Source organism: Pleurodeles waltl, chromosome 8 (assembly GCF_031143425.1).
Source record: "Pleurodeles waltl isolate 20211129_DDA chromosome 8, aPleWal1.hap1.20221129, whole genome shotgun sequence".
In the NCBI taxonomy this organism is placed as follows: Eukaryota; Metazoa; Chordata; class Amphibia; order Caudata; family Salamandridae; genus Pleurodeles; species Pleurodeles waltl.
Genome location: NC_090447.1, coordinates 1144421188 through 1144565366, shown reverse-complemented (window position 1 = coordinate 1144565366; position 144179 = coordinate 1144421188). Strand labels below are relative to the sequence as shown.

The 144179-nt window shown below is 45.5% G+C and overlaps 1 protein-coding gene across 2 annotated transcripts; it reads left to right on the top strand.

Annotated features, from left to right (window-relative positions):
• The first annotated feature begins 71178 nt into the window (after nucleotides 1-71178).
• Nucleotides 71179-128807, top strand: MLNR (motilin receptor). 2 transcript variants are annotated; one of them, XR_011194774.1, is made up of 2 exons: nucleotides 71179-71252; nucleotides 128316-128439. XR_011194774.1 is itself a non-coding variant. In XM_069203184.1 (2 exons), exons 1-2 carry the CDS (start codon nucleotides 72082-72084, stop codon nucleotides 128630-128632), a joined length of 1080 nt encoding a protein of 359 aa, XP_069059285.1. In that variant the 5' UTR covers nucleotides 71589-72081; the 3' UTR covers nucleotides 128633-128807. The 2 variants fall into 2 exon arrangements, 1 of the variants encoding a protein (XP_069059285.1); XM_069203184.1 differs by lacking the exon at nucleotides 71179-71252 and adding an exon at nucleotides 71589-72844 and having other exon boundaries at nucleotides 128316-128807.
• Nucleotides 128808-144179: the final 15372 nt, after the last annotated feature.

The following is a 144179-nucleotide window of genomic DNA, read 5'->3' as shown; positions in this document are numbered from 1 at the left end:
ACCTCATGTGCCTCTGGTGTTTGGAGCGTGACCACAACCCAAAGTCGTGCTCTGAGTGTTGGGCCATGAACCCGAAAGCTTTGAGGGAGCGGTCCCTGAAGCTCATGGCAGCCCGACACTCGACTCCACGTCGTTCCCGGTCCCATTCGAGAGGAAGGTCAGGAGACCGGTTGCAGAGTCACCACCATTCATCTTCATCCAAGTCATCTGGACATTCGGGTAAGAAGAAGAAGTCGAAGAAGGCAAAATGTTCTTCGACTTCGCCCCGTCGCTCACGCGACGCAGGAAGAGCATCGACACTCTAGGCCTCTGTCTATGGAGCCTCAGCCTGGGTCTGCTCCGCGCCTCCCCAACTTTCCAGGAGCCGGTGCTACCCCTGCCCAACCTGAAGAGTTCTATGTGGCCAGGTGCCTCATATTTAGGCAGCCCGGCCCACCCTAGGCACCTTCAGACCCAGGGGAGTCAGTGAGGGCCCCCTCGGGCTCCACATCGGCGACTTCGGTCCCTACTCCAGAGGGCACCTCAGGATCCGCTTCTGGATCCGTCCTGCTGCCAGTCGTGCCAACACGACCTTCCCCGGCGTCGGGTCAGACGTCGACGCTCCAGGCGCCGATGGGCCCACAAGCGTCATTGACCCTATACGTATCCCCGACGACCCGGAGCCAGAACAATGTTGCTCGACAACAATTTTGTTTTCCATGGGCTCTGCTGTGCCCAGGGTTGAACCTGAACCCTATTGCTGTGGGTATGTGTAGGAAGTTGGCTCTTGGCACAATTGGCTTACTGGCATACCCCGTAACTCCCTGGTATATGGTACTTAGGTACCTAGGGCATTGGTACACCAGGGGCCCCATGGGCTGCAGCATGTATTATGCCACCCATGGGAGCCCATGCAAAGTGTGTCTACACGCCTGCCATTGCAGCCTGTGTGAAATGGTGCATGCACCTTTCATACCCAGATATAAGATTTACCTTCTATCGCAGTCACTGCACTTTGACCCTATAAGTCACCCGTAAGATAGGCCCTTCAGCCCAAGGACAGCGTGCACGGTTCGAAGTGTGAGGGTACCCCTGCATGAGCAAAGGCACCCCTACAAACTCCAGACTCCCATTTTCTGGGTTTTGAAAGTGTGGGGAAACCATTCTAAGGTATGTAGTGGACTCTGGTCATTAATTGTAGTCCAACTACATAATGGTTTCTTCTAACCTAGTCATGTTTGGTAGCATGCATTCACACAGTTTCCAGTGTTAGTTGCACGATACCATGTACTGTGGAGGTTCCTTATAGGATCCCCCTTGTCTGCCTGTTCAACCTTGCACAGTCTGCGTGCAAGCCAGTGCTGCCGCCAACCCTAGACACTGTTCTGCCCTCCTGCTGCTGAATTTAACTCAGGCAGTGGAAGGCAGAACAAAGGATTTCCTTTAGAGGAGAAGTGTTGACCCCTCTCCTTTAGAAATAGGTGTCTCTGGGGGTTCTCCTAAGCGCCACCAGGCTTCTTTGAAGGGCACATTTGGTGCCCTTCTCCCAAAACCCATTCCTTCCACTAGAGGAGCCCCCAAGCTCCCACTCTGGTGCAAGACACACAAAGGACAGGGGAGTGACCACCACTCTGTCTAGCATCTCCCTCTGGGGGGGGTGCCCAGAGCTCTGCCAGTTGGCCACTTGATTCTGCCATCTTGGAAACAGGATAAGCAGAGGCTTTTGGGAGCAGCTGACTGGTCAGTCCAGTGGAGTAGCGTCCCTGACCCCCTCCCCCAAATAGGTTTGTCACTGCAGTAGTCGTCCAACCCCCTTCCTGGGTTATTTAAGGGTTCCCCTGAGGGTAGGACCCCGGATTCATCTTCACGACTTCTTCTGTGACCTCGACACTGAGTTATGCTCCAGGAACCAACACAGGACTGCAACTGGTAGGAGGGCTCCTACTGCTACTTTGTCCCCGAGCATTACAAGGACTCTGCAACTTCCGGAGCCCTGCATCCTCCCGAGTCACAAGGACTCTGCCTGCACTAACGATATTCAGACGGAATTTCCCTTGGATTGAAGGAGTCACTCCTGCAACCGGAGGCACCTCGACGCCTACAACCTGTTTGTGAATCCTGCTGTTCCACGGACTCCTCAAGACTCTGCAACACAGGTGGGAGTTCTGCAGCACTCTAGAGGTCTAACCCGTCTGTCTTCTGTGCAACTGGGAAGACAGTGGTCCCTCGTTGGGGCTGCTGGGATGGATCCCCTGTGCACCACGTCTGTTGTCGCCACCAAGACTTTTTGGTTCTTCAGCTTGAAGACCTCCTAGCTCCAAGAAGCTCCAGCCTTACACATCACACAGCTTCAAGACCGACATCCTCCCTGCGACGTGGGCATCCATCTTCTTTGTGCTCTTGAGACCTCCTCATAACTCCCTGTGCTTGCTGCCATAGGGTCCTCCTGGAGTCTCCTTCAATTCCTCCTGGCTCTCCTCACTGCTGAGGGCTGGACCTGAATTACCTGTAAAAGTTGAGTCACTCTGACCTTGCTGGTCCCAACTACTGCAACTCTTTCTGCAACACTCCTTTTGCTTTGGCCAAGGCTTGTTGGCGGTCCTGCTGACCACTGACCCTTCTGCATTTGACATCCAGCATGAGACAGCTCGTGGATGACTCCCCGGATCCTTCTGCATCACCTGGACGCCACAGCTGCATCTTCTTGACAACCATCAAACAGAGAAGCATCCACGAGAAGGGTGGGCATTGCCCTCCTGCACCAAATGGACATCTCCGGGTGATCTGGACTTTATTCCCTCTCTTCTCAGGTATTCCTTGTCTGGAATCCACACCTGGGTTGAACCCATCTGGTCCACATGTCAGTGTAGCAGCTGGACAGCCAAGGTCCCCATTGACTTCTATGAGAGTTTCCAACACAAATTCACCCCCAATGCACCTGGTCTCCCTGGTGCAGGTACTCCACTTCTCTGTTTATCCATGGCTGGAGGCACTCTTGAACCTTCCATGTCCCAACGGGTTTCCTCAGGGTCTTCTGGGAAGGGTCCGTTTCCAACCTTTTCCTAACCGCAACTTACTTAATGTTATCCTATGGGGTGCCCAACACTAAGTAACACCTCTGCACACGTGCTCCTGGGGAATACCTGCTGCTTACCTCTGTTGTTCTATTACTCCCCCAGTCCTTAGGATTCTTGTGTGTTAATCTTGGTTAGCGTGCCTTAATTTACGTGTTTATTTAGTATATGGTTTGCCCACCCCTTAGGGGTCCAAGTTATTATATGTTTGTGCCTACCTGTTCTGAAGTATATTTTTGGGTGTTCATTTCTCCACTTAGAAGAGATACCACATTTAGTTTAGTGCCTGTATTGTAATAAATAATACGTAATTTTTCTAACACTTGGTGTGGTTCTTTATTGTGTGTAAATCATTGACTGACTTTGTGGTTTTTGCAGTTGCTTTACACCCTCTCTGGTAAGCCATAGATGCTTTCCGCCGCTACCCTTTGAGAGCTTTGGTTATAAGAAACCTCTAACAATATCACTAAAGGTTGCCTGGACTCAGTGCAAGGTGCCTCACTTATAAGTCTACACCATATACTGAGCCAGCCTCCCTCATTGGTGGTGCAACGGTTGGGATAAAGGCTGACAATGCTTTGCCACTTAATCATAAGTGAGTTTCTACAAGAAAACCACTACTGACTTTGGTACATGCTGTACATTTAACAAATTGGCATTTTTTCTAGATTTTTTGGATTGAGTTGTTAAGAGTCTGGCATAGCCCTATCCCCAATCTCTTAAAAGTTTAGAACTCTAGGGTAGTTGTAGATACACTTACACTACAGTATTGCCCTTAGGTTTCAAGAACTTACGGCACTGTGTAGGGCTAGAAACCTGACGACAGGAGATGCTCATCCAGGATGACCGCCAGGACCCTGAGAGGCACGAAGAGCAGGGAGATCCTTGATGAGGGTGTTATCCTCCAGAGTTGGAGAGGGAAGTATCTCGCACTACAGGCTCACACTCCAGGCATGTCCTTGAGGATTCAGAGGAGAGCCCTGAACGCTAACCTGGGGGCGTAGAGGGAGGTACTGGTAATACAGAGAGGGGGTCACACCAGTAGGCTCCCCTAGGATAGTAAAAAAGGTTCCAAGGAGGAATAGGTCCTCCTCATTCTCCTCATCATCTTCTGCTGAGTCCACCCACTCTAATTTAGAGGCAGCAGCATTAGGTAGAGTGTACATCTTGCCGAAACTTGAGAACGCCAAGCTCGAGTTGAAGAGTGAGCACCTGGCCCTTGAAAAGGAAGCCATAGAGGTCTAGAAAGAATTAAAAAAATTGAGGTTAGAACCCCATGGGGGCAGCAGTAGAGAATCCAGAGTCAGGTAGGAACACTTTGACTATAGGAATCCCAGCAGGATAGTCCCCACTTACAAGGCTGTCCTCACTGCTGAGGGACGGTCCTGACTTACCTGAAAAGGTTGGGCCCCTCGTAATTTGCTGGTCCCAACTACTGCAACTCTTTGTGCAACATTCCTTTTGCATTTGCCAAAGCTTGTGGTGGTCCTGCACACCACTGACCCCTGTGCATTTGACAATCAGCGTGGGACACCTTGTGGATGACTCCTGGCATTCTTTTGCATCTTCTGGATGCCTCAGCTGCATCTTCACGACAATTGTCAAACAGAAAAGTATCCTCAAGAACGGTGAGCATTGCCCTCCTGCACCCCGTAGACGTCTCTGGGTGGTTTGGACTCTGCCCCCTCTCTTCACAGGTGCTCCATGTCCAGAATTCATGCCTGTGTCACCGACCTGATCCACGGGTCACCGTAGCAGCTGGGCAGCTGAGGCCCCCATTGACTTCAACAGGAGGTTCCGACACAAATTCACCAATATGTACCTGGGCTTCCTGGTGTAGTACTCCACTTCTCTGGGGATCCATGGGTGGGGGCACTCTTGAACCTTCCTTGTCCCAACGGATTTCCTCGGGGGTCCTCTGGGAAGGGTCAGTTTCCAACCTTTTCCTAACCGCGACTTACCCAGTGATATCCTATGGGACACTCAAGACTAAGTAACACTTCTGCACACGGGCTGTTGGGGAATACCTGCTTCTTACCTCTGGTGACCCAGTCCTTAGGATTCTTGTGTGTTAGTCTTGGTTAGCTGTGCCTTAAGTTACCCATTTTTTTAGTATATGGTTTGCCCCCCTCCCCCAATAGGGGCCCAGTTTATTTTATGCTTGTACCTACCTTTTTTAAAGTATATTTTTGTGTGTTCATATCTCAAGTTAGGAAATATACCAAAGTTACTTTAGTGCCTATATAATAATTTATTTTTCTAACACTTTATGTGGTTATTTCCTGAGTTGAAATCATTGTCTTACTTTGTGGTTATTGCAATTGCTTTACACCCTCTCTGATTAGCCTTAGTTGCTCTCCAAAGCTACCCTTCAAGAGCTTTGGTTATTAGAAACCTCTAACACTGTCACTAAGTGTTGCCTGGACTCAGTACAGGGTGACACCTGTAGGGGTACACCATATACTAAGCCAGGCTCCTGCAGTAGGCATGGCTCCTCCTGCGCTTTTTCAGCTGTGCAATGTTGCGGATATTCCACATCATTAATTTAGTGGTGTGGTCTGTCATTGAAAAGGAGTGGTAGCCTTCCCTGTCCCTCCAAATGGAACTGCTGTCTCTTTGGTAGTCCTCCAAGAGGGCTAGACTGAGGTGAGGATTGTGGCAGTGATGCACAAGAGCAAAATACAATACCCTCTGTCAACCACCCCATTAACATTGAGTGAACACCCAACTCCCACCACCCCATGGGAAGCTGCGCTGTGCCCCCAAGCCCTCTGCCCATCCTGGTGGCAGTTGAGGGATAGGGCAGTGGTTCCCAACCTTTTGACTCCCGAGGACCCCCACTGAATCACTATTGGAAACCGGGGACCCCCAAGCAATTTGTACAATTTAAATTTTCAAGAATTAAAACCGTATTTTACAAAATATACACGAACAAGAACACAGAACAAATACTCAAATTACTAAAGATATAATCATTTTATTTTGAAAATATGCAAAACATCTAAACATTTTAATGGGAATGTTGACACTGCATCTCGATGACTAACTTTTCAATGTTTGGTTTTATTTAGGGAAACAGAATCCTCAGGTTAGATTTTACATTTCCCAAGCCATTTGTTTCTATGTTTAGGTACATAAGATCTGGGAAGCTTTTTCACATATAAATGTGGTGGGGAAAGGAAGTAAAACCATATGGGTCTCTCTTCTCTCCATAACTTCTCTGTCACATGTAATTCATTTGTTTTTTATAGCACCTCTCATACCAGTGTAGGGTGTTGGAGCGCTTTACAGTGGACTACAAAGTATAGGATTCACATGCCATCTATACTGGTAGGCATTTTCTAAGAGTGCTTGGTTTGGAGACGTGCAAACTCGGGATTCAGAACATAACACAGTGGTTAGCGTTGACTTTAATAATAAGAATGTATGTCTATGCGAGCAAACATTTTTTACAAGCATTAGGATAATGAAAGACTGGGTAAAAACATAACTTTCTAATTTGTGCCATGCTGGTTGCATGCAACTCTTTGACTGCAGTGCATAGCTCACTATGCTACATTACAATTGTAACTTATGAAATGCACAGTGACAAAATAATCTGTCACAAAAACAGTAACCCACTGTGCTACGCACTTAAAATACTGCATTTTAACCCTCTGCGCTACCTTAGATGAGTCAAAACTGCCACTAGACAAAACTCCCATCTCTCTCCAGCAGGAACATTAATCAACAGCGTTATCTTGATGCTTTTATTTTTGTGTGAAAGCTGGAGGATGAATTTGCAGTGCTTTTTAAACTGCTGCATAAATAAAGTAACAAATAGAAAAACATGCGTGTGTTTCTGAGAGGCCCCAGATGGAGAAGTGTCTTCCTGCCAGCTCAGGCCTGCGGACCCCCTGGGAATGTGTCACGGACCCCTGAGGGTCCGTGGACCACAGGTTGGGAACCACTGGTGTAGGGTGTATTGTAGTTTTTCGGTCTCTGATGTTCTGAAAGTACTTTTGTGCTGGCAAAGGAGAGGAGTCCCCATCTCCTAGCAGTTTGGTAAGTATATCTCCTCTATTATGGCTGTGCCTTCTTGGGAAGAAGGGTGGTGCCACATACACTGTGCACGGGGAGACTAGCTCACCAATAATGGCATAATTTGTCGGGCAGTGCTCGGGCTGGGACTTGGCCACATCTAGTCTCTGACAGTCAAGCCCAGGCAAAGTCCTCCTCCAGCATGATGTGGCCTTGTGCCTGCGGTCACACCCAGCTACGCACATGTTACATAGGTCTTTATTTTGAGCCCTAGGCCGCAGGTAAGTATGAGGTGCCCGTTAACATGCCCTTCGTTTTAGTTACAGGTAGAAGGGGCCACATAGTGGAGCAGTCTGACACCCAGGAGCACACCCTGCCAATCCCACCACAATCTTCAAGGCCTAGGGTCTTGGCGCACCCTGTCAAGGGGTCAAGCTGACTCACATAGGACACTCACCTCCAGGGGACCCTCAGTCCAAGGCCCTACGCAGGTCCCCACGCAGTGCAGCGGCTCTCGTCAGTCTGTGGGCTCGAGGGTGGGGCTCAGCTGCAAGGCCGGAGGAGCAATTTGCCGACCCAGCCATCAGGGACGTGGTATCCGTGGTCTCTGGCGGATTTTCCTGTTAGGTGCCCTATCTCACAGGTGTCCTCAGGCTCAGGACTGAGGCCAGCAACAACTCTGGTCCCGCAGCAGCACTCCGCAGGTCTCAGTGCCCAGGCTGCAGCAAGCCTCGCCACAGGGCAACCACACACTCCACTCACCTCAGTCTTAGCAAGAGGCAGTCCCCTGGGGGCGGCGGCACCAATCACAGTCTGCTCAGCTACCTTCTAGGTTTTAGGGGATGGTGCAGAAGCAGGCGGTACCCCCACATGAGGGCTTAATTAACGCCACACTCATAAGTCATCCAGTAGTTTAGCCTGTAGTCCCGGCTGCAATATTATTTTGGTCGCTAAGCAGGCTCAAGTTGCAGAATTGTCAGGCCTGCAAGACCGTCTTTACAGCCCACGGGGGTTGCCCGATTACTTTCAGGAGCTTCTCTCCCTCGCCAGGCCAGGGTAGTTGTACAGTGGGAGAGAGGATGGCCAGGGTGAAGGCAGGATGCTAACAGGATTTGTCGGGGATCAACGGGAGCTCACAGAGGAACATCTATTTGGCCATCTTGCCTGGCCACACCACCCTCCAAGGTCCACTGATAATTTGAATGTGGTGGATAATATGTCAATGAAAGTTATAACTTTAGAATTTTTAAAGTTTGTGTAGTTAAAACTTAGTTTGTGTGGGAAAAATAAGTTAAGGATGAGGAGAAAATTTCTACGCGATAAAAATGACTATGCAGTGGGCCGTGTCCTCACTTTTGGCAGGAAGTTTGATCAAGCAAGAAAAGATTTTCGACAAGGTGAGGCCTTAAGACAACATGAGATCTCCTCATCAGAGTCCAGTGTGGAGAATGTATCTGATGTTGAAGAATTACCGGGTACCAGTACGATGGCAGGTCAACCATTCACAACTATGGAAGAGTATTGTTTTTCACAATTAAATCAGAGACCACAAAGGAAGCTCCCAAAAGGCAAGGGAGAAGGCGGAGAAGTAAAAAGACCAGGAGAGGTGGAACGGCAGCAAGAAATCGAGAGAATGGATGGCAGAAATGTACGACAGAACAGAAGAAAAAGATAAGTGATGAGAACAAAGTTACCATAGTGAACATCTTTTCCCACTCCCTATCTCAAGATGAATCAACAGTTCTGGAATTGGGTTTATCTTTCTGTCAGCTGACAGCTAATTTTGATTATACCAAGACAAGCATTGATATTTTTCAATTTGTTAGAAAATTGAAGTTAATGAAAATCTTTATCCAACAGAAAGATCAATCTTCTGTGCAGAATGTAAAATTGAATGCAGGTGATACAGACAAACCTCCAGAATTGACTTTAAGTAACAGTGAGGGTTTAGCTATCTTGAGAGAATTGGAAATAGGGGAAAGAATTTGGGATACGGAATATTGGAAGAACTGGGCTTGGAAACAGGTGATATGAGTGGAAGTAAATTCAAACCGAAATCGAGATCTAACCCCACCACTCCGCACGATAATACTGATGCTTTTCATGAAAGCAGTGATTTTTGATTTAGTTAAACTATGTAATAATACCCATGAAGTTTTTGCACAGAATCTCACACCAGGTCAACGAGCAGCTTTATTTTCTTTGAATAAAGCAACATCATTTGTGATCAAACCAGCCGATAAGGGGGGGAATGTGGTGTTATGGTATTTAGAGAAATATCAAAAGGAAGCCAGGAGACAGTTAGTGTACTCTAACTGCTATGAAGAATCGATGGTGACAGCATATCGAGCATCAAGAACCATGTTTCATGACTTGATCTCTGAGAGTTATGATTGTGGCCTTATCTCAGATGATGAGCTAAAGTTTTTGTTGGTCAAGAAACCTTTAGCACCCTGTTTCTATATTCTGCCCAAAATACATAAGGACACTCTGAATCCCCTCTGGGAGACTAATAGTTTCAGAGAAAGGCAGTCTTTTGGAGAATGCCTCAATATATTTAGACCATTTTTTATGCCCTTATGTACTTAGTTTGGCTTCATATTGCAGAGACACCACAGATTTTTTAACTAAAATACAACATATTCCTAGAAAATCTCATTACGTAATGGTCACCATAGATGTAGTATCGCTGTATACTTGTATCCCACATGATTTGGGCATTTGGGCTTGTAAGCACTTCATTAGGGACAAACCCATCAGACTATATGATCACTCTGAATTGCTTTTGAGAATGTTAAGGTTCTGTCTGGAAAATAATTTTTTCCTTTTTGACGATCAATGGTATAGACAAACAACCGGGGCTGCGATGGGAAGTTGCTTTGCCCCAAGTTATGCTTGCCTCTTTATGGGGTGGTGGGAAACACAGCACGTGATGGTGGATAAGAATGAAAAACGGTCTGACCACATTATTTTTGGGACAAGATATATTGACGATATTTTTGCAATCTGGGATGGTCCTGAATCGATGTTACATGAGTTTTTGAACTGGTTACCAATGAATGACCTTAACCTTAAATGTACACATAAAATACACAGACAGGTTATGGAATTTCTAGATGTTGAGATCAGGGTTGAATCAGATACTCTCCATACTAGATTGTTCAGAAAGAGTACGGCGGGAAACAGCATTTTACATGCTTATTGGCATGGTTTGGCAACATGGACTGCAGCAGGCATAACTAAACTGGGTGACTTATTTGGAAATGGGGTTCTGGTCCCCTAGACTGCCGTTAGGTCAATTTTTTTAACCAAAGGGCAGCACTTCCAATCATCCGTAGACAGCAGAGAACAGATTACATTGAACCACGCATCCACGCATTTTGTTCCTATGTTCTACAAGCAACAGGGACATTCAAAGCGATTACTTGTCTCCACCGACATTTACAAACAGAGATGCTCCAGCCATTAGATGGGGTACGGGCCAAGTGGGAGACGGACCTGGACACCCCTATTTCGGAGACAGATTGGGAGGGCATATTGGAGAGAATCCCCAGAGTCACTAGAAGCGCAACATTTAGACTCATTAATTTCTATATCCTACACAGAGCGTATTTACATCCAGAAAGGATTAATAGATATTTCAGCACTCAAAAGGCGGCATGCTATCACTGCAGATAGATGGGTGTGCCATTTACACACATGATGTGGACATGTCCATTTTTAATTCCATACTGGATGCAGGTTGTCAAGCACCTTGCAGAGATTATCGAAAAACTGATTCCAACTACACCCGCCTATTGCTTATTGCACTGGTACCCACATACTGCTAAGAATAAAATTACCAGCAGATTTCAGGATCTGGACTTATTATTAGCCAAGAGGGAAATCATTAGAAAATGGAAAAACCCCAAAGGCCCTTACTTGCAATCATGGGAAAAGGAATTGGATAGATGGACAGAATGTGAGAGGACCCTGCTGCCTAAGAAGGCCTACAAGGGGAAAGGAACAATGGAAAACATGCAGGCCTGGGACCTGCTAATCATGTCCCTGAAAAAACCCCAGGGGGTCTAGAGAGGAGAACTGCTACACATAGGGTAGTAGTGAAGATTATGGAGAGTAATAGTTTAACAACAGCTACAACATTCACCCACTACATTACAAAGGGACATATTAGTAGCGCTGCAGTACCACACCAGAAAGGGGGGGAAGGGTGGGGGGAGGGGGCAAAGTTAAACCCCAAATGCAGACAAATGAGAATAGAACAGAGTAAAGTGATATGTGCAATTACTGCAAATGTATATGCATAATGTCAAAATCTGCTATTGTAATGGGAATAAGTGATCAAAGACTGCATTGCTAAATACAAGGGGAGGAGATAATGATTGTTTGATTGCTGTTATTTAAAAAAGCTAATAAAATGTGTTTTTAAAAAAAAATCACGGCATAGTGATGGAGTTGTTCTTAAAAACCAACGCCAATGGCGCCAGTCGCATAGTCGCATGGACCCCCAGGTACAGTACCTTTTTAAAGGATAAAACAAGACGGTGCACAGAGTCGAGGCAGCGAGGCGTCGCTGGATCCGGTGCAGCGTCAGTTCTGGTGCTGCGAAGCACTGGAGCAGAGTCGTCTGTATGAAGCGTCTGGACTTTGCTGCGGAGCAGTGATGAGGCGGCGGTGGTGCAAAGCGTCGGTCCCTTGCACTTCTGACAGGGTCGATGTCTGGCGGTCAAGACGCGGTGGGGTGACCTTACGGGGTCACAGTCACGCCACAAGGCTGCCAGTGCTGTGACGGAGTCAGGGGTCATGGACGTCGGTGACACGGCAATCGGGACTCACGAAGTCACGGAATGTCAATGGCTGCTGTGGCGTCAGGCCTGTGATGTCGGTCAAGGTCGTTGCAATCCAACGGAAACCACGGTTTCAGTTGCAGGCAGCGGCATCAGTCCGACATCGTCCAAAGTTGGTACACTTGGTTTTTCATCAGCTTTCATTTCCAGGGGCTCAGAACTGGATTAGGCACCACCTGGCAAGTTAGAGTCCACAGCAAGTGAACCCAGAGGCTGGTAGGTGATGTCTTTGCTGCCCCTGAGACTTCTTAATAGGAGGCAAGCTCAGTCCAAGCCCTTTGACTAACTTCTCAAGCAGGATACACAGCAAAGTCCAGTCTTTGCCCTCTCTAAGGCAGAAGCAGCAACTGCAGGCTATCCCAGCAAAACACGCACAGCAAAGGGGCAGTGCTCCTCCTCCAGCTCTTCAGCTCTTCTCCTTGGCAGAGGTTCCTCTTGAACCAGAAGTGTTCTAAAAATCAAGGGTTTTGGGTCCACTACTTATTTGGCAGTTTATCACTGTCAGGTTATGTAAAACACATCAGTACATGTCCTAGCTTTTACATACACTGCCCCCTGCCAATGGGGTTACCTAGGGTCTACCTTAGGGGTGCCTTACATGTACAAAAAGGGAAGGTTTGGGCCTTGCAAGTGGGTACACTTTCCAAGTCGAATTGGCGGTTTTAACACTGCACACACAGACACTGCAGTAGCAGGTCTGAGCCATGTTTACAGGGCTACTCATGTGGGTGGCACAATCAGTGCTGCAGGTCTACTAGTAGCATTTGATTTACAGGCCCTGGGCACCTCTATTGCACTTTACTAAGGACTTACTAATAAATCAAATATGTCAATCATGGAAAAGCCAATTGCACATACTGTTTACACAGAGAACACTTGCATTTTAGCACTGGTCAGCAGTGGTAAAGTGCCCAGAGTACCAAAAACCAGCAAAAACAAAGTCCAGCACACAGTTAAAACACAGAAAGCAGAGGCAAAAAGACAGGGGAGACTACGCAAAGGATGCTAGGTCTAACACTATTAAACACAGGAATAGAGGTGTGCCTAATGGTTAAGAAAAGGAAGGAGGCCCTCAAGCATCACAATGGATGACTAGCATCATCATTGGGTACTGCGCCTCGTCAAGCCGGCAGTGCAACGCCTGACGAGCTCCCCACATAGAGGAACACTAAGCCGTATTTTTCGATAGTTACTGGTGAATGCTAACTATCTCAACGGGCATGCCTACATTCAAGCACCAGTACGTGAAGGAGAGAACGAAAAGAAGCAAGGGTAAAATTGGTTAATCATCACTACATATATCATCATTTTAATCAATAGTCAGAGATGAGGCCAAAATTAAAAACCAGGAGAAAGTAAATATTGAGTGTCAATGCTCAATTACTTCCAATGAACAATAAACTCGGAGGAATAACCGTCTAGGCATCCTCCTCAATCAGGGTCAACATGTTTCGCGTCGTGTGGTCCCTACAGATCCAGTGACGCTTCATCAGGACCAAAAATATTTTTTTATTAAGCTCTACTCCAATTAAACCAATATGGTATCATAATCAAGAACTCCATAAGCCGGTCACTTACATTTGAGGAATACTAGGCTAAGTCACAGTCAGGTCGCCTTAGAAAACAAAATTAGAAACAAAACACCAAATATTGCCCAAAAGTGGTCATAGGTGTAATCATGCAAACATTGTGCAATAAATCGCAGAAGAAAGGTATGATGACAATAAAGCAGGCTTACCACCCCCAAGTCGGGACTAGGCTCCTTGGTAAGCACGTCCCAAGGACTCGGCTATCAGCTAAACGTAGTGAACATAAATCATCAGTAAGTTTCATGTAAATTGTGTTGCTACAAGTGTATTAGTCAATAACCTCATTTTGGTAACCAACATAATAGCACAAATATCTCTTCAAACAATGTGTATGAAAAAGAAGAAGAGGTATAGGGCCCATTGTCCAATCTTCAAATAATTAAAATGGTAAAAGAGTCAGTGCTAGAGAGAGAAGCATGTCATGACACTTAAGTGATAAATTCACATAGTAGATCGTGCTGACCATAGCACTAGAATTGTTAGTATAGCAGTATGTATGGATACATATATAATATTAAAGCCACCATCCAGTCATAGGGCCATTAAAAATTGATCACGATTGAAAAAAGAAGAATTAAACTCATAAGGGTACTGACGTGATATTAAACGCAGTATCCAGTGCTGAAAGAAACACTGAGTTACAGGGAATGAAATGGTTACCGCTGTTTAGCAAGACGCTCGATCGAGTCACGGAGCGTCCATCTGTTCAAAAGCATGATAACAGTGCCGCCCGATACAATGTGCGTTAAGGAATAAAAAGGTAAAAAAAGATTAAAAATAAATGAATAAAAACAGAGATGCACTTACTATGATAAACCGCCGGTCCGAATTCTGGACCTACCCTCCGGGGACGTGAAACCGCATATAAACGCGGTGAAACGAACCCGGAGCATTTAAGAATGTCGGGGACCCGGAAGTCAACAGTCGATCCGGGTCCCGGCACGTCTCATTGTAAGCAAAAGAGAAAACGGTGTTCCAGGCAAGAAGGAGGTATCATGAAAATAAAGAAAGGCCACAGGTTGTCGGCCATCTTTAATGAGGAACTACCCAATGAAAATCAATGAGCAGCTTAGTAGTAGACTTGTAAACCATGTAAACCATAGGTGAAAAGTATCTATATGATTCAAATTCTTTAGTAAAGCACCAAAAACAGCAGAAGTGTACAGTCAATAAAAAAGAACTCCTGAGAAATGGTAAATATTTTACAGAGTCTCAATAGATCTGTCACTCCAAAAATTCTTCATGGGGGACAAATTAGGGTGCTGACAAATGATGATCCTCCAATATTACAAGGATGTCGCACAACCTACGTGGTCTAGTTGATACATGGGTCGTGCCCAGGGTACGTGGATATATTCATGCATTGATATACTTATGCTAAAGAGGTCCAAGGAATATCATCATTCAGGCCACGTATATTGGTGCCTAATTTGAACACCCATCTCTGTTCCAACCTGAAAAGATGTCCTGAGTCATTAGGTCGTATTTTCGGTGCTTCAAGAACCACCCACCACAGATCGTCAGGGGAATGTTTAACAGTCAGGAAATGTGTACTAAGCTTAGTGGTGATCCTATTGCACCTAATGTTACTACGGTGTTCATTAATCCGGTTCTTAACCGGTCTGGATGTCATGCCAATATAACGTAAATCACATGGACAGGTAATCATGTAGACACAATTCTTGGTATTGCAGTTGGTATGTTTCTTTAAATACCATGTACCAATCGGATCTAAGTTTACTGACGATAGATGTCTAATGAAAGTACAGACACTACAATTGCCACACGGATGATGTCCTATAACTGGGGGAAGGCCCCACAACGTGGTCTGGGTGTCCGTATTAGGTGGTGGTCGTGGACGAGTATGGATTACCATATCCTTAATATTGGTTGAGCGTTTGAACGCAAAAAGAGGTCGAGAGATCTCACAGCCACCACTGGTCAAGATAGACCATCTTTTATTGATCAATTTTTTGATTGAATTCGATAGGGGAGTGAAGGTGGAAACACACGTGTAAGGAAATGCCTCCTTGGCATGGTTACCCCCTGACTTTTTGCCTTTGCTGATGCTATGTTTTGAATTGAAAGTGTGCTGAGGCCTGCTAACCAGGCCCCAGCACCAGTGTTCTTTCCCTAACCTGTACTTTTGATTCCACAATTGGCACACCCTGGCATCCAGATAAGTCCCTTGTAAGTGGTACCCCTGGTACCAAGGGCCCTGATGCCAAGGAAGGTCTCTAAGGGCTGCAGCATGTCTTATGCCACCCTGGAGACCCCTCACTCAGCACAGACACACTGCTTGCCAGCTTGTGTGTGCTGGTGAGAACAAAACGAATAAGTCGACATGGAACTCCCCTCAGGGTGCCATGCCAGCCTCTCACTGCCTATGCAGGTATAGATAAGTCACCCCTCTAGTAGGCCTTACAGCCCTAAGGCAGGGTGCACTATACCATAGGTGAGGGCACCAGTGCATGAGCACTGTGCCCCTACAGTGTCTAAGCAATACCTTAGACATTGTAAGTGCAGGGTAGCCATAAGAGTATATGGTCTGGGAGTCTGTTTTACACAAACTCCACAGCACCATAATGGCTACACTGAAAACTGGGAAGTTTGGTATCAAACTTCTCAGCACAATAAATGCACACTGATGCCAGTGTACATTTTATTGTAAACTACACCCCAGAGGGCACCTTAGAGGTGCCCCCTGAAACCTTAACCGACTATCTGTGTAGGCTGACTGGTTCCAGCAGCCTGCCACACTAGAGACATGTTGCTGGCCCCATGGGGAGAGTGCCTTTGTCACTCTGAGGTCAGTAACAAAGCCTGCACTGGGTGGAGATGCTAACACCTCCCCCAGGCAGGAGCTGTAACACCTGGCGGTGAGCCTCAAAGGCTCACCGCTTTGTCACAGCACCACAGGACACTCCAGCTTAGTGGAGTTGCCCGCCCCCTCCGGCCACGGCCCCCACTTTTGGCGGCAAGGCTGGAGGAAACAAAGAAAACAACAAGGAGGAGTCACTGGCCAGTCAGGACAGCCCCTAAGGTGTCCTGAGCTGAGGTAACTCTAACTTTTAGAAATCCTCCATCTTGCAGATGGAGGATTCCCCCAATAGGATTAGGGATGTGACCCCCTCCCCTTGGGAGGAGGCACAAAGAGGGTGTACCCACCCTCAGGGCTAGTAGCCATTGGCTACTAACCCCCCAGACCTAAACACGCCCTTAAATTTAGTATTTAAGGGCTCCCCTGAACCTAAGAATTTAGATTCCTGAAACTTACCTGAAGAAGAAGACTGCTGAGCTGAAAAACCCCTGCAGAGGAAGAACAGAAGACACCAACTGCTTTGGCCCCAGTCCTACCGGCCTGTCTCCTGCCTTCCAAAAGAAACCTGCTCCAGCGACGCTTTCCAAGGGACCAGCGACCTCGGAATCCTCTGAGGACTGCCCTGCTTCAAGAAAGACAAGAAACTCCCGAGGACAGCGGCACTGCTCCACAAGAACTGCAACTTTGTTTCAAGGAGCAGATTTAAAGACCCCTGCAACTCCCCGCAAGAAGCGTGAGACTTGCAACACTGCACCCGGCGACCCCGACTCGACTGGTGGAGAAACAACGCTTCAGGGAGGACCCTCCGGCGACTCTACGACTGTGAGTAACCAAAGTTGTCCCCCCTGAGCCCCCACAGGGACGCCTGCAGAGGGAATCCCGAGGCTCCCCCTGACCGCGACTGCCTGAACTCCATTTCCCGACGGCTGGAAAAGACTCTGCACCCGCAGCCCCCAGCACCTAAAGAAACGGAACTCCTGTGCAGGAGTGACCCCCAGGAGGCCCTCTCCCTTGCCCAGGTGGTGGCTACCCCGAGGAGCCCCCCCCCTTGCCTGCCTGCAACGCTGAAGAGATCCCTTGATCTCTCATTGAAAACCATTACAAACCCGACACGTGTTTGCACACTGCACCCGGCCGCCCCCGCGCTGCTGAGGGTGTACTTTTTGTGCTGACCTGTGTCCCCCCCGGTGCCCTACAAAACCCCCCTGGTCTGCCCTCCGAAGACGCGGGTACTTACCTGCTGGCAGACTGGAACCGGGGCACCCCCTTCTCTCTATTGAAGCCTATGCGTTTTGGGCACCTCTTTGACCTCTGCACCTGACCGGCCCTGAGCTGCTGGTGTGGTAACTTTGGGGTTGCTCTGAACCCCCAACGGTGGGCTACCTTGGACCAAAAACTGAAACCTGTAAGTGACTTACTTACCTGTTAAAACTAACATTACTTTACCTCCCCCAGGAACTGTGAAAATTGCAGTGTGTCCACTTTTAAAACAGCTTATTGTGTTTTATGTGAAAAGTATACATGCTAATGAAATGATTCAAAGTTCCTAAAGTACTTACCTGCAATACCTTTCAAATGAGATATTACATGTAGAATTTGAACCTGTGGTTCTTAAAATAAACTAAGAAAAGATATTTTTCTATAACAAAACCTATAGGCTGGATTTGTCTCTGAGTGTGTGTTCCTCATTTATTGCCTGTGTGTATGTACAACAAATGCTTAACACTACTCCTTTGATAAGCCTACTGCTCGACCACACTACCACAAAATAGAGCATTAGTATTATCTCTTTTTGCCACTATCTTACCTCTAAGGGGAACCCTTGGACTCTGTGCATGCTATTCCTTACTTTGAAATAGCACATACAGAGCCAACTTCCTACATTGGTGGATCAGCGGTGGGGTACAAGACTTTGCATTTGCTGGACTACTCAGCCAATACCTGATCACACGACAAATTCCAAAAATTGTCATTAGAACTTGATTTTTTTGCAATTTGAAATTTTTCTAAATTCTTTAAAGTCCTGCTAGGGCCTTGTGTTAGTTCCTGTTAGCATTGCTTTTAGAGTTTAAAAGTTTGTGAAAGTTTGAATTAGAACATAGAACTAGTTTTAGATTCTTAAAAAGTATTCCAACTTTTAGAAGCATAATGTCTAGTACAGATGTGAATGTGGTGGAACTCGACACCACACCTTACCTCCATCTTAAGATGAGGGAGCTAAGGTCACTCTGTAAAATAAAGAAAATAACAATGGGCCCCAGACCTTCCAAACTACAGCTCCAGGAGCTGTTGGCAGAGTTTGAAAAGGCCAACCCCTCTGAGGATGGCAACACAGAGGATGAGGATAGTGAATTGGAGGATGATTCCCCCCTACCAGTCCTATCTAGGGAGGTCAGGGCCTCTCAAGCCCTGACTCCACAAATACTAGTCAGAGATGCTGGTTCCCTCACAGGAGGGACCAACCTCTCTGAAATCACTGAGGATAACTCCAGTGAAGAGGACATCCAGTTAGCCAGGATGGCCAAAAGATTGGCTTTGGAAAGACAGATCCTAACCATAGAAAGGGAAAGACAAGAGATGGGCCTAGGACCCATCAATGGCGGAAGCAACATAAATAGGGTCAGATATTCTCCTGACATGTTGAAAATCCCTAAAGGGATTGTAACTAAATATGAAGATGGTGATGACATCACCAAATGGTTCACAGCTTTTGAGAGGGCTTGTGTAACCAGAAAAGTGAACAAATCTCACTGGGGTGCTCTCCTTTGGGAAATGTTCACAGGAAAGTATAGGGATAGACTCCTCACACTCTCTGGAAAAGATGCAGAATCTTATGACCTCATGAAGGGTACCCTGATTGAGGGCTTTGGATTCTCCACTGAGGAGTATAGGATTAGATTCAGGGGGGCTCAAAAATCCTCGAGCCAGACCTGGGTTGACTTTGTAGACTACTCAGTAAAAACACTAGATGGTTGGATTCAAGGCAGTGGTGTAAGTAATTATGATGGGCTGTACAATTTATCTGTGAAAGAACACCTATTAAGTAATTGTTTCAATGATAAACTGCATCAGCATCTGGTAGACCTAGGACCAATTTCTCCCCAAGAATTGGGAAAGAAGGTGGACCATTGGGTCAAGACTAGGGTGTCCAAAACTTCCACAGGGGGTGACCAAAAGAAAGGGGTCACAAAACCTCCCCAGGGGAAAGGTGGTGAGACAGCCAAAAACAAAAATAGTAAAGAGTCTTCTACAGGCCCCCAAAAACCTGCACAGGAGGGTGGGCCCAGAGCCTCTTCACAAAACAATTCTGGGTACAAGGGTAAAAACTTTGATCCCAAAAAGGCCTGGTGTCGTAGCTGTAGTCAGTCTGGACACCAAACTGGAGACCAGGCCTGTCCCAAGAAAGATACCACTTCTAACTCCCATCCAGCTAAAACTGGAATGGCCAGTCTCCAAGTGGGATCAACAGTGTGCCCAGAGCAAATCAGGTGTCACACTGAAGCTACATTAGTCTCTGAGGGTGGGGTGGATTTAGCCACACTGGCTGCCTGGCCCCCTAACATGCAAAAATACAGGCAGCAGCTCTTAATTAATGGGACAAGTGTAGAGGGCCTGAGGGATACAGGTGCCAGTGTCACCATGGTGACAGAGAAACTGGTTTCCCCTGGCCAATACCTGGCTGGACAAACTTATCCAGTCACCAACGCTGACAATCAGACTAAAGTACATCCCATGGCTATGGTAACTTTAGAGTGGGGAGGGGTCAATGGCCTGAAACAGGTGGTGGTCTCCTCAAATATCCCAGTAGACTGTTTGCTTGGAAATGACCTGGAGTCCTCAGCATGGGCTGAGGTAGAACTGAAAACCCATGCAGCCATGCTGGGTATCCCTAAACTGGTGTGTGTCAAGACAAGGGCACAGTGCACGGCTCAGGGTGAAAAAGTAGAGCTGGAGTCTGGAAGAAAGGCCCAGCCTACCAAGAGAAAAGGAAAGTCAGCTGGGAAACCAGCTGCAACACAACAAGAAAAAGAGAACCTCTCTTCTCAGGAAGAAGTTCTGCCCTCTGAGGGAACTGAGCCTATGGAGCTGGAACCTTATCAGGTTGAGCTCTTAGGCCCAGGGGGACCCTCAAGGGAAGAGTTGTGTAAGGGACAAGAAACCTGTCCCTCTCTTGAAGGCCTTAGGCAGCAAGCTGCTGAAGAGTCCAAAGGCAAGAAAAATGGAACACATAGGGTCTATTGGGAAGATGGACTCCTGTACACTGAGGCAAGAGATCCCAAACCTGGTGCCACTAGGAGAGTGGTAGTGCCTCAGGGTTTCAGAGAGTTTATTCTGACCTTAGCCCATGATATTCCCCTTGCTGGGCATTTGGGACAAACCAAGACGTGGGAGAGGTTAGTCAACCACTTCTACTGGCCCAATATGTCCCAGAAGGTTAAGGAGTTTTGCCTCTCCTGCCCCACCTGTCAAGCCAGTGGTAAGACAGGTGGGCATCCAAAGGCCCCCCTCATTCCACTTCCAGTGGTGGGGGTCCCCTTTGAAAGAGTGGGTGTGGACATAGTTGGTCCACTAGAACCTCCCACAGCCTCAGGAAATATGTACATCCTAGTAGTAGTGGATCATGCTACTAGGTATCCTGAAGCTATTCCCCTTAGGTCGACTACTGCCCCTGCAGTAGCCAAGGCCCTCATTGGTATCTTTACCAGAGTGGGCTTCCCTAAGGAGGTGGTGTCTGACAGAGGTACCAACTTCATGTCAGCATACCTAAAACACATGTGGAATGAGTGTGGGGTGACTTATAAATTCACTACACCATATCATCCACAGACTAATGGCCTTGTTGAGAGATTCAACAAGACATTAAAGGGCATGATCATGGGGCTCCCAGAAAAACTCAAAAGGAGATGGGATGTCCTCCTGCCATGTCTGCTTTTCGCTTACAGAGAGGTGCCTCAGAAGGGAGTAGGATTCTCACCCTTTGAACTTCTGTTTGGCCACCCTGTGAGGGGACCACTTGCTCTTGTTAAAGAAGGCTGGGAGAGACCTCTTCATGAGCCTAAACAGGACATAGTGGACTATGTACTTGGCCTTCGCACAAGGATGGCAGAGTACATGGAAAAGGCAAGTAAAAACCTTGAGGCCAGCCAACAACTCCAGAAGTTGTGGTATGACCAAAAGGCTGCACTGGTTGAATTTCAACCAGGGCAGAAAGTCTGGGTTCTGGAGCCTGTGGCTCCCAGGGCACTTCAGGACAAATGGAGTGGCCCTTACCCAGTACTAGAGAGGAAGAGTCAGGTCACCTACCTGGTGGACCTGGGCACAAGCAGGAGCCCCAAGAGGGTGATCCACGTGAACCGCCTTAAGCTCTTCCATGACAGGGCTGATGTAAATCTGTTGATGGTGACAGATGAGGACCAGGAAGCTGAGAGTGAACCTCTCCCTGATCTCCTCTCATCAGACCCTAAAGATGGCTCAGTGGATGGAGTGATCTACTCAGACACCCTCTCTAGCCAACAGCAGTCTGACTGTAGGAAGGTCCTGCAGCAGTTTGCTGAACTCTTTTCCCTAACCCCTGGTCAGACACACCTGTGTACCCATGATGTGGACACAGGAGACAGCATGCCTGTCAAAAACAAAATATTTAGACAGTCTGACCAAGTTAAGGAAAGCATCAAGGTGGAAGTCCACAAGATGGTGGAATTGGGAGTAATTGAGTACTCTGACAGCCCCTGGGCTAGCCCAGTGGTCTTAGTCCCCAAACCTCACACCAAAGAAGGAAAGAGAGAGATGAGGTTTTGTGTGGACTACAGAGGTCTCAACTCTGTCACCAAGACAGATGCTCATCCCATTCCTAGAGCTGATGAGCTAATAGACAAATTAGGGGCTGCCAAATTCTTAAGTACCTTTGACTTAACAGCAGGGTACTGGCAAATCAAAATGGCCCCTGGAGCAAAAGAAAAGACAGCATTCTCCACACCTGATGGGCATTATCAGTTCACTGTTATGCCCTTTGGTTTAAAGAATGCCCCTGCCACCTTCCAAAGGTTGGTGAATCAAGTCCTTGCTGGCTTGGAGTCCTTCAGTGCAGCTTATCTTGACGATATTGCTGTCTTTAGCTCCACCTGGCAGGATCACCTGGTCCACCTGAAGAAGGTTTTGAAGGCCCTGCAATCTGCAGGCCTCTCTATCAAGGCATCCAAATGCCAGATAGGGCAGGGAACTGTGGTTTACTTGGGACACCTTGTAGGTGGAGGCCAAGTTCAGCCACTCCAGCCTAAGATCCAGACTATTCTGGACTGGGCAGCTCCAAAAACCCAGACTCAAGTCAGGGCATTCCTTGGCTTGACTGGGTACTATAGGAGGTTTGTGAAGGGATATGGATCCATTGTGACAGCCCTCACAGAACTCACCTTGCAAGAAAATGCCCAAGAAAGTAAACTGGACTGTAGAATGCCAACAGGCCTTTGACACCCTGAAGCAAGCTATGTGCACTGCACCAGTTCTAAAAGCTCCAGATTACTCCAAGCAATTCATTGTGCAAACAGATGCCTCTGAACATGGGATAGGGGCAGTTTTGTCCCAAACAAATGATGATGGCCTTGACCAGCTTGTTGCTTTCATTAGCAGGAGGTTACTCCCCAGGGAGCAGCGTTGGAGTGCCATTGAGAGGGAGGCCTTTGCTGTGGTTTGGTCCCTGAAGAAGTTGAGACCATACCTCTTTGGTACTCACTTCCTAGTTCAAACTGACCACAGACCTCTCAGATGGCTGATGCAAATGAAAGGTGAAAATCCAAAACTGTTGAGGTGGTCCATCTCCCTACAGGGAATGGACTTTATAGTGGAACACAGACCTGGGACTGCCCATGCCAATGCAGATGGCCTTTCCAGATTCTTCCACTTAGAAAATGAAGACTCTCTTGGGAAAGGTTAGTCTCATCCTCTTTCGTTTGGGGGGGGGGTTGTGTAAGGAAATGCCTCCTTGGCATGGTTACCCCCTGACTTTTTGCCTTTGCTGATGCTATGTTTTGAATTGAAAGTGTGCTGAGGCCTGCTAACCAGGCCCCAGCACCAGTGTTCTTTCCCTAACCTGTACTTTTGATTCCACAATTGGCACACCCTGGCATCCAGATAAGTCCCTTGTAAGTGGTACCCCTGGTACCAAGGGCCCTGATGCCAAGGAAGGTCTCTAAGGGCTGCAGCATGTCTTATGCCACCCTGGAGACCCCTCACTCAGCACAGACACACTGCTTGCCAGCTTGTGTGTGCTGGTGAGAACAAAACGAGTAAGTCGACATGGAACTCCCCTCAGGGTGCCATGCCAGCCTCTCACTGCCTATGCAGGTATAGATAAGTCACCCCTCTAGTAGGCCTTACAGCCCTAAGGCAGGGTGCACTATACCATAGGTGAGGGCACCAGTGCATGAGCACTGTGCCCCTACAGTGTCTAAGCAATACCTTAGACATTGTAAGTGCAGGGTAGCCATAAGAGTATATGGTCTGGGAGTCTGTTTTACACGAACTCCACAGCACCATAATGGCTACACTGAAAACTGGGAAGTTTGGTATCAAACTTCTCAGCACAATAAATGCACACTGATGCCAGTGTACATTTTATTGTAAACTACACCCCAGAGGGCACCTTAGAGGTGCCCCCTGAAACCTTAACCGACTATCTGTGTAGGCTGACTGGTTCCAGCAGCCTGCCACACTAGAGACATGTTGCTGGCCTCATGGGGAGAGTGCCTTTGTCACTCTGAGGCCAGTAACAAAGCCTGCACTGGGTGGAGATGCTAACACCTCCCCCAGGCAGGAGCTGTAACACCTGGCGGTGAGCCTCAAAGGCTCACCCCTTTGTCACAGCACCACAGGACACTCCAGCTTAGTGGAGTTGCCCGCCCCCTCCGGCCACGGCCCCCACTTTTGGCGGCAAGGCTGGAGGAAACAAAGAAAACAACAAGGAGGAGTCACTGGCCAGTCAGGACAGCCCCTAAGGTGTCCTGAGCTGAGGTAACTCTAACTTTTAGAAATCCTCCATCTTGCAGATAGAGGATTCCCCCAATAGGATTAGGGATGTGACCCCCTCCCCTTGGGAGGAGGCACAAAGAGGGTGTACCCACCCTCAGGGCTAGTAGCCATTGGCTACTAACCCCCCAGACCTAAACACGCCCTTAAATTTAGTATTTAAGGGCTCCCCTGAACCTAAGAATTTAGATTCCTGAAACTTACCTGAAGAAGAAGACTGCTGAGCTGAAAAACCCCTGCAGAGGAAGAACAGAAGACACCAACTGCTTTGGCCCCAATCCTACCGGCCTGTCTCCTGCCTTCCAAAAGAAACCTGCTCCAGCGACGCTTTCCAAGGGACCAGCGACCTCGGAATCCTCTGAGGACTGCCCTGCTTCAAGAAAGACAAGAAACTCCCGAGGACAGCGGCACTGCTCCACAAGAACTGCAACTTTGTTTCAAGGAGCAGATTTAAAGACCCCTGCAACTCCCCGCAAGAAGCGTGAGACTTGCAACACTGCACCCGGCGACCCCGACTCGACTGGTGGAGAAACAACGCTTCAGGGAGGACCCTCCGGCGACTCTACGACTGTGAGTAACCAAAGTTGTCCCCCCTGAGCCCCCACAGCGACGCCTGCAGAGGGAATCCCGAGGCTCCCCCTGACCGCGACTGCCTGAACTCCATTTCCCGGCGGCTGGAAAAGACTCTGCACCCGCAGCCCCCAGCACCTAAAGAAACGGAACTCCTGTGCAGGAGTGACCCCCAGGAGGCCCTCTCCCTTGCCCAGGTGGTGGCTACCCCGAGGAGCCCCCCCCTTGCCTGCCTGCAACGCTGAAGAGATCCCTTGATCTCTCATTGAAAACCATTACAAACCAGACGCGTGTTTGCACACTGCACCCGGCCGCCCCCGCGCTGCTGAGGGTGTACTTTTTGTGCTGACCTGTGTCCCCCCCGGTGCCCTACAAAACCCCCCTGGTCTGCCCTCCGAAGACGTGGGTACTTACCTGCTGGCAGACTGGAACCGGGGCACCCCCTTCTCTCTATTGAAGCCTATGCGTTTTGGGCACCTCTTTGACCTCTGCACCTGACCGGCCCTGAGCTGCTGGTGTGGTAACTTTGGGGTTGCTCTGAACCCCCAACGGTGGGCTACCTTGGACCAAAAACTGAAACATGTAAGTGACTTACTTACCTGTTAAAACTAACATTACTTTACCTCCCCCAGGAACTGTGAAAATTGCACTGTCCACTTTTAAAACAGCTTATTGTGTTTTATGTGAAAAGTATACATGCTAATGAAATGATTCAAAGTTCCTAAAGTACTTACCTGCAATACCTTTCAAATGAGATATTACATGTAGAATTTGAACCTGTGGTTCTTAAAATAAACTAAGAAAAGATATTTTTCTATAACAAAACCTATTGGATGGATTTGTCTCTGAGTGTGTGTTCCTCATTTATTGCCTGTGTGTATGTACAACAAATGCTTAACACTACTCCTTTGATAAGCCTACTGCTCGACCACACTACCACAAAATAGAGCATTAGTATTATCTCTTTTTGCCACTATCTTACCTCTAAGGGGAACCCTTGGACTCTGTGCATGCTATTCCTTACTTTGAAATAGCACATACAGAGCCAACTTCCTACAACACGTAATTCTCAACTGAGGTGTCTTATCAAAAGTTGTAAGTAGAGACTCTCTGTTATTATTTCGTGCCCGTTTACGAGCCTGCCTCACAATTCTGGAAGGATAATGGCATTCCAGAAGTTTCTCTTGTAGAGCATCAGCTTGATGATCAAATTCATGCGAGGAACTACAGTTCCGTCTGAGTCGTAAAAATTGGCCAACCGGTAGATTATCTCGTAACGATTTTGGATGGTGACTATCATATAGTAACAAAGAGTTACGGTCAGTGGGTTTGTGATAGATGGAGGTAAGCAGTTTACCGTTCTGAATAGTAATCATTAAATCAAGGAAAGGTAACTGTGTGGCAGATACAGTAGTCGTGAATCTCAGAAAAGGATCAAGAGTATTGATCCAAGTCGTGAACTGATCCGTAATTGACAAAGGGCCATTCCATATGATCAGGATATCATCGGTATAGCGGCGCCATAGTGTGACGTGATTTGAAAAGGGATTAAGTGGTGATAAAATATATTTCTTTCCAAAATCAAACATTTACAAGCAGGCCAAGCTTGGAGCAAAAGTGCTGCCCATCGATGTTCCCCTGACTTGATGAAAAAACTGATCCTCAAATTGAAAGAAATTTTCAGTCAGAGCCAATCTCGCTAGATGCATAATGAAGCAGATTGGAGTAAAAAGTGGGCTTGATGACTCCTGAAGGGATGTCTCTATAACTTGTAGAGTGGCTTCCTGGGGGATGTTGGTATATAATGCTTCAACATCCATAGTGATTATGCCTTGTATAGTGCCAGAATTGTTAATCGACTCAATCAGATTGAGGACATCTTTTGTGTCCTTCAGATAGGTGGAGGAATTCTTAACCAGTGTCTGAAGGAAATGATCACAAAATATTGATAGTGGTTCTAGAACCGAACCTTTCCCCGAGACAATGGGACGTCCTGGGGGTGGTATAGTGCCTTTGTGAATCTTCGGTAGGCAATAAAAATAAGGGACGCGAGAATGTGGTGTCTCAAGGAAGTCAGCCCCTTTGGGTGAAATCCAAAGATTGTTCCTTGCCTCTTCAATAAGAATCCTGATCTGAGTCTGTAGTCTGGTAGTGGGATTCTCCCTAATTTTAACATAATAGGTGGAGTCACTTAACAGACGCAGACATTCTTGTTTGTAATCTGTAGAGTTCATGATAACAATGGCACCGCCTTTGTCAGCCTGTTTGATCGTAATCTGAGGGTCAGATGCTAAATCAAGGAGAGCCCTCTTCTCTTTGTTAGGGATGTTAATAAATGGATGTTTTGGGCATAATCTGTTTAAATCGGTAAGTACTGCTTTCTCAAAAGTCACAACTTCGCTGGGCATAGCTGTTTGTGGTGGCACAAAAGTAGAAGGTTTTCTTAAACCTGAATCGCATTGTGTTTGTTCTGCTCTCTTATCCTTAAAGAAGAAGTGTAACCGGATTTTCCGGAAAAATTGAGCCATTTCAATGTGTAATCGAAAAAAGTCCTCTTCAGGTGTAGGGACAAACCCCAAACCCTTGTTAAGTACATCTGTTTCTGTGGATGTGAGTGGTCTAGATGATAATTTAACAACTAGGTTCTCACTGAGGGACTTTTTGTTTGGCTCCTGGTCACCATCTGGGGTTCTTCTCTGGACCACTGTACCCGTCTGCCTCTTCCTCTTCTTCTGCCTCTGCCCCTGCCCCGGCCTAAAAAAGGCATATATGGCATCATGGGGCGGGGCTGGAAGAAGGGATAAGGAGGTTGCCACAGTAATGATTGATGTACTGGGTAGGGAGGATAATTATAGAAAGCTTGTGGTGGATTTTCATCCGTACTCCAACCATCAGATGATGAACCGCTACTGTAAGTGCGATTTATTTTGGATGTTGTCATGGATTCATCAGATGATCGTGACTGATTATCAACATCATAATCATCCTTAATGTAAGAATACACTTTTTCTCTACTGAATCTAGTGATGTCTTTTTGAAGTTTAGTTAAATATTTTTTTATTAAGCTCTACTCCAATTAAACCAATATGGTATCATAATCAAGAACTCCATAAGCCGGTCACTTACATTTGAGGAATACTAGGCTAAGTCACAGTCAGGTCGCCCTAGAAAACAAAATTAGAAACAAAACACCAAATATTGCCCAAAAGTGGTCATAGGTGTAATCATGCAAACATTGTGCAATAAATCGCAGAAGAAAGGTATGATGACAATAAAGCGGGCTTACCACCCCCAAGTCGGGACTAGGCTCCTTGGTAAGCACGTCCCAAGGACTCGGCTATCAGCTAAACGTAGTGAACATAAATCATCAGTAAGTTTCATATAAATTGTGTTGCTACAAGTGTATTAGTCAATAACCTCATTTTGGTAACCAACATATTAGCACAAATATCTCTTCAAACAATGTGTAAGAAAAAGAAGAAGAGGTATAGGGCCCATTGTCCAATCTTCAAATAATTAAAATGGTAAAAGAGTCAGTGCTAGAGAGAGAAGCATGTCATGACACTTAAGTGATAAATTCACATAGTAGATCGTGCTGACCATAGCACTAGAATTGTTAGTATAGCAGTATGTATGGATACATATATAATATTAAAGCCACCATCCAGTCATAGGGCCATTAAAAATTGATCACGATTGAAAAAAGAAGAATTAAACTCATAAGGGTACTGAGGTGATATTAAAAGCAGTATCCAGTGCTGAAAGAAACACTGAGTTACAGGGAATGAAATGGTTACCGCTGTTTAGCAAGACGCTCGATCGAGTCACGGAGCGTCCATCTGTTCAAAAGCATGATAACAGTGCCGCCCGATACAATGTGCGTTAAGGAATAAAAAGGTAAAAAAAGATTAAAAAAAAAAAAATTTAAAAAAAGAGATGCACTTACTATGATAAACCGTCGGTCCGAATTCTGGACCTACCCTCCGGGGACGTGAAACCGCATATAAACGCGGTGAAACGAACCCGGAGCATTTAAGAATGTCGGGGACCCGGAAGTCAACAGTCGATCCGGGTCCCGGCACGTCTCATTGTAAGCAAAAGAGAAAACAGTGTTCCAGGCAAGAAGGAGGTATCATGAAAATAAAGAAAGGCCACAGGTTGTCGGCCATCTTTAATGAGGAACTACCCAATGAAAATCAATGAGCAGCTTAGTAGTAGACTTGTAAACCATGTAAACCATAGGTGAAAAGTATCTATATGATTCAAATTCTTTAGTAGAGCACCAAAAACAGCAGGAGTGTAAAGTCAATAAAAAATAACTCCTGAGAAATGGTAAATATTTTACAGAGTCTCAATAGATCTGTCACTCCAAAAATTCTTCATGGGGGACAAATTAGGGTGCTGACAAATGATGATCCTCCAATATTACAAGGATGTCGCACAACCTACGTGGTCTAGTTGATACATGGGTCGTGCCCAGGGTACGTGGATATATTCATGCATTGATATACTTATGCTAAAGAGGTCCAAGGAATATCATCATTCAGGCCACGTATATTGGTGCCTAATTTGAACACCCATCTCTGTTCCAACCTGAAAAGATGTCCTGAGTCATTAGGTCGTATTTTCGGTGCTTCAAGAACCACCCACCACAGATCGTCAGGGGAATGTTTAACAGTCAGGAAATGTGTACTAAGCTTAGTGGTGATCCTATTGCCTAATGATTGACTGTTGACTTCCGGGTCCCCGACATTCTTAAATGCTCCGGGTTCGTTTCACCGCGTTTATATGCGGTTTCACGTCCCCGGAGGGTAGGTCCAGAATTCGGACCGGCGGTTTATCATAGTAAGTGCATCTCTTTTTTTTTTTAATCTTTTTTTACCTTTTTATTCCTTAACGCACATTGTATCGGGCGGCACTGTTATCATGCTTTTGAACAGATGGACGCTCCGTGACTCGATCGAGCGTCTTGCTAAACAGCGGTAACCATTTCATTCCCTGTAACTCAGTGTTTCTTTCAGCACTGGATACTGCGTTTAATATCACGTCAGTACCCTTATGAGTTTAATTCTTCTTTTTTCAATCGTGATCAATTTTTAATGGCCCTATGACTGGATGGTGGCTTTAATATTATATATGTATCCATACATACTGCTATACTAACAATTCTAGTGCTATGGTCAGCACGATCTACTATGTGAATTTATCACTTAAGTGTCATGACATGCTTCTCTCTCTAGCACTGACTCTTTTACCATTTTAATTATTTGAAGATTGGACAATGGGCCCTATACCTCTTCTTCTTTTTCATACACATTGTTTGAAGAGATATTTGTGCTAATATGTTGGTTACCAAAATGAGGTTATTGACTAATACACTTGTAGCAACACAATTTATATGAAACTTACTGATGATTTATGTTCACTACGTTTAGCTGATAGCCGAGTCCTTGGGACGTGCTTACCAAGGAGCCTAGTTCCGACTTGGGGGTGGTAAGCCCGCTTTATTGTCATCATACCTTTCTTCTGCGATTTACTGCACAATGTTTGCATGATTACACCTATGACCACTTTTGGGCAATATTTGGTGGTATGTTTTTAATTTTGTTTTCTAGGGCGACCTGACTGTGACTTAGCCTAGTATTCCTCAAATGTAAGTGACCGGCTTATGGAGTTCTTGATTATGATACCATATTGGTTTAATTGGAGTAGAGCTTAATAAAAAAATATTTTTGGTCCTGATGAAGCGTCACTGGATCCGTAGGGAAACATGTTGACCCTGATTGAGGAGGATGCCTAGACGGTTATTCCTCCGAGTTTATTGTTCATTGGAAGTAATTGAACATTGACACTCAATATTTACTTTCTCCTGGTTTTTAATTTTGGCCTCATCTCTGACTATTGATTAAAATGATGATATATGTAGTGATGATTAACCAATTTTACCCTTGCTTCTTTTCGTTCTCTCCTTCACGTACTGGTGCTTGAATGTAGGCATGCCCGTTGAGATAGTTAGCATTCACCAGTAACTATCGAAAAATACGGCTTAGTGCTCCTCTATGTGGGGAGCCCGTCAGGCGTTGCACTGCCGGCTTGACGAGGAGCAGTACCCAATGATGATGCTAGTCATCCATTGTGATGCTTGAGGGCCTCCTGCTCCTGATCTTTCAGATCCCCCTAGTTTCTTTTTCTTTATGGAACAGTGTACTTTGGTTGTTTTGTACTATTGTAGGGAGAGTGTACACTGGACCAATCAATCTCCCGGTCCCTTCCCCCCTCTTACATTATAAGAAAAGGAAGGTTCAGCAGCAGAGGAATAGCGTGGACCATGTGGGTACTGGTTTAAAATGGGACTGTACAGTTGACCCGCTCAGCGGAATTCAGGGAGTGGCTCAGGGCAAGGAGCATCTAATCAGCTTGATGGGGCCACATTGGAAGCAATCTAACTTCAAATCATGGAACATCTAGAAGAAACCTGGGATTATCCTAGCTTCTTTTTTTCCTTTATTTTTTGTAATTTTTATGATTTAGAGGGAGCCACGTTTTTTACACTGGTGGTGTCTACATCATGAGTCAGGTGTGGAGGAGAGGGCATCCTACCATCTATGGACCTGCTCAGGCCAATTGCCCTTTGTGGCGAGATGGTGTTGCGATGGAGTGGGAGGGGATGAGGGCAGAGGGTTTGGGAAGGGAAGATTGGGTGTGGGAGTGGGGGTGCGAGAGGAGCGGCAGAGAGCTGAGAGTTGGCACAACAGATGAAGGCAATGTATGGGATGCATGGCGATTGGTTTTGTTTTTGAATTATGCTGTTTACGCAGACGCTGGGCAAAGCAGAGGGTTACATTTGAGCATTTGGAGTGTGCGGGTAACAAATTGGAAGGTGCATTGGGCTTAGCTCATACCTGCTCTGAATGATGGGCAGTAATCTTCACATTTGTACAATTTAATATCTGTGCCCTGAATGATAGGGCCAAAAGCGGTAGAACGGCATTGGGTTTAAGGCAAATGAAACCAGACGTCTTATATGTTCAGGAAACACACATTCCCTGGGATAAGCAGGCACTCTTGGCTGATCTGGGGTTTTCACCCTTTTTTATAACAACTTTATTTTGAAAGGCAAACATAACAAACACATTGATCACAGTTTCCAGCGTGCATCTTTATAAGTTAGTAAAGCGAATACAGAAAGAAGACAGACAGTGTCATAATTTTCAATCATAAATCCGATACACATTCATTAAGGTGGAGCTAGGTGCGGGGGCGTCCCAAGCTGTCTGTCCACCTCGCTCATAAAAATAAGTGGAAATATGGCCCACCAGAAGGGTGGCAATTCTGTCCTAAGCAATTTAACCTGTCAAGGTATGACAACACCATTTATTAGAAATAATTGGAATGTAGTCGGATCATGGAGAATCCTCCGCTGATTCTGGGGATGAGAGGACCCACGTATCTGAAACTCGGAGTGTCTTGGACATTGTACAATGTAGGCCCCCTGTCCTATCTTGACGGCGAATGTAAGTGAAAAAGTGGCGACAAATAGCCTCATATTTGGCCTGTCGATCCTAGGGTTTTCACCTTTATGTTGCACGCGAAAGGGCTCAGCATTAAAGGGAGTGGCCATTCTAGCCAATAAATCTAACTGTTTTGTGATCCGGACGGCTACTGACAAATGAGGCAGGTGGGCAGTGCTTAATTTGTAAATAAAAAGGTGCCGGTGCTCAAAGCCTTCCTCTTAAACCCGCGGCTGCTGCAATTAAATGTGTGAACATTGAATACTGAGGCGGCGCAATTCTGAAGCTATCTCGGTCTCTTCAATCCATATAAAGCCACTTCCGGCCCCTTCAGCTCACTCTTGCAGCTTTATATTTTCTCCCTTTGTGACGCTTTTTCGTTTTTCCCTTCATCCATCTTTCCCATATGTGTATTTTGCTCGTAGCAAATGCTTGAGGCAGAAGAGTAAGCCCCGGCCCTCAAAAATAAGTGTCGGCGCTCAGCACCGGACACAACAAGCACAAATTAAGCACTGCAGCTGGGCTATCTCAGAATGTCAATCTGGAGGAATGAGGTTTACATTATGCTCAATATATGGGTTGAATTTGGATGAATGCAGATGTTCTTAACTTCCTAAATGTGGAATTAGCATCCTGACCTTCTCCCCTTATTCTATGCGGGGGATTTTAACATACATCTAGAGATTAAAAGGGATCCATCGGGACTCCGACCAGATATGGGCAGGAAACCATTAATACTGAAGGTGCTCCAACGTTTGATTTATGATCATGGGCTAGTACATATGTGGGATGAACACTAGGCTCCTGATTCTGGGTACACATTTTTCTTCTCGCTGCATAATAAATTGGTGTGCCTAGGTTACTTTGTCGTCTACCCCACACTTAGTCCACAGGCAATAATTAAGAGATATCGTAGGGTCCTTTAGGAGCACAACCCATTGGTGTTGGAAGTACCGGTTACTTATTAGGTCGTGCTCTAATTGGACCTTCGATAGGAAACTGCTACTCAATACTGTATATGTCACACATATGCATGATTGGATTAAGGATTTTTTTGCAATTAATTGGGGCTCAGCCACAGATGGAGTGATCTGAGACACTTCAAAATCAGCAAACAGGGGGAAACACTGAGCTATTCTCTGTGCTGCAAAAACAGAAACACAGTGAGATTCAATGGCTGGAAACTTGATAGCATAGCTTTCCCAACCCCCAACCCCGCCAGCAAAAGCCACTGCAAAGCTTTAACAACAAAACAATTATAAACTATGTTTATTACTGTTTCATTGTTAAGGGGGCTGGGCCATGGGGGATGACGGGGACAAGGGGGAGTGCACTGTGCACTCTCCTCAGTGTGCACATGTGTTTGGCCAACCGTCTCAGGCCTGCCAAACACACATGTGAACTGTGCTCTCTCCAACCTGGCACTGTTTTGCCGGGCTGGAGAGATCAGGCACAGGCTCCCAGGCTGCCTGGGAGCGTCCTGGCTGGGTGCTCCAGCCAATCCTAACGCTGCTTTCATGCAACTTTAGGATTGGCCGTATGGCAGGCTGGGAGCCTGTGCCTGCTGAAGGGACAAAGGAATAGCACGACACAGTGTGGCAAGTAATTTTTTTTATTTTATTTTTATTTTTTATTTTATTGTTATCCTCCCCACCCAGCCATGCACCGCCCCTTTTAATCCCTGCGAGCCGCAACTTCAACAGATCGCAGTTATGAAAGCCAGAATCAGGAAACATTTTGGCAGTGAAATTGCCTCTAGATCTCATAATCATAAAGTGCTACGAGTTTAGCAAAAATGTCAGACATCTACTCTCACTACGCATTAGACAGAGGGAGTTTGAAAGAGGGATAGCGGCCATCCAGGGCACCAAGGGCTCAAAGTGGACTTTCCCTTTGAAATTATTAGGGTCTTCAGAGGTTACTATGAAAATCTGTATTCAGAAGAGATTGCTCTCTCCCAGATTGGGTATGATAAGTTTTTTAATGTGATAGATAAAAACGACTTAATCAGGAGGATCAGGCTGCTTTGGAGGCAGCAAACTCATCTGATGAACTTGAAGAGGCAATTAATTAACTAGCTATGAGGAAAGCTACAGGTCCAGATAACCTACCCTTGAAGTTCTATAAGACCTTTTATCAGGAAATCAAGCAGAATATGCTTTCACCCTTTTTGAAAACTCTGGTCGGGGAGATCCCTCGTTCCAGGGAGGAAACTAACATTACAGTATTTAGGAAGAAAGGTAAATCTCCTCTAAACCCAGGGTCGCATAGACTAATATCTTTAATCATCTGTGATGCTAAGGTTTATGCTAAGGTAGTGGCCAACCGCCTAGGTAAGGTTATCTCTTCTTTGGTGTCATCTCAACAAAATGGCTTTGTCCCGGGTCAAGGGGCGGCTAGCCATGTAAGAAGGTCAATCTTATTATTTAACATCGCTGAAGCAACTCAGACAGGTATGAGCCTGGTGCTGTCAGATGCTGAAAAAGCATTTGACTGGCTGCATGGGATATTTATGGGCAATCCTTGAGTGACAAGGATTTGGTCCTAACTTTATTAAGGCTGTCAAGGCACTATACCAAACCCCTAGTGCTACGCTTCATTTTATACGGAATGAATTAGAAAAATCCTTGATAAATAGGGGGTCGTAGCAAGAGTGCTTGTGTTCACCATTACGTTTTGCCTTGTATATCAACCCCTTTATTACATCCTTGAGGAGAACTCATAGATTTGCTTGGTAGTGGTGAACCAGGTCAAACACAAAGTACTGGCCTATGCAAATCATGCTGCGGTAGCCACGCTGACCCTGTAATGGCCCTGCTACAGATAGAGAAGGAAGCAGTGTATTTTGGAATACTTTCTGGCTACAAGCTTAATGTGGCAAAAACACAGGTTATATGGAGTAAGGGAATTAACCTTTGAGGATACTCTGCAAGAGGTGGAAACTATTGTACTAAGCTGGCCTGGTGTGTGGTGTGTGGTGACCAGGTCCAGGTATCCTCTATTAGTGAGGTGTAAATAGTGTCTAGGAAGCCAGGGCTCTCTAAAGGTAGCTGTGGATGAGCAGCCAAGACTTAACTAGGAGACATGCAAAGCTTATGTAATACCACTTTAGTCACACTGCACTTACACACATGAAAGTACTAATCAGTGTTACAAAAATTAAAGGTACTTTATTATGGTAACATGTAGGAAAATGCCACTGTTGGCATGGTACCCTCCACATTTTGCCTAGTGTTGATGCCAGCTTTGATTGGAAGTGTGCTGGGACCCTGCTAACCAGGCCCCAACATCAGTGTTCTTTCCCTAAAGCTGTACCTTTGTTTCCACAATTGGCACACAGTTAAGTCCCTTGTAAACTGTACCCCTGGTACCAAGGGCCCCGTGGGCACGGAAGGTCCCTAATGGCTACAGCATGTATTATGCCACCCTCAGGGACCCCTCACTCAGTACATGCACACAGCTTTGCAGCTTGTGTATGCTAGTGGGGAGAAAAGGCAAAGTCGACATGACACTCCCCTCAGAGTGCCATGCCCACAAACCACTGACTGTGGCATAGGTAAGTCACCCATCTAGCAGGCCTTACAGCCCTAAGGCAGGGTGCCCTATACCACAGGTGAGGGTATAGCTGCATGAGCACTATGCCCCTACAGTGTCTAAGTCAATTCTTAGACATTGTAAGTGCAGGGTAGCCATACTGAGTATATGGTCTGGGAGTCTGTCATTACGAACTCCACAGCACCATAATGGCTACACTGAATACTGGGAAGTTTGGTATCAAACTTCTCAGCCCAATAAACCCACACTGATGCCAGTGTGGGATTTATTGGAAAATGCACACAGAGGGCATCTTAGAGATGCCCCCTGTATGTTAGCCCAACTGCTAGTGCAAGGCTGACCAGTCTGTGCCAGTCTGCCACTTCCAGATGATTTTCTGACCACATGGGGTGAGTGACTTTGTGCACTCTGTGGTCAGAAACAAAGCCTGTCCTGGGTGGAGGTGCTTCACACCTTCCCCTGCAGGAACTGTAGCACCTGGTGGTGAGCCTCAAAGGCTCAAGCCTGGTGTTACAGTACCCCAGGGCACTCCAGCTAGTGGAGATGCCCGCCCTCCAGACGAGCCCCCACGTTTGGCGGCAAGTCCGGAGGGATAATGAGAAAAACAAGGAGGAGGCACCCCCTCAGCCAGGTCCACCCCTAAGGTGACCAGAGCTTTAGTGACCCCCTCCTTGAGAAATCCTCCATCTTGCTTTGGAGAATTAGGACCAATAGGGATAGGGAAGTGACCCCCTCCCCAGAGGGAGTGGGCACAAGGACGGTGTAGCCCCCTTCAGGGACAGTAGCCATTGGCTACTGCCCTCTGACCCTAACACACCCCTAAATTTAGTAGTTAGGGGCGATCCTGAACCCAGCTCTTCAGATTCCTGATGACCTCAAGAAAGAAGGAGGACTGCTGAGCTGAAAACCCCACAGAGAAGAAAAGGAGACACCAACTGACTCAGCCCCAGCCCGTCTCCTGCTTCGAAAAGCTGTAAGAAAAGAAGAAATGCGTCCTGCAGGACCAGCGACCCCTGAAAAGCCTCCAGGGGACTGCCTGCATCACCAAGGACCAAGAAACTCCCTTGCACAGTGGCCCTGCCCAAAGTATAGACCAAGAAACCAACTTTAAAGGGACTCTCACCTCACTCCAGAAGCGTTGAGCCCAACTACTCTGCACCCGACACCCCCGGGCCCGGCGATTCCGATGACATGTCCACCCTGGGCTGACCTCCCTGCACCCCCACGATGATGCCTGCAGAGGGAATCCTGAGGACCCCCCTGACAGCGACTGCCCGGAACGAAGATATCCGACGCCTGGAGAAGCACTGCACCCAAGCCCCCAGGCCCGTGAGAAACCCACCACTGGTGTAGCAGTGACCAGCAGGCGGCCCTCACCCTTGCCCAGTCGGTGGCTTGCCCGAGAGGCTCCCCTGTGCCCTGCCTGCAGCGTCTAAGTGACCCCCCAGGTCCCTCCATAGAGTTCTATTGAGAAGCTGATGCCCTTTTTGCACACTGCACCCGGCCGCCACCGTGCTGCTGAGGGTGTGGTTTTTGTGCCTACTTGGGGCCCCTCCAGTACTCCTCCAAACGCCCCTGGTCTGCCCTCTGACAATGCAGGTGCTTACCTGCAAGCAGACTGGAATCGGAGTACCCCCTGTCTCCATAGGCGCCCACATTATTTTGGCTCCTGTTTGACCTCTGCAGCTGACCAGCCCTGTGTGGCTAGTGATGGGTGTTTAGGGTTACCTTGAACTCCCCAATGGTGGGCTACCTATGCCCCAGAGACTGAACCCGTAAGTGTGGTACTTACCTCAGAAACTGTATTTTACTTACCTCCCCCAGGAACTGTTGAAAATTGCAGTGTTCAATTTTAAAATAGCTTTTTACCATTTTAAAGAAAACTGTGTACTATATTGAATCTATTCAAAGTTCTAAGTATTACTATGCAAAGTACCTTTCATTTAATGTACTCACCTGCTAACTGAATCTTGTGGTTCTAAAAATAAATTAACAAAATAATATTTTTCTATATAAAAACATGTTTGCCTGGAGTTAAGTCACTGAGCGGGTGTTTTCACTTATTGCTTGTCTGTGTACAACAAATGCTTAACACTACCCTCTGATAAGTCTAACTGCTCGACCACACTACCACAAATAGAGCATTAGTATTATCTATTGTTGCCTCTGTCAAGCCTCTTGGGGAACCCCTGGACTCTGTACGCACTATATCTCATTTTGCTATAGTATATACAGAGCCAGCTTCCTACATAACACAAATACTAAAATACTGTAGAGGCAATACTGCAACTGGAGGTAAGTAAACACACTATTATATACACATTAGCAATTAGGAAATAGCACAGAAAGCAATAGGCAGTGGTAAAAGCAATAGTAAATAGTGAGGGCCCTAGGGGAGGCCCAAACTATATACTAAAAAAGTGGAATGTGAAAGGCAGTCCCCCCACCCAAGGAAGTGGAATCATTAGAGAGGAGCTAGAGGATTTAGGAACCCCAAAAAGTAAGTACCAGGGTGCGCCCAGCGACCAAGAGAGAAGAAGTAAGTACCTGGTTCTCCCCAAAACCAATAGGAGGATTTTGGAAGAGGACTTTGCAAGGCCCAGGAAAAACTGGAAGAAACCAAAGGTGGATCCTGACAGAAGAGGACCTGCAAAAGAAGAGGACCAAGTCCAGTTTGAGTTGATGTGTCTGGCTGTGGCAGAAGCCACTACCCACCCTTCTGTGGATGCAGGACCAGGTCGACGTTGGATGAAGAAAGTCAGCAGTGCATCACAGGAGCAGAAGAGGAGTTCCAGAAGTGATGCAAGTGATGTCCCAAGTCAGCGGTCGTGATGCAGTCAGTCAGTGGTGCTGGAAAACCACCAACAAGCCTTAGCAAATGCAAGAGTCTGAGAAGACGGTTCTGCAAGGCTGAAGAGGACCAGCAAGGCCCAGAGGACTCGACCCAAGGAGGGGAGTCCAAGGTGACCCTCAGCAGCTGGGAGAGTCACAGGAAGAGGAGGCAGCCCCACAGGCGACCCACGGGCAACAGGCACAGGAATTGTGAGGTCTACTCAGCACACCTGAAGAGGAGTCCCACGTCGCTGGAGCAGCAGGCTTGAGACTGTACTTTGCAAGAAGGAGTGCTGGGGCTACACAGAGCCTGAAGATCCCTTGGAGGAGGAATAAACAAGCCTTGGTAGCTGCAAGAGTCACGGTGCACAGGGATACTGCCCTGCACGGAGAAGCAAGGGCTTACGTCTCCCAAGTTGGACAGCTGGTAGAGAGCACTCCAGGCCACCACCTGTGATGCAGGATCCACGCATTTCCAGAGAAGAGAGGATCCACACAGCCGGTCGTCATTGCAGTTTGTGCCTGCGGATCCCTTGGAGTAACTCCTTCACTCCAAGAGAGATTCCTTCTTACTTCTTGTGCAGGCTGAAGTCTCAACACCCTCAGAGGGTGCACAGCCAGGGAAATGTTGCAGTTGCTGGAAGGAGCCAGAGAAACAATGTTGCAAAGCGGAGTTATCGCTGGAGTTACTGATTGTCGGTTCCTGGTGGGTCCAGTTGCAGTCCCAGTGGCCAGAAGATGAAGTAAACGATGCAGAAGAGTCCTTCTGGAAACTTGCACGTTGAATCTGAGGACCCACCCGAGAGGGAGACCCTAAATAGCCCAGGAAGGGGGATTGGTTACCTAGCAGGGTGACCGCCTCTCAGGAGGGGGCTCTGACGTCACCTCCCTGACCTGGCCACTCAGATGCTCCCAGAGTCCTCTGTTTACCTTGGATTCAAGATGGCAGAATCAAGTGGCCATCTGGAGGAGCTCTGGGCACCACCCCCGGGGTGGTGATGGACAGGGGAGTGGTTACTCCCCTTTCCATTCTCCAGTTTCATCCCAGAGCAGAACCAGCCCAGTCCCTGGACTGGTGCAAACCGGTTTATGCAAGGAGGACACCAAATGTTCCTTTAAAAGCATACTGGTGGCTTGGGGAGGCTACCCCTCCCAAGCCATGTAACCCCTATTTCCAAGGGAGATGTTACCTCACTCTCCCACAGGAAATCCTTTGTTCTGCTTTCCTCTGCCTGAGCTGATCAAGCAGCAGGAGGGCAGATACCTGTCTGAGGGGTATCAGCAGCGCTGGCTGCCCGGAAAACCCCAAAAGTATGTAGCTGGACACAGGTAGCGAATGTCCAGTACACGGGTAAGATGGCTTCCCCGCACTTACAAAGTCCAGAGTAATGCAGCTGGAGTTCGTAGGGGCACCTCTGCTCATGCAGGGGTGCCCTCACACAAAGGTACCTGCACCCTGCCCTCTGGGCTAGGAGGGCCTGTCATAGGGGTGACTTACAGTGACCTGTAGTGAAAGGGTGCATGCACATGTTCACGCAGTCTACAACAGCAGGCCTGCAGACACATTTTGCATGGGCTTCCATGGGTGGCACAATACATGCTGCAGCCCAAGGGGAACCCCTGGTGCCCCAATAGCCTGGGTACCTAAGTACCATATACTAGGGACTTATATGGGGGCACCAGTATGCCAATTGTGGGGAGCGCTAAGTCCTAAGCAACCAAATTTAGAGGGAGAGAGCAAAGTCACTGGGATCCTGGTTAGCAGGATCTCAGTGAACACAATCAAAACACAATGACCGCAGGCAAAAAGTGAGGGTAACCATGTCAAAAATAGGGTACTTTCCTACAACTATGTATCTGGGGGTACGGATTACATCAGATTTAGATATATTGGTTAGCCAGAATTTTGCTCCTCTTCTAGTGCAGGTAGGGCAGGAGAATTAATCATTTACACCTTTAGCTGGTAGGGAGGTGTAATTTGTTAAAAATTAGAATTCTTCCTAAATTGCTATACTTATGCATGGCCAACCTTCTGGAGATAAGTAGGGTTTGGCGATCCAAATTTGAAATCTGTGCTGTAGCTTTTTATGGGAATTTAAGAAGCCCAGGAGAGCTTCTAAACTTATGGTACTACTTAAGGGCTGTGGCGTTTGGACTGTACCCAATCCCACATGTTATTATTGGCCCTGTATGCTCCAGCAACTGGGTATATTGATCCATGGGTAGTACACAGAATTTAAACCCTGCAGAACCTCTATCAATCTATGAGCTAATATTGGGCATTGACGCCAGGGGTTGGCTTTTGAAAAACATTGAGCCCAGCTTTTATAAAAAGAAAAAGTTTAAGATCCTGCACAGAGCACACAGGGTGTGGCGGCAGGTTGAGAGGGTAGCTGGAATTAAGAAACATAATTGTTATATGCCTTTGTGGTGGTTACCGACATTACTGGGCGCTGTTACATGATGCAGTAGGCAGACAGTGGGCACCGAACAGGGTCATGATGCTGGGGGATCTTTTTATGGAGGGGCAGCTGTGCTCTTTCGGTGAACTCCAAGAAATCTATGCATTGACCTGGGTAGAATTGTTTTTAAGTTTCTCCAGAACAGACACTTCATCAATAAATTGGGTAACAATCAATACTCACCCAGACGAGTTTCCCTAATGGATACGATCGATTGAGGAGCTAGAATTGGAACAATTTGCTGTCTGTTAGTGCAAGAACTGTCAGATGACCTGGAGTCTCAAAACGTGAAACGGGAACGCAGACTTGGGATATAAGAACTGCTTTTACGGTAATTTGCCACTGTTGCAGGGCTGACCAAGTCGAAATTGTGCATATATATGTTTTTTGTCCGGCTCTGGTCCCTTTTTTAGGGGGATACAGCTCTTTTATTAGTTTGATTACTAGGGAACAGGCTCAAGTTACCACTGAGAAGATGTTATTAGAAGTGGTCAAGGATTCTTCTAGCACTGATACCCTGAATATGGAATCATAATGTATATATATTGCTATTAGTGGCACGGTTGTGTATTGCCTCTGGGTAGCCAAGTCTGTAGAATGGAGGTCTAAACTGTCTTCAATTGACAATTTCGAGATTAATTTATACAAATGTAAGGGGTGGAAAGCTCAGAGGAGGGGAGATCGGATATGCTCTCCTATAACCAGGTGGATGGAGTGTTAAGTAGCGCTATGGCTTTTGCTACTACAATAATTGTGGTAACTGATACTCACTGTACTACTCAAATGTTTGGAATCAGAGAGTTTACAAATTATTGACTTTCTTCATGGCTTCTATGTTGCTTCATTTTTTAAGAATTATGGGGGTCATTACGACCTTGGCGGGTGGCTGAAGCCGCCCGCCAAGGTCTGACCGCCGGGCGGCCGCCAATGCAGCCACACTCCCGCCGCAGCCATCAGGAGATCCCTGCTGGGCCGGCGGGCGGAAATCTGGTTTCCGCCCGCCGGCCCAGCGGGGATCTCGGGTGCAACACAGGAGCCGGCTCCAAATGGAGCCGGCGGTGTTGCGGCCGTGGGACGGGTGCAGTTGCGCGGTCGTAATACCAGGGATTTCACCGCCAAAACAAGGACCCCCTATGTATTAGTATTTCTAGCTGCCATGTATATTATTGTAGTATCATATTGGTTACTGCACGGTTATTAGTGGTATGTTATTACTTTTTAGAAGATTGATTTTGCTCAGGCATTTGCACTTTCTCCACTTGTTTTTTGCACTATTGTGATACCGCATATTTATGAAGGCTGGGTGGTGCGATGCTTTTCTCGCTTAGAAGGGTTGGTATGCTAGGAACGCTTCATGCACTTGATACTGTTCCTGAGGCTTTGCTAATAGTGAATAAGCAAAGGTTATGTCTTATTTTGTTCTCATCCGTCCCTTCCTCTGGATAACAGCTGCAATATTTGTAATGATTTCCCATGTATCTTTTCCAGGATCTGGCTGGCTACCTCCAGGCATCTGCACTTCCCTGTACTTTTTAGGGGCAAGCTCAAAGAGCTCCATCCCCTGTTGTAATCTCTCTTTGGGCTTCTAACCACGCCCATATCACGTCAGTCACTTTCATTGGTTTGTGGGCTTGCCTTTTAAAATCCGCTTGCTTTCATTAGTCAAAGGTATGCATAAGTCATGCCTATTCCGGTGTTTAGCCCTCCTCGAGCGCATCGACCAACTACTGAAAACATACGAGGCTCAATGTTTTCTGTCTGGTTTCTGAACTACTTATTCTCTTTCTTTCGCAGAGCGATCTCGCTGGGCAGAAGTCGAGCGATTTGCATGACATTGATCCTGTTACATAGGTAATTGCTCTTTTGCCGGTTACATAGATAATTTCACTTTTGCCAGTTACATGGATAATTGGACTTTTGCCGATAGGTTTCACTGCAAGCAAACTTTTATTTCCCTTTGTGTGTCTGCTTTGCGCAGATGGCCGTCATCGGCTCGCTTATGTGAAACTTTTACTTTTCAGTTTATATGGCAAGAAAAGTCCGGTTAGGAGTTTACAATGCTATTAGCTCTAACTCAAGCAAAAGCGAGACCCATTGCATTGCAAATGCTTGTTTCATCCTGCCTTGGCACTATTGTGTTATTGTATGCTATGCACTTTATGATGGTTTGCTGGTGCAAAGTCTTTTTGACACTAGGAAAGTTTTATGAATTTGGGAATGCACTAATAGTGTGCTATTGATTATTTCTGTATTCTTTCTCATATTCTTTTAAATGCAAATTAAAAACGGCAAAGTATTGTTCCACTAGGCCTGGCACTGAAGAGCACGTCTCTTTAGGTAAATGTACACAAATGGTTAGAAAACAATGCTGACCCTCTTTGCAAGAAAGCGAGTGACTAGTGTGACGCATTGGCCCACCCTGTATTCTCTGTTGAGTGGGAATATATATATATATATATATATTTTTGATTTATAGATTTATAAATATTTTTGATTATAAGAGGTTGGCAAAATGGTAGAGCTGTTTCTACGCCAGACCTAAATAAGTTCCTGGGGAAGGGGAAGGCAAATTTCTGTGGGGCAGTGGAAGGTAGGGTTATTTGAAATAATGCAGTGTGATGTATTATGGTCCACATAATGGCTATGTTTTTGCTTTGGTCCTGTTACGGCCATTGTTGTTCTGAGGTTCAAATTTTTATGCAGTTATTGACTACTGCATTTTCCCTAACTATTTATTGAATTGACTGCCTTCACATCCCCATTTGGTGGCTATGATTTATTTTAATGTGGTCATTGAAATTGTTGTTCAGTTGCTAAGATAACAGAACAGTGTATGACAATGTTCTTTATTTTGTATGCCACACTGACCGTCCTTCAAGTCGAATCAGCAAATTCTCCTGTTAAGTTATTTTTAGTCCCAAAACTAGATCATTATGGGAGGATTCCACGGGCGCGGAGCTAGTTGTTGTCTATTGGCAGAATATACTAAAGGCCTGATTTAGAGTTAGGCCTATGGGTTTCTCCGTCACAAACAGGGATATCCCGTCAACCGTATTACGATCTCCATAGACTATTATGCAATCGTAATACGGTGGATGAGATATCCTTCACGTTTGTGACGGAGTAACTCCCTCCACCAAACTCTTAGTCAGGCCCTTGGTCAGTCAGGAGGAACGCACAATTTAAAGTCACACAAATTAATCACATTTATCAGACCTATGTCCCCACACAGAATTTCTAGGATGTATGGGCTGATGATACCTTTACTCGGTGTCGGCAAACCGATACACAATTCTATCATATGGTGTGCCCATGGTATCCTGCCTGAGGAAAATAGTAGCACTTCTTAAAGAGGTAACAGATCTGATGATATCATTAGAAACCCAGCAATTTCTATTGGGCCTGCTTCATAGAACCAAACCGCACAAGCAGATAGACAGGTTCATAGACTTGGCTTTATTTATTGCTAAACGTAACACAACGATGAATTGGCAAGGACAAGTAGATGGTTCCATGATGGCTCCATGATGTCATAAGATGGTCGAGGATGGAAGTGTCACCGTTGATAGCTATATGGAACAGAAACAAACAGCGCCCACCCCCGGACAAGTGGGAAGGTATTTTACATGGCTTAGAGGGTAAATCTGACACGTCCTCCCTGAGCAAGGCCCCTTTTGTAAACCTACAAGCTCAATCTGTGAAGGTGCGGGTCGCCTCCTAGGGTAACTCGGGAGTGATTCCACAGGTATCAGATGTTTCTGTGACCTAGTACTGTACTAATGCATACGCCTAGTAGCAAGGGCGGTGGGCGTTTGGGTTATATGAAAGTTTCTGTTTTCCAAAGGAAAACGAAAATCTGACTGTAATTGGCAAAACTACTGTATGTCAGGTCTTTTCACTGTTTGTGTACATAACTTGGGATAAAACCTCTCCTTTAATGTATTATGCGACGGACCTAAGGCACATGGACAAAAGTACCTGTTGTTATATGTTGTTGCGCCAATAAAGATTGATTTAGAAATAAAATATACATTTTGGTCCGGTTTTCCCCCAGTTTTGCAAATGTTGCTCAAAACCCCCTCTCTTATGTGTATTCTCAACCAACCAGAATTCAAGTTAAATTTCCCAGGAAGGCCCTGCACAAAAACTGCACATTTCTAGTAGCCAAAATCATTAATGTGTGCAATAATGCAATTTTCCGGCATTATTCTGTGATAAACGAGCCATATGATGCATGAGGACCTGCAATCTCTGTTTACAACGTTCTCTCTAATCTCTTTATTACACGCAACCTGTGATGTCTCTAGTTACCTTTAATAAAGAAATGAAGTATCTGCTCACCTGTAACAAAGTATTACTGTTGAGTTCCAACGTCATAATGGCTCCTGCCAGAGCAAGCAGCCAGATGAAAGGCATAATTACAGTTGTAGTTTAAACACGGAAAAACAAGAAGTCTCTTTTTGATTTTTTTTTAAAAAAGAACCCAAATCAGTGGAAAGAAAATATTTATGGTAACACGTTTCTTTTTTGCACCAGTCAGGAAATTAAACACCATTAAAGATTACAGAAAAGGTAGCATCTCTCAGCATACTTCTAAAACAGTCTGAGCTGTAGCATTTTTAATCTAATTTACGTTAAACTGATTCTAATATCTTTTTGCAAAACAAATACTGCTTCATTTTGCATTACAGATCCTACTTTTTCTTCATGCCTGAAAACATACTAGTTCTTTCATTGGAAAGAGTATAATACCAAGGATTTACGTGGTTAGAGGGAATGGTAATAATGTGGCCTTGTATTATAATGAACAAAGTACTCTCTACCTATGGAAAAAGAAAATTGCAAGTGCTGAAGCAGATGTCTTAATTAGAAATTATTAATGAGTGTTTATGTATTTTGAATAATGAATTCTGTAGAAAATGAATAACAGGGAAAAATAATGTGCACGTTTGAAAATGTGACCTGGAAGAATGACCACCAGTGGTCACAAAATGTTCTAATTGATGATTAATATGTATGAAATACTGAAAATGTATGAGATCAATGTAGTAATATGTCATACTGAAGGTTATGGATTATGTTTTAGCTTATTAAATGTAGTCTTTAACTTAGCAAATGTCTTGGCGTAGTTTGCCAGGCCTCATGCAGAAGCTGTATTTCTTAGCATTTAATAGAAAATGCTGACAGAGTGAACTAACTGTGAAATGCTCATTGTTGTAATAAAATGCTTAACCAAAGCTTTCTATGAGAAACGACTAATAGGAGACAGTGGCCTTAAAATGTATCAAACTGTATGTAATATGTGCAAGAGGTTCTTTCCCAGGGCACGAACAATGAAGACATTGACTGGAGAAGAAGATGCAACAAATTTGATACCTGACAAGCCGGATGATGAGAATATAGTATGGCAGACCAATCAATGGTGAAAGGCGAAATATTAGAATTCATAGATCTGGTATATGAAAACCATTGGAGAGAGTAATACCGTACGATTAATTGACCAATTGGGAATTAGGGGTTAGTTTGGGTGACTTTGATATAACAACGTGACAGAGGGAGACTAGATCAGATTTTTAGGCAGACCGCTGTCGAGAAGAAGAGACTTAGAAGAGACTTGAGATTATGTCATTGGGCTCATACTCTCTGACTGAGAGCCTGAAGTGTTGCTGATCGATTGATGACCTGAGGACGAGGACTAATTCTGTTTGCGGACCCATACCGTGGATAGGTAGGTATGAAAATGTGACTGAATTGCATTTTTATGCCTTTTCCTTCTAGATACCAACTGTGTTGTCTTATTAGTTTTCCTTAGATAGATGTTTCGTAAATTTGTGTTCTAAATTGTTTTGCATGAAGCCCCACATGCTGATGCTAATCTGGATTAGTTGAGGGTATCTATATGACAACTGACAAATCGGAGAGACAAAAGGGTTGACAGACTACTTTGTTGAACGTTATGAACTATGTAGCTTATTGAAGCTAACTTTACTAATGATTTGCACTTATGCTTCAGAATGTATTGTGACTCAAGCTTTGATTAGGTTGTGTTTCTCTCTCCTTTTTGGTTAATAAATATTGTTCTTATATGTGTTCTGACTTGATTTTGAGATAAACTACATGATCTTAGCATTGTTAATATAAGGGCAATACAATTGCTAAACTTTTACTAAAGGTGTGGTTATTCATGGCTGAAAAGTCATGGTGTGTGACAATTACTGACTCCATTGATTACTGATTATTGATTTGAGAATGATTATTGATTATGGTGTATTGATTATTGACTTCCGATCTGGAGCTATGGAAAGAACATCTTAAACGAGTCAAAAGGTTAATCGACCTATACGCGTCCCCTTGTAAGTTTACTTATTAAGGTTCAACGTGCTAACAGTTATGGTAGCTGTCACAATGTCCTTTCCTCAGGATCTGCACGCTGCTGAACAAAAGGCCCACCTTCCGGCGTCATCAACTCAGAAAGCTATTATAGCACAGAGTTATGGTGAAGCCAGTTGGGGGGAAGGGAATTAGGGTAGGGAACAGCAGGGAGAGAGATCTGAAAAGAAAAGGTTAGAACAAATATGCACTCACTCATTCATAGAAATATAACTCATCAATAGACTCTTGACTAAATGCGTCTCCAATATCAGATGGAGACCCCTTTTGAAATGAGGGCAAAGCCCCTTCTTTCAATCATGGAACAAGAATAAACTACAACCTCAGAACCATGAGATGGCAAGAGCTTTGGACTATGATGATCATGGAAAAAGAATAAACTACGATCTCAGAACCAAGGGAAGGCAAGAGCTTTGGACTATGATCATACTCAGAATATCAATCCTGTAACATCTATGCATTCATTACACAAACCTTTGATCATGAGCTAGAAAATCTCAAAGAATTAAATATGCTTTTCACATATTATGCTTTCCAAAAAAGACAATGAAAACTGTGATATACTTATCTTCAAAAATACTTTCACATTCACAACTATAAAGGCCGAAAAGTTTTCACTCATTGAACTTGAAGTGCTTTACTTATAATACTAGGAAGCACTTTTACTTGTCTTGCCTGAAGCGCTATGTTCGTTATGCTAAGGGGGCGCTTTACTCATGTGGCATGAATCACTTTGATTGTTGTGCCAAGAGCCTTTTACTCCTGTGGATTAAAGCGCTTTGATTGCCATGTTAAGAGCGTTTTACACCTGTGGATTGAAGCCCTTGAATTGCCGTGCCAAGAGCGCTTTACACCTGTGGACTGAAGCGCTTGATTTGCCGTGCCAAGAGCGCTTTACATCTGTGGACTGAAGCGTTTGAATTGCCGTGCCAAGAACACTTTATATCTGTGGACTGAAGCGCTTGAATTGCCGTGCCAAGAGCGCTTTACACCTGTGGACTGAAGTGCTTGAATTGTCGTGCCAAGAGCGCTTTACCTCTGTGGACTGAAGCGCTTGAATTTGCCGCGCCTAGAGCGCTTTACATTTGTGAACTGAAGCACTTGAACTGTCGTGCAAAGAGTGCTTTGCACCTGTGCTCTGAAACGCCTTTGATCGTCGCGCCAGGGCCGCTGTGCTCTGAAAACAGAAAATGCTTTGCTCGTTGTGCTAAGGGGCGCTTTACTTCTGGAAGTAATTACTTCCTCCAAAATTGGATTCATCAAGGCCTTACCGCTGCAAGTACGGCCTACTCGTTTTTTAATTCACCATGGAAACAAGGATACTTCGATTGGATGTCACTCTGCCGTGCAGGAACTCTGCTCTTCTTCAGAGAACCCCAAACGAGGTCTGACTGCATCGAAGTCTTCAAAATAGTGAGCAAAGTGCTTGGGTCTGGCTGGGCTTTATAGGCCGGCCACACCCCCAGATGGCTGCTGCCTCTAAAAACATGGGAATTGTAGTCCCTTCATGGAATAGCACTGATAAGTTCATCTTGTCCACCAATGTCCTGAACCTGCAGCTCTATGAGCTTTGCCACAGGGCAGATGACGCTGCTGGCCACCTTTGGAACAAGAGGGGATGACAGGTGGTGCGCATAAAGTGCTGCAGAGCCGCGCAGTGGAGTTTCGGGCGGGACCTGGGCCACGCATGACCTTATTCCTGACAGTAGCAGACTGATGGTTAGGTCTCTTTGAGAGCTTGCCATAGGTGTCCAGAACATGACAGGTGTTAATAGACATGGTATAGAGATCAATGATTTGTCTCTTTAAAAGCTTGCCACAAGTGTTTGGTATAGGGTGTTAACAATTGCAGTAAAGAGATTGATTGTTCGTCTCTGTAAATGACAGGTGTTGACAGTCATTGAGAATTCAGTATTCTTGAGATTTGGATTTCTTTTTCTCAAAATGATGATTGGAGAGAAAAATGATGGTCCCTTAAGCCCAGAAATGACTTTCCCAGATCCTGGATCCTGCTAGTAGTGTTGGGTATGTTCCTGGCGTTCTAGTGACAGAGTGAGACAGATAGAGTGCGCTTCTACAACTTAAGCAAATCGCAGGTGAATTGTGACGTATGAGAGGATTTAGGGCATTTGCGTACTCCAGATTAAGTTTTAGTAAGAGTGTGCGTACTCTGTAGTATGAGAGTAGGGAAGTCGGCAAACTTCACGTGTGTGGGGCTTTGTGCTGAAACATTGTCCATGTGGTTGTTGATGTACGGACCCTGCGTGGTCTAAGACTCCGGAGTATATTGAAAAGTGTATGAAACACTTGGTTATATGTTGTAATCTGTCTGGTTTAGTAGGTTGATCGGAAGTGGTCAACGAGTCAGTGTGTGACTTACAGTGGGCGAGAGAAAAATTCGACTGAGGTTTGGCCAGTCCTATGTGCACCAGGACAGATCCATTGATCAGTTGAGAGTAAAATTTGCAGGTCGAATTTTGCTTGCAAATCTGGGAGTCAGAGAAAGAGGAATAGCTGCATGAGCGAAAGGGCCATCAGTGAAAATCCGTAAGGTTTCTGAAGCTAGTGTGTTACCTTTCCTGTAGTAAACCAGCAGATTTGTTTTTGGTTTCTGGTTTTTGGTTAGTGCTCGCAATAATTTGCATTAGTTTTGTGTGAATCGAAGTTTAGGAGGAGGAGCGGCAAGACTTTGTCAGCCACATTACGTGTGAGTGTGATGTCATTAGAGCCGCGCTGGGATAGGTTGGTTAGTGAGAAAGGTCGCGCACGGATTGGCAGCCATCTGTGAGAGGCACTTGGTTGAGAACGTGGGTGAAAGGAATCTTGGGAGTAAAAGTAATTTCCTGATCTAATTTTGAATAAACAAAAAGTAGAAAAGATGACGTTTTTCAAGGCATTGAAGAGTGCCTTAAAGGGAGATACGTACATTAGGGTGAATGTAGGGGAGCCTTCACTGCCAGAGGTTACACCAGCTTACATTGTAATTGAGGAGTGTGGTGTCGCACCATGTCTTTGGTTAAAGCAATGGTCCAAGTTAACAGAGAAAAATGGGAGCTTAGCGTATCTTGAGACTGGGACGTTTAATTTGAGAATTTTGGAGCAATTGCAGATGGCGCTGTATGAATCGAAGCCCCTACCGAGACCAGCACAGTGTGAGGCATTAGCAGTTTGGGAGTTGGTAGCTAGGCAGCAACAGCAATTGAAATTTGAGAGGAGAGTAAGAAAAGTAGAGAAGTCTTTAGCAGAGGCAAGATGGGATTGGGAACAAAAGAAGTAGAGATCAGTGACATTGCAGGATGTTAAATTGTTTCCAGCAATTACGCAGGAGGATGAGACGGAAGGAAGGAAAGCGACTAGAAGGAATAATAAGAGTCCGTCTGAAAATAAGGAAGCAAGAAACTCTTCCATAGGAGAGGAGGAATCGGATGATGAGGATCTTGTTACGCAGATATTGAGAGACCGGCCACCACCGTATGCGGTGCATGAGAGTGGTCAAAGTACTAATGCTAATCCAACATCCCTGGCACAGGCAATGGGGATAATCAGTCTGGTACAGGTTAATACTAGCCAGACACAGGGTGCGGTGCAAGGACCTAATGTGTTGACTGCTCCAGTAGTTCAGGCGCAGATGCATCAGCCACCGATTCAGAGAATTTACCCTGATGTGCCTATGTTGGAAACGACTTCGAACTTAGTTGTGCCTATGGAGCACGACCACTGCTGGTTCCGACTGAGCTGACTCAGATTATGTTTCCCCAAATGCAGCCGCAGGGGATGCCGAGGTTTACGCCAATGACAGGGACACAGTCAGACTTGACACCAGTTATGAATCAGAGCATGGGGGTTACTCTCCCACAGGGTGCCAGTGCAAGAGCAGCCCCAGATGCAATATCGCTGCCAATTACTGTTGGTCCGGCAGTACCATTATTTGCGCAAAAGAAACCAAGCATGAGGGAACAGGGAGAGATGTCTCAGAGTTTAGTGAGGAGGGGACCAAATGAGCAAGTTCAGGTAGTCTCTTCCATGGGTCAGACCTTTAATGGATCAAGGTCGCTGTTGGATCTCAGTCCACTTGTTGCATTTCCAGATACTGTGAATGGACCTAGTGCAGGCCCGAGCTTGAAGTTATTGACACTGAAGACATCGAATGCAGTGGTACAAGAGGTGCCACCGGTGAATGCGAGTAACATTTAGTTACAAGGATTGACAGCTCAGCAGTTGTCTGAATGGTTGACGGAATACCCCACAGAATGCTTCCAAGTGTGAGGAGCACATCAATTGTGTCAGATTGAGCATGGAAGTAGGTGAATTGGTTGAGGGAACAATGGGGGTGAATAGATTAGAGTCCTACACAGAGGCAGAGTTGAGATACTTATGCCCAAGAATTACCAGAAATTGGCCGATTTGGCAAAAAAGCATGGCATGGAAATTGAGAAAACAAAGCATTTGAAGAGAAATTACAGATTAGATTTTGAGGCAAAGGATTTTGAACACATGAGGTCAGCCAGAATGAATGCACACCTTAAAGAACTATTGCAGAGTGCTCAGGTTTGGGGAGCATTAGAGAAGGGGGAAGGCAGATGGGTAAACAAAAGAGATAAAAAAGAAACGAGATTCTCTAGAGATGCCTGAAATTGTACAACAGAACAAGGATCCGGTAAAGATTTTACCAATGAGAGAAATCCCAGGGGGAAATTTTGTTCATGTCCCTTGGAGTAGGAGTGATATTCTGTCATTCACAAACTGAGGGAAAAGCCAGTAAAGTGGTATCAGCAGACAGACAGGTTTGTGAAGCTCACAAAATGTTTGTAGGAAGACTTGAACACCTTACTGGAGATAGTGGTTCCCGCTGATTTATGGGTTGAGTGCAACAGAGCCGTAGATTGGCCAACAAGTGAACCAGAGAGAGATAAGAGTACAGGTGTACCATCTCCTGAGGTAATTAAATATCACTATAAAGTGATAGAGTTCCTGAAGATGAGGATTTCGCCCAAAAATATTGATTGGCAGAGAATTGACAGGACAGTGCAGGAAGTAAAGGAGTCGATACATGCGTACTATGAGAGATTGTTGAAGGCATTCAAGGAGTACAGTGGCAAAGAAGTGATTGAGCCGAAGGACATGCTGCATTTTGTGTTTAGGTTTGTGGAAGGACTGAGACCTGAGATAGGTCAGATGATTAAGAGTCCTTTGATTTGCTGGCAAGCCAAGCCGATTGATGAGGTGTTGCAGTATGCAAAATACTGTAGTGATGAGATTGAGTTGAAGCAGAAAATGTTAAAAGAGAAGGCAATGGTGATGCAGATTAAGGCAGCTCAAACAGGAGTGCAGGGGACTTTTGTGCAGCAGATGCCGCAACAGCAGGGAAATGTAATGTTTCAACCTCAGATGAGAGGTAGAGGTCGTGCAGGCAATATGAATCGTGGTCCGGATTTGAATACTGTAGTGGTTCAGTATGCTGTGCAGGGAATGAAGAAGCTGTGACTGTGTCACATTGGCGGAGCCGTGGGACACTGGAAGCGGTAGTGTCCGATGATGGTGCAGTAGGGTGTTGTTCAGCAAAGTAACAACGTCAATGCATTTCAGAATGTGAGAGGACCGAGTTAAAGGGGTCTTCATCAGATTTTTTCAGAATAATGTGAATCAGATGCAAAATTTCCTGCCTATACAACAGATGCAAATGCCCTGTGCACAAGTGTCACAATTGCAACCAATGCAGCAGCAAGTTCCCATGGTACCTAGACAGCTAATGCAAATACCTCAAGCCTCAATGGAGCAGCAACAGATGATGCTTTCTCAACAGGTCACAGGTCAGAGACAAGACAGAAGAAGTAATGCTGTGCACCAATTCCTGTTACAGAGTGAGAATGAAATAAATGGTGAATGGATGAGTGACAGTTCGGATGAGGAGCCATGTGTGCTTGCGACTTCTTTAGAAGTAGATTAGAGGGGACCCTATGTGAAAGAAAAGGTGATGGGTCACAGAGTCTCATTTTTGGTAGACACGGGAGCTACACGCTCTACTGTGAGAAGTGCAGAAGTTCTGAATTTGCCCCTTTCAGGAAGGACAATTCAGGTCGTAGGGGTGGCGAATCAGTATTTGACTAACCCGATTAAGGATCCAGTGCAAGTTGAAATTGGCAATTTTCAAGGACTGCATAAGTTTGTGGTTTACGATTCGACTCCGGTATCCTTACTGGGAAGGGAATTGTTGTGTAAAACAAAATGTTTGATTACTTGCTCGAATGATGGAATTGAGATCCAGATAAATAGAGCTGATGAGGAAGATCCAGCCCCAGAAACTGAGACCCATATTTATACTTTTTTAGCGCCGCATTTGCGCAGCTTTTTGACACAAAAACGGCGCAAACGTTTGCGCCGTGTTTGCGTAAAAAAATGGCGCAAATGATGCGCTAAAAAAGTATAAATATGGGTCTGAGTGTGAAACTACAAATAAGGAGTACCCCATGATTGAGTTTTTCCCGATGTTCACAATAAGAGAGCTTCATTCCAATTTGCAGGGAACAGTACAAGAGAACTTGTGGGATTTTACAGGGAAAGAAGTGGGTTTGATCAAAGGAGTGGAGCCAATTAAGGTTACTTTGAAGCCGAATGCAGTGTTTCCGCAGCTTCCACAGTACAACATGACACAAGATGTCCTGATTAAAGTGGCTCAGATAATTGCATATTTTGTGAAGCAGGAAGTTTTGAAAGAGGTGTTGAGCAACCCATGTAGTTCCCCAATAATGGGTTTGAAGAAGCCATGTGGGAAAGTTCAAATTGTTCAGGATTTGAGAAAAATAAATGACACTGTGGTCAAATGTTGTCCCGTAGTGCCCAATCCAACTGTAATAATGTTCCAGATTCCATGTGACGCAGACTGGTTCACAGTAGTTGATTTGTCACAAGCGTTCTTTTCTTTGCCTCTTAATGAGGATAGTCAATTTCTCTTTAGTTTCAAATTCTTAGATTGAGTCTACTGCTGGTGTAGACTTCCTCAAGGATACATGGAGTCACCTTCCTTGTTCAACCAGATCTTGAAGAAGAATTTGGAGTTGTTAGAATTGTCTTTTCAATCGACTCTGGTGCAGTACATTGAGGATTTATTGGTTGCATCCAAAACGAGGGACGAGTGTAAGTATGACTCAATTGCCCTGTTGAATCATTTGGGAAAGTATGGTCATAAAGTGTCAGCACTGAAATTGCAGTACTGTCAGAAGGTAGTAAAGTATTTGGACCACCAGATTGAGAAAGGGTCAAGTAAAATATACAGAGAAAGGATCACAAAGATACTGCAGATAAGTCCCCCGACCACACAAAGAGATGTCAGGATGTTCCTGGGAATGTGGGCTATTGTGGCCAATGGATCCCAAATTGTTCAGAGATTTTAAAACCATTGCAGAAGCTGACTCATAAGGATGTCACAGATCCCATAGTGTTAGACCAGGATGAGATGAAAGCATTCAATGAGTTGAGAGAGAGTTTGTGCAGAGCTCCAGCGTTGGGTATGCCAGACTACACAAAGCATTTCACATTGTTTTGTCATGAGCGTGATGCATATTCATTGTTTGTCTTGACACAGGTCCGTGGAGGTGCTCAACACCCAGTAGCATATTTTTCAGCTACCTTGGACCCAGTTGCAGTAGCCTTACCAGGTTGTTTGCATGCAGTTGCCGCAGTTGGTCAGAGTTTTTCACAGTGTGAAGGCGTAGTGATGGGATATCCCCTGACTGTAATGGTCCCTCACTCGATTGAGGATGAACACCCAATACTTGACTGGTGCTAGGTGACTAGATGTGAGACAAGCATTTTGGGTGCACCAAATGTAACACTGAAAAGATGTACGGTGCTGAACCCGGCAATTTTACTTCCAAGTGATACTACTGAAATTGAGAAAGAAACCAAGACCTGATATTAGAGATACCCGATTGGAAGAAAATGACCAAGTTGTTTTTGTTGATGGTTCTTGTCTGAGAGACAGCACAGGGACACTGAGAGCGGGATATGCAGAGTGCACAATTATAGGTACCTTAGAAGCTTCGAGGAGTGTATTCTGCTCAGGTAGCGGAATTGGTCACTCTTACTAGGGTGTGCCATGTTTCTGCTCGATTGAGAGTCACTATCTATACAGATAGCCAATACGGATTTGGAATAGTTCATGATTTTGGTCAATTGTGGTCGCAGAGAGGTTTTCTGACCTCTACTGGATCACCAGTGAGAAATGGTGAGGGAATAAAGGAGTTGTTGTATGCGATTCAACTCCCTGAAGAATTTGCCGTTGTGAAATGCAGTGCACATCTAAAGTCGCAGGACTACGTGTCACTGGGGAATGGACATGCCGTTCAAGTCGCAAGGTTTTGCGCTTTGAACTGTATATCGTTCAAAGAAAAGTGGGAATTGTTACCTGAAGAAGACACTACATGTACAAGCTTTGCATTAAAAGTGATCCACACATTAGAGGAGTTAAAAACTCTGCAGAGTAATTTCGACAAAGAAGAGAAACGGTCATGGAGCAAAATGAAATGTGTTTAAAGACAGAATGAGTTGTGGGTATCTGAGGAGGGTCAGATGGTTTTGCCAAATAGTCTGTTGTCCCAGATGGCGAGGTACTATCATGGTCGGGCACATATTAGGAGGGATGACATAGTTTGTTTGTTCAAAATTGATTGGTTGAACCCCAAGTTTAGACAAGCAGCTGAAGCAGAATGCCATTGTTGTGTCATTTGTCAGCAATTAAATGCGGGAAAAGGGACAGTGGTTAATTTGAGCCACATTGGAAGAGCAGGACGTCCATTCAGCAGAATGCAATTGGATTTCATTGAAATGCCTGCGTGTGGAGGTTTTGAGATATGTGTTGGTGATTGTGTGCATTTTTAGTCATTGGATTGAAGCGTACCCTACACGAAGAAATGATAGCCTTACTGTAGCAAAATTGTTACTTAGGGAACTGATACACACTTCGGATTTCTGATCTCTTTAGAATCAGATAGGGGAACGCATTTCAATAATGACGTGATTAAACTATTGTGTGCAGCTTTAAACATTGAGCAGAAGTTGCATTGTAGTTACTGCCCTGAAGCATATGGTCTAGTGGAGCAGATGAATGGTACTCTGAAGTCAAGAACTGCAAAAATGTGTGCAGCTACGAATTTGAAATGCCATGATGCATTGCCTTTGGTGTTGATGTCAATGAGAAACCTGACACCCTACAGGAAGACAGGATTGTCGCCCCATGAGATTCTCATGGGCAGAGCAATGAGATTGCCAGCAGTTCCAGCCAATGCACTTTTCAACATTACAGATGATATGGTGTTGGATTACTACAAGGGTCTGGCTGATGTAGTCCGCTCTTTCTCTCAGCAGGTGGAGGACACCACACTGCCACTGATCCACGATCCAGAGCAGCTGGTGACTGGATTGTTGTCTGAAAACATGTGCGCAAGACGTGTTTGGAACCTTGTTGGAAGGTTCCACATCAAGTGGTCCTAATGAGTACAACAGCTGTGAAGTGTGCTGGGATCCCGAACTGGATTCACGCGAGTCACACAGAGAAAGTGGCATGTCCACTGGATCATGAAGAAGCGTTGTTGAGAGTACCAACAACTGTGAGACAAATTACAGCACCAGAACAGAAAAAAGAGCAAGGAGGTGCTGAAGCTGAACCTGAGCTTGTTGAGGACGGTTCCATCACCCCTGTGAGAGACGAAGGTGGAGATCTCCAGGAAGGTGTTGTGGAACCTATCTTGATTGAACCAGTAGGAAAGCCTAGTACAGAGGGAGCTCTCCCAGAAGCAGACGATTCCGAAAAACAAATAGAGCCAGTGCCAGACCAAGAAGGAGAAGGGTGAACTGGTTGCAGGTCCATCAAGAGAAAACACCACAGAGAAAGAAAAGGATTCAAGTTCAGTCCTGAAGAGAATATTGACAGAAGGTTCATGAAAATGAGATAAGTGGCTGAATTTGCAAGTGGAAAAAAGGAAAGAGGTGATAGTTGAACCAATAATAGAGGAAGAAGTAGACACTACGAGAAAATAAGAACTAAGGGCCAGATGTAGAAAGCTTTTTGCATGGTGCAAACTGCAAAAATCGCAGTTTGCGCCATGCAAAAAGCCTTTTGCGATGCTCATTCACAAATTGCGAGTCGGTACCGACTCGCAATTTATGAATGCGACTCACAAGTAGGAAGGGGTGTTCCCTTCCTATTTGCGACTCGCATCGCAATTCAGAGTTGCTTTGTGACCGCGAATGCGGTTGCAAACCAACTCGCAGTTACCACCTGTGTCACACTGGTGGTAACTCATTCGCAAAAGTGAAGGGGTCCCCATGGGACCCCTTCCCCTTTGTGAATGTCGACAAAAATATTTTTTCAGAGCAGGCAGTGGTCCTATGGACCACTGCCTACACTGAAAAAAACGAAACCAAATGGTTTCGGTATTTTTTTCATTTTGCAACTCGTTTTCCTTTAAGGAAAACGGGCTGCAAAAGATTTTTAAAAACTGCTTTATTTACAAAGCAGTCACAGACATGGAGGTCTGCTGACTACAGCAGGTCACCATCCCTGTGAGTGCAGGGACTCGCTATGGGGTCGCAAAATGCGACCCACCTCATGAATATTAATGAGGTGGGTCTTTGCGACCCCATAGCGAGTCACAGAAGGTCTGAGACACCATTCTGCATCCGTTTTTGCAACTTGCAAATTGCGAGTCGCTCAGACTCGCAATTTGCAAGTTGCAAAAACTGATTTTGATACATCTGGCCCTAAGTGAAGGAGATTTAAATGGTGATCAGAAGTTAAAAAGAAGGAGAATAGCAAGTCGAAGATACGCAGGTCCTGAATGGGCATATGCAACAACAAACGAATGGCAGCAAGAGTTTATTTCTCTTTGTTTTTAAAGGGAAGTTCCGAGTCAATATTTTGAGGTGACCTGAAGAAGATTGATGAACTGAACTGTTAAAACAATCTGAGAAATATTTTGGGAAAAAGACTGTTGAAAGTAACCGGAAAAGACATTGATAACCTGATTTGACTTTTTGAAACCTGATTTTGACAAGCTGCTAACTCATTTTTGACAAGGGAGAAGGGTTCCTGGAAGTGAAACTGAACTTTTGAAAGAAGAATTGTCTATTTTTGATTTTTGCTGCACGTTTTCTAAGTTACTTCTGCTTTCTGATTCTTTATAGATCATTGTTGATTTTGATAAGCAGGTTAGGGATGCTAGGCGCTGTAAATATATGAGCATTGGTTTGGCAATTATCTGTGGAATTTTGTTTATAGTGTTAATTGTGGGTATGTCTGTTCTTGATGCCAAAGGAGCCAACCATACTTCTGCTTCTGAGACTACTACCCTAACGGCTTTAAAGAAGTTTAAGTTAGATAAGAAGTATTTGCATGATTATACTAATGCACAAGGAGAGCTTTCTTCAAATGTTTTCTATTGCTTGTTGAATGAGTATGTTGAGACAATGGATGCAAAGGATTGTCTTGTGTGTACACAGATTCCTTCATCAGTTGAAGAAGGAGTCACCTATCATAGCCTTCCATTGACATATGGGATAGGTTGTAGTCTACTACAGACAAGGTTCTGTAAACAGGAGTATATTCAATATTTTTACTCTAATCATGACATTGTGTTTTCGTTTGTTCCTAAAATTAGGTATTTGAGTAAAGTGGCTAAGGATAATGACATAGTAATAGTTCGAGGATTCTTTGAGCCTACACTAACGTTTGGTACAGCTTATGCTCACAAGAATAATCTTACATGCTTGCTTACACCGTTAGAAAAGAGCTTCTTAGATCATACTGATGACAGGAGAAAGGTATTGAAGGAGAAATTAGAAAAAGGCTTAGAGAAAAGGACTTATAAAAATGATTATGCTTATACTGCAATTAAGACGCAAGGGAAACTAGCTTTAGATCCATTACATGTAGGGAAGCATTGTATATATAGGCCAAAGTCACGCACTGACACTTTATTTGTGGGTACGAGTGAATGTAGGCATGTGTTTTTGTTTCAGAGTAAATGGACATTTATGTTGAATGAACAGGACCCTGCGACTCCAGGGATATATTATACTTGTGGACTTAATGCTTATTACCGTCTTCCTAGAGGGTGGGATAGGACATGTTATTTGGGGATAGTATTCCCAAAGATTTACCAGATGGAGGATTTGAAAAAGTTTCTGAAAATGACAGAATTACATCATAAGAGACAGAGGAGGGAGTCCTCTTCTGCGATAGTGGGAGATATCTTTGGTGAGGTGATTCCTTCAGTGGGAGTCATCCTGAATTCAATCAAGATTTGACAGTTGTCTACTATTGTGGATAACATGCTGACACATTTTTCAGGGGCTATAATCCTTATAGATACTGAATTGGCTGCGGATATAGCTATGACTATTTAAAAATCGTCTTGCTTTAGACATTCTTTTAGCAAAGAATGGCGGAGTCTGTAAAATGATTAACTCTAGGAATTGCTGTTCTTACATACCTAGCAACAGTAAAATGATAAAGTACTTACTTACTAAACTGACTAATACAGGTAGTGATTTGAAGGAGTTAAAAGAACAAGGTGTTTGGGAAAAAGTTGGTAAGGGGTTTGCTTCGGTGGGAAATTGGCTTAGTAGTATTTGGAATGGGGTGCTGTTGAAAATTATACAGGGAATATTACTTGTCGTGGGTTGTCTATTAGGAATATGGAGGTTATGCAAATTATGCAAAAGAATTCAATTGAAAAGGTCTAAGAATAATCAGAGGAGGGAAGAAAGAAATAGGGAAAGAATATGTAGGGAAAATTCAAGAAGAAGACAAAATGTCGAAGAAATAGAGTTATAAAATTGTGGGTGGTAAATTTGGTGTGATGACACATTTAGTCATTAGAGGAGGGATTGCTGAAGCAGATGTCGTAATTGGAAATTATAAATGAGTGTTTATGTATTTTGAATAATGAATTCTGTAGAAAATGAATAACATAGGGAAAAATAATGTGCACGTTTGAAAATGTGACCTCGAAGAATGGCCATCAGTGTTCACGAAATGTACTAATTGATGATTAATATGTATGAAATACTGAAAATGTATTAGATTAATGTAGTAATATGTCATACTGAAGTTTATGAATTATGTTTTAGCTTATTTAATGTAGGCCTTAACTTGGCGAATGTATTGGCCTAGTTTGCCAGGCCTCATGCAGAACCTGTATTTATTAGTGTTGAATAGAAAATGCTGACACAGTGAACTAACTGTGAAATGCTCATTGTTTTAATAAGTTGCTTAAATGAGTAACCCAGCTTAAAATACCTCTTTTCTTCTTCTTAAGTTTTATGTGATGCTGAATATAGGAAAAAAAAAAAAAAACTAATAGTGTTTACCACAAGGAAGGCTGCAGTGGGCTACCAGTGTTGTTCAAGCACAGTGTACACTGATTTTCAAGAGCCAGTATTAGTGAAAGAAACCAAAGTTGCCAGTACTCAAATGAATAATGCTTGTTCAGTTGAATGAAGACTGGGCAGCTCTCTCAGGAGAACGAAAAAACAATAGTTTTTAATACTACAGTTTTATTACTGAAATTGTATGACCTGCATTTCATACACATACCATTGTAAAATGTTTAACAGAATAAATTAGCTAGTAGACAGTGTGGGCCAAATGTACATAACTCTAGCTGCTACGGGCAAAAGGGGGTGTACAAATATTATTTACCAAAAAATATTGTGAGGAAAGTAATTATTAAATCATTTTAAGGTGTTAAGTTAGAGGACTCTTGTCTGGGGCGGATACTTGCCTCACATCTACTTGCTTGAGTTTTGAGCAATTTGCTTGCCATTGAAGTAATTCCTTCATCCATTTGGAGGCAGGGTGATTACATGTTCTCAAGGACAACACGACTGCCATGTGACAATGCACAAACAGGGTGGCGTGGGGTAGTGAGTCCTGTGCCAGTGGTCTCTATGTCTATTGAAGTGGCTGAGCACTCAGGACATCTCCCTGATTACCCACCAACTGCTAGGATCATTAAGCACCAGGGGGGACAAGCCCAGCCGATATTGCTTACCGGACATGAATGGCAGTTACACGCAGAGGTGGCACAGGGCATCTTCCAACGATAGGGGAAAGCCCTGGCTCAATCCATTTGCCACTGCAGAAAATGTGTAGTGTCCACACTTATGCACATTGGAGTTCCCTTGCCACTCAAAAACGTCTTCCGCCTGGATTGGGCCTCAGGACTCCTGTATGCCTTCCCTATCCTGCCTCTCCTGCCCACAGTTTTCAAGAAAATCAGGAAAAACTGGGCTAAGTCATCCTGTTCGGTCCAGGCTGGGCGAGGGCAGTGTGGTATACAGACCTTTTGGCCATAAGGATGTGTCCTCTGACCCGGGTACTCCTTCCGGAGTGCCTCATGAGGAAACAGCAGGGGCAGGTCATACATCCAAACCTGCACAGTTTACACCTCCATGCATGGAAATTGGACAGCGGCCATTAATGACTTTCGATATTCATCCCGAAGTGGTTGGAGTCATCCTAGCAGCTAGATGTTCATTCACAAAAACTGTATCTGCAGGATGCTGGGAGAAGATTGTTTTCTGGTGTTCTTCTCATGACTTTCAATCTTTATAGGCAAAACTTTCTGGCATCCTACTGTTTTGTCTTTCTCTGGCTCAACAAGGCCTTGCTGTGGCAACAGTTAATGTTATCTTTCAGCCTTTTTGGCTTTTTTACATTTGTCAGATCAACTGTCCCTTTTCAAATCACTTGTGATGCATTTCTTAAAGAGACTGATCCACATGTTCCCGCCAACACCTTTTGTGATGCCACAGTGGGGCCTTAATTTGGTTCTTGCTTACCTGATATGCATTAATTTCAATAGATGCACAGTTGCTCTCTACATCTGTTGACCAGAAAAACAGAGTTGCTCATCAAATCAAATCATTAACATTTATAAAGCGCGCTACTCACCCGTGCGGGTCTCAAGGCGCTAGGGGAAAAGGGCGGGGGGTTACTGCTGCTCGAAAAGCCAGGTTTTTAGGAGTCTCCGGAATGCGGAGTGGTCCTGGGTGGTCCTGAGGCTGGTGGGGAGGGAGTTCCAGGTCTTGGCTGCCAGGAAGGAGAAGGACCTCCCACCCGCAGTGGAGCGGCGGATGCGAGGGACGGCAGCGAGCACGAGGCCCGAGGAACGGAGGAGACGGGTGGGGGCGTAGAAGCTGAGGCGGCGGTTGAGGTAATCCGGTCCCTTGTTGTGGAGGGCTTTGTGTGCGTGGGTGAGAAGTCCGAAGGTGATCCTTTTGCTGACTGGGAGCCTTCCTCATTGCCATTACCTCTGCCTGGCGAATGAGCGAACTGCAGGATTTTTCTGTGCAACAGCCATGTACATCCTTCTTTCTGAATGAGCTGATCCTCCAAAATAAAAAGCGGCAATGCTGCCATAGGTACTGATGCTCTTCCACATAGTGCTATCCATTAATTTTCTGGCTTTCATTGCTCCTTCTTGGCATTCTATGGAGGAAGATCATCTCTATCTTCTTGACTCTAAGAGGGCCCTTAGTTTTTATGCCGATCAGACAATAAACCATTGATTAGGCAATCAACTTTTTGTGGACTTTTCTGAACCGAAAAAGGGGAAAGCAGTGAAAAAAGAACCATTTCCTTATAGCTAGTTATATTGATTAAGAACTTCTATGAGCTAACTAAACAGTAATCCACAGAAGGCTTGCATTCTCTTTCCACACAGCAAAGGCTGCTACTACAGCTCTGACGTGCAGTGTTCCATTCACTGACATCTGCCAGGCTGCTAAATGTGTGTACTGATGCACGTTTACTAAGCAGTACTGCTTGAATAGCTAGGTCTGACAGAAAGGACACCTTGCCCAATATGTCCTGCAGGATTTCCTGACTTAAGTCTTTTGCTTTGCTATGTGTTCACAAGATGAGGAATCTGCAGCTAGAAGTTTCTATCAGAAGAACAAGATATGTACCTTCAGAAACACCTTTACTGGTAGAGACTCTATCTAACTCCGGCTTCCTCACTCACCCACCCTTTCCCCCATTCTGTGAAATGAACTCATACAGTCCATTAATAAGGTCCAATTTAGAGATCTGCTCACTGGTATATTCTGATTGCTATGGGCTCCGCTTCCAATGGTGCAAACAGAGATCAGAAAGAAACTGATGTCATTGTGCAGAGGGGGCACAGAAATAGTGGCCCCAAGTCACGGTCATGACTGGATGGTTCCACATCAACCCACACAATGCCATCTATTGTCGCACAAGGCAATTGCTCTCGAAAGTTATCTGGATCCAGTCGGCAGCCTGGGTGAGGAATCTGCGCTTAGAGTCTCTACTAGAAAAGGCATTACCAAAGGTAAGTAACTCGGTCACCATATGAGGCTAGTTTGCCTCCTATTTAGTAAAATCTGCACTAATACCAAGGGATGACTTCATGATTTTGTAAAACCTGCAGGAAGACCAAGGAATGGCTTCAAGAGAATGGCTTCCACATGATGAATTACAGCCAAGTAATGGTACCATCTCTTGAGGATACTCATTCATACAGTGTTTCTATGATGGTGAGTTATTTGTCACTTGTAACCCCATCACTAATGCTTACGAGCTGGCATCATTGTGCACAGTAATGCAGTGGCTGCTCCTCCGTTTGGGCGGAGGAGCGTCGCCCCCCCGTCAGCAGCAGAAGCTTCAAACCTTTCACAAGGAAGGGACAATAAACTATGTCCCTTGTGACAGGGGCGGCGCCATAGGGTGGCGAGCAGTGAGGGGAGTGCACTGTGCACTACCCTCACTGCGCATGTATATTTGGCCGGCCGTCGCAGACCGGCCAAACATACATGCGCAGTAGGCTCTCTACTGCCCGGCAACCCAGTTGCTGGGCTGGAGAGAGCCTGCACAGGCTCCTAATCTTCCTGGGTGCGCCCTAGTTGGACGCTCCAGCCAATCCTGACGCTGCTCTAAACAGCATCAGGATTGGCCGCAGGGCAGCCTGGGAGCCTGTGTCTGCACTGCAGGACGCAAGAGAGGAGCTGTGCGGTGAGAAGTGGCGCGGAGGTAAGCTTATTATTATTATTTTTTTAAATAAAATTCCTTTACCCCCACCCCCGCATGCTGCCCTGCCCTGTCCCCTGCAATTTCGGCGAGCTGCTCGTGGAGTAATGGTTCTGTTACAAATGGGACCCAAAAAAAGAGACTAAATGGTTTCTTTATTTCCAGTACAATGAGTGTGCTAGAACAATTCTCAGTCTCTCCAAAGGCACTTCCACTGACAGCAGAGATATTAAGATATTTCATTTAAAAAAAGCTTAATAAATTTTGGATAATAACATTTGGCTTAGTTAATAGATGAATGTGACAGAAAATTTAGTAACAGCGCATGAAAAAATGGAACAAAGACTGTGGTGCATGTGTTGCTTTTACTAATGTAAAAATAGCCTCTTCCTCCAAAACCAGTAGCACATTACAATTGCATGGATTAATAGAATTAGAGAAAACATAACAAATCTGCTTTTACACTTGCAGCAAAATCGGCAAGACCTAAAGTGGTTTCCTCGTTGGTCTGGTTGACTTATTTATATTGCGCTTCATACATCTTGTGAGGTTGTGAAGCACTCAGATATGTATTTGGTTCATGGGCAGCCTTTGGAGTGCATGATTGAAAGGTGTTGTTTGTGGTGTAAACTGTATGGGACTTGTTGATGAGGTGTGTGATGTTTGATGGAGTGGTGGGTGCACACTGCACTGAATATCGCTGCACATAATGATGGCTGTTGCCAGTCGCAAGTGGGAAAAGAGGCGGGTGGGAGTAACAAAAATGAAATATACCTTTGAAAAAAAAAATAGTACATCCTCCACACGGCTGCACCTCTGATCTCTGCCTGTTCTGCGATCAATAATGGCGCTGCTCAGAGAAGTGTGATGCTTGGCTGGAACGCCCTGACTGGGCGCTTCAACGCAAACTGGGATGCCTGGGCTTGCTCTCTCCACCTGGGCCACCGGGCCAGGTTAGAGAGAGCCCTTATGCGCATGTGTGTGTTGGCCTGCCCGAGATGGCCGGCCAAACATACATATGCACTGAGGGGAGTTCTCTGTGCACTCCCCTCACTGCTCGTCACCCCTATGTCCCCACCCCTTTAAAAATAAAACAATAATAAACATAATTTATTATTGTTTTATTTTTAAAGGTTTGCAGCTCCTGCTGCTGGCGGAGGGGTGGGGGGGTAGGGGGAGGCTCCTCCGCCCTAGCGGAGGAGCTGCCCCTGGCTGGTGCTGAGCGAGTGTGAATAGACACAGTCTCACTTGGAGATACTTATCATCACTTCGGAGGGGCAGAATCATACATAGAAACCACAAGAAGTGTACATCAGTTGGTTCATTATGGTATACAGAGGACACCCGGTAGCATTAGAGGAGCCATTATATAGAGTCTGAGGAGCAGAAGAGGAGTTACCAAGTAGCAACACATTGGATACACAGTTAAATTACCGAGAATTATGTGGCATTTAAACTGGAGGGAATTCATGTGCCTCTGCCAGTTCATTTGTTCACAGACGTCTTTTAGTTGCGCTTACCAACACATTTATTATTTTGATGTGCCAGGCTTTAGTTGTTGTATAAGACCAGGATATGCTCATTTCTGGTTTTATTTGCAGGGATATGGTTTCAGGGGCTACAGCTCTGGAGAAGTTGAGGGAATCCTGCCCAGAACAAAATTGTTAGGTGCCCGGACCTGATGGGAAGGGATGCCTATTGCTACTCGACTGCAGGGGCAGCTCCTCCACTAAGGGGGAGAAGCATTGCCCCACTGGATTGAGGGGAAAGGAAAACTAAAATGATGATTATGTTGCATTATTATCATTTTATTTTTCCTGGGAAAAGAGGCGGAACTGGGCTGAATGGAGGGGGCCGGAGGAGGGTTATGTGCACACAAAATGCACATGTCTGTTTGGCCGGCCGTTTTGGGCCGCCCAAAAAGACTTGCGCACTTTGCATTCTCTCTGCCCGGCTGTATAGCACAGCCGAGTGGAGAACATGCCCAGGCTCCCATTCCTAGTCTGAGCAGCAAAGCAGGCCGCTCAGACCAATCACGACGCTCCTGTTGCTGGTGACAGCACCATCGTGATTGGCTGGGAGCCTGGGAACAGGAAGAGGATGATGATGGAGGGAAGAGAAATGCATCTCCCCCACAGATAAGATTTTTTCTTTTTTTTAAATGTTCACCCTGTTTCCATACCCCGACCCAACCGCCTCCCCCCACTAACCGCCGTTGAGTGGCAGCTGCCACTGCTTTACTGCTGCATTTGCTTTAAGTGTATGTTTTTGTAGGATCTTTATTGCACCGTCTGGACCTCTTTTATGAAGGTGTCATGCATTACTGCTGCCTGTGTCATACCAGTGTGTGAGGGATACTTGCAATGCTGATGCTCATCATGTGTGTTAGGGCTTAAAACAAGACAGACATACTGGCTTGCTAATGTTTATTAGCAGGGTCGAATAAATGAGAAACAACAATTTTTCTCTGAATAATTAAAATTGAAAATAATTCATTCTTGAAAATATGAGACCGTGAATTAAACATTACTAAGATGTGTGGAAGGAGTGGTAGTCCTTGGCGTATCTCAATCACTCTTGCCTTTACTAAACCTTCCTCTGCAGTCTCACCCTCTCTGAGACACTTACACCCTTTTTTTCCCCCACATATTTCTGTCACCCTCCATCTGCATATCTCCCACCTCATCTCTTTCCCCTTCAATACCCTATTTTATTGTCTCCTGCACATACCTCCTTGCATCACCTTCTCTATCGCATCTACCCTCACACATGCAACAGGGCAGGCTTTAGGGCGGTGCGAGCGGTGCGGCTGCACCGAGTGCTGACCTGGATTGGTGGGCGCTTACCTCTGGGGGTACTGTGTTTAGCAATGACTCGAGAAATTTGTGATTTAAAAGCACCTGCTGAAAAGTTCCTTGTGCGTCGAGACTTCAGGAAACAATTAAAATGTCAAGATACCTCTTGTGATTAATGTTCCTGCTAGGGAGAGAGATGGGAGATTTGTCTAGGGGCAGCTTTGACTCACCATAAAGTACTGTAGAGGGTTAATATGCCTGCTGCAAAGAACAGAACTATATTTTATGTGGTAGCTGAGTAGATTAGTAAAGCCAGCTTTTACAAGCGCTTTAAAACAAATGAATGTATCTGAAAGGGGGGGCATGGAGAGATGAGGGGCACATTTGCCCGGTGGTAGTGAGTGAATCCGACGAGGTGGTCATGGGGTGAAGGGTGCCAAAGAAGACTGTTGCACAGGGCGCCACCAGCGCTAAAGCCAGCCCTGCATACACTCATCTTCAAATAAAGTTTTACTTTCACTTTCATAATATTTCAGAAGCTATGTACCTCCTTCACACGCTTTCACATAGAATCACAATTGGTACACATGACCATTGCTCTGCATGCTCTGCAGAAAGGCCGAGGGTTATATGAGCATGTGTTTGGAACATTAGGATCCACCAATAATCACTGTGAGAAACGTGTACTGACTTCAGACATGGCACAGCATGCTATAAACACTCACCCACAACCTGAACTCACCTAAAGGTGACTCAGTTCACGGTACGCACTAATTAAGAGAAATATTCTGCAGGAAAAAAATATATAGAAACACAGCATACCTGAAGAAGCAACACTCTTAGCAAATGCAATATTGAGTAAAATGTAAAGTACAAAGCAGAACTACAGCCTTGACTTTAATTACCTTAATGGTTCTTTACAATCAATGTTCACAAATCAACCAGTTTTTGTTTCTTGTAAAGTGACGGACAGGAATATAGGACCCCATAGGGACCTGTTTCAAGGTTTGATTTTAATTTCTGCCAAGTCCAACACCCAGATGGACCGGCCCCACTTAGAACCCTTGTGTGAGGGCAGGGCCACTGAAATTATGCGGCAGAGAAGCAAATTATGTGGCATGGTTGACTAAACTATGCATCAAGAAAAGGCAAATTACAAAGCCTAATGTGGCACGTTTTGTGGTATTATTACTTCAATATTTTATCATTTTTACACACTATAACACTGTCTGGGAAGAGATTTTGCCTTATTAGTACCAATTTAACATCCAAATACAGCAATAAGCAACTGAAAAACGACAAGTCAACCTTTGCAAAAGACCTTCTAGTGTGCAGAAATACATGTTGCTATGTTTTTAGTAACTTTTTATCCATTTGAGCAAAAAACATTTTTTGTTAAAAATCTACAGATAATGCACCATATAATGGATTATGTAACAAATGTGCATATTCATAATTGTGCAAAAAACACTGCAATCGCATAATTCCATTAGTCCTGTGTTGAGCGATGCTTAGGCTGTTGATGCCCTCGTACTAATTCTGATGTACGTTTTCTGCATGTGAGGAAGCTTGAGCTGCTGTTGCCCTTGTGATAGCTGCTGTGCCTTTGTAAGAATGCTTGTACTTCTGTGGCCATATTACACATAGTGGCCTAAGGGGGCAATAGACATTTGCTTTCACTTTTTCCACCTACTTGGTGCATGGTATTAGAGCAGGGATAGTCAAAATATGACCTGGGGACCACATGCGGCCCTCCTGACCTTTACATGCAGCCCTCTGCACTAACATCAAAAATATGTCAAATAAACAGGCAAGCATATATTTCAATGTTAACTGAAATAAAAGAAAGGAAGTAACCAGAGTGTTCTGTACCGCTTAACTGAGGAACACCTTTATTTTTAAAGATATTGTTCAACAAAAGTGTAAAAATATGATCAAGTGTCTAAAAATTTATTTCATTAACATGCAGAACTGTTTCAGCTTATTACATCAGATAATATCAGTGCATTGAGAAGTATTTTTTTAAAGGTATAGTTATAGTGATAGTGATGAATGTAGAAACATTAATTCTTTCCCCCAACGTGACAACAATGTCAATAAATGGCTAAGAAGCAAGACTGGTGTTATGTGCACTCTGAGTGAGTGGCCTGGGTTCCTATTATTCATGAACAACATTATAGTTTAATAAATCAAACACAATAGAAGGTTTTGTACATCACACATCCTCAAGTCATGTATTTTGAGGTCCTCTTCTACAGGATAATGAATAAAAATGAGGGAAGGTGAAATGAAACAATTGCCTAGAATCACACAATTTGGTTGAGGGGGAAGCCGGGATTAATGCTACGTTTTGTGTTTCACAATGTGCATTTCAGCCACTAGATGTACGTGCTTTACTTCTCCTACACCCACCTTACTACCATCCCTACTCCCTACCCAACCCCCCCAAATCCCGAACGCGACTCTGCTGGCATCAGTGTAGCCCTTGTTCACATCACAGACCACACTCTTTGGCCCCTGGGGAAATGTTTGTGAGCACCCATGTATTGGAGAAAAGGATGCAGGTGCTTCTGCAGCCGCTTTTATGAAATGGATGGATTCAGTACTTTAAATGGGCAGGTATTATCCAGTACTGATTACGTGTACTTCTTTTATTTGGAGGGGACAATACCTGCACTTTTCAGCGCTGTTGCAAAACATTACAATGGATGAATATCGGCACTTCTCAGGAGCAAAGAGATATTCTAAATAGAATACCTGCACCTCTCTATTTCCATTTAAAGCACTGAATGGATCAAGCTAGAGCAAAATATGTCCTGGCATGATCCCAAAGGCTCATTCCCCTTTTATAGTGGGTGTTGCCCCAGGCAAACCACAAGAGTGCCTATGGGAGCTCAAGGGCCATGAAGCGGTCAGAGGTGCAGTGATTGAGCGCCCCATCAGAGGGGGCGCAGAGTTGCAAGTCCCTGCATGTCCTGCACAGAACCCGACCGTGGAAGGAAACAAAAAACGGGAAAGACAAGATATAGCAGTAAGGCTAAAGACTTTAGTCCTACTTTTATATCTGACCTGTGCCGGTTTTTGCTTCTCAAAATCTGCTCACCCTAATCTAATGCCGGAACCACTAGAAGTAAAAGAGAGCCACATTTTCAATGTTAACGTATCCCAAGAGTAGGCACGAACTGACTTGGGGAGAGGTTATTTCTAGTGCTTAATTTGTAAATAAAAACGTGCAGTGACCAAAGCTCTCCTTTGAAACACGCGGCTGCTGCAAGTAAATGTGTGAGCACAGAATACTAATGCAGCTTAACCCAGAAGCCATATCGGGCCAGATTTCTCCAGCTTTCTGCCTTTGTGACGCCTTTTAGTTTTTCTCTTCCTCCATTTTTCCCATATGTGTTTTTTGTTCGCAATAAATGCTTGAGGCAAAAAAAAGAAAATAAGTGGCGACCATACAAAAAAAGAAAGGTGCCGGTGTCCTGCACCTGAAACCACCGGCTCAAATTGAGCACTGTTTATGCCTCCCCATAATTCAACTCACCGGTCTCGAGGTTAGAATTCAGGCCATAGCGAATGATGAGAAGCGCTGCTGAGCACCCCACCCAGAAACCAACACTGCGAGATTAAAGGCGAAAATGCATTCTGCTTCCCACCTGTGGATATTACTACGTCACCTATTTTAAAGCTGACCTGTGCGTATGGAAATAACGGCGACCGCGCCAGTAACGATGCATGGTGAGTAGGAATCAAGCAGTGGTTTCTGCCTGTTTATACTGGCACGTGCGCCCAGCCCTCTACATATCAGTATAGAGTTTGAGGCTTTCCACAGCGCAGCGACATAATCCCTGCACTGATTGCAAAGCTGCCCAGCCCGCTTTTGCCTTCGTCAGGTGCAGGCAGAGAGAGAGAGTGATATGAAAGGCGTTATTATTAGATTTGCAAACGCGTTAGGAGGATACACATGGCTGATGCACGCGCGCGTTTACTACCGGTCCCCCTGGGACTCTCCTCAGGTACAAGCCATGGGCAGGGAGGGGGCAGAACAGAGAGAAGTACTGGGAAGCGGCGAAATAAAAAGAAAACAAGGCGCTGCGCGAGAGGCAGATGGAGACAGGCGAGGGAGGGCTCTTTAGAGGAGCCCACCTGCTCGTAAAGTGGACCAGCCCATTGGTAAAGTTGACAGAGAATACATCTTCCTAACTGCTTCGAGAACGCTTAAAGGAACTCTGCTAATCTGGGAATTTCCCTTCACAGCCATTTGTTTTTTCAAGCTAAAAAGGTCGATGGTTGAAGGTGCTCTGAGAGGGGGCTGCTCCAGAGAGACCCCAACCAGAAGACCTAATTGCTTTCCAGATGCAAAGCCAGCCGTCGTCAGCCTGCAGTAGTTTCCGAGAGGAGTCTGTACAATGGACTGCAGATTTATTTGCTCTCCTTGTTAGGCAGTAGGTGTGCACTGTTGTGACTCTGAGTCAGGGACACTGGGTCAGCTCTACGCACTTTGCCCTAGTCTACCACATCTCACTGAGCCTCGGCTTTCCCGGAGGACCTCTGTTACCCCTGGAACATGCCCAACACCTCAAACCCTGACTGGGTGGATTTGATGGAACGATGTGGCGAGACATACTGCTCCCTTTTCTCTCTGGCTGCTTTGGTTCCTCTGACTGTGATCTGTGTACTGTTGCTCGTGGTAGGCATAATTGGCAACACAGTTACCATCCTCATCATCAGCAAGTACAAGGAGATGAAGACCACCACCAACCTTTATCTGTCTAGTATGGCAGCTTCAGATCTCATCATCCTCATCTGCCTGCCCTTCGACTTCTACCGCCTCTGGAAGTCACGGTCCTGGATCTTTGGAGACTTTCTGTGTCGCTTCTTTTACTTCATCAGCGAGGGTTGCACCTACTCCACCATCCTGCACATCACCGCGCTGAGCATTGAGCGCTACCTGGCCATTTGCTTCCCCCTGAAAGCCAAGGTATTTATAACCAAAAAGCGGGTGAAGGCAGTGGTGGCTTTCTTGTGGGCCTTTGCACTGATCTCGGCTGGACCATTCTTCTTCATGGCCGGCAGCGAGCAGGACAACTGGACTGACTTTTCCAACCTGAGCGTGGGCTGGGAGTGCAAGACTAGTACCTATGCCCAGGAGTCAGGCTTGCTCAACATTATGCTCTGGGTCACAACCAGCTACTTCTTCATTCCCATGTTCTGCCTGGGTTTCCTGTATGGATTTATAGGTCGAACTCTGTGGAAGAGCAAAGACCGCATCAAGGGTCCCAACGCTGCCAACAGAGAGAAGTACCACAGGCAGACGGTGAAGGTCTTAGGTGAGTGTGAACTGTCTGCATGCTCGTTTCTATGGCTGATTCATGACTGCTTTATTCAGGGGTGCACTGAGCAGGTTTCTCCATACGTTCAATGGTAGACAGCTGTAAGGTGGATTTTTTTTAAAAAAAGAATCCATTCTTTTTACCTGACTCACATAAAAAAACATATGTGCCCTGTATGCTCATTTGCATGATTTTTTCTGAAACTTTTTAATACCAATTTATATTATGCTTTGAAACGTGTGTGTGCGTAGGTAGGTAAGAAGATAGGCAAGGACCTGCCCTGCAACATGTACAAACGAGCAAGTGCCACAGACCACCACAAATCTCTACAAAGATCATAATATTACTGTGAACTTAAAAGTTACATGTCCATTCTTTACAAAATCTCTGCTCCCCTCAGCTTAAAGAGGTACATGTTATTTCATTGCAGTCTCACCTTGAAGAAGTGCATGAGCATCAGGGCGCTAGTTGGAAAATGAGTGCATTTACAAAGGATGAATTAGCAAGGCGTACAGAGATAATAAATGCATATTTTTCAACAACATATTCCAGGAGTGTGACTGCTTTCATCACTATCTAGTGTGTTTGCAAATCAATATCGGGAATATCTGAAGCCCTGCTGTAACCACCACGGTAGGGCATTTCTCAACACATGCAGAGTCTCTCGGGGGTTGTGGCACCGCTAAACCGCACAGATTTTATACTCTTGTAATTTACACAAACACAGCTGCACACTGCCTGAGATCAGACTGCCTTTCGGACCTCAATTTTCATAATTTCATATAATTCCAAGCATGGGAAGGCAACTTTCAGTGTTGAAGGTATTTTCTCATGTCTGAAAACGCTCATCTATAGGTCATATACTGATGGTCAGGGGTTAATCCATAGCCACTCTGTTCTAATAAATGCAACGTCCAGTTAGTTCTCCACTTCCTTTATTTATTCCCTAATTCATTTTAACAGCCCAGCCAACGCATTTCGTCCCTGTCATTAAACTTCATTAGGGCATCTGTTTTTATGAACTTTATTGTTGAGTTGTTTATCAAAGAAGGTCTCCTCACACCTTCCTCTAGTGTACATGTGCCCATTTCACGTTAAATGCAAAGATCCATAATCGCTCATTTTGCCGGCAGCAAGCCATGCAGAGTCTCTAAGAGCCTTTGGAGAGAACATGTGGCTTCGTACTCTACAGGCGTTGGGGACATTTATCTTTATCCTAGGCCCAGCAGTTCTGTTCATCAGTTGCAGGGCTGTCCAGCAATTCTGCCATTCCCTCGGTGGGGTGCACGGTACGAGGATGCTTGCAGAGCAGATGGCCTGTCCTGACCCAGCCACAAAAGACCTTATGACCCCGTTCTAGTCACAGTATCCTGTAGTGAGCGGCAAGTTTGAATGTTTTGGCAAGGGCTAATGTTTCTACCCAGTCCAGCCCTGATTAATAGCACTTGCTTAAAAAAGATAATGGTATATGTTTGGAACCTAAAATTGTGAAATATACGTTTCAGGTGGAAGGACTTTGGACCTGATTATGAGTACGGCGGTACATAGGACCGCCATACCTGCTGTGGCAATCCTTGGCGCTCCGACTGCCAGATTAGGATGCTGGTGGTCGGACCGCCACAACACCGCAGGTACCGCCAGGATCATAGACCCCACGGTGCCGGTGGTGCAGAAAGCTGTGGTCAAGAACTGCAGAGCTGCTGTCAGCACCGCTGTGCTGATCACGACTTTCCTTTCGGCCAGCCATTTCATTGCAGTGTCACTGCTATGAAAAGGCTGGTGGAAAGGCAGAGTTGGGGCCACAGGTGGGGCCCTGCACTGCCCACGACTGACCGTGGGCAGTGCAGGCCCCTCCCCACCAACCCAGTCAGCACAATCGGAATGCACACTGTCTACCATGGCAGAAAGTGCACGTTCTGAGTGTGCTGTTTGCAGCAGCAGTGGCCTTGGCTCTCTCTGAGAGCCGAAGCCAAAGTTGTCGCACTGTTTCCTCCACCCCAGTGCTCAATTTGTGCTTGTTGTTTCCGGTGCGGAGCACCAGTACTTATTTTTGAGGGTCGTAGCTTAGTTTTCTGCATCAGGCATTTACTGCGAGCAAAAGACACATTTGAATAACAAGCCTTTCCAGTCTTCAAAAGTTGGGGGTAGCGGGTTGATCCACTTCCTGCATATCTCCCTTCTGGCCAACAAAATCACATAAAACAGCTTAGCACAGTCTTTTTTTATCCTGTTATCTCCTTGAAAGCAACCAAAAATGATCAAGGAAGGGCTTACCTTGCAATCCATGAGCAAAATCTGGTTAATACTTTCACCCACCTCAGACCAAAAGCGTTGGAGACAGGGACAGTTTACAAACGTATGCAGGTCCCCTACCGACTCAGCCCCACACATGCGACAGCATATTTTATTGCCCGACTCAAATCTTGACAGCTTCTCCGGGACCCAAAAAACCCTGTGGATTGTAAATAAATGGTTCCTTCTCAAACAAGCCGGCTTGACTGCAGAATACAAAAAAACTAGAGATACTTGCCACAACACTGAAATCTGCACTCCTGGGAGATGTTCTTTCCGAGTATCTTCTGGCAGCACAAAGTCACAATCCAACATTTCCAGGAGGGTCCAATCCCATCTTGATAGATCTTTTTTTACCAATTTCCTCCTCCTGTAATAGCTCCTCCACTGGATTTGTGCTGCCCACTCCTCCTTTGACTTGCATCACCCAGCTCCTCATTTGTCAATATTTAAATTTAGATACATTTCCTGCTGTACCCCTTAAAAGTTCGCTATAAGGAGTCAGACCTTCTTCCGTGCATAACTGCCCCCATCGCAAAAGCCCAGACTCCCGCAACAGAACAGCCAAAATGTCCTTTGTCCATTCAGGTGACCCTGGAGAATTCCAAATGGGTGCCCATTTACTATAAGACGGCAGGTCAGTACCGCTCCTTATTTCATACCAAATCTGTGCAAATCTGAAGACTGGAAAGGCTCGTTATTCTATAATTTAGTATGTGACACTAAAGAAGGGGGAACTAGTAAAGGGTCAGGATTTTGGGAGCCATTAATTAACTGGTTTGCGAAGTAGTAACTTGCAGCTGGTCCTATGATTACACTCTTAGAGGTCCAAGAAGTGGTATATTTACTATTTCGGAGGGTTACATAGCCCGAAGATGAACTTACCCCAGGTCAGGACATTCTCGCGATAAACTAGATAAGGTGTTTGGAGGCAGTCCTGACCAGGGAATTAAGGGAATGAGGACAAAAAAAAAAAGGCACGTTTGGAAAGGCGGAGAAAGAGAAAAACCAAAAAGCGTTCAAAAGGAGAGAGCAGAAAGCTGTAAGAGTGAGCTGAAGAGGCAGGGAGTTGCTGGGAATTGATTAAAGAGGCCTGAGAAGGCTTTAGGATTACGCTGCCTTGATGTTCTGTGTTTGCAGGTGTAATTACAGCAGCCGCGTGTTTCACAGGAGAGTTTTGGGCACCAGCACATTTTTATTTACAAATTAAGCACTGCTCCGGCCAGCCCTGCGGAAACATCATAATACGGCGATGGGGAGGCCACCGGCTTGGCGGCCATCTCCCACTGTCATATTGGCAGTCCGATGGTCAAACCTCTAACATCATAATGAGGCCCTTAATGTGGCTAACAAGAGTACTTACAGGTAAAAACTAGGGGCCATTTGTACAAAAGGATTTTGCAATCTCAAACCCTGCGATTCACAAAATTACTGGGTTTGCAACCTCAAATTCCTTTTTGTAATGTACAAAACCCATTTTATGAGTCATAAATCTTTTTCCACCTCTTAATATGTGTTTTGCAACCTATATTGAGTCACAATTTGGAATGGGTCCAAGAGGAGAATGCCTTCCAAATTGTGGTTCGGTATGCAATGTATCAGTGATTTACAACCACAATTCTGGGTTCATAGCATTGAACAGTTAAGAAGGTAATAACTGATTCACAAAGGGAAAGGGGTCACCTTTGAATCTTTCCCCCTTTGGGAATTTTGTTAATAGCCTCAGCGGGAATAAACAGTAGTGCAAGAGACCACTGCTTGCTCCTCCTGATGTTTTCTGAAAAATAAATCTTTAACGTTTTTAACGCATTACTAGTTCCTTTAAGAAATATCGTGTCCTTTCGAATAAGTTTTGACAAAGCCAGTTGGTCTGGAGTTTGCTGCCAGCCTTTTGGCTCTGTCAGTGCTTGTTTGTTTTGTCATGGTTTTTTCAAAACTGTAGTGTTAGGAAAGCTGACGGGCCTTCATCAACCTAAAACAAAAATATTAAACATAGGTTAAAGCAACATTTTTGTTGGTCTCAGAAAACTCATATTACCATAGCAGTCATTGACACTGAAAGGAACTACTTTGTGTGTGGATGTGTTAATTGTCAGAGAGCAGAACACCATCACTTTCAGTGAAATCAGCCAATGGCTGAATTGGGCTGAACCAGTGCCCCAGCCTGTATACTGTAGTAGAAAAATGTGAATAATAGTCTAACAGACAAATGGATAAAGATTACTGGCTAAAAACCCTATGTGTAAGTATGTTGTACATAAAATTTCAGTAAAATCATAATGTCTGGGCTAAAGACAGAACTCAATAAATGTTTTCCCTTTAGGAATGTCAAACAGGGATGGTAACCTGCAGTCCCTTGCATGCCACCATCCCTGTGTTTATAGTCAATCACAGGGGGTTGCAAATTGTAGTCTTCCTAATTATTATTTATTAGGCAGGTCTTTCTGCAACCCTTTGCAAATGGTGAATTTTGCTGTACGGTCTACCAGTACATAGGTTGTTTCGAAAAACCAAAGGGCCTGATTTAGAGTTGGCGGAAGGGTTACTCTGTCACAAACATAACAGATATCCTGCCACCATATTACAAGTTCCTTAGGCTATGATGGAATTGTAGTATGGCAGACGAGATATCCGTCACATTTGTGATGGAGTAATCCCCTCTGCCAAACTCTAAATCAGGCCCAAAGTCAGTAACAAAAAAGTCAGTGCATAATTTCAACCACTTTTTTTTCATAATGGACTCTTACTAGTACATCCGGCACTGAGACTCTGCATTTATCAGTATGCAAGTCAGTAGCATAGATCAGGACCGTACTCAACGTAACATCATACAGCTGTAGCAGAGACTATACATCAGTGTTATTGAGTCTGAGAAAGCCTTTGGCAGTATCTACCAGGACACGTTATGGCGTATAGAAAGCCTTTCAATAGAACTAGAAAACCAAGGGTTGACTAGGACCAAAGCGCACTACAGAAGAGCCCGTGGGCCAATCTCAACGCAAAATCTTTTTTCAAACTTCAACAAATTCCACCCCAAAATATTGTCCTATTGTACATTGTTTATTCATAACTTGGTAAACAATTATCGTTGATAGTTGTTGATTGAGATATCATACAAATTTTCATTCACGTTTATTGTGCTGACAAAATACAGCTAAACATGGACCAGCATTATTAAAACAGTTCTGTTGTTGGATCCCAATGCATTTCGGTTGATTCCACCCTTCATCAGGTCCAGCTATAATGGATAAATAAAGCAATATATAATCAAAAATCATTTTGTAACTGTGGATTTTGCCTTAAACTAGAGGACGATTTTCAGATATAAAAGAAACATGCAAATGACTCTGCTCTCCCTGGTTATACAAATTGTCACAGTATTTAATCGCTCGTCCTGCAATAACCCCATATAACAGTAACAGCAACATGTGCTGAGAATGTTACATGAAAACTGCTAGAAGTTCTCAACATATACTGTGTTGTTGCATTAATACAAATGGTTCCCAGTAATTTGAGAAATTTTGAGTGCGTAGTATTTTTTTGGAGTGTTGAAAGCCTATATAATACAGCAGCAGATAATTCCTCCAACATAAGTGAGCACTATGGGGGAAATTTTAACTATTTAACATCACAAGTGATCACCTTTTTTCCTTTGCACCACCCACCTCAATATGAAATTGCTAGATCTTCTAGGAAACAGAATACTCAGAGACATCACAGTACATCAACTAGTTGTATCCCCTCATCACTCCTATTTCCCCTTCCTCCACATCTGGCAATATCTAGAGAAATAGTTCCCTTGCCCTCTTATTCCATGGGCATGTGGTTTTCGGAAGCAACCTCAGATAAGTACTGTTGGAAAATGGCCCTCTCTGAAGGATCACCCCAAACTTTTTGCCTTCCTCCTCTTTTTCTGACCTCGTTTTTGTTGGCTTTAGTACTCATGGCACTTTACCACTGCTAGCCCGTGCTAAAGTGCATGTGCTCTCTCCCCAAAAAATGGTAACATTCGCTCTTAGCCAGTTGCAATATTCAATTTACTTATAAGTCCCTTGTTAAGTGTGCTAGATGTGCCCAGGGCCTGTAAATTAAATGCTGCTAGTGGGCCTGCAGCACTGATTGTGCCACCCACCTATGTAGCCCCTTAATCATGTCTCAGGTCTGCCATTGCTAGGCCTGTGTGTGCAGTTTCACTGCCACTTCGACTTGGCATTTCAAACTACTTGCCAATCCTTAAAGCCCCGTTTTCTTCCTTATAAGTCACCCCTAAAGTAGGCCCTAGGTAACCAATTGGGTAGGGTGCTATGTAAGTAAAGCGCAGGACATCTACTTATGTGTTTTACATGTCCTGGAAGTGTAAAAAGTCACTCACAAATTCTTATTTCACTACTGTGAGGCCTGCTCTTCTGATAGGCTAGAATTAGAACTGCCCTTATATACAATTAAATGGTCGATTCTGATCTGAAAGGAGTAGCCCTGTCATGTATAGTATGGCCATAATGGTAATAGAAAATCCTGCTTACTGGTGACGTTGGATTTAATATTACTATTTTAGAAATGCCACTTTTAGAAAGCTTCTGCCTTCTGCACCTTACAGCCTATCTCCAATCCACGTCTGGGCTGTGCAGGTTGACAGCTCCCCTTGTGCATTCCTCCCAGACAGCCATAAACACAGGACACTCTGACACATCTGCATTCATCTGTATATTAAATGGGTCTCCCTGGGCAGAAAGGGTGGAGGGGGTCTCACTTACACTTCAAAGGCCAGTGGCCTGACCCCACACACAGGACCGATAACCCCCTACAGGGATCCTGGCAGACAGGGCTGGGTTGAAAGGGGACCTTGGACACTTCAAAATCACTCTTTGAAGTTCCTCCCCCACTTCAAAGGCACTTTTGATTATATATACTGGGTCTCTAACCTCACCAAATCAGACACTATTGGACCTACAAATGGACTCTGTCAGGGGGACTGCCTGGCTGCCCAAAGGACTCATCTCCACTGCTTTGCTGGAAGGACTGCTGGCCTGCTTTTTGCCTCGCTGCCTGCCGAACCCTGACTGCTAGAAGGACTTCCTTCACAAGTGCTCCTGAAGGGCTTGGATTGAGCTTGCCTCCTGCTCCCAAGACTCAGAGACACCAAAGACTTGAACCATCTCCACCCGGACTGTACAAGCTGTGAGGCTGCCCTGCCTTGGAAGTGGGCCTACAGTGCTTTACCTTTTGTGGTGTTCATCAGAACTGCTATGAAGCCCCGCAAAGCCTCGCTGCGCAGCTGCCAGCCTCACCAGGCTCAACGCCGGGTTGCGCGAAGCCCTGCAAAGTCTCACCTCGTAGTTGCCAGCCCTTCGGAACCAATGCACAGTGATGCCAAGCCCTGCAAAGCCTCACTGCACAGTTCCCCAGGATCCACACAAAGTGACACCAAGCCCCACAAAGCCTCACCACACATCTCCCCGGGATCCACGTAAAACAATGAGAAGCCTCACAAAGCCACACCATGCGCACCAGGACTTAAGGTACTATGTTCAGCAGACCCAAGGGAGTCCCTTTAACCGGCCTGCACTCCATCGTGGTCAGCCTGAACTTGTGACTTTGTCCTGGCCCTGTGCGACCAGATAACCACAGTTGGTGCTTTGCGCTTCTGTGCGCAGTTTTCACCTAAATCTTTAAAATTGCATCTCTCAGGATTTACTTATTGGATTTTTTGTCATTTTTGCCTTATTTTATTCAGATAAATATTAACTATTTTGCTAAATGGGTGTGGAGTACTTTTTTGGTGTTTTCACTGTGTTACTGTATGAGTTATTGCACAAATACTTTACACCTTGCCTTCTAAGTTAAGCCTGCCTGCTCTGTGCTAAGCTACAAGAGGATGAGCACAGGATAATTTAAGTTGTGTTGTGACTTACCCTGACTCGGATTGTTGTCCCTACTTGGACAAGGTGCACACCTCTGCCAGCTAGAGACCCAATTTCTAACATAGGTGTTTAGTGGTGAGGCAAGGACTTGTGTTTGTGCAGTGCCATACAATAGTTACGTGTACACTACCTACCCAGAGTTAAAGACCATTTTGATTTTTTTCTGTAATTTTCCCTACTTTGCATTTTTAATCAATCCTATACATCATGTCTCTGGCTGGGTCCACAAGTGGAGCTGAGGAGTTTGAACTGGCTAAGCTGGAAGGTTATACTGCCTCCCAGCTGAAGAACTTTTGCAAAGGGATGGGGGTACCTACCTGAGGAGCCTCCAAGAAGGGGGAGTACCAAAAGGCACTGGGGGCCTGGGCAGAATCCGGTTCCCAAGAGCATGATAAGTTTGGGGAGCATGAGAATGGCTCTTCTAAGGTTCAGCCAACAGCAAATAAGGATGACACCCCGGGATGTGCGCCTCCTGCAGCGGCAGAAAGCAGTGTCTCAATGTCACAGACTGACCACAGAGAAAAGGAGAGAGGAGAGAAAATTCCAGCTGCGTTAGCAAGATTAAAAACAGAGGCAGAGGAGAGGCGAGCTGAAAAGCAGGCTGAGGCTGAAAGAGCCTTAGCTGAGAAGAAAGTACTTCTGGCTCTTGAACTGAGTCTAAAGGAGCTGGAACTCAAGGACAGACAGGCAGATTCCAGCAGTGATAGTGGCAGCATATGTGCAGTACCTGATCGAGACAAGAAGGTTTGTATACCCGAGGATTTGGTGCCCAGTTATGTGTGGAAGATGACATTGATAAGTGGTTTTCTGCTCATGAGGGTGCACTTAGAGTACTTGGGGTTCCTGAAGTGCACTGAGGGCCAGGCCTGTGGAAACATATGCAAACACTTGGAAGTGACCCACTTCTAACACCAGAGCTTGGGGACCAGACCAAGTACACTCCCATGAAAGCCATTTTGACTGCCAACTTTGGACTGACAGCTGAGAAGTATTGCCAAAGATTCAGGGACAGTAACAAGCTCCCCAACCAGTCCTGGGTAGACTTCATTGATTGATCCAGTAAGGTACTGAATGGTTGAGTGCAGGGCAGCAAAGTTATTGATTATGTTGGGTTTTACAATTTAATGATGAGAGAGCCCCTGCTCAATATTTGTTTAACAGAGTTGTGCCAGCACCTATTTGACAGTAAGCTGACTGATTCCAGGAAGCTTGCTGGGGAGGCAGAACGCTGAGCTAGCACCAGGGTGTCCAAGAAGGTACCTGGGAGTGACCCCAAGAAGGGTGGTTCAGGTTCTCTCCAGAAGAGTGAGGGGGAAGTTAAAGATGACCCAGACAAATCCCAGAGTAAGCGGGAGGAAAGGGTTCCCAGGCCCCATCTGAGAAACAGGGTGGCGGTTCTGGTGGGCGGCGGCACAGGCCACCCCATTTCCAGCCCCACTGCTTTGAGTGCTCCAATCTAGGACACAAGCAGGGGAACTCTGTCTGTCCAAAGAAACCACCCACTGGTGACACCTCTACAGGGGTTGCCAATGTAGCCGTAGGGGAAAATAGTCCCCAGGGGCAGGTCATAGACCATGCCATAATCTCCCTCAGTTGGGAGATAGACCCAGAGGGTGAGCTGGTGATCCCCGAGGATGGAAGTCATCACTTCCACTAGGTGTAGTGAATGGGGTCCCAGTCACTGCTCTGAGGGACACTAGGGCTAGTCACACCATGATGTTGGAGAGACTGGTTTCCCCAGAGCAGTGCACTGGTCAGGTGTGTTGGGTGTCTCTAGACCATGTGGATGTTTTTTCCACCCTTTGGCCTTGGTATCCCTGGAGTGGGGTGGGGAGGTGACCCAGAGGAGGGTCATAGTTAGTCCCCAGATGCCCATAGACTGCATTCTGGGGAATGAGTTACCCGTGGTGGCAGGAGAACCGGGAGAGGTGGTCCCTAAGGACACCGAGACAATTCAGTTAGGGAGTACCACTCCCCAGGGGAGGGTATGGGAGCCCAGAAGTAAGGGCAAGGTGAGGGAGAACTCACCCCTGTCCCCTGTTCAGCCTCAGGGTACAGACCATGGGTTGCTTGACCAGTGTCAGGATACCACCCTTGAACTGGTGGGAGGTAGAGTGGAAGTAAGGTGCAAAACCCCTGGGGCTACTGCTCCCCACTCTGAAATGCCTCAGAGGTCAAGAAAACCTCAGGAGCCCCTAGGGAACTCCCTACCAGTCCCAAAGCTGGAGGGGAAGCTTACCCAATGACAGCAGCAGATTGTACCCTTTTAAAGTGGTGGGGCGAGTGAAATGCCCCACCACTTTGAAAAAAAATAAAATAACACTCCTTCCCTCCAAAACCCCAAAGTAAACCACCCCTCCCTCCATTAACCCAATTAATACTAAATATAACACACACTACACTTACATGCTCTACACATTTACCTACATTACATTTACACACACATGCATTACACAGTAGAAAAAAAAGACAGCTACCCACAGGCTGCACTTCCTCCTCCATGTGCTTCTGCTCTCCGATAGAGGAAGAGCTCACCTAACCAATCCAGACGCTGTTCTCATTCTGTAAACCAGCATGAGAGAAGTGCCTGGATTGGATGGAGCTTCCTGGCTGGACGCTCCTTCAGGCCCAGGAGGCCTGTGACTGGTCTCCACCCAGCTGCCTTAGACAGCTGTGTGGAGAGCTTCAAAGTGTGCATGTCACTTTGGCCAGCGCAAAGCAGCTGGCAAAAGTGACATGCACACTTTGGAGCATCCAGTTCAGGCACTGCTCCAGTCCTCTGCTGCCAGAAGCAGAGGCAGCAGAGGACACGCCCAGCGTGGAAAATTTAAAATGAAATCTTTTTATTGCCATTCTATTTCTTCCAGTGCAGCTCGCAGACGCTCCACTACCCTCGAGCAATAATCCAAATTTCAGATGGATTTCAGCAGGTAATCTGCAAACTCGCAGTGATTTATTTCTTACGGTAGAACACCATCTGACACATAATCAAACTTGTGCCTTTTGGGGGAATGATGTACCAGAATAGTTGCATAGTTTGCGAGCTTGAATTTGGATTATTTCTCAACTGGGAGGAGTTTTTTCCTTACTCTCCTTTGTGGGGTTACCTGAATACATCCTTTATTTGCACCACTCTGGGACTTGTCTGTCCTGATGATGATCTTTAAATGAATAAGGATCCTAAACGTCGACTGTGATTACAGCTAAATTTGGGCCTCCTTGGTCTAATCTATTAATAAGATATTAAGCAATGCCTTTTTAATTGAATATTTATTACATTTACCCATCAACTGTATTTGTTTTTTTATGTATTATATGTATGTGAAATGTAGTACTTCACTTGCGCCATTCACTATCACGATCACTTTGAGCACTTCGTGTTCCCATAACCTTTTGGCCCTTTGTTTTGTGGTTGCTTCTTTGTGTTTTTTATGATTGCTCAAACAACTGTATAAACATTTACTGATTTTGCATACTTCCCTGTGTCAACCTTAATTTCATAGTTTTTTCCTTATTTATTTTTAAATTATGCCAGCTGAGACATTGTTGTAGATATACATGACTACCTGCATCTTGGCTTGGTTTCTTTGGGTATCCCCTGTAGAAGATACCTGCGGGCCCACTAGTAGCATTTAATTTACAGGCCCTGGGCACATCTAGTGTGCTTTACTAGGGACTTATAAGTAAATTAAATATGCCAATTGGGTAAGAGCCAATGTTACCATGTTTTAGGGAGCAGGCACATGCACTTTAGCACTGGTTAGCAGTGGTAAAGTGCCCAGAGTCCTAAAGCCAACAAAAACGAGGTCAGAAAAAGAAGAGGAGGAAGTCAAAAGGTTTGGGGTGACCCTTCAGAGTGGGCCATTTTCCAACACATTCCACTTCCAGCCTAAAGCCAGGGTAGAGTAATCAATACCTTGATGGACTTCCCTTATAGGGCGTTAAAACATGGACAATGGCCCACCACTGCAGGGGCATTTGCCAGTTCTATGCTTTTCTGAACTCAGTTAGGCCCGCACTCTATACTCTCTGGGGCCACTGAACTGCCCCATGGGGAAACCTTCTCCTCATCTCTGAAGCTCCTAACCTTAATTTGTTCACAGATGCCTGCCAGTAGGCAGACAGTTCCACCATGGCCAACAAAGTCATGTGGCCCATTCCACTCCTTGGGTCTGACTTCTGTCCCCAACCCAGGGAAAACTCTGTCCATAAGGACAGCAATCAACAGAGGCCACTGACAGCTGTCAATGTCAAGAGCCAGACCCCAGTCCATCCACTGCTAAGTAGAGGCCCTAAGCAGGGCCATTGAGCAGGGACGGTTTCTTCTCGAGGGTGGGGGAGCGTCTGCCCCTCACCAGCTGAGAGCCGCACAGAAAGAAATAGGATGGCAATGAAAAGATTTCATTGCCATTTTATTTTTTCCCCGCAGCACGCAACAGCCCAGAGACATGTTGGGTGTGTCCTCTGCTGCCAGCAGCAGAGAACTGCCTCTGCTTCAGACAGCAGAGGACTGGAACAGTGCCTGGATTGGATGCTCCAAAGTGTGCATGTCACTTTGGCCAGCTGATTTGTCTTTCCTTTTTTATTCAATAATTTGCCTTCTAATGTTTAATTGATATTTTTACTGATGTCATAAAAGTTGTCATGAGTGCTATAATATCTGTGGTAATTCTCAGTGCATTACAAGGGCGTGAGTTCTAGTTACCTCAGGCCATGAGGCCTTTGGCTGTGAGAAGTGGGAGTTTGCCGCAGTGCCCGTCTCTCTGGGTGTGGGAATAGGTGTGAAAGGGTGTCTCTGGGTGTGAGAGTGGCTGTGAGAGTGTGTGTCTGGGTTTGAGAGGGTCTATGTGGATGTGAGAGTGTGAGAGCGTGTGATGGCGCTCAGTAGATGAAGGATGCATTTACGTCCATGAAGGATTCAGATTGTTTTTCAATATGGAATCGCAGAATAAACACACTTGCTTTGCCTTTGCCAAGCCCAGGAGTCAGGATCATTTGTCCTTTCCAGAAGTGGAGCTTCAACTGGGGCACATGCTATGTTTATATCTGTAAGTGCTTCCTGTTGAGGTTTAATTTCTGTGAAATGAGCATCTTGGCCATAGCAGAAGTTCACGTGCTCAATTATCCAACAAGAGTCCACAGTTTTGCCCAAAATGTCTATCCAACTGGTTAGTTAGTAAGTGCTATCTCGTTAGTTGAATGTCCACTGTGGGGGAGAGTGGCCAGGGGCCTATTTCAGACCTGTGGACCCCATCCCCGGGCCCACAACAACTCAATGAGGGAGGGGCGCGCAGCCTGGCCCCCATCCCCCAGGGCCTGGACTTTTTGGGAGAGGGGCCGAACCTGGCCTTAATATGTTTTTATTTTTTGGGAGAGGGGCCGCACAAGTTGGCCCCGAGCACCCCATGCTCCAGGGCCTGGCCATCTCTCCTGGGTGCCTTCCAGTGTGCAATGGGACCACAGGGGAGCCTAAAGGCCCCTGTGGTCCCATCTGGCCCCCCGCCTCCTTTGGGGAGCCGGCATTGCTGTCACAGAGAGGGAGCTGCTAAAGATGCAGCTCCCTATATGTGAGAGAAATCAAGTCCATCCCAGGGCTTAATTAATATTGTATGTGGCTGGGGTGTGTGAACCCTCTGCAGCTCTGTAGACCGCCACGTCCCTGGGGCTTACATTCTATGCGGGGGCCACACGCCTCCCACAACCCCATTGACCGCCACCTCCCCAGTGCTTATGTATGCGGGTGCGCCCCCCCTTCACAGCCCGGGGACCGCTGCCTCCCCAGTGCTAAAGAAATAATGTATGCAGGAGGGGCTATATGCCCCCCACAACCCTGGGGACCGCCATCTCCCCAGGGCTAAAGAAATAATGTATGCAGGGGACCACACAGCCCTGGGGACCACCACTTCCCCAGGGCTAAAGACATTATGTACGTGGGGGGTCGTGTGCCCCCCCCCCGCGGCCCTGGGGACCGCCACCTCTCTGGGGCTAAAGAAACTAAGAATGCAGGGGGGCACGCTTCCCCCCACAGCCCCAGGGACCACCACCTTCCTAGGGCTAAAGACATTATTTGTGCGGGGACCGCATGGCTGCCCTGCAGCCTCTGGCATTGCCACCTTCCCACGGCTAAAGAAATTGTGAATGTGGGAAGGGCAGTGCGGCCTCACCTGCAGCTCCCGGGACCGCCTCCTCCCCAGGGTAAAGAAATTATGCATGCAGGGTGCCGTGCAGCCCTGGGGACTGCCACCTCCCTGGGGCTGAATTTAAATAATGAAGGGTTCCGTCACAGACCCCTAGCCTTGGGTACAACCACCTCCCTGGAGCTCTTTAACATTGGTAGGGGCTGTGCAGGCCCTTAACGAGGAGCCATAGACGGCCCTGGGGACTGCCATCCACCCAGGGCCAGCTCCTGTGCCCACCCTCAGGACATAACGGCAAGCAAGAGCTGTCAAACAGCTCTCATTTGCTGTCAGTGAAGGTTTCCTCTGTTTCCCTGCCCGCAGACATGACCTCATTTGGTAGCCTTAGTCAAAAGTTAGCCGGGTGGGCATGCCACCCAGTAACCTTGTGTTGGCCAATTGGGTTATCAACTTTACCCACAGCAAGACAACAATTTGGATGTGTTGCTGTCAAGACATATTGAAGTGTACATGTCTCACTTAACAGAACACAGCTCCCTGCCATGGGACTCTCTAGGCCTTCCTTGGTGGAGACTTATATGTAATGTTAAGGGGCAGGGTGGCTTTGCCATTGTTCTGAATGGCAAAGACGATCTGACATTGAACACACTATCCTTCCTTTTTGGAGAGATAACCAGTGATGCAGTAATGCCAGCATCCTTGAGAGAGGCTATAATTATCACCCTGCTTTAACCGGGTAAGTCCCCGCAACAATGCTCCTCATATCAGCCCCTCTTCCTAAAAGAACTGGATACTAAACTATATGCCAAAATTTTGTCTAACATGTTGGAGCCACTCCTGCCTGGAATGGTGGGACCAGAACAGGCAGTGTTTATCCCTGGCCGTAATCGCACAATGAATCTCAGAGCCTTATTTGGCACCATACAACAAGTCGACCTAGCGGTGTGAGCGGCCACAGTTTTTTAGATGCCAAAAAGGCATTTGACTCTGTCGAATGGAGCTTCATGCTAGTGGTTTTGCACCGCATTGGGGTGGGGTAGGTGTTCATTCAACTCGTACAGACCCTATATACTGACCCAATGGTGCAGGTGAGAGTTAATGGAGTTGTCTCAGATCCTATAACATCATAAGAGGTACCAGGCAAGGATGCCCATTATCGCCCCTTCTGTATGCCCTTGTGGCATAACCATTGGCATGCGCCTTGCATAAATACCACAACCATAGAGGCATCCACTTCCCCGGTTACAACTTAACAATTTCCGCATATGCAGACAATACTCTGCTGTAAGTATGTGACCCTGACCTCAATCTCATGCCCATGCTCCGCGAAGAAGACAGATTCGGAAGTCTTTCCGGACTGAAGATTAACTGGGATGAATCTATCATATGGCCCCTCACTTCAGCCATGACCCAAAAGCAACTGGATTTCCCCCTCATGTGGAAAACATATTCGGAACGATACTTGGGGGTTTAAATACATACAGATCCTTCAGTGGTCCTCCTCAGCAACTATGGGAGGGCCATACAGAAATTACCAGACACTGTTGGTCGACAGATTAAGCTCCACCTCTCCTTAGTGGGGCGTATAGCCCTCATGAAAATAGTGGTTCTTCCAAGGTTCTTGTTCCTATTATAGAACATTCCAATGTTGCATCCGAGATCAGTATTTGTCATGCTGCGCTCCCTTCTGATTAGATTAGTCAGGACGGGAAGGCAGCCTAGAGTTAGTTGGAATGTCCTCATGCTGTCATATGATATGGGTGGACTTAACGCCCTTGACCTTGAGACCTATGACCGGGTTGCCCTATGTATGCCCGCACTTAACTGGATTCATGGCCCCCATAACATACCACATTTATACATAGAACAAGACATCTCAAGCCCTCACTCTTTGCCATGTCAGATCTTTATGCCTCCCAGGCGACAGTACAGCACTTTTGATTACTTTAACACCACAAAACAGGCATGGCACAGCCTCATGACCCTGTCACTCTCCTCACTATACTCACCACATATGAAAGTAGACTAATGTGCATGGTTCCCGTTTGGTTGGGATAAAGGTGCCGTAGATGTGTTTCACAAACTTGCCATTGTTACTGTGGGTGACTTTTTTTCGCAATGGCACTATGCCCCTGGGACTCCTGTGCGGAACACTCTGTGGCACTGAGTCCACTCATGAAATACCACTACTTTAAGGCCAGACACACCCTATGGGAGCTTGTAGGCGACGAACACCTTGAACCACCTGAAATGCAAGCACTCTCCTGGTTGATACAAGAGTCAACGCAAAGTAAATTGGTAACTAAGTGCACAAGAAGCGCATAGGCCTGGTTTACTTAAAGCTGGACTTGACTGGCAAAGAGATTTGGCCATCACACTGACCGACGCCTCAGTGGCAATACTACTGTTCCATGGTACGTTCCATCTCCTTAAATGGGAGACTTAGATTGATCCACTTCAAATACCTCAACGGGGTATGTTATACATGTGCTAGGATATTTAAATATGGACTGCATATCATGGCTGAATGCCCGATATGTGGGGAGGACGATGCTGACTTTCTCCACTTGGCATGGACCTGCGCTAGCAGACATAGATTCTGGATGACAATATTTCAGGAATTGGAGCGCATAGTTGGACTTAGATTGACTGCCACGTTGTTGCTAACTCTACGTGATTATGACAGGGAAGTGGAGATAGGAGGCAGGTGGCTAGTGGCTATGGGACTTATGCTGGCTAAACACAGGATGGCAATGAGATGGGATTGTGGACCATTGCCCACTCTAAAAGATTGGTACACAGAGATGACATACTACAATACCCAGATTGATATTTATAATGAGTTGACCCCCCCCCACACACACAGAAATTACTGGGGTCCATATCAGACCTATCTAATTGGCAAGGAAACCGGGGAAACTAAAGGAGCAATTACTTACATCAGACATCATGACAGGTACCACCGCATTCCCCCGTGACATGGTGCTTGCTTCTCAGCTCAGACGTGGTGAAAACATAGCAGATAACGATGTGTCACTGTGAATCCTTATTACTGTAGATGACTCGGGTGGGAAGCATATTAAACATGTTTTTGTACACCTGAAGTGTAAGGTCGACATAACCCTCAGTGTATTATAATCAATTCGGACAGGGTGTAAGCTAGTGATGTACTTATTTTCTTGCACTGCAATGTATATTGTTTTTCTATTTGTTTGATGGAATATTGAAGAAAATCATAAATATATATTTTTTTTACTGTGCACGAGTGGCAGGCCCCTCACTGAGTCCAAGGGGAAGGGATCCCTCTCTAGGTACTTTGCAGCCCCTCCCCACGTTTCGTTACACCACAGGATGGCCAGAGGTAACGTGCCAGACGTAATTAGATTCCCTTCTCTGTGCCACCTTCAACCACTTAGACTGTTTTCGGCCCTGATTACTATCAGAGAGTAAATCACGATTCTGGCTGAAACTTTAGTTGCACCCGCAATGAAAGTACAAATTGAGCTACATTTGGTTGTATCACAGGTCTTTGCTTCCAAGGTTCTTGCAGGAAATATCAATGCACACAACGTGAGCATATAGAGCAAAATTCTACTTCTTGCACTTCCCTTCCAAGGTGTAAAACTTGGAATCAGATGACATTGTCCACCCGCTAATACATGCACCCCACACTAACACAAACTTTTGTGAACATAATTTTCACCTGTAGATCGCCTACTAGTTGTAATCAGGACCTCTGACTTTGCTCCTGGTGCTTTGAAGCATCCTGTGTATGGATTATAGTGTAAAAGAAAACATCAGTGAATTATCTGACAAACACGTTTTTTTAGGGCTGAGCCTGCGATAGCATGTGCTAGCACATGCGTATCACTAGCGAGACGCGTTTGTAGTTAGAAAAGGGGTTGGAGCCCGCCCATCGCTTATCGTTTGACTTGTCTGACACTCTTCTTTACAGCCTTGTAGTTTGTCACTGGAGGCCACATCATTATTTCCGTTCTTGTCCATGGAGAAGAGACCAAGCACTGATTGATTAGTACCCTGCAAACAATAGGAGAGTGACTAGCAAAAAGTTGCCCAGCAGAACAAACAAAACTGCAAAGTTGTATTTTCTGTACTTAATTTTTTTTATCTTGCCAAGTCTTCTTTTCTCACTTTGTCCTAATGTTGTTTTTTTAAACTTCTGGTGACCTGCAAACTGAAGGTGCATGACTGGCAAAAACGTACCCAACAGGACAAATAAAATTAAAAAGTAGTATTTTCTATAGTTAACTTTTTTTATTCTGCCAAGTCTTCTTTTCTCACTTCGCACTCATATTTTGTTTTTGCACATTGGAGCTGTTCTCTGAAGATGACTATTATCTTGTTATAAATTTTGCACAGTGACATTGTTTCTGTTTTATGTGTAATTTTTGAAATTATACTTTAACCCATAATCATGCAGCACGCCCCAATTCACCCCACTTCCAACTAATCCACCACACTCCAATCCACCCCACTTCAACCCAATCCACCACACTCCAATATTCCCAACCCACCCACTCCAATCTTCTGCCGTCAATCCAAAACAATCTGCCCCACTCCAGTCCACAACAATCTGCCGAACCCCAATCCAAAACATTCTCCCCCAGTCCGATCCAAACCAATCTGCCCCACTCCTATCTGCCTAACTTCAATCCAAGGCAATATGCCCTATTCCAATCCAAAACAATCTGCCCCATTCCAATCTGCCACTCCAGTTTGAAACAGTCTGCCCCACCCCAATCACTCCACTCCAATCACCCCACCCAGTCCAATTCACCCCACTTCAATCCAGTCCACCTCACCCTGATTTCCCCAACTCCACCTCACCCCAATCCACCGCACACTAATCCAAACCACTCTGCCCCACTCCAATCCAAAACAATCTGACCTACTCCTTTCCAAAACAATCTGCCCCACTTCAGTCCAAAACAATCTGCCCCACTCTAGTCTGCCCTGCTACAATCCAATAAATCTGCCCCACTATATTTCAAAACAATCTGTCCCACTCCAATCTGTCCAAGTAAAAACCAAAACAATCTGCCCCAATCCAATCTGCCCCACTCCAGCCCAATACAATCCGCCCACTCCAGTCCAAAACAATCTTCCACACTCCAACCTGCCCCACTCCAATCCAAAACAATTTGCAACACTCCAACCTGCCCCACTCCACTCCAATACAATCTGCCCCACTCAAATTTAAAACAATCTGCCCCACTCCTATCTCCCACACTCCGATCCAAAACAATCTGACCCACTTAAATCTGATACAATCTGCCTCGTTTCAATTCAGTCCACCCCACTCCAATCCAATCTACCACACTCTAGGCCAGTCCACCTCACTCGGATCCACCCAACTCTGCCCACCCCAATCCACCCCACTACAATCTGTCCCACTCAGATCTGCCCCACTCCAATCTAAAACAATCTGCCCCACTCCAATCCAAAACAATCTGCCCACTCCAATCTGTCTCACTCCAATCCAAAACAATCTGCCCTACTCCATTCTAAAAAAGTCTGCCCCACTTCAATCCAAAACAATCTGCCCCACTCCAATCTGTCCCAATAATCACAAAAACAATTTTCCCCTATCCAATCTGCCCCACTACAACCCAAAACAATCTGACCACTCCAATCCAAAACAATCTGCCACACTCCAACCTGCCCCACTCCAAACCAAAACAATCTGCCCTACTCCAATCCAAAACAATCTGCCATACTCTAACCTGCCCCACTCCACTCCAAAGCAATCTTCCCCACTCCAATCCACAGCAATCTACCTCACTCCAATCGAAAACAATCTACCCCACTCTAATCTAAAACAATCTGCCCCACTGCTATCTGCCACACTCCAATCCAAAACAATCCGCCCCACTCCAATCTCATACAGTCTGCCCAACTTCAATCCCCCCACTCCAGTCTGCCCCACTCCAATCGTATCTACCACACTCCAGTCCAGTCGACCTCATTCCGATCCACCCCACTCCGCCCCACCCCAATCCACCCCACTCCAGTCTGCCCCAGTACAATCTGTCCCACTCCGATCTGCCCCACTCCAATCCAAAACAATCTGCCCCACTCCAATCAAAAGCAATCTGCCCCACTCCAATCTGTCTCATTCTAATCCCAAAAAAATTGCCCTAGTCCAATTCAAAACAATCAGCCCCACTCCAATCCAAAGCAATCTGTCCCATTACAATCCAAAACAATCTGCCCACTCCAATCCACAACAATCCTCCACACTCCAATCCAAAACAAACAGTCCCACTCCAGTCCAACACAATCTGCCCCACTCTAATACAAAATTATATGCGCCACTCCAATCCAAAACAATCCGCCTCACTCCCATAAAAAATAGTCTGCCCCACTTCAATACAAAACAACCTATCCCACTCCAATTGAAAGCAATCTGCCCCATTCCAATCCGAAACAAACTGCCCCACTCCAGTCCATAATATTCTGCCCCACTCCAATCCAAAACAAACTGCCCCAAGCCAATATGCCACCACTCCAATCCAAAACAATTTGTCACACTCTAATCCAAAACAATCTGCCCCATTGCAAGCCAAAACAATCTGCCCCACTCCAGTCCAAAACAATCTGTCCCACTCCAATCCAAAACAATATGCCCCACTCCAGTCTTCCTCACTTCACACTGCCTCGCTCCAATCCAGTCCACCTCTCCCCAGTCCAACCCACACCACTCCATCCCAATTCACCCCACTCCAATCCACCCCACACCAATCCAGTCCACCCCAATCCAGTCCAATTCAATCTCCCCACCAGTCCAATCTAACCCACTCCAGTCCAACCCACCGACTACAGTCTAACCCACCCTTCTCCAGTCCAACCCACCCTACTCCAATCCAATCCATCCCACTCCAAACCACCACATTCCAATCCAATCCAACCTCACTTCAATCCAACCTATCCCACTACAGTCAAACCCACCCAATCCGATCTGATCCATTCCAACCACTCTAATCCACCCACCTCACCCCAGTCCATTCCACCCCAAACCAATCCACCTTTTTCCACCCCGTTCCAATCCAGTCCACCCCACACCACCTTAAACCACCCCACACCAATCCAATCCACCGCACTCCACACAATGTGATCCACCCCACTTCATTCCATCTCAGTCCACTCCAATCCTCCTACCTCATTGTATTTCACCTCATTCCAATCCATGCTACCACACTTCAATACAATTCAACTCACCCGACTCCAACCACTCCAATCCACTCCACCCATCTAATCCACCCCACTCCAATCCACCTCACCCCACTCTACTCCATTCCACCTCACTCTACTCCAATCTATCCCACTCTAATCCATTCCCATCCACTCTACTTCAATCACCACACCCTACTCCAATCCACCCCACTCTACTTCAATCCACTCCACTCTACTCCCCACTCTACTCCAATCCACCTCACTTCACACCACCCCAGTTCACCCCTCTCTACCCCAATCCATCGCAATCCCATCCACACCACCCCAGTTCAGCACACCCCAATCCACTCCACTTCACACCAATGTAATCCACTGCACTCCACACCAATGTAATCCACCCCACTCCAATCCACTTGAATACATTTTACCCCACTCCAGTCCACTCTTCCTCATTGCATTCCACCTCATTCTAATCCACCCCACCACACCCCAATCCAATTCAGCTCACCCCACCCCAATTCACTCCAATCCACTCCAATCCACACCACCCCACTCTACTCCAATCCACCACACTTTACTCCAATCCACCCCACTCTACTTCATTCCACTCTACTCCCCACCCTACTCCAATACACCTCACTCCACACCACCCCAGTTCACCCCACTCTACCCCAATCCCATCCACACCACCCCAGTTCAGACCACCCAACTCCAATCCACTACACTCCAGTCCATTTCACCTTAAACCACCCACTCCAATCCAATACAGTCCACCTTAATACACCCCACTTCTGTCCAATCCACCCTAACCCATCTCACTCCAAACCACCTTAATCCAACCCCCAACCCACACTAATCCAATCCACCCCACACCAATCCACTTCACACTAATCAAATCCACCCCAATCAATCCAATCCACCGTCCCCATTCCAATCCATCCCACTCCATTTCCCCACTCCAATCCAATTTAATCCACTCCAGTCCAATCCACCATACTTAAATCAAGTCAACTCCAATCCACCCCCCCTCTCCTCCCCACTCCATAAAAATCTATTCCACTCCAATCCACCCACCTTACCCCAACCCAATCCACTCCACTCCACGCCAGCCCAATCCAATCCACTCCACCCACCCAATCCCCTCCACCCCACTCCAATCAACCCAAATCTAGTCCACCCCACTCAATTCAGTCCACCCCACTCCATTCCACCCCACTCACTTCCACCCCACCCCACTCCATTACAATACAACCATCCTACTTCAATCCACCCCACTCCAATCCACCCCGCTTCGGTGCAATCCACCCCATCCCCATCCACCCAACCCCAATCCAACCCACCCCACTTCACTTCGCTCTAATCCAGCCACTCCACTATAGTCCAACCCACCCCACTGTAGTCGAATCCACTCCGCTCTACCCAATCCAATGCATCCCACCCCAATCCATTCACTTAACACTAGTCCAAAACACTCCACAAACCACTCTAGTCCAATCCACCCCACTCCCCCAGTCCAATCAAATGAATCCAAACCAGCCCACTCCAGTGCACTCCAATCCTTCCCACTCCAGTCTATTCCATCCCACTCCAATTCACCCCATTCAAAACCACCCCGTCCTAGACCTATCACTTCAGTCCAAACCACCTGCCCCATCCAATCTAATCACCCCACTCCAGTCCACCCCACTCTAATCCACCTCACCCCATTTCAATCCACCCCACTCCAATCAACTCCACTCCAAACAGTCCACCTCATTGTACTCCAGTCTAATCCACCCCACTCTACCCCAATCCAATCCACCACAGTCTACTTCAATGCACCCCACCACCTCAGTCCACTCCAACACACTCCACCCTGTTGCACCCCATGCCACTTCACGCCACTACACTCTGCCACTGGACCATTGAACTCTACTCTCCTCCACTCAACTCTGACACTTTACTCCCCCACTCTGCTCTACAGCACTCTACTCCCCCACTCCACTCTACGACACTCCACACCACTAACTTTTAGCCATGCTGAACAGCAGCCACACTGATGTACAACATGGCAAAAACACATTTGGAAAGCCAGTAGCTCTTGTCTATGCAAGACCTATTGGCTTTGCCCCTGCTTGGTTTAGTGAGTAGGGGAGGCTGGAGGAACTTTAGCATTTCAAGTTGAGGTCCAGAAAAGTGAAACATGGCCTCTGGACCTCCACGCTCGTTCGTAAAAATAAATAAATGCATACTTACATTCAGTAAAACATAAGCTCGAATGTACACACGTCAGAACTACGCTATAAAAATGTTGATAACATAACTTCCTTAAAAAAAATAGTTGACCCTCATTTATTTTGTCAATTTCAGCTATGTTTTCAAACCAAGATCTGGAGCCAAGTGTTATGGTATTTTCCGTTTTTACATCGTAGGGTTGCTGCTAATTTATTTCAGAAATAGCCCTGTTCACAGTGTGTTAGTCAAATAGCTATTGAGTGTTTCGCTAGGTGACACTTTAAAGCCAGTCAGGATTAAAAGGCATCAGACCCAGAAAGATGTAAACGACTGCGCTCTTGAAAAACCAGATATCACTGTCAAGAAAACTACTGTGACATAAAAATGATATGAATCGAAGAAAAATATAATTGAAAAATGAAAACCGTGATAAAAATATAAGTCCTTTGCACATTTAAAATCTACTTTAATGAACAAATGGTTTGATGTCCAAGAAAAAGATAGTCGCAAATTGTACATTTGTTCTCAGACATCAGTTTGCTCATATACAAGATCACCCCACAATGGCGCGTAATGTTGGAAGTAAATACTATTTTGGGGACATATGCGTTCCAGCATGGGGATGCCCTTGAATGTTTAGAAACACCTACAAACTTCCAACCTTGTGGGTCCTCCCAAACTTTTTCCAGCCCATTTTTGCTTCCCAAATTATCAGAGATCTACTCATTTGAATAGAAGAACTACAACTCATTGCAAAGATTGAAAGGGAAGGGAACATTCCCTAAATTGATAGGGCCGTACCTGAAAGGATTTCTCCACAGGAAACACTGTTTAAAGAACTGTTGTCTAATTTTTTTCTGTTCAGAGTTATAAAATACAACTGATATAGAACAACAATGCTTTTGAGTTCCAGGTCCAGACATAGGTAGTCTATTTCTTCTTTGCATCTGGGACATGGAGTTAAGATTTTATAATTTCGTAATCAGTAATGCAAATCCAAGAATGTAAAGCAAAAACCTGGGCTGGATGAACTACTATTATCGAGGGAACGCAAGAGTTCTGGAACAGGTAGCAGCAATGCAAGCTTACCCCATTAAGTGCACAACCAGTACGTGTTGGAATGCAAGCTTCCCTCACTCAGGGAAAGAATTATCTTTGTGACCACGGAGCCTCCTGGGTTTCAACTCTTTTATGTCATTTTATGTCTCCCTCATCTCAGCGTACTACTGCCTAGCAGCAATTAGACGTGCCCCCCTCCCCCCCCCCCCCCCCACCGCACCGCCGGGACTGCGGGGGCTATTGTTACGCCAGTGAATTTAAAGTTAAAGCCAGGGTGAAAGGGCACAGAATGGAGGAGGGGCAACAGTCAACGAAGAAACACAGGAGACTGCCTATGAGAGAACAACTATTTCTCTAAAACAAAGGCATATTACTTTGCAAAACTCTTTGCTCTCCTCTGTTCACCAGTAACCCACAGGAGGGCTCGACCACCTCCTGGTCAGTGTCTGCTGCCCTCCCCAGCTCCTCTGGCTGCTGCCTCTGCCTTTGCTGGGAGAACTGAGAGTCTCCTGACTCTCAGTTCGAGGCCCTCCTCCACCCGCAGGCTCGTCCCTGCGCCTCATCCCTGGTGGTCTAGGGGCCATCACAAGTAAGTATTTATTTCTCTCTGTCGCTTTTTCACTCTTGCTTTTTCTGCCTTTTTCTCTATATTTGCTTGTTTTTCCTCTCTTCCTTTTTCCTTTCTCCCCCCTTTCCTCTGCCTCCTTCCCCCCTTGTGAAGCAGCTTTCCCACTCTCCCACCTCCCAGCTGACTGACCTCCCTCCCCCTCTTAATGGCAGCCGCAGCGCTGTGAGATGGCAACTGCACTGAACTGGTCAGCGTCTGCTGCACCCCCCCCCCCCACCTCCTCTGGCTGCTGCTGCCTTTGCTGGGAGAACTGAGAGTCTCCTGACTCTCAGTTCGAGGCCCTCCTCCACCCGCAGGCTCGTCCCTGCGCCTCATCCCTGGTGGTCTAGTGGCCATCACAAGTAAGTATTTCTTTCTCTCTGTCGCTCTTTCACTCTTGCTTTTTCTGCTTTTTTCTCTATATTCTCTCGTTTTTTCCTCTACTCCTTTTTCCTTTCTCCCCCCTTTCCTCTGACCCCCGCGAAGCACCATTCCTGCCCTCCCGCCTCCCAGCTGACCACTCCCCCACCCCTCCCCTTCTTATTGGCAGCTACAGCGCGGCCGCTGGCATGCCAAAGGCACATCCGTCCAGGCCTGGATCGCGCCCAGCGCCAGGAACCCTGGATCTCCGTTAAACCACCCCCTGGATTGCCTCAGTTGCAACTCTGTGACCCTCCTCCGCCTCAACACCGGTCGTCTCAGCAACTGCTGCAGCATCTCCCCCAAGGACACCCACAGACCTTTCACCTGCAGGAACTGCAACTTCAGCGCCAGCCTCAACAAGACGAAGGTACTCTCCGCACACAAAGATACCAGCAATCTCCACAACCCAATCAACTGCCTGCTCCTGAACATCCGCTCCCTCCACAAACACACTGCCAAACTCTGGGACTTGATTGACACTGCCCGACCGGACATAGCCTTCCTTACCAAAACCTGGACCAACCTTACCTCGGGTGCAGACATCGCCATCACCATTCCCGACGGTTACAGCATCCTAAGGAGGGACCGTCCCTCCCGCCCGGGCAGAGGACTCACCATCATACACAAGTCCTCACTACGTGTAAAGGCCGTCCCAGAAGAACACTGCACCACCATGGAACACCTTCACTTCTTGGTCCACTCCAGCCACAACTTCACCATCTGCAGCATCCTGGTGTACAGGCCACCCGGCACCCGCCCAGCTTTCATAGACGACGTCGTAGACCTCACTACCCCCCAGGCCCTGGCATCAGTCGACTACCTCCTCCTTGGCGACCTGTATTTCCACCTCGAGGACCGCACCGACCCAAACACGACCGCTCTACTCAACAACCTTGCCATCCTCTGCCTCAGACAGCTGGTCTCCGCACCCAAACACATCGCAGGACACACACTGGAACCCATCTTCACCTCAAGCAACTGGATCACCACCAAGACCATCTCCACCCCAGACTGGGCTGACCACCGCTGCATACACTTCACGATCACCGCACCCAGCAGCCGCACCCGCACATCCAGGACCCCCCACAGGAAATGGAATTAAATCACCAACGAGCAACTGTAGGAGGATCCCTTATTAGTGTAGAAGAGGTGTTTCTAGCAGCTTAGGCTGATAGAAGGTAGCTATGGCAAAGCAGCTAAGGCTGAACTAGGAGACATGTAAAGCTCCTACTATACCACTGGTGTCATATGCACAATATCATAAGAAAACACAATACACAGAAGTACTAAAAATAAATGACAATATGCCAACAGTATCCCAGTGAGTACCCTCAGTATGAGGATAAGATATATACACAAGATATATGTACACAAACCAAAATTATGCAGGTAATAGCAAGAAAAGTAATGCAAGCAGTGTAAAGTTACAATAGATTGCAATAGGAGCACATAGGTATAGGGTCAACACAAACCATATACTCCAAAAGTGGAATGCGAACCACAAATGGACCCCAAACCTATGTGAGCTTGTAGAGGGTCGCTGGGACTGTAAGAAAACAGTGAGGGTTAGAAAAATAGCCCACCCCAAGACCCTGAAAGGTAGGTGTAAAGTGCACCTACTACCCCCAGAGAGCACAGAAGTCGTGATAGGGGGATTCTGCAGGAAGAACAAACACCAGCAATGCAACAACTGTGGATTTCCGGACCTGAGTACCTGTAAGGCAAGGGGACCAAGTCCAATAGTCGCGACAGTGTCGAGAGTGGGCAGGAGCCCAGGAAATGCCAGCTGAGAGTGCAAGGAAGCTGCCACCTGTTGGAAGAAGCTTGGAGTTCTGCAAGAAAGAAGAGGACTAGGAACTTTCCCTTTGGAGGATGGATGTCCCACGTCGCGATGAAGCTTGCAGAGGTGTTCCCATGCAGAAAGACCACAAACAAGCCTTGCTAGCTGCAAGGGTCGTGGTAGAGGTTTTTGGGTGCTGCTGTGGCCCAGGAGGGACCAGGATGTCGCCACTTGGAGGAGGAGACAGAGGGGACGCCCAGCAACTCAGGGAGCCCTCACAGAAGCAGGCAGCACCCGCAGAAGTACCTGAACAGGCAGTTGGGAGAAGAGTGAACTGGAGTCCATGCAAAGTCACAAAAGGGAGTCCCACGACGCCGGAGGACAACTCAGAAGGTTGTGCACTGCAGGTTAGAGTGTCGGGGACCCAGGCTTGGCTGTGCATGAAGGAAATCCTGGAAGAGTGCACAGGAGCGGGAGCATCTGCAAATCACGCGGTACCCAGCAATGCAGTCTAGCGTGGGGAGGCAAGGACTTACCTCCACCAAACTTGGACTGAAGAGTGACTGGACTGTGGGAGTCACTTGGACAGAGTTGCTGAGTTCCAGGGACCATGCTCGTCGTGCTGAGAGGGGATCCAGAGGACCAGTGATGCAGTCTTTTGGTGCCTGCGGTTGCAGGGGGACGATTCCGTCGACCCACGGGAGGTTTCTTCAGAGCTCATGGTGCAGAGAGGAGGCAGGCTACCCCCAGAGCATGCACCACCTGGAAATAGTCGAGAAAGCCAGCAGGATGAAGCAATACAAGGTTGCTAGTAGTCGTCTTGTTACTTTGTTGCGGTTTTGCAGGCGTCCTGAGCAGTCAGCGGTCGATCCTTTGGCAGAAGGTGAAGAGAGAGATGCAGAGGAACTCTGATGAGCTCTTGCATTCGTTATCTGGTGAGATCCCCAAAGCAGAGACCCTAAATAGCCAGAAAAGGAGGTTTGGCTACCTAGGAAGGAGGATTGGCTACCAAGAGAGGTAAGAGCCTATCAGAAGGAGCCTCTGACGTCACCTGCTGGCACTGGCCACTCAGAGCAGTCCAGTGTGCCACAGACATCTCTGTTTCCAAGATGACAGAGGTCTGGGACACACTGGAGGAGCTCTGGGCACCTCCCCTGGGAGGTGCAGGTCAGAGGAGTGGTCACTCCCCTTTCCTTTGTCCAGTTTCGTGCCAGAGCAGGGCTGGGGGATCTCTGAACTGGTGTAGACTGGCTTATGCAGAGATGGGCACCATCTGTGCCCATCAAAGCATTTCCAGAGGCTGGGGGAGGCTACTCCTCCCCAGCCTTCACACCTATTTCCAAAGGGAGAGGGTGTTACACCCTCTCTCAGAGGAAATCCTTTGTTCTGCCTTCCTGGGCCAGGGCTGCCTGGACCCCAGGAGGGCAGAAACCTGTCTGAGGGATTGGCAGCAGCAGCAGCTGCAGTGGAGACCCCGGAAAGGCAGTTTGGCAGCACCCTGGTTCTGTGCTAGAGACCTGGGGGATCATGGAATTGTGCCCCCAATGCCAGAATGGCATTGGGGGGACAATTCCATGATCTTAGGCATGTTACATGGCCATGTTCGGAGTTACCATTGTGACGCTGTACATAGGTAGTGACCTATGTACAGTGCACGGGTGTAATGGTGTCCCTGCACTCACAAAGTCCGGGGAATTTGCCCTGAACGATGTGGGGGCACCTTGGCTAGTGCCAGGATGCCCACACACTAAGTAACATTGCACCCAACCTTCACCAGGTGAAGGTTAGACATATAGGTGACTTATAAGTTACTTAAGTGCAGTGGTAAATGGCTGTGAAATAACGTGGACGTTATTTCACTCAGGCTGCACTGGCAGGCCTGTGTAAGAATTGTCAGAGCTCCCTATGGGTGGCAAAAGAAATGCTGTAGCCCATAGAGATCTCCTGGAACCCCAATACCCTGGGTACCTCAGTACCATATACTAGGGAATTATATGGGTGTACCAGTATGCCAATGTGAATTGGTAAATTTAGTCACTTGCCTGTTAGTGACAAATTTGGAAAGCAGAGAGAGCATAACCACTGAGGTTCTGGTTAGCAGAGCCTCAGTGAGACAGTTAGGCATCACACAGGGAGCACATACATATAAGCCACAAACTTATGAGCACTGGGGTCCTGGCTAGCAGGGTCCCAGTGACACATAACAAACATACTGACAACATAGGGTTTTCACTATGAGCACGGGGCCCTGGCTAGCAGGATCCCAGTGAGACAGTGAAAACACCCTGACATATACTCACAAACAGGCCAAAAGTGGGGGTAACAAGGCTAGAAAGAGGCTCCTTTCTCACACAACCCCGCCCCCCAAACGAAGGACAATAAGGCTAACCTGGCCAGTTGAGTCTTTATTGTCTAAGTGGTGATAAGTGGAGAGTAGCTCTGCAATAGACTGGTTACTCCGTTTATCATCCACTATATGGTTACTTCCCTGTGGGGATGTAAACCACCCTGTTTGAAGTTTTTTAGCTAACCAACAATGTGAAGATATATTTTCAGAGTTCCTATCAGTAAGTTGTAGTTTAGAACAGTGGGAATTGTCCACTGGACCTATTTCTAGTAATGTGAATGCCAGACAGGGATGCTGTGTCAGTAAAGCCATAGCTGGGCAAAAACGTTGTCCATATGGCGGTAAGAGAGAACAGGGATGCTGTTTCTCTTTAGTTGGAGCAGGGCAGGGATGCTGTCCTATGAGCTCCACACTAGGGCAGGGCTGGTGTCCTAAGTGTTGTGAGGCAGTGCAGGGTTTCTGCACTAAAGTTTCTCTGGGAGGGTTGGAGGGATGCTCCATGTTAACTAAAATGGTGCCCTTTTTCTCACCAATATTAGTTATCCCACAGAGAGGCACTTCCACCTCAGGGAGTACAGCTGTGTTAGCTGATGAATCCCTTGGTACAGGTGCCACCCAAGGAGAGGTTTCTCCCACCACAGGAATGGTATCCTGAATGGCAGGGTGGTTAGGGGATACTGTGATACCCTTTTTACCTGTTATTGGAGAAGGATCCTGAGTTTTCAGGCCTTTTTCTCTCCTTTGCTTTTTCATTTCAGCTGAAATGAGAGGAAGGAATTTCTCAGGGATACCCAGCATGGCTGCATGGGTATAAAACTCTACCTCAGCCCAACCTGAGGTCTCTAGGTCATTACCTAAGAGACAGTCTACAGGTAAGCTAGGTGATACTACCACCTGCTTAGGGCCAGTAACTCCACCCCAACTAAGCTGAACTATAGCTAAGGGAAGGAACTTAGTGGAGTTATGGACATCAATAATCTTGTACTGTTGTCCAATGATGTGTTGTTCAGGAGGCACTAGGTTTTCAGTCACCAAAGTGATACTGGCACCTGTGTCCCTGTAGGCCTGGGCCTCAACACCATTTATTGAAACTGTCTGCCTGCACTTATCCATTGTAAGGGGACAAGCAGCCAGTGTGGCAAGGCCAATGCCACTAGGTGTAACAGAAACTGTCTTGGGACTAACTACCCCCGTTTCTATGATGGACCCATAAGTGAACCCAACTACACCCTTGCTTTGACTGTTGCCAGCAGTCCCACCACTATTACCACTACTGCTAGGGGCACTAGAGTTTGATGTATTAGTAGTGGTTGGCTCAGGGGGTTTACCTGGACAGGACTTATCCCCTTGCCAATGGCCTTTATTTTTACACACATAGCACCAAGGCTTTTTAATGTGTGTATGTTGTGAAGAAGAGGAATCATTTGATTTATCCCCACCCCCTGAAGAGTGTTTTGGATTTGAAGAAGGATCTTTGGTTTTACCCTTATCCCCATGCTTATCCTGAGATTTCTCACCATCTTTCTTCTTGCCATCCTTGTCACCCCCTGTATGAACTTTTCTGTTCACTCTTGTTCTGACCCATTTGTCTGCCTTCTTTCCCAATTCTTGGGGAGAGGTCAGATCTGAGTCCACTAGATATTGGTGTAACAAGTCAGACACACAGTTATTCAGAATATGCTCTCTCAGAATAAGATTATACAAGCTTTCATAGTCAGAAACTTTACTGCCATGTAACTAACCTTCCAAGGCCTTCACTGAACAGTCAACAAAGTCTATCCAGTATTGTGAGGACTCTTTTCTGGTGTCTCTGAACTTAATCCTGTATTGCTCAGTGGTTAAGCCAAATCCATCCAAGAGTGCATCCTTCAAAACTGCAAAATTGTTAGCATCACTTTCTCAAACAGTAAGGAGCCTATCACTGCCCTTTCCAGTGAAAGATAGCCACAATATAGCAGCCCACTGCCTTTGAGGGACCCCCTATACCATACAGGCCCTCTCAAGAGCAGCAAACCATTTGTTGATGTCATCCCCCTCCTTGTAAGGGGGGACTATCTTGTGCAGATTCCTGGAATCATGCTCTCTAACATGATTACTATCAAGAATACTGCTTGTGCTGCCACCATGGGGTCCTAACCCCAATCTCTGTCTCTCCTTCTCCAGGTCTAAGGATTCCCTATCTAAGGCCAGCTGTTACTGTTTAAGCTTCAGTCTGGTCTCTTCAACTCTCAACTTTTTGAGTTCCCTTTCTAACATATTGTCTTCAGGGTGGGTGGGTTGGGAATGCTTGGACACAGAAGATAAATTGGAAACAACAGAGGGAAACCTGTCCCTAGCTGAGGGAACCCTAGCAACTTGGCCTCTATGAACAAAGACTTTCCTACTGTGATGGGAACCTCCATTACTACCAACATTGCTATGTGTTCTGCTAGGGGGCAGATTTGGAACAGAACCCTCCCCACCTTCCTCAAGGAGATCCCCTGAGTCAGAATGGGAGCCTTCTATTAACCTCTCATTTGAAGTGCCTCCTAGGGACTCATCATTCACAATAAGCATGTTATATAGAAACTCTTTTGTAGGGTTCTTTCCTATCACTAAACCTCTATCTAAGCAGAGACTCCTTAGGCTCTTGCAATTTAAATTGTCATAAGTAGTATTGACCATTTTAAGAGCAGACTCTACATCAGACATGATAGCAAAAGGTTTAGAGACAGTGAGAAGGAAGAAACAGTTTCAGAACGTTTGAAAGAACAAAGAAAAAAACGTTTTCTAACTTTTTAGAAACTTTTAGAAGTTTTAGAATACTTTTCAGCACTTCGTAGAAAGTGTAAGAGGAGAAAAGCAAAACTTTTTGGTTAGGTGTACATACACTAAACTTGTTTTGTATATTATTCTCTTATGAAAAGTACATAATGACAAAGTGATAAGTAGTTGCAAGTACTTATCCCACCGCTGCACAACCAATGTAGGAGGCTGGCCTGCCTTGTAGGGGGTACCAGAGGTACTTACACCTTGTGCCAGGTCCAGGTATCCCTTATTAGTGTAGAAGAGGTGTTTCTAGCAGCTTAGGCTGATAGAAGGTAGCTATGGCAAAGCAGCTAAGGCTGAACTAGGAGACATGTAAAGCTTTACTATACCACTGGTGTCATATGCACAATATCGTAAGAAAACACAATACACAGAAGTACTAAAAATAAAGGTACTTTATTTTTATGACAATATGCCAAAAGTATCTCAGTGAGTACCCTCAGTATGAGGATAAGATATTTACACAAGATATATGTACACAAACCAAAATTCTGCAGGTAATAGCAAGAAAAGTAATGCAAACAGTGTAAAGTTACAATAGATTGCAATAGGAGCACATAGGTAGAGGGGCAACACAAACCATATACTCCAAAAGTGGAATGCGAACCACGAATGGACCCCAAACCTATGTGAGGTTGTAGAGGGTCGCTGGGACTGTAAGAAACAGTGAGGGTTAGAAAAATAGCCCTCCCCAAGACCCTGAAAGGTAGGTGTAAAGTGCATCTATTACCCCCAGAGAGCACAGAAGTCGTGATAGGGGGATTCTGCAGGAAGAACAAACATCAGCAATGCAACAACAGTGGATTTCCGGACCTGAGTACCTGTAAGACAAGGGGACCAAGTTCAATAGTCGCGACAGTGTCGAGAGTGGGCAGGAGCCCAGGAAATGCCAGCTGAGGGTGCAATGAAGCTGCCACTGGATGGAAGAAGCTTGGAGTTCTGCAAGAAAGAAGAGGACTAGGAACTTTCCCTTTGGAGGATGGATGTCCCACGTCGTGATGAAGCTTGCAGAGGTGTTCCCACGCAGAAAGACTGCAAACAAGCCTTGCTAGCTGCAAGGGTCGCAGGAAAGGTTTTTGGGTGCTGCTGTGGCCCAGGAGGGACCAGGATGTCGCCACTTGGAAGAGGAGACAGAGGGGATGCCCAGCAACTCAGGGAGCCCTCAAAGAAGCAGGCAGCACCCGCAGAAGTACCTGAACAGGCAGTTGGAAGAAGAGTGAACTGGAGTCCATGCGAAGTCACAAAAGGGAGTCCCACGACGCCGGAGGACAACTCAGAAGGTTGTGCATTGCAGGTTAGAGTGTCGGGGACCCAGGTTTGGCTGTGCACGCAGGAAATCCTGGAAGAGTGCACAGGAGCCGGAGCAGCTTCAAATCACGCGGTACCCAGCAATGCAGTCTAGCGTGGGGAGGCAAGGACTTACCTCCACTAAACTTGGACTGAAGAGTCACTGGACTGTGGGAGTCACTTGGACAGAGTTGCTGAGTTCCAGAGACCACGCTCGTCGTGCTGAGAGGGGACCCAGAGGACCAGTGATGCAGTCTTTTGGTGCCTGCGGTTGCAGGGGGAAGATTCCGTCGACCCACAGGAGATTTCTTCAGAGCTCCTGGTGCAGAGAGGAGGCAGGCTACCCCTAGAGCATGCACCACCTGGAAACAGTCGAGAAAGCCGGCAGGTTGAAGCGATACAAGGTTGCTAGTAGCCATCTTGCTACTTTGTTGCGGTTTTGCAGGCGTCCTGAGCAGTCAGCGGTCGATCCTTTGGCAGAAGGTGAAGAGGGAGATGCAGAGGAACTCTGATGAGCTCTTGCATTCGTTATCTGGTGAGATCCCCAAAGCAGAGACCCTAAATAGCCAGAAAAGGATGTTTGGCTACCTAAGAAGGAGGATTGGCTACCAAGAGAGGTAAGAGCCTATCAGAAGGAGCCTCTGACGACACCTGCTGGCACTGGCCACTCAGAGCAGTCCAGTGTGCCACAGATACCTCTGTTTCCAAGATGGCAGAGGTCTGGGACACACTGGAGGAGCTCTGGGCACCTCCCCTGGGAGGTGCAGGTCAGGGGAGTGGTCACTCCCCTTTCCTTTGTCCAGTTTCACGCCAGAGCAGGGCTGGGGGATCCCTGAACCGGTGTAGACTGGCTTATGCAGAGATGGGCACCATCTGTGCCCATCAAAGCATTTCCAGAGGCTGGGGGAGGTTACTCCTCCCCAGCCTTCACACCTATTTCCAAAGGGAGAGGTTGTTACACCCTCTCTCAGAGGAAATCCTTTGTTCTGCCTTCCTGGGCCAGGGCTGCCTGGACCCCAGGAGGGCAGAAACCTGTCTGAGGGATTGGCAGCAGCAGCAGCTGCAGTGGAGACCCCGGAAAGGCATTTTGGCAGTACCCGGGTTCTGTGCTAGAGACCCGGGGGATCATGGAATTGTCCCCCCAATGCCAGGATGGCATTGGGGTGACAATTCCATGATCTTAGACATGTTACATGGCCATGTTCGGAGTTACCATTGTGACGCTGTACATAGGTAGTGACCTATGTACAGTGCACACGTGTAATGGTGTCCCCGCACTCACAAAGTCCGGGGAATTTGCCCTGAACGATGTGGGGGCACCTTGGCTAGTGCCAGGGTGCCCACACACTAAGTAACTTTGCACCCAACCTTCACCAGGTGAAGGTTAGACATATAGGTGACTTATAAGTTACTTAAGTGCAGTGGTAAATGGCTGTGAAATAACGTGGACGTTATTTCACTCAGGCTGCACTGGCAGGCCTGTGTAAGAATTGCCAGAGCTCCCTATGGGTGGCAAAAGAAATGCTGTAGCCCATAGGGATCTCCTGGAACCCCAATACCCTGGGTACCTCAGTACCACATACTAGGGAATTATATGGGTGTACCAGTATGCCAATGTGAATTGGTAAATTTAGTCACTAGCCTGTTAGTGACAAATATGGAAAGCAGAGAGAGCATAACCACTGAGGTTCTGGTTAGCAGAGCCTCAGTGAGACAGTTAGGCATCACACAGGGAACACATACATATAGGCCACAAACTTATGAGCACTGGGGTCCTGGCTAGCAGGGTCCCAGTGACACATAACAAATATACAGACAACATAGGGTTTTCACTATGAGCACTGGGCCCTGGCTAGCAGGATCCCAGTGAGACAGTGAAAACACCCTGACATATACTCACAAACAGGCCAAAAGTGGGGGTAACAAGGCTAGAAAGAGGCTACTTTCTCACAGCAACTCACCTCATCGCTCGCCAAATCACTCCCTCCAACGACACCAACATAGCAGCACGCAATCTCAAAGCATGGATCACCAAATGCGCGGACACTCTAACCCCTCTCCGGCTGACATCGGCCAAACACGTACCTAAGAAAGGCAGCTGGTTCACCACCGAAGTCCAAGAATCAAAGCATACCCACAGATGTTTGGAGAAAAAATGGAGCAACAGCCAAACCAGCAAAGACCTCGCCTCATTCAGAGCCGTAACCGCCGCCCACCGACGAAAAATCAAGAACGCAAGGAAGTACACACTTCAGGAGCACACCAACTCCTCTGAACACAACTCTATTGAACTCTTCTCAGTCATCAACAAGTTCACAGATCCCCCCTCCGAAGCCACCATCATCCCCCGTCACAGCACCTCTGTGACAAACTCACCTTCTTTTTCCACCACAAGATCCAGGACATCTACAACAGCTTCCTTCCGGAAAATCCTGGCACCGGAACCTGTGACCAACCCACCCCCCAGAACCCACCCAGAACATCCACAGCTGGTCCACGCTCACCACAGAGGAAACAGTCAACATCATGAACAGCACCCACTCCGGAGCCCCCTCAGACCCCTTCCCACACTACATAGATATCTGAGCTAGTGCATCCATCGCCCTGAGCTCCGTAACACAATCAACTGTTCCATCAACATGGGCACATTCCCTGAGGACTGGAACCATGCTGAAATATGCCCTCTCCTGAAGAAACCTTCAGATGACCCATCAGAACTAAAGAATTTCCAGCCCATCTTGTTTCTACCCTATCTCACCAAAGTACTGGAGAAAGCAATCAACGCACAACTACAGAATTTAATTGAGGCCAACTACTCCCTGGACAGCTCCCAGTCCTGCTTCTGCAGCAACCACAGCACGGAGACAGTTCTCCTGGCAGCCACCGACAGCATCCGATTACTCCTAGACCACAGCCAGACCTCAGCATTCATACTCCTCGACCTCTCAACAGCATTTGACACGGTCTCCCACAGCACTCTGCTCACCAGGCTCCACAACATGGGAATCCGTGGCAGAGCCCTGGAATGGATCCACTCCTTCCTCTCCGGGAGGACACAGAGGGTCAGACTTCCGCCCTACACTTCCAGACCCACAAGAGTCAACTGCCGAGTCCCCCAAAGATCCTCTCTGAGACCCACACTGTTCAGCGTATACATGGCCCCTCTTGCTGCCATCGTTAGAAGCCATGGTATGAACATCGTGTCAGATGCCGATGACACACAACTCATCATTTCCCTCACCGAAGACCCGGACATGGCCAAAAAGAACATCCACTCAGGAATGGAAGCCTTTGCCACTTGGATGAGAGAAAGCTGCCTCAAGCTCAACTCCAACAAGACTAAGCTCATCATCTTCGGAAACGCCACCTCAGCTTGGGACGACTCCTGGACCGTCCCTCGCATCTGCAAAACCACTGCTGGAGGACGAACTTCCACCTACACTGCAGCAAAGAGATGGAACGACCTCCCCCTGCACCTCAGACAAATGGTGTTCTACTGTGGGGAACAAGCTGCCTCCGGCTGGGGAAAGACATATGTTTTGCTCTCTTTTTCATTCTAAGCTAAACCAGATACCATACCAAAGAGGTGAAACCGCAGGGCAACAGTTCCTGCCTCTTCATCTCAAATTTTCACCTTGACGTCAATGTTTTCATGCTCGAATCTGGCAACAAAAACAATCTCTTCCCATCAATTTGTAACTCCTGTTTTAAAATGAATGCTTTCTTCATAATCACATCCCGAGGTTCAAGGTTCACAAACCCACAATGTTGGTCCCACAACTTTTACTACCCTTCTGTTAAGAACTGGGCTCAGCGAAGATCTGTTGAGTAGCTTTCTTCATCACCTGAGGAAAAGGTGACTATTCCACATATCCACTATCTCACCTTGCACAGAAAAGTATATGTGAAAGGTGTCAAGTGTCTCCTTAAGATAGTCACAGGTGATAAAACCCACAAACTTGAAAAAACTCTTTGGTAATGTGTAGCTCTTGATTGAAGATAATGATCCAACTGAAGAATAACAGCAAGGCAGCAAACTCCCCCTGACACCAAAAAGGAGAAAAGAGCCAAACTAAACCCCAAACAAAGAACTTTAGATGCACTCTAGAAATACTAGGAGTACAAAACGGAAGACACAATCAGAAGCAAGGAGTGAGAAACACAATGTAAAATATAGAAAAAAAAAGTGCTGCGACGCATCTGGAACTTGGAAATGGCCTGTTATATATGATGCTAACAGGAACTGACCTTAAAGGCTGAACTCAGAGTCATCTTGGTTCAGGAATCTCTGTTACATTGATTGGGCAATCCACCAACTTGGATAGAGCTAGTTTATAAGGCTTAGCCGCAGCCTCTTTCTGGAGTCCATGGCATGCACCAGGTAGTCAAAGATGAAGCCCATGATTGGCATCCTTTGGCCAATGTGGCTTTCCATTACTTCGCTGCTGCTCTGTATATCTAGTGCTCCAATTAGCTTGCACAACATGCTTCCAGTCGACTGTCTGCAAGGACATACCAGAAATGCTCATACAATGTGGAGGCCCTGCAGTGAACAAAGTGAGGCTCTTGCATACATTGTGCACATCAACCTGACCCAATCCTCTTTCTTGGGCTTGCATTAAGCATCTAGTGAGTTTCTGATTTGAGTCTCTGCACAGTTATGACACCTGAAAGGACATTTCCTGGTGGGAAACCTTTAGGCCTTTTCTAATCGGGGTCTCTCCTCAGTGTCCAGAGAGAGTTGCTATATAAAAAATTCCTCCATCACTTTTAGGGGGGCCATATATAGTGGGACTACCAGAAAGCTTAACACACTGATGAACAGCATTCACCATATCTTTTCCTGGGACTCCACTGTGCTATCAAACAATAGCAAGCACCAGAAATCCTGCTTTAGAAGTCGTCTTGAGTACTCATTTCCTCCTTCCTAAGGCCAACTTGTCACTTCCTTTACCAATGTCACCAGCTAATTCTTCCAGATGGGATTTCACCATGACTGATAATTTTTCCAAGGCATACGTTTTTTAAAAACTGTATCCTGGTCTGCATTGAAGCCTTTCTGCCCGCTCCAAGTGTAGGTAGGCTGGGTGGTACGAATTCTGAAGACTCCCACCGTTCCTGGAACTGTACCTGACAGAAAATGTATAATTTTAATCAAAGTGTACGGTCTGCAGACTATTCTGTGTAAGAAAACATAGTGGTATCCATGTAAGTCACATCACTGAGGACATGCGTGGGTATCTAGCTTTCATAACTGTCTCGGATTAATAGCAATCTCTCTGGGTGGCGCCTGAACCCAGACCCAAATATAGCAGTTATCCACATAACCATAACAGGTCAATTTTCATGGCGAAAATCTGATGTCTCCATGTTGCTTTTGTGGAGTCATTTTTGTTGTGGGCAATAGGCCGAGCCAAACACACAAGTGAAGCATTGTTTTTTATGGGGATAAGAGTAAGAGCGCTGGGCAGGAAGAGCTTTAAGGATGTCCACAGACTCTGGAACTTTCCCTTACAAAAATGTGAGGAATATTTGTGATTTTAGCAAACGTTTGAAGTTTGCAGGGCCATAAGAGTAGGACAACTTAGTTGGATCCAGTAAAACAACACCAACCTGGATTTGCTTCCATCTATAGGTTTGACAAATGCCCAGGACTAGTGGGATTCCCTGGTTGCCAACTGACCCAGAGCCTGACAAGTGTGGCCATTCAACACCTGTCTGCTGGCTCATCTGACAAAAGTATGCCTAAAACAATCATATTTCTTCTGACTTGCCTTGGAGATAGGGATGCTCCAGGCACAGGGAGGGGCAGAATGAGTATTGGTGCATTAGGAGTGGGGTTGCAGCCTGATGTGAATATGAGTCAGATGCCCCCAGGAGAAAATTGGGGGTATATGGTAATCATCTGCCATGAGGGAAAGGGCAGAAAAAATTGGGGCTTTTATGGATGGGGTGCAGGTCGGATGCGGGTCTGGCTCCACCTCTTCTTTTTTTAAATAATATCCCAGTGTCTTGTGGGCTTTTTTGCAACCCGGGTGGGCATATTGGGGGAGGGGGGTATATTGATGGTAATAATGAAATTGAAATGACCATTTTTAGGTCAGCTAAGATCCTTGGTTTTAAAAAAACATTAAAAATCCATATGTACACAAAGGGTCTTTTAGTGAGCCATCTTCATCCACTGGTTTCTTCAGCTGTCCTTCAGCTGTCATGCCGTCTATCACAGCATTCAGGAAGTCACAAGAGGTCAGCCCACTTTAGCCATTGGCTCCCCTAATTGCAAGTGACCCTATTTTCCTGTGCAGATTTGCTTAAAAAGAAGTCCCCTTCACTACCGGAAACTCTTGGGTCAAAATGCCTTTTAATTTAAAAAAGCATACAATTTTCTTTGCCATTTTACTTTAAAAAATATATATATATATTTAATGAGGATCCATCAGCTCACGAGGCATTGCCACTGGGCCCTAGTATAACTAATATCAAAGCTCCTAATCAAAAATGGAAAAACAGCCCTGGCAAAAATGCTCAAACCAGCCACTCTCCTTTGTCTACACGCGGAATATCTCTCTTTCCATCCATTCATTCGCTGCTCTTCTCTCCTCTTTCTTCTCCCTTTCTGTTCAGATCCCCTCTACCTTCCCCCTCTTTTTCTCTCGCTTGAAGCCTTCCTGTGCCTGCTACATTAACCCCAGAGAGCAGGGGAAAGTCATAGAGGCACCAAAACCAGTCCCCAAGAGCCCCAGCACACCGAGGAATTGCTCAGTAGAATAAAAAGCCTGTCCAGCAATTGATAGTGACTGTATTCTTGCAAGTTCTCTCTCAAGTCTAAAGCAGCTACGTTCACTGTCCTCAAGACTACTTTCACTTTTTTTTTATTTAAACCTGTCTCGCATTGGCTACTCCTGGTGCGCTTCGGCTGCCCCTCGCTTCTGTTTCTTTGTTCATTTCACGAACGCTGATTGATAGCCAGGCTCCTGCACCCAGGGTGTGCACTTCTCTCACTTTTTGTTTGTTGGTGAACACTGGAAAATTGAGGCTGTCCTATGTCTACTTGCTGGGTGTTTCAAGTCAATCACTGGTCAGGAGAGTTAAGTTGCTGTTTTGACTACAAGTAATGTCTCTATCTGTTTTAGGGACTGATGTAAATCGTGTCACTCTTTACAATATTTGTTGAGTGCAATAATTTTAAATTCATAGTCTCTCCATGTACCATTCCAAATGTATCCATAAAATGATTTGTCCATTTGCATCTTGAAAGTTTCATGTTCCTTGATATAAGACAGCAGTGTACTACCACACAAAACGTATCCCATTTCCTTTACAGCTCTAACTGCTAAGCACAGATTCAGGCCCTCATTGTGAGTTTGGCGGGCAGCGGAGGTTGCCCACCAAACTCTTTAGGACAGAAAACCGCCATTCCGGTTTTCCCCCCGCTGGCCCTATTATGAGTTTCCTGCTGGGCCAGCGGGTGGAAACAGCGTTTCCGCCCGCTGGCACAGCAGCAAACAGGCTACAACATTGATGCCAGCTCGTAATCTAATCTGCTGCAATGTTGCAGTGCGGCAGGTGCGATAGCACCCGTCACGCTTTTCACTGCCTATAATTCAGGCAATGAAAAGCGCGACTGGGCTGTCCACGGGGGCCCTGGCACCCCGTCTCTGCCAGCCTTTGCTTGCAGTGCTGCCCTGGCAGATTAAGACCGCCGGCACTACGAGGCGGTCAGACCGTGGTAGCTCTGCTATGGTCAAAATGTGGAGGCCGGACCGCTGCTTTGGCGGCGGTCCAACCGCCACCATGAGTCTGGCGGTCCCTGGACCTCCAGACTCATAATAAGGACCTCAGTCCTTTAAAATCCACAAAAGCCAAATATGCGAGGAGGGCTGTTCTTCCCTATTTCAAAAAGCTTGATTGGGAATTGAAGTCTGGGAAAGAATATTCAAAAGCTGCAACATTTCTTTTCTTTTGCTTTTCAAAGTGTGGATTCATTGCTTTTCTCTGGAATATAAGAGGTTTTGTAAATTTCATGATACAGTCAATTTCCTGGAGTTGTCTTTTTAGTGCAGTGTTTTATATTTTCACTCGAGGTGAGAAATGTATATCTTGAAAGGTGTGCTGTAGTGGTCACTAACAGCCCAGTGTGCCTCAGCAGAAGCTCTAAAAATGAAAGTTAGCATACAGCAGTAGAACACTATGTGTAGGTGGTGCCTGATACCTACTGCTCCAGCTTCACTTAACAGGCCCCTCTTCTTCTAGAGGGCCTCACAAGACTGCCATCCCGCACTACTCCCTTTCTCCCCTATTTATGCACCTGCTTTCCTTTGTTGTCCACTATTCACAAATGTTGACTTCACTCACCTCTTCCTTATTTCCCTTTCTCCCTCACCTGCTTGCACCTTTTCTCAAACTCATTACACCCCGCTCCCATCCTTTGGCCCATTTCCCTCTCCTTTCTCTTCTCTGTCCCTTCCTTTCTCAAATGTTGCTCCTCCTTTCTTTCTGCTTGGCTCATTTTACAATAATCCCTTTCTCCGGTGTTTTCCTTCATTTACCCTCCCTTTTGCTCCCTTTACTACCACTTGTAACCACTTCTCTCCTTTCTTTTTTCAGCTTTTCTCCTCTCCTCCACTTAACTTTCTGTCCACTTTTTCCACCCGTCTTTTTCTTCAGTAACCCTGTACTGACTTTTGCTCATCTATTCATCTACAATTCTGCTCCATCAGTTGTCTTCCCTTTTTTTCTGACTTGTTTTCTTTCTGACCTTCTCTTCTGCCTTGACAGTCTCTCCACAACCCTCTGCTCATCCCTTCCCTTTTCAGCTTCTCTCCTCTGTTATCACCATTCCCTTTCCCCTTGTGCTCACCCTCCTCTCTTCTCACGTTCTCTTCTGTGTGGGGGTGCGCCTTGTTTTCTCCCACTTCATGTTCCACACCATCCACCACATTCACCAGCAGCGGCTGCCTCAAATCACAAGGGGAAGCGTGTGGGTGAAAGGGGGAGAAAATAAAAAAATAAAATAAACTTACCTTCACAGACACCACAGCCTCGTCTTTCTTTGGTCGATGTGGTGTACCAGCATTCACTGGGACACCAGCACAGGCTCCCCAGCAATCCTTGTGCTGCTTTCATGCTAAACTTAGCATGAAAGCTGCACCAGGATTGGTCTGAGCGGCTCGGACTGCCACTCAGACAAAGCCCTGGGTCTGTGCAGTTTCACTAGCCATAGCCAGGCTGGAGAAATCTAAGTGCGCATGTATGTTTGGCTAATGTGAGATGGCCGGCCAAACACACATGTGCACTTAGGAGCACACTCTCTCCCCCTCCCACCTCGTATGGCTCAGCCCCACCCTTCCCTACACTGCTGGCTGATCCAGCAGCAGAAAAATAAAACAATGGTCAACTATCCTTTTGTTTTTCTGCTGCTGGCTCAGACAGGGGGGCGACGCTCGTTTGCCATAACGAAGGAGCCGCCTCTTCACGACAGCTGCTGAGGCTGAGCTGAGAACACCGTAGATGCATACCAGAAAGTGAAAAGACTTGTAGGTCCTGAGGAGGGGTGTACGAAATGTATGTAATTTGTTTTCGCATAATTACACAAAACGTAAGACAAATTACACACAGTAAGTAGTGTAATTATGCAAAACTCAAATATGGTTTGTAAGCACTGAAAAAAGTGCAAAAACCACAACTGCCAGATGCATTCTTATCTTTTGCGTTGTTCCCGTGCTCACATGCTACAGTTTTTACCATGAACGCTTTGTAATGATATGGCGCAATGGCATTATTTCAGGAATTTGGCATAATACTCATAAAATGAAATCCTCAAAATTATGTACACCAGTATAGTGGACATTTTGCCCTGGCCTAGCCAGGAACTTACTCTTCTTTGTTAACAACCCTTTGGCTCCTTCAGTGCCCATGCTGACACCTTGGAGCTGAATGAAGAGCACATGAACACTGCATCTTGTGGTGGAAAATATTGCTGCTGAGTGGGAACTAAGTAGCACATGCTTAAGATCCCCTTTTTGCTATGGTTCAATTGGTGCTCCTTTTGAACCTTTTAGTATGGTTGGATTTCTGCTGTGAAATTATGACAATCACTTATCTGTACTAGTTTATTGTGTTTCCACATATTTTCTTTAACCATGCTCAGATGTAGCACTGACTTCATTATCCAAACCTCTTTTTATAAATGGGAAATTAGCCACATGAAGTTTCACCCTGCAATGGTATTAGGAAACACTGCTTTCGAAACTTTCGATGAGTATACAAAGAATGTACCTTGGAATGCTGTGTGTTTCAAATAGTAATGCCACATGTTAACTGGACTAGTGACTAAAAATGCATGGCATGGCCTTTCGATTTTTGATTTTGAACACAAGCAATATTTGGCCATACACACATAGCTGGGATTTGTTTAGTGGCTCATGACATGGTAAACCACCGAGTGTTAAACCAGTCAAGAGGACATGTGCACCATGTATGAAGCTGGCTCTGTACATGCTATATCAAAATGAGATATAGGGGGTCATTCTGACCCTGGCGGTAATTACCGCCATGGCGGAGGTTGGCGGTAGCACCGCCAACAGGCTGGCGGTGCTCCGCCGGGCATTCTGACCGCGGCGGTACAGCCGCAGCCAGAAGCGGAAAGCCGGCGGTGTACCGCCGACTTTCTGCTGCCCATGGGAATCCGCCATGGCGGCGCAGCTTGCCATGGGGATTCTGACAGCCCATACCGCCATCCTGTTCCTGGCGGTTCACCATGGGGTGTTGTGGGGCCCCTAGGGGCCCCTGCAGTGCCCGTGCCAATGGCATGGGCACTGCAGGGGCCCCCGTAACAGGGCCCCACAAAGAATTTCAGTGTCTGCTTTACAACTGCACCCGTCGCACCTTCCCACTCCGCCGGCTCCATTCTGAGCCGGCTTCCTCGTGGGAAGGGTGTTTCCCGCTGGGCTGGCGGGCGGACTTTCGACGGTCGCCCGCCAGCCCAGTGGGAAAGCCAGAATGACCGCCGCGGTCTTTTGACCGCGGAGCGGTCTTTCGGCGGGAACCGCGGCGACCGCCGTCCGCCGCGGTCAGAATCACCCCCATAGTGTGCACAGAGTCCAGGGGTTCCACAGAGACTAAAAGAAGATAATACTACTGCTCTCTTGTGTGGCAGTGTGGCCAAGCAGTTAGGCTTATCAGAGGGTAGTGCAAAGCATTTGTTGTAACACACAGACAATAGAAGAAGCACACACTTAATGACTTCCTCCAGACCCATGGTTTTTATACAGCACAAATATATTTTCTTAATTTATTTCTGGAAACACAAGATTCAAGTTGCAGGTAAGTACTTTCATAGATTCGTATTTCACACATTTATTAATAGTACTTTGTTTGAAATTGATAAGTTACACAGTTTTTTAAATTTTGGCAATTATCTGTTTTAAAAGTTGACACTGTGCAATTTTCAGTGCCGGGGGGAAGAAAAGTTAGTAGGATTTACAGGTAAGTACTTGACTTACAGTTCCAGTCTCTGGGGGTTAGGAAGTCCACAGGTTGGGGTTCAAGTTAACCCCAAACACCCACCACCAGCAACACAGGGCCAGCCAGGTGCAGAGGTCGAAGTTGAGGCAAATTTAACATGGGCTCCTGGGGAGACTAGGGGCACTCGGAATCGGGTGTACCTGCAGGTAAGTACCCGTGACTTCGGAGGGAAGACCTGGGAGGTTTAGAGGAGCACTGGGGAGGCCACACGTAGGCACCAAAAATACACCCTCAGCGGCACTGGGGCAGCTGGGTGCAGGGTGCAAACAAGGTGTGGGGTTTCCAATAATTCTCTATGAGGGGATCCTGGGGGTCACTCAGCTGCTGCAGGCGAGGTGCAGGGGGTTGACTCAGGCAAACCACAGGCTGGACAGGGAGGAAATTAGCTGCACCGGAGGTCGGGTTCTCCAAGGCCTGGGGGCTGCGGGTGCAGTTGTCTTTTAGGTGTCGGATACCTTCGTCCGGAGCTTTCACAGTCAGGGGGGTCCTCAGGATTCCCTCTGCAGACGTCATTGTGGGGGGGTGGAGAGGTCAACCCAGGGTGAGGACTTTCTCACAATGGCCTGGGGACCCTCTCTAGTTGGTTGGACCACCTAGACACGGGCCGTGGGCATTGGGTGCCTAGTGGTCAGGACTCAAGCATTCGGAGTGGTGCTGGGTCCCTGGGTGTTGTTTCTTCTTGGACAGGGCCGCTGTCCACTGAAGTTCTTGGTCCTTTTGGGCGCAGGGCAGTTGTCTGGAGGTTGGCAGAGGTCGCTGGTCCCGCTGGATGCATTGCTGTTCTTGTGCAGGTTCTTTGAAGCAGGAGACAGGCCAGTAGGGCTGGGGCTAAGTCATTTGTCGTCTTTCTTCTTCTCTGCTGGGGGTTCAGCTAAGCAGTCCTTCGTCTTTCTTGTCAGGTTGCCAGGAATCTGGTGAGCTAAGTTCAGGGGACCTCAAATCCTAGATTTAGGGGCATTACAAGGGACAGAGGGCAGTAGCCAATGGCTACTGTCCCTTAGGGTGACTACACCCTTCTTGTGTCCACTCCCTTTGGGGAAGGGGGCACAAACCTAACCCTATTGGTCCCTGTCCTCCAAACCAAGATAGAGGTTTCTACAGGGAGGGGGTCAGCTCAGCTCTGGACACTTTAGGGGTGGTCCTAGATGGTGTGGTCACTCCTCCCTGTTTTCCCTAATTTTCCAGCTGGACTTGCCACCAAAAGTGGGGCTTTGTCCTGGGGGGGGCGGGCAACTCCACTAGCTGGAGTGCCTTGGGGCACTGTTACCCGAGGCTTGACCTTTGAGGCTCACCGCCACATGTTACAGTTCCTGCAGGGGAAGGTGTGAAGCGCCTCCACCCAGGACAGGCTTTGTTTCTGACCACAGAGAGCACTAAGTATCTCACCCCATGTGGTAAGAAACTTGTTTGAAAGTGGCAGGCTGGCACAGACCGGTCAGTCCTGCACTAGCAGTTTGGCTAACATACAGGGGGCATCTCTAAGATGCCCTCTGGGTGAATTTTTCAATAAATCCCACACTGGCATCAGTGTGGGTTTATTGTGCTGAGAAGTTTGATACCAAATGTCTCAGTATTCAGTGAAGCCATTATGGAGCTGTGGAGTTCATAATGACAAACTCCCAGACCATATATTCAATATGGCTACACTACACATACAATGCCTAAGAATGGACTTAGACACTGTAGAGGCATATTACTATGCCCTCACATGTGGTAAAGTGCACCCTGCCTTAGGGCTGTAATGCCTGCTAGAAGGGAGTCTTACCTATGCCACAGGCAGTGTTTTTTGGGCATGGCACCCTGAGAGGGGTGTCATATCGACTTTGCCTTTTTCCCCCACCAGCACACACAAGCTCCAAAGGCAGTGTACATATGCTTGGTGAGGGCCCCCCCCAGGGTGGCAAAATATATGCTGCAGCCTTTGAGGACCTTCCCTGGCCACAGGGCCCTTGGTACCATGGGTACCTTTTATAGGGGACTTTACTGTGTGCCATAGGTGTGCCAGTTGTAGAAAGAAAGGTCCAGATTTTGGGAAAGAACATTGGTGCTGGGGCCTGGTTAGCAATCAAGGTTGGCATCAACATCAGGCAAAAAGTGGGGGTTAATCATGCCAACTGTGGCACTTTCCTACACACCACCAATCTCTGCGTCCTACATATCCAAACAATGTTAGTGGATTTTTATGCTAGAGTAACCTAGCAGCCCCGGGCTACCCACCAGCCTTGAGATGATCGAAATAGGGGAAGCATGTGGCGTTGAAGTAGGAAATGGTGCAAGAATTGGATATAAATTATTTTCCTCTTGCACCTAAAGTAATAGCGGGCCCAGCCAGGTCACTCCCTTCAACAGCTCATGCCCCCAGAAATCCCGTCCATTAACCAGTCTTGTTCACAAACAGATCACACAGCTTGGAAGAAAGCATAAAGACCAGATATTTAGACTCCTGTCCTATGTACCTCTGTAGCTATGTATCACCACTAACCTCTAGCCTTTGGTATCTTACTAGCAAAATGTACTGTTTTTTGTTACATCGAGCCCGCTCTTTGTTCCCTCACCTTGATGTTCGTTGTAGGAATGTTCATGACTGGGCGTGGATTGTAGTCAGGGCCAGAGAACTATGTGACATTATCTGGTAGGGCTCAGGAAATAATGTGGCAAGAAAATACACATAATGCAGCTTAATGTAGAATTAATGTCTATGACATTATTTATAATTATTAATAATGAATAATATTATTATTTATAATGATATCATATTTAATAATGTATTACAATTATTTATATTATATTTATATATAGTATATTTAGAAATATATTAACATTATTATTTATAATTATTAATATTAATTATCAAACCTTATTAATAATTGTCTGTGACGGTATTATTTTGCTATTTTATCATTGTTTCAGCAAATACTTCACTCATTTACGAACCGAATACAGCAATATTGAACTGAAAGGTTAACCTGCCCAAGAGGCCACCACAATGTAACATCTCATGGCGGTTTCTTAACAACCTTTAAACCGCTGGAGAATGAAAGAACATGTTTTTGTTGAAATCTGCAAAATATGAAGCTAATTGTGGATCCTGTGCCCAGTGCAGCAAGTCCATCCATTGTTATCCATTTAGGCCATTGGCTTTTAGAGTATCAGCAAATTAATATACAAACAAGTATTGCCAGAGCCTACAGGTCTGGCTTTTGCCAGCCTTTCAGTTATTCTCTGTGTTTATCTGAACATAGTATGTAACCCGGATGATGTGTGATTTTGATGGTGATTCTGTTGTTTTGCACAGGGAATACGTTCACTATCAGGATCTTGAATCATCAAAAATGCTGTGTGTTTTACTTTAATACATGGTAAATGTCTCCAGAAAAGTTCCATGCTGAATCTTTCTTGTAGACATCTCAGTGGGGAGCTTCTCCATAGAGCCGACACCCACCACACATCCTGCAGCTTCGATGATTCCCCAGATGATGAGGGAAGAGCTAGATCTTGCTAATAGTTTCTGGAATCGGTTATGTGCAGCCTAGTTCTCAAAATGCTTGTGAGCCTTTCAGTGATATGTTGCAGCTTTTCATATGCTGGCACATTTTTTAGATGGATGCATTCTGTGAAAAATAACTTTCCGGCGCATTTTTTGAACCATTTTGAGTAAATTTGGTAACGCAGGAACTGCTCATTTACATTATCATCCAGCCATCTAGCAATTCACCAACTCATTAACTACTATTAATGCATTTAGTAACTAAATTCTAGCTATCCGTGTACTCAATCATCAATTCAAGCATTTTCTCATATTCCAGTTCCCCCACTCATTCAAGGCAACACACAACCTTCCATTCAATAGAGGGACACTTTCAGTTGCGAAATGTAGGAAGTTGGCTCTGTAAAGTGAGATATAGTGTGCACAGAGTCCAAGGGTTCCCCTTAGAGGTTGATAGTGGCAAAATTGGACAATACTAATGCTCTATTTTGTGGTAGTGTGGTCGAGCAGTAGACTTATCAGAGGGTAGTGTTAAGCATTTGTTGTACGCACACAGGCAATAAATGAGAACACACACTCAAAGACTTAGCTCCAGGCCAATATGTTTTGATATAGAAAAATATTATTTTCTTAATTTATTTTAGAACCGCAAGATTCAGAATTCAAGTAAGTACATAAATTGCAAGATACTTGGCATAGGTAAATATGGAACTTTGAATTAAAACATTAAAAATGGACACAGTGCAAAAATCAACAGTTCCTGGGGGAGGTAAGTAATGGTTAGTTTTTCAGCTAAGTAAAGCACTTACAAGTTCAGTCTCCGAGGCATAGGCAGCCCACTGTTGGGGGTTCAAGTTAACCCCAAACAGCCAGCACCAGCAACACAGGGCCGGTCAGGTGGAGAGGTCAAAGTAGGGCCCAAATAGCATAGGCTCCTGTGAAGACCAGGGGTGCTCCAGTTCCATGCTGCTAGCAGGTAAGTACCTGTGTCCTTGGGGAGCAGATCAGGGGGGTTTTGTAGGCACTGAGGGTGTCACAAACAGGCACACAAAATACACCCTCAGCGGCACAGGGGCAGCCGGCTGCAGTGTGTGAAGTAGGTGTCGGGTTTTAGGTAGAAATCAATGGAGAGACCCGGGGGTCACTCTAGCGATGCAGGCAGGGCACAGGGGGGCTTCTCGGGCCAGCCACTCACTGGGCAAGGATGAGGGCAGCCTGCTGGTCACTCCTGCACTGGTAGTTGGTTTCTCTCGGGCCTGGGGGCTGCGGGTGCAGGGCTTCTTCCAGGCGTCGGGTTCCTTTGTTATAGGATAGTCGCGGTCAGGGGGAGCCTCTGGATTTTCTCTGCAGGCGTCGCTGTGGGGGTGCATGGAGGTCATCTCTGGGTGTCCATGTTGTTGGAGTTGCCTCGGGGTCCTCTCTGCAGTGTTGGTTCTTCTGGACACGAGCCGGGGGCATCGGGTGCAGAGTGTTGGGGACTCATGCTTCCGGAGTGAGGCTGGAGTCCCTTTAAAGTTGGTTTCTTTGTTGCTGTTTGGACAGAGCCGCTGTCCACGGGATTCGCTTGGTCCTTTAGGTGCAGGGCAGTCCTCTGAGACTTCAGAGGCTGCTGGTCCCGCTGGATGTGTCGCTGTGCAGGTTCTTTGAGTCTGGAGATAGGCTGGTAGGGCTAGGGCCAAGTCAGTTGTCGTCTCCGTCGTCTCTGTGGGGCTTTCAGGCCAGCAGTCCTTCTTGTTGTAGGTCGTCAGGAATCTGGTTTCCTGGGTTCAGGGTTGCCCCTAAATACTCAAGTTATTGAAGTTTAGGTCTGTGTTTGACAAACTCCCAGACCATATACTCTTTATGGCTACCCTCCACTTACAATGTTTAAGAATTGGCTTAGACACTGTAGGGGCATAGTGCTCATGCAACTATGCCCCCCCCTGTGGTATAGTGCACCCTGCCTTAGGGTTGTAAGACCTGCTAGAGGGGTGAGTTATCCATGCCACAGGCAGTGGCTTGTGGGAATGGCACTCTGAGGGGAGTGCCATGTCGACTTAGTCTATTTCTCCCCACCAGCACACACAAGCTGTGCGGCAGTGTGCATGTGCTGAGTGACGGGTCCCCAGGGTGGCATAATACATGCTGGAGCCCTTAGAGACCTTCCCTGGCCACAGGGCCCTTGGTACCAGGGGTACTATTTACAGGGGACTTATCTGTGTGCCAGGGCTGTGCCAATTGTGGAGACAAAGGTACAGTTTAGGGAAAGAACACTGGTGCTGGGGCCTGGTTTTCAGGGTCCCAGCACACTTTCAATCATAACTAGCATCAGCAAAAGGCAAAAAGTTAGGGGGTTACCATGCCAACAGAGGCATTTTCCTATACGAAACAACCAGACCGATTGGCTATTGTCAATGTGTGTAATTTAGCATCTTGATTTCTTTTCTGCATTCAAAGGTCCGTTTTACTTTAGGAAACCAACCAAAGGCATACACATATTGTTTGCATACCAAGCTGCTGCGATTGTATTTATGAACATGATTCATTACAAGTATCTTTGAGTCTGGTGAAGGAAGAAATGGACATTGACAAATCCCATTGTTCTGGCTTATGACTAAAACTCCTTAATTGATTGGTGCGTTCAGGCACTTATTCATTTATCATGCACCCACTCCTTTACTCTCTATGCCATGCATTCATTCATTTACCCATAGAGTCATTTTTAAATTCATGCACAACCCCATCCCCAACAGCACACATACACCATTAATGAAGTGGCACTTTCAGCCCTACACCAGACCAATTTTCTTTGCCAATGCTTGCTTTCTAAAGTAAGTTCCGCATATTTTATGAGCAGAGTTGTTGCTACTCATGCAACAGACTACATGGGGTTTAGAAAGGAAACCAATTGCTAGAAAAAACAGTGTTGCTTGGATAGACAAGTAACAAGCTAGACAAAGGGAGCAATGCGTATGGAGGTGGAAGATGGGCCAGAGTAGAGAGACTGGAGTGGGAGGCGCCATGGAATGGTAAGGCAGGCTGGGTGAGAGAGACATCAGAGGAGAGTGGACGCTGGGTAGGGGAACAGACAACAGCAGAAGAAAACACTGAGTAAACACACAAGGGGAGGATAGAAGGAGGCAGCAGGAGACAGCAGAGGAAAATGGTGGTGGTAGGGAGCAGATAGAAGACACATGGAGGAGTGGTAGTGAGCAACCAATGCACTCCCATTGTATGCAAGAAGTAAAATGCTGAAGAAAAATGGGTCAGTGGAAGAAGGATACACCCAGCCAAATAAAAACAAAATGGCCTGGAGGCAGGACAAACACAAGAATAGGTAGGAAAAGCATCAAATAAAAAGCAGGGATTTGAAATGGACAATAATCCATCCAATTATCAGCAAGGGGAGGACCCAAAGCACACTTGAAGGCGCATATTTACAAAGACTGCACTGGTGCAAAGTCACACAAACTGAAACAGAGCAAAATAAAGTCTGGCAAGGTACTTACTTTCTAGCGCACAAGGTATGTTGTGCTGGAAAGGTGCCCTTTTCTTGCAGCAAATTGCATTTTGTGCTGATTTGCACCACTCTGCATCAAGAATGCATTATATGGGTGATATTTTGGTGGATCAGTGCAAACACCCATAGTTTTTGATGTAAAGCGCAACCTACTCAGATAATCAGACCAGGCTTTATGTAAAAAATACCATCTCCCTGATGCACATGCAAAATTGGAGTAATCTTTTAATTTCATTTTAATTTTTATGTAATTTCTATAATTAGTCTACACACTGTATGTGGAGCGTTGGACAGTACACATCCAATGTGTGAAATTTTATAGAATAGGATTTTGTACTGGATGGGTATTCTTTCAGTACAAAACCTATGCACAAACATATCACAAACACACTTTTGCACCATCATGCAAAGGTTGTGTGTGGCACTTGCACGGCTTCTTGTGTGCCAGCACGGGGGAAGACATTAGCAGCAGGCCATTTTTGGTAAAGATGCCTCTGTGCTGTTTTCTCCTCCTTGCTCAATGTAGCACACAGCAGTGGCTGGCATGTAGGCATGGTGGGGGGAGTGGAATGTGGGTTGGTGCATGCATGCAAGGTAAGTGGTGTGTGTAAATAAAACTAAAAAACACATACCTTGCTTGCTGTATGACGTCGACGTTCTCCTTGCTCCTCTCCCCTCCGGCTCCAGTAAAGTCCCCTAAGCTATCCTGGCGATTCTCTCATGCTGGTGACCAGCACGATAGAGGCGCCAGGATTGGAGGGAGCAGCCTCTCTCAGTGCTCTCAAGAGCACTGGAGCCCTGTGCGTTCTCTAACCTAGCTGTCTAAAGACAGCTAGGTTAGAGAAGTTTAAAATATGCATGTGTGGCTGGCAGTCACAACACAGCATTGCTGTCACTCAGCAGCAGTGTCCCTGCCCTGTCCTGACACTCGGTTCAGGACAGGAGGATGGAAAATAAAATGGTAATAAATTAACTTTATTACCATTATTTTTTCATCCCTGGGGGCCATTTTAGGCAGGAGGGTGATGCTCCTCCGTCCTAATGGAGGAGCCACTCCTTTTACAACAGCTGTTTGGTTGCTGCACTGCATTTTGCCAAAAGGTAGTAAATCTACCCCAAGTGTGTGTGAAAGTGTTTTTCACAATGCAATCTGTATATAGCAAGACTGCAAAAATAGAGTAGATATCAAAAGGAATGCAAAAGCTACAAAGGTGGATGCCAGTGACCGAGTTTAAAGAAAGTTCCCCAGTATGGTGATGTGATGTTCCCATCCTCCTAAGGAAGGTATTGAAAGTGGTGAGTACAATGGTTGGTAAGTACTGACTCGCCAATGAGCTGTGATGGGCAGAGGAACAGTAGGAGTGCTGAATTAGAAAAAGGGAGGAGAGTAGTCTCAAAATGAAAGGAGAAAAGAGTGCATAAGAAGGGCACAAATATGATTGCTCGCTTGTAAATTTAAAAAGAGCGTATGATATCTTCCTACCCTATCTTAGGACCCTTTAATATAGCCCCCCCCCGGTACTATAGAATGTTTCTATGTAATAGAAGAATGCAGTTTAGAAAGACACAGATGAACCTGCCTTTGAAGATTCTGGTACTTTCAGAGGTTCCTACTTCAACTGAACACAAGAACGTTAATCGATTATTTTACATGTAAGGTAGAAAAGTCTTATTGAAGTTCAATATTTTCTAATTGTCAGTTTGCTTGGATGGAGACGGTGAATTTATAAAAAATAATAGTGTGGGCAGCAGACCTGCCAACTCATGGAGTGCCGCTGTGTGTTATACGCTATCAGCTCCTTTTACACGGTCACCGATGAAGAGTCAATCTTACACAGTGGGAGGGAAAACAGCTGGAAATCAGTGCACAACAGTGGGTTTCCAGCCCTTTTTTTGGGATCTGAACAGCCGGTATCCATAAAGCACCTCATTACATCAGTGGCTGCAGCCTCAGAAAGCTTTTATTAGTTTATTTTTTTTATTTTTGTGGGTTTTCTTTTGGATGAGGGGGGAGGCGAGGGGGAGGGGACATAGGTGCCTCTTAAAGAAGTAGTTCCCAGCATTTGGCCCTCCCCATCATCACACCTTGAAACACTTTTTGGGTTGAGCATAGCAGCGCGCAAGTGCTGCTTTTCCGAAATGTTGGTATGTATTTGGGCTTTTAACCACGCTCACTGCACGCCCATCACTATCACTCGTTCATGGGCTTGCCTATCAAAAATCCTTTGTTGGTAAATGCTTTACATTTGTCTCTCCTTGGGGCAGTTTTGTTACTGCCTTGGTTACTGCCTTGGCCATCGCCCTGTTACATGGATAACAGGATCGATGGCCAAGGCACTTTTGTGGATATCTTTGACTGCGAGTGAACTTCTTTTTCCTTTTGTGCCTCTCCTTTGTGCTCATGCTCTTGGTGGCGGTGGCGCTTTGAATCGGCTTGCTTATGTCAACTGTTTTACTTTTTATTTTCAGTTTGTGTGGCAAGAAAAGTCCAGTTAGGAATTTACAATGCTAATAGCTCTAACTCAAGCAAACGCGAGTCCCATTGCATTGCAAATGCTTGTTTAAGTTGGCAGGTCTGAAGCAGTGAGGCTAGTCCGCTGTCATCCCTGTACCGTATTTTGAAATCTCTATGGTCTACCTTAGTAGGACCACTCTTTACTGAGACATGGCCTTGATCTACAGTGACGGCCGATGCTGGTGGCGCCTAGGCATCACATTAGACTTTCTATTGGGAATTCAACTTTTCCTTTTCGAAATGTCTCCTGATGCTGTATATTTTGTTTTTGATAGAACATTAATCGCAAAGCAGTCTAGCTTTTTATTGCAGATTGTACAAGCACCACGCGAGAGCGGACCATAACCCATGTTTGCACTTTTTCTTTTTCAGCTGTGGTTGTCCTTTCCTTTGTCATTTGCTGGCTGCCTTTCCATATTGGCAGGATCCTGTTCAGCAACACAGACAATTGGAGAATGTTCTACATTTCGCAGTACTTTAATATCGTCGCAACTGCACTCTTCTACCTAAGTGCTTGCATAAATCCAATCCTTTACAATCTCATCTCCAAAAAATACAGAACTGCTGCCTACAAGCTGCTGCGGTCAACTACAACAGGGGAAAGGACCTTCACAGTCACCAGAGAGGACACGGGCGCCTACACAGAGACCAGTGCCAGCATGCAACATGATTACGTAACCCAAATTTAAGACTGCACCAGCATATTTCTGAATGCACTTTTGAGGTTATCATGTTTTCACATAAGGGCAGTTCAATGTTTAAATGCTTAATCTGGTCTATGTTTGTACCTATGCTATATTTGAATAACTTTTTTGTTTTAGGAAATATACATGCGCTATATGAAAATAAACATATTTAAGCACATCTGGGCAAGGAGGCACAAGACTAATTAATCGAAAAATATTCTAAATGTAATATCTTGATTAATAAGGATTCTTAACAATTTACATATCCTTTCATTTTAGATACCTACCATACGTGTCTCACAACCTCATCGCTTTCCGAGGGTTAAATGGTTGTGCAAGGATATATATATATATATATATATATATATATATATATATATATATATATATATATATATATATATATAGTACCTGTATAGCACAGACTTTCACCCTGTCCTGTACAACGTTTTGGTGTCTATTGTCAATAAGTGATTAGAGAAGACACTGAGTTCTGAGCATGGAAATTAACATTATTTCATTTTGATGTAGAGTGGGGCAGGATTTTGGTGGCCCTGGTGGGCAGGCAAGAATTTGATGGATTACCATTTGGAGATACAATGGAGATGTGTGGGTGTCTGAGAAAACGGAGGCTTGATGTTGTGGATGTGCTGTCAGATTTTCTCTATTTCTTCACTGAAGAAGAGGTTTATGGCATTGCAGTTGTCTGTGGAGGGTGACATTGGAGGGTTGGGGAGAGGTTTGATGAAGTGCTTGATTGTCCAGCAGATGCAGTGATGATGCTGATGTAGAGCTTGGGTTTGGCTGATGAGATGAGTTGTTTGCTTGTTCTGCAGAGGGTTTTTAGTAGCTTGAGGTTGTCATGGGTTCTGTTTTTTCCTTTCTATAGATGGAGCATTTGTTGTCAGTGAGCATTTTGCTGTACCAGGGTGCTGAAGGGGTTTGGCTTCCACCTACGTGCTTTAGATGAAACATGGGTGGTTTTCAAAAAATGTGTTCAGGTTGTTATAAGAGTATTGTGTGGCAGGGCAAGAGATGTATATCAGTTTTAAATTGTTGACAGAGAAGTCTTTAAGGGAACTGAAAGTTATTTGTTCTCTTTAGAGTTGACCTCAATGAGGTGGTTCAACTCTGAGCAAGGTAATTGGGATGGCGACGTGGTCAGCCCAGTCCAGGGGGTATGGGAGTTAGCACTGAGTGATTGGTGATGTTGAGTAGATAATTTCAAGGATTTGATCTTTGAAGTGTGATGGTTGGGTGCGATCCTGGACATGTGGATGAGTTTGAGGAGGCTGGCTCTTGTTTTTGTGCCTGAATTATCTAGGACAGAGGATTTCTATCTTTTTCTGTATGGAATATTACTTACATTCAATGAAAAACAATATGCACCACTAATATGAGTAGTGTTGTAATAGTGACCACATCAGACAATCTTTGATTAGTGGACACCATATGCAACATAGGAGCATAGATCACCTCAGTTCATGCGGCAGGGTTGTAAAAAAGGCTCTGTTTATGTGGAATGCTTCTGCTTCCACAAGGGTAATACATAACAACTATAGCTACAATGCCCTTGGCATCAAGTTTATAATATTAGTAATAAGTCTCCCCAACACAGCATTATTTATTACTCAAATTTCAGTTATTACGTATATTTTGGAAATTCAACCATTTTGGTCACAACATCAGCTTATAGGCTCTGAAAAGTGCACAAATTCTGGCTTGAATGCTCATTTTCTAATTTGGTATCAATATAATAAGGCACCCAAGCAAACTCTTCTAATTTAGTAGGCTGAGCTGCACACAGAAAAGCTACTTGTAGCTAGCTAGAGAGCTACAAGTAGCTCAAAAGCTACTTATTGTAGAAGCCTGGTCTAGGAGGTTGAAGACACAGGAGGGAGGTTTGGGCATCTTGAATGAATGAGGTCTCAGTGTTTGTCTATTAAGTCCTTGTTCTATCCAGGTCTGTTGGTGGCGATTGAGTTGTAGTTTGTGAAGTGGCATGTGAAGAGCTCCATGAAGTTGATTGACGCTTGTTTGTCTTTGGTGCAGGATTAGGAGGATGTATGGATGACAAGTCCTCCGCTATTATTATTTCACTAACAGCAGTGTTTAAGAATAAATTCATAGGCATGGTATCACATTTTCATTTTACAAGCCGTGATTTACTGACAAGGGATTATTTCTGAACAATATGGCTTTTAATTGTGAAGGAAATCTTAAAAAACAACATTTCAACTAAACAGTATAAAAAATGTCAGTCAGTGTGTATTTTAGTCCTGTAATGCCACTTCAAGGCTAAGGTAGCATTTACCCCTACCTGCCTTTCAGCCATGTGGGTTATTTGTTCACCAGAACCCTATGGTTGCATTACAGGACCATACAACCTGATAGTCTATTATGCATCTTATAAGAATTATGGTGCATAGTCTACAAATGTTGTACGACACTCAGACCCCAAAAGGAATCTGAGGCATAGGTTCCAATGACATATTAATAGGGGACACTGGTATCAAATGTGTCTCAGATTTTCCTAAGATTTGTTTCTTGTTTTGTGTTGTCACTTTTCTAACTATTTTTATATTTGAGTGAATGCCTTATTAATGGAGGAGGCAAAAGGAACTCTGTTGTGCCTCATGTTCCCTAATAATAGATATACTCCCTGATATAAGGACATTTCCATGTGGCATTTTGTCGAACTATGTATATGTGATAATATCCTTTTCTATAAATATGTATTTAAATATGTACATACATTTAAAGAATATGTTTTAAGATACTTCTGTCTGTGTGCATGTATATATAAAGTTCAGGTTCAGTATACCGTGTAGCCAAGTGAAATATAAATACAATTATTTTGAGAAAAAAGAACAAATTAATACTTTAGTTAGGTTAACAAAATAATGTATTTGCTAGCCATTGTGATTAACAGACCATTTCATCAGGAAGGCTCTTATTGGAACATTTTCCTGAAAATTTACAAGACAACTATACATGGAGAGTCCATATCTATGTATGTTGTGAACTGTGCATTGATTTGTAGGGCAGAAATCTAATGTCAGAGTGGCAACTGGCTAACTTCACCCAAGCCTTACCAGCCTTTTAAAAATAGTCCAACTGAGCCTCAGCTTATTTCTTCTCTTCCTATACTCCTTCTTATGTTTCAATGTATGCCATGCATTAATGTCCAATTAAATGATTCAGTGCACAAAGTAGGACTCACTGATTGCCAATGGTGAATAAAGTGACGAAATTGTTTTTAATTTTGTATCTCTCTGAAGTGACAAAGGTGGTGTTTTCTATAACTTTCATATAAATTTGAGTAAATATTTTTACCATCTGGTTGAAATGGAATAAAATCAGCATTGATTTAGGGCCTCATTACGAGACTGGCAGTCTTGAGACAGCCAGCCTCGCAATGGCGGTCAGGACCACTGCTTCTGTGGCGGTCCGACTGCCACATTAAGTTCCATCATCTCCGCTGGGATCGGTGATCCCGACGGGTTGACGGCGGGTGGAGGTCGCAGTCAGCCAGGGCGGCACTGCATGCAGTGCCGCCCTCCTGAATACAACCTCGTTCTCCGCTAGACTTTTCATGGTGGTTTTACCACCATGAAAAGGCTCTTGGAGAGCAGGTGCAGGGGGCCACAGGTAGGCGATTTGGAGCCTAAAACAATGCTGCTGCCAGTTTCCTGCTACGCTGGCAGGTGGAAACCTCGGTTTCTGCCCATCCGCCTAGCGGGAAACTCGTAATAGGTATGGTGGGGTGGATGCCATTATGGCGGAAGCCACCCAGACTGGTATTCCCATCCGCAAAACTCATAATTAGGCCCTTAGTCTTTGTTAATGAGAGCCTCATTAGTTGAGAAGAATCTCTGCTCTGAACCCTGTCTTGCAGTGAGGAATATTCTCCTCCTCAAACCAATGTACAGCTGAAAGCACGTGGGCTGTATGATAAAATATCAAGTACTAAAATATTGTGATGCAATGATATTGTTGCAAAGTATTGATTACCATAATATAGGCTTTCTTAAAATCCTATAAAACATGAAAAATATTGACAAAAAACACTAATAAAAGTATTTGAAACAAACACCAAATATAATAATGAAGAAAATTAAAATATCAACAACACATTAATTTTTTTAAAAACAACCTAAACTTCATTAAGAAAATGATCAAACATATCTGAATATAAATCCCAAAACATATCATATGCTACTATAACACAAAATAAAATGTATATAAAACATATTAGCATTTAATTTCAATTAAATACACAAAAAATATTATTTACTATCTTCCATAAAAGGTAAAAAGAATAGTAACTTCTACCAAGAACTCAAACCAATTAAATGTAAAAGCAAAACATTAGCAGATAGAAACTAAGCCCTAATTAAAAAGAGACTGACAATACGAAAATTAACCTAAACACCTAAATAAATTACTTTTAATTTGATATATTCCTAATACAAGGCAGAAAACTTATAAAAATAAAATCCAAATGTAAAAAAAGAAAGACCTTAAAATCTGCATAAAATGAAACCAACAGCAGAGACTAAAAATATAATGTAAATATTAAAATGTAATTGTAAAACGAATATATATGAATGATTACAATATTTATAATCCTTCTGAATCAATTCAGATTCTTAAGTCAAACTTGAAACAGAAAAACTGAGTGACATAAAATCAATTAATATTTTATTAGTTATTATACAAAACAAAATGCAGATCATTAGAAACTAAGGCAAAAATTACACCTAAAAATGTAAACACATAAATAATATTAAGTACTAATTAAACATTCAATAAAACTAGCCTTTATTTATGAAATATACAACACTTTAAAAGATAACAACAAAAAACAATACTATTGATGTAATTGAAAATACAAATATATAAATAAATTATATAAATTATATATTATATATATATATATTATATATATAGATATATCCAAACCAACATTTCAAAGTAAATTCATACTGCTTAAAATTAAGAATTAAGTAGCTGAATTCCATGTACAAGAATACTACATCCATAAATAAAAAAGTTAAACCACAAAACCGATCCGCTTGTGACAAAAACATGAAAAAATGCAAAAAATCTTTGAAAAAATAATCTAACCAAAATGTCGATATCACATCACTTGACTCTCTTAAAAACCTAAAAACTATATAGAAAGGCAATAAGTGCTCCAGGAAAATTGTAAAAAATCAGAACATTTTTAAAATGTTGGACATAAAAATATGTTACTTATTTTTCCTTAAAGGATAAAATGCAATCTGGAATTTAACATCTACTCTCCACGACCACAGGTTACCTGTTAATAAAGACAGACATGTCCACCCATAATACAAACTGTAGCCACATACAAACACAGTAAACACCTGCAAAAACTTACTTCAAAACATAGACACACACACAAACACAAACTCATAAACTTTACAGCTTACCACACTCATGTAACGTTAGGCCTGATTTTGACTTTGGCAGATAGAGTACTCTGTCGCAGCTATGGTGGGTTCCCTTCCCACCAAACCTTCGATCCACCCTCCTCATTTAGCAATATGTGGACTTTAAGTATTCTGTTGATGGAGCCTCTGTTGACAGAATTTTTCCTCTGATAGCCCAACAGAGTAGTGTGTCAGAGGACATTGCACCTTCCATCCTATTAGCGTGGAAGGTGTAATACTTTTTTCCTGTCCATTGCCAGGAAAAACCTGGTGGTGACAGACAGAAATAAAACAATATTAACCCCAACACCTTGGGAGGCAACTCCTAGGGTGTGGGGGTCATTAGTTACTCCTGATGTATTTCCTTTAAATGAGCATTAAATATATAATACAATAATATGCAAAAGCTACAACACAATTGCTTCTGTTTTTATAAGTGTTCTTATAAAGTATTAATATGTATCTACCAATTATATTAAAATACTTCATTATAATCTATATATAGAAACCTTTAGTAACAAATACTAAACTTAGGGTGGGAGTTTAAATATATTATTCCCCTTCCAACCTAATCAAAATTTGGGTGGATATTGGATTTTTGAATGCCCAAAATACTATTCCTACTTCAACTTAAACATCATCATGGAAGGTATTGGACTTTAAATTGGTCAACTTTACTATCCAAGTTTCAACCTAAGCAAAACTGGGGGAAGTGTTGAACAGATTTAACATTCCAACCACAACCTAAGCAGTGTGGGGAAGGTGTTGGACCCGGGTGGCATTAGATTTAGGCAGCATTGGTAAGGTTGCACTTTAGAAGGATCCAAGTTATTATTCCCCTTCCAACCTAAACAACTTTGTGTAAAGTGTTTTTCCCCACTCCAAGCTAAAGAGCATTGATGAAAGTGTTGCACTTTGGAGGGGTCAGATTTTCTAATCCTTCTCCAACCTAAGCAACACTGGGGAAATGTTGAACTTTGGAGGGATAATTTTAAGTATTGCCAAAAAACTGTAAACAACATTCAAGAATATTATGACACTTTGGGGATGAAATTTACCGCTAAAATTCAAAATTGAAATAAAATAAAATAAAGAAATAATTTAGTATTAGAGAACTAGATAACTACAACTAAACCAAGTACAACTACTTAAAATACATTATAATAAATGGCTATTACAGTATTTTTTAACAAATAGAAAATATGTAAATATATTGATCTGAACTTTTAGAAAACAAATGTAATACAACTAAAATCATTAATTTAAAAAATGCACCTAATGATAACTTATAAAATTAATTGGCAAACTTAATTATAATACACAATATAAAAAAGGAAATGCACTTAAAAAACTCCTGATTAATACAGTGATAATGTATACAATATAAACCACATCATACTAATTAACATTAATTCTGAAATATATAATTAACATAATTAATAACATAATTACCCATTTTAAAACTGATTAAGAAAATATATAAATATTCATATAAAAACGCTTTCTACCGTACTCTTAACCGACTCAAAATATAACTATAACAAATGAAACATAAAACACGTAATACTTAAAAATACTCCTTAATTCAAAATAGTAATATTTTCTAAAACAAGGCCTCTTCAATATTTACATAATTAACTATTTAACCATTTAACAATTAAAAACATTGACATATTTCAAGTTATATTTAATTAAAACCACTTCCCACTGTACTCCAGTAGAAACCCAACAACCTGGGAAAAATATAATACTAAGGGACTAATTAAGAGTTTGACGGACAGGATAGCCTGTCCGCCAAACTCCTGACAAGGTGCTTCTGCCATAGCGGTGACCATCCCGCTGGACCTATTGGGTGTTAAGCACTAGGCTGAAGGGCAGATACCTCGGTTTCCGTCTGTCAGCCGAGCGTGAAACAGGCAGCAGCATTGTCTCTGGCTCGAAATCGAGCCGGCAGCAATGCTGTCGCCTGCAGGGTGCACCAACATTGCGAGGGTACTGGGGTACATTGCGAGGGTAGTGGGTAGGGGGACCCAAGTGCATGGGCAGTGCAGGGCCCCCGTGGCTCCCTGCACCTGTTCTCCACCAACCTTTATGAAAAGGATGGCGGAGAACGCGGTCGTAATCCGCAGGGCAGCACTGCATGCAGCGCTGCCCTGGCGGATTGGGACATCCACCTGCCGTCAACCAGTCAGGATCACCGATCCAGGCAGAGATGGTGGAATCCTAGAGGTCTGACTGCTAGGGTCTTAATGTGGAAGTCAGACTGCCACAGCAGCGGCGGTCCTGACCGCCACCACGAGGCTGGTGGTCTTAAGACCATCAGCCTCATAATGGGGACCCTAAGAGCCTGATTACTAGGCTGGCGGTCCTTGCGGTGACAGTCGGACTGCCACAACTGTGGCAGCCCAACCTCCACATTACAACCCCGGCGGGTGGACCTGCCTAAATATTGATGTCCCCGCCAGGAAGATGGTTCCCAATGTGGTGACGGTGGCCTGAGCGCTGAATTCAGCACGGCCTGGCTGATTACAACCCAGCTTTCCCCAGCCTTTCCATGGTGGGGACCCAGCAATGGAAAGGCTGGTGGAAAGCCAGTGCCGGGGGCCACAGGGGTGCCCTTGCACTGCCCATCGCATGAACAGTGCAGGTGCCCCCTGCTCAGCACTGTTGGAATACAGTGCGCATTTCGAGGGTGCTGAAGTGCTGTGATATTGACCTCAGCTCCCTAAAGGGAGCCGAGAACAATATCGTAGCACTGTTACCGCGTACTACAATGTTCCCGCTGGTCAGCCCGGCGGGAACAATGTAATACGCTTGGGGGAACGTCAACACCATAGCGGTAGTGTCCTCCCTGGGCGTTTGATGTCCCACGGTGGGACTGCCAAACTTATAATGAGGCCCTATATATTTTAATTGAAAACTGAAAATATATTCCAAAATGAACAGTAACTACTAAAAAATGTTTACAAATCTAAAAAACAAATAAAATAAATAAAGAAAATGATTACAATAATACAAGAAAAATAGCTATTATATGCAACAATATTAAAGTAAAAAAAGTGATATTTCTTCCTTCAATAGTATGTCCCACCTTTTTACGGAGACAATAATATTTTTCCCACTATATTATTTACCAGTTGTATTATTCAGTTGATATTAAGGTAGAACACATGTGTCAGTATGGAATCTGCATGTATGATGGTCTTGTAAGTTTTCAAAACATGCTTCACTAATAAAGAGACTGACAAAATGATCTGTTTATCTTGAAAGCTTGTAAATGAATGTGTTTCTTCTATGGTATCAATGTATTATTGGTTGGCATGGATGTTGTGTGTTAATAGATAAACCGATAAATATTACGAATAACCGTCTCAACCATGGATCGAAAGATGCAAAAAATCTGAACATCAAAATGTACAGGAGCTTGAGGTAACGTAGTAAGGTATTTTTGTTATGGCTTTTAGTAACAAGGGATGCTCATTTCAAATTTGTCAGTCTCAGCAATTTACCAGTGAAAATAAAGATGGGTCCTTCAAACTCTGTACAATGTATTTTTAACCAGGCTTTTTGGCAGGCTGCAATAATCGAAATGCTTCGAAGTAAATAAATAAACTGAATACGTGTAAATGGTTTCTTCTAAAATGTGGAAAAACATTTCTGTAAGGTAATCATAACTCCCTGTTTATTTTAACTCTAACTCCAGAGGTTATTCCAAGCAGTAATATTAGTTCTGGTGCATGCTGCTGACTCTAAAAGAGACTGTTTAAATCAAAGGACACAAAAAGAAATAACCTTTGGGGGCAACATTTAAGTATGAGTTGAAGTAAATAAAAAATGCATGAAAATACATACATTTATACATACTAAAAGGGGCCTTGGATTAACAATATTTATCCATTACTGTAGTCAACTATCACTCACATTTTGATTCTGCCCTCCACACCAGATAGCTTGGGGCAACGGGTCAGCCCACTTCAGCCATTGGCTTTCTTGCACTGTAAGTGACAACCTTTTGCCTGATGCACATGGCTCTACAATGAAGTGAACTTTGTTGCGTGGACTGACGAACCAATACTTTATTTTGCCATTGTGTTTTTTTTGTTTCTATTCTGTATCCTTTTTTTTTACTTTTTAGCGATTCTTGTGTGCTAAAATATGGGGATGATTTAAATTTAGACGAACTGAGGGCACTTCGACAGCAAGGCAGAGGACATTGCCCCCGTCATCCTGAGGGGCCTCTGCCCGCCAAATCTAGAGTTGTCCACCTGTTTGACGGATCCTCCATCAAATAGGACAGCGTCCTGTCAAACCTTTACACAGTTTTTAGTTTTTCAAAAACAAACCCCCAAAGTTTGTTTTAGGAAAAATGAGAAACTAATGACCCCTACACCATGGGAGTTTTCTCCCCGGAGACAGATAGCAAAAAACACAAGACATCCGATCACACACTCTAAATTGGGTTGGTTATCAGATAGCAAACCTCTGACATCGGGCTGTAGGAGGCATATGTCAGGGGTGGAGCCTGAGGCTCTGTCCTCAACATATTTTTGCCTGCCCCCACCTCCAAATCAGACAGACAGACCCTGAGTTTAGAGGCGTGGGTACTCTACCACTCTTGTGATGGAGTACGCATTCCAACAAGCTTTAAATCAGCTCCAAACTTTTCACATTAGAGTAATTCAAAGTCAATGACACCTTTTCTTTGTGCCAATAAAAAAACAAAACATATCTTCGTGTGATATGTATTAAAACTAAAAAGGGTTTCTAAACCTGTCTAAGTACACCTGCCTTCTAGGAAACGGAAACACCCATACTATTCTTACTAAAATGACAAATTATGGTTAACTTTTTTTGTTTTGCAATTTTTATTACAGGCCTATGACCACCGTGTTCAGGAGCAATGTTTTCTTCTTGTTTTTATATTTGTGGTAAATGCTTCCAGAATACTGGCTCTAGGTCCATTACCAACAGCTATTCCAAGCAGTCCAGTCAGTTCCACATCATACTGTCAAATACAGCAGGCTTCATCGAATTGCCCTCGTTCTTTGTGTTGCCTCCACCCGCAGATCATTTTTGGTCAACAGCTAGAACTTTCACTACTCCTTACTTTGCTCTGAACCGGAAATAAAAACACATAATTGTAAAGAGTTCCAACATTTGTCTGAACATATTTACACGTCATCATCATTCTCATATCAGGCATTCGTGTCAGAATATGCAGCATCAAATATTTGGGGACTCAGCTCTCACTAGCAGCAGAGATTGCACAAATACATAATATATGCCTTTGATGGAGCGTATCCATGAGTGCTTAATTTGTAAATAAAAAGGTGCGGATGCGCAAAGCTCTCCTCTTAAACACGCGGCTGCTGCAATTAAAAGTGCAAGCACATAATACTTAGGCAGCCTAATCCTGAAGCCACCTCGGGCCTCTTCAGTCCATTTATAGTCACTCCCTGCCCCTTCAGCTCACTCTGTCAGCTTCCTGCTTTTCCCCTTTCTGACGCTTTTTCGTTTTTCTCTCCCTCCGTCTTTCCCACGTGTCTTTTGCTCGCAGTAAATGCTTGAGACAGAAAAATAATCTCCGGCCCTCAGAAATAAGTGCCGGTGCTCTGCACCGGAAACAACAAGCACAAATTAAACACTGGTATCCATAGAGACAGTTATCTGTGCAGTCGCTATCTACGATGGGCAGGATTGCTTTGTTAAAGAATGATTATCTTACCAAAGCTCCTGTACAATCTACAAAACTACCCCGTAGCTCTCCTACGGAACTTCCTTCCCTTGTTAACATCCCTTCTGAGGTGTTTTTTGTGGGGAGTCAGGTCTCACTTGGCAAATATTGTAAGCCAACATTGGAGGGATGCTTAATAATGATAGACCATGTGTCATATTGTAGAGCTACACACCTACAGGTTATTAAGAAGTGATTTTACTCCTCTCAGAAGCCTACCTGGACCCGACTTACATGGTCGAGCTGTGGGTGATAATGTAGGTATCCTGGCACAGTTCTAATATGGGGCAAAGCTTTCACAGTAGACACCCCTGGTGGCAAAGGTGATTATCATCACATGGAAATCCGCAAATAGACAAACGGGATAGTCTGGAAAATTGACTGGCCAAACATCCCGCTTAGGGTGCACTATGTTGAAGGAGGTTGCCACACTGGAGAGATTTGGGAGTTGGAACCCCCTTGGTGTATTAACACTAGACATGTAGTAGAGGGTGGACCTGTCAGGACCTTTTCTGCCCTCAAAGATAAGTTTAGGCTCACTAACACATAGAGCCTCATTACTAGTCTAGTGGTCTAAGGACCGCTAGACTCGTAGTGACGGTCGTACCACCTCACTCTAGGCAATTCGACCACACACATCACGACCCTGGCAGTAGAACCACCGTCCCCGCCAGGAACATGGTTCCCAGTAGCTTGACGGCAGTCGGAGTCATGGTCAACCACGGCAGCGCTGAGTTCAGCGCAGCCGCGCTCATCATGAGTCCCATTTCCGCCGGTCTGTGGCTAGAGGAAGCACAGTGCAGGGGGCCACAGGGAGCCCCTGCACTGCCCATGACCATGTCCTGGGCAGTGCAGTGGCCCCCTTGCCCAGCACCCTCGGAATGCGCACTGTCTGCTGTGCAGACAGTGTGCATTCTGTGGGTGCCGGAGGTCCCCTCTGTGCAACAGCATTGGCCTTGGCACTATGAGCAGCCGTGGCCAATGCTGCTGCACAGTTTCCACTGGGCTGAGCATCGGAAACCTCTGATTTCTAAGGTGTTCGCCACTCAGCCCAAAGGAAACCTCATAATAGGCCCAGGGGGGAGATCGTCAGCTCCGGGGTGGTTTCCTCTCCACGTGTTTGGCAGTCGGCTTGTCCGACCGCCAAACTCATAATGGACCCCATAATTCTATAATATACCTCAAAAAAGACATGCTGTTACCCCATACTTAAAATGCCTTGAGGGGACACCGGAGTTTAGCCCCACAGAAGGCAAATCAACCATCTCCCTTCTTCCTACATGGGAGAAGATCACGCATATATACAGGACTCTTGTGGTTAATATTCCAGACATTTTTGCCTGTCTTAGAGACAACTGGGAAGGGGACGTGGTGCAGTTAAAAGAATGGAATGAAGTTAAAAGAAAGGAATGGAGATTTCCATTAATGGCCCACAGTGAAGCAGCAATCTCGAACAGAGAGGAACTTGTCTAATTTAAAAATTTAAACAGGATATATCTAATCCCTGTGAGAATGTAGAGGTTTGGCTGAGACTCCGGTTCAGTGTGCCCATGTTGTGCAAATATGACCAGGGACTTCTACCACATGGTTTGGCAATGACTAGCTATTAAAACCCTTCTGAGAAGGAATATTCAGAGCATTACAGAGAGTGTTGAAGAGACCAATAGAATTCTGCTCAAATATTGCGCTATTAAATATTTTGGAAGATGAGGAGGAACAAATTAGGTCAAACACTGGGGAAGATAGACTATGTTCCACATTGGAGGGATGCAACAGCACTCAGGGGGTCATTCCAAGTTTGGCGGTCATTACCGAAGACTGCCATGCAAACAGCTGCCGAAACACCGCCAGCGATGGCGGAGTGAAGACCAGCTCACTACGAGTAACCCACACAACACCGCCAAAAATAGACTGAAAAAAACACACCGTCGGCCCAAACGACAGTGTAAAGGAGGCGGCTGCACCACCACCGCCACGCCACACCGAGAATATACCGCCCGCCAAATAATGAGTCACAAATCAGTATCGTGGACCCCAACACGGCAGCAATCGGTTGGCAGCCCAACCTACCGCGGGAAAAAGGCACCGCTGCATTAACACTGCACCAGATTGGAAAACACCATTACCCAACACCTGAGACACATACACACACCTGTCCACAGCACTACAAAACGCACCCCCACACATACCCAGAAACCTTTGCAACTAGAAACTGTGACAGAGCGAGAGAAGAGCACACTGAAAGGAGGTACTGCGCCTAGATACCACAGGCACCATCATACTGAGCATGCATCACACAACACACCACTGCACACAAACACCACAGAGCACACTCACATACCACTACACAAATTCACAACTACAAACAGCACACCCAGAATCCTTGCACACCATACACCCGGACCCACGACACAACCACCATGGCACCACAAAAAAAAAAAAAAAATCACAGAAGAGGAGTTCAGGGTAATGGTGAAAGAAATTGTCAAAGTGGAGCCGCGACTGTTTGGAGCACAGGTCTAGCAGACATCCATAACCCGGAAGAACAACTTATGGCAGGGGATAGTCAACAGGGTGAATGCAGTGGGGAACCATCCACGCACAAGGGAGGGCATAGGGAAGAGGTGAAAATACCTTAGGGGGAAGGCACGGGTCATGGCTTCCAGACGCCAAGTAGCCGTCATGAGGACTGGTGGAGGACCCCCACCAGCTCCCCCAGAAATGTTGCTGTGGGAGGAGATGGTCCTGGTCATACTACACTGGAAGGGCTGACGGGAATAGCTCCTGGACTGGACACTGGAAAGTCTGCTGTACTCACCGGCCAACATGTCCCTGTGCACAGCATGTACCCCCACCACCCTCTCACCCCCTCACACCACCCTAACATGCACAAACCCACCAGGGACTCTATACCTACCATTGCGTGCCACTGCTCCCCACTAATGCCATTCCCCCACAGCCCCACCTAGTACATGTATGCCTCACACAGCAGCAAGTACCACAACTACCACAATGCAACACTCCCTACCCTTGCCTGACTGCTACATCCATATCACATCTCAGCAATTGCACATTAAACCATGTCACTCCCCATCACCAATAAGTAGTAAGAATACACATCAGCACATGGCAATGCCAGTAGCAAGACAAACATTAACTATCCTCCGAAATAGGCCCATTGCAACACTCCACTGGTGGTGACACAAGCTGTGGACTGGTATATATATGCCCTTCAAATACAGTTAATGACAGCATACAACCATGTGTGTCACTGCTACAATACCATCATCTGACACAATACCTCTCATTCCACATGTCTCCCAAGTACTGACACCCAGCAGAGGAGCCCAGTGACAGAACGTCCAGGCCTGGAAGCAGGTCCAATAGGAGAAGACTTCCCTGGAAGTCTGAATTCAGACGATGAACCTGGTCCATCAGGCATGAGTGGTCAGTCCACCAGCCTCACCCTACCCACAGCTCAAACTACCTCCCCTGTGGCAGCCAGTGCACAGCAGAGCCCACCTTCCATTACCTGTTCCCAAGGTCACATTAATCACCAGTGTGCCTGTTAGACTTTTCATCCTTGGCGTGGTCTCCCTTAACTTTTTGCCTCTGTTCCCCAGGTTGTTGATGTGTGCTGGACTCTGATTTTACTGTTTTTGTTACTCTGGGCACTTTACCACTGCTAACCAGTGCTAAAGTGCAAGTGCTCCTGTTTAAAATGCGTACATAATGGGTTCTCCATGATTGGCATATTTGTTTTACTGTAAATCAAATGTTACTAGTGGGCCTGCAGCACTGGTTGTGCCACCCACACAAGTAACCCTGTAATCATGTCTCAGACCTGCCACTGCAGGTTCTGTGTGTGTATTTTGTACACTGTAAATTCGACTTGGCAAGTGTACCCACTTGCCAGGCCTAAACCTTCCCTTTTCTTACATGTAAGGCACCCCTAAGGTAGGCCCTAGGTAGCCCCAAGGGCAGGGTGCAGTGTATGGATAAGGTAGGACATATAGTAAGGTGGTTTATATGTCCTGACAGTGAAATACTGCCAACTTCGTTTTTCACTGTTGCAAGGCCTGTCTCTCTCATAGGATAATATGGGGGCTGCCTTTAAATATGATTAAAGCGTAGATTCCCCTAGAGAGTAGATGGACATGTGGAGTTTGGGGTCCCTGAACTCACAATTTAAAAATACATCTTTTAGTAAAGTTGATTTTGAGATTGTGCGTTTGAAAATGCCACTTTTAGAAAGTGAGCATTTTCTTGCTTAAACCATTCTGTGACTCTGCCTTGTTTGTGGATTCCCTGTCTGGGTCAGTTTGACAGTTGGGTTGTTTTTCACCTCACACTAGAC

Excerpts from the sequence above, each read along its gene's own strand:
- MLNR (XM_069203184.1), top strand. The coding sequence starts at position 72,082 with ATGCCCAACACCTCAAACCCTGACTGGGTGGATTTGATGGAACGATGT. Across the intron at positions 72,845-128,315 it reads GCAGACGGTGAAGGTCTTAG|CTGTGGTTGTCCTTTCCTTT; the intron begins GTGAGTGTGAAC and ends TTTCTTTTTCAG.